This window comes from Sceloporus occidentalis, unplaced genomic scaffold (genome assembly GCF_023333645.1).
Source record: "Sceloporus occidentalis isolate IW3139 unplaced genomic scaffold, rSceOcc1.0.p SCAF_37, whole genome shotgun sequence".
In the NCBI taxonomy this organism is placed as follows: Eukaryota; Metazoa; Chordata; class Lepidosauria; order Squamata; family Phrynosomatidae; genus Sceloporus; species Sceloporus occidentalis.
In genome coordinates, this window is record NW_028317017.1 from 6201893 (window position 1) to 6314363 (window position 112471).

Below are 112471 nucleotides of genomic sequence, written 5' to 3' on the forward strand. Positions count from 1 at the left end.
AAATAAACAGGTTCTGGTATATGTCACTATCAAAAAACACCCCAATATGTGTTTAGCAACATCTCCTGAGTACAGCGATACCTCACATGAATGATTTTGCCTGGCTGTTTGGGGGCAAAAGGGCCACATTTGGGGCATGCACATTTTTCAATGTTGAACTTTGGCATTTGGGGATCCACTGCCCATGCCCTGTTTGGTACATCTTTGAGCCGGGCCATTTCAGTGTGCCCAACAAAACCATATATTTTTGAAAACTAGACACCCCAGGGTATTTTAAATGCTGGTATTTTAACTCTTTGCATGCACACATTTTACCACCAGCATTTTTTCAAAGTTTGCAGTAGTATTTTTGTGTGTGTATTTTTCCCACACACACCTACTTTATGTATGAATTTACAGCTCCTGGTATATGCCGCTGTCACACGACACCCCAATATGTGTTCAGCAACATCTCCTGAGTACAGTGATACCCCACATGCATGGGTTTGTCATTTTTGGGGGGAACTAAAAGGCCACATTTGGTACGTGTGCATTTTTCTAATTGGAAATTAGATGTGTGGCCATCCTTCCCCCCGTGTTAATTGGGACCTTGTTTAACCCGGCCAATTCAATTTACCCCATCAAATCATACATTTTTTTAAAGTAGACACCCCATGGGCATTTAATATGCCAGTATTTTAACTCTTTCCATGCGAGAATTGTTTTAAGCTAATATGCTAATTTTAGGACTTGCTCACAAAAATATATTTTTTATATATATATATTTTTTTTTTGCCTTTTTTTTTTAAAAAATTTCAACTTGAAGGTTCCCCTGATTATTATTTTGACATTTTACTGGGTTTTTACTATTTTTTTTCTAATTATTATTAATTTTATTTTATTTTAAATTTATTTTTTCTAATCACACTGTGATTAGAAAGCTGAGCTCCATTGACTTGCATGGTTGAATGCAGTACCTATATTCAACCTGCAAGTGGAGCCAGAGTTCTCTAGAGGGTCTGGAGACCGTCTAGCGAACTTTTTAGACTTTATTGTTTTTCTTTATTGAATTTTCCCGGACCGCCGCCATCTTGCTGATGGCGAAGATCACCGGCAGCTGCGGCTGTGACCGCTCTCCGGAGCGGTCACAGTCCATCCCCAGGTAAGTGTTTGGTGTCGCTGGATGCCTCCTGATCGATGCATTCCAGCGACACCATTTAAGTTTAGGAGGCGATCGTTTTAAAACGGGCGTCCGCCGCCATAAAAAGTATGGCGGATGTTGACGCCCCGGGGAGGGGCCAGAGATGGCCCCTTTGTGCCGATAATGGCGTTGCTGAATGCCTCGAGGTCGAGGCATTACAGCAACGCCGTTTCGGTGCAGAAAGCGAAAATAGATCGCTTTCTGCACCCGTTTAATGACGTGCCGGTCCTGGCACGTCATTTGTCGTTATCGACTTGAATTTCCGTGACGTGCCCGGACCGGCAATTGTCATCAAGGGGTTAAGGAACTCAGCAGGTAGGTTGTTCCAAACATCTTGGAGAACTATCCACAGTTTTGTGGATTTAGGCAGTCTCAGTTACTGCTCTCTCTTCATATAATCCCAGAAGGACTCGGTGAGGTTGAGATCAGGGTTCTGTAGAGGCCATACATTCACTTACAGGACTCTTTGCTCTTCTTTACGCTGAAGATAAATTGCAATAATTTATTTGGGGTCGTTGTCATGCTGCAGAATACATTTGGGGCCAATCAGATGTATCCCTAATAGTATTGCATGATGGATAAATATCTGTCTGTACTTCTCAGCATTGAGGAGATCCTTAATTCTGACCAAATTGCCAACTTTATTTGCAGAAATGCAGCCCCAAACTTGCAAGGATCCTCCACCATACATGTGTGTATGTGTTACTGTAAGTTACATTACATTTATGTATAAAGCACCGGCAGATTCCGCAGCGCTGTTACAGTCAGTAGAACAATTTATAAACACATACAAGAACACATACAATAACAAACTGGTGCAAAGGAAAAGAGGGCCCAGCTCTTGCGAGCTTCCAACCTAGTAGGTGGTTGAGGGGAGTGAGACAATAGGAGAGGACTGCTTGGATGGGGATGAGTTGATCTGGTTCCGATGATGTGTTGAGGCTGTTGATTGTTCAGATGGCTTGATTATGATGGTTGGGAGTAATGGGAAGAAATGTTGTACGCTTCCCTGAACAGGTGGGTTTTCAGAGCGTTTTTGAAAGTTGCATATGAAGCAGAAAGTCTGATGGAATGGGAAAGTTGTTCATTTTTGTGAGCCTATGATATGAGCATGTGTGTGTGTGTCTGTTACGGTATAATGTCAGTGTGTAAGTGTATGTGTATGGTGTTAGCATGAGTGTATGTGTGTTAGTATTTGTGTGTCTGTTGAAGAGACAGGGGTGAGCATAGGGTTAGTGGCAAGGAGGAGGTAAGACAAAGCAAGAGAACGAATACCTGTGTACATGGAAATCAATGTTAGTGCTTTCTGTATACTAGAGCTCTTGCTAAGTCACCGTTCAGGACTAGCGGTGAGTATAGCAGGTGGACGCAGGCATGAGGCAGCAGTAAGCTTATGCTTTAAAGTCCATTTGATGAGTGGTGTGTGTCCCTTTAAGACGATTCACTCGTGCTGTGCAGATTTGAAAACGATCTAATTTATTAAATAAAACAGGCACTTCTCACAGGTGAATATGCGATATTGTACAGAGGAACCATATAGCTTTAAACAACAAGCCCAAGGAGCAACATGACATCCATAGGAGTAGGACACGCCAACTGTCTTTTTACCCGAATGGGCGGGGCTGTGTGATCTCCGCCCCCTGGTTCTGGGCGCGTTCATCGTACGTAACAGGAAGCGTAGGTTGTGGGCCTGTTCGTTGTTTCCGGACGCTGAGGCGTGAGTTTAGTACGTTGTTGTACGGGGCCTGGGACTGTTTCGGGCATAGCGAACCTCCTAACATGGCTTCTTCAGCCGGTAGCCAGACGGAGAAAAAGAAGCTGAGCGAGCTGCGCGTCATAGACCTGAAATCCGAGCTGAAGCGGAGAAACCTCGATGTAACCGGCGTGAAAAATATCCTAATGCAAAGACTTAAGCAGGTAGGCCTTGGTGGTTTCCCATTGGAGGAGATAACGAGAATGGCTCGGTATGCTTATGAAGCGTGCGTGTAACTACGATGCCGCCGTCTGTGTGCTGCCGGGATTTGGTCCCTTAATTAAAGCCAATGTTTCGTTTCCCGTTGCATGCGGTTCTGATGGTTGAATGCACGGTTTATTTGTTACTCTACGTTTTTCCCTTCTTGGGGGTTTGTATCATATCCGCAAATGTTGAAGGTTTCTATGTATCGTGTATTGGATGCAGGAATTACCCTTTTAAATGCAATTCTATAATGTTAGAGGGTTATCGTGTGTATAATCAGCTAGCCGAGTAAAGCGGCTGCGGTTCGGAAATATGTCGTTTTAGAGCACTATTCACTGAAGGGGCGGCTTAACGGGTGAGTTTGTATGCTGTGTTCGACTTCTGCTTGAATTACAAAGGAGCAACCGCAGTGGGTGTCTTGATGAGATGGGCTTGATTGGCTCTGGCTAATGCATAGTTAAATCAGTGTGGTTTAAGTCATCCCACCTGTTAAACTGTACATCATGCAGGGCTGGCCCTCCAAAATATGTAGTACTTGGTGTGTTAAGGCTTCCATGTAGTATGTTTTGTAATCGGGCCCCTGCACAGCATATTGGAGTGTTCCCTGTAAATTATCCCAAAATGTATCCTAAGTATTTAAGGCAATTGTTGCTTGAAGCAAGTCCTTGAGTTTCACATCTGCAGAGTATTCTATGAGAACATATAGTTCATGCAATGTACAGGAGATATAAACATTCCTTGTACAGATATACCAGCAGTACAGACAAGGTTGTGCGGGGTTCATTGTCAAATGTTACTACTATTATGCAGAATTTTGATATCCAAAAAGATAGAGAAACCTAGTGGGATGCAATGAGGAGAGAGGTAGGGATGCTTAAGTGACTTAATGGAGATAGCCACAAGCAAGGTTTGTGAAGTGCTAATGTGTAATGAAGCGGGCTCCTTTTCTCCAAACAAAACAAACATCAAGCTTGTGGCTTGGTGTGTAGCGAATGGTTGTGAGCAACAATATTAAATGGACCTTCCAACCATCATGGTCATCATAACAAGTGGTCCCTTTATATTTTTATGATCTTGTAAATTGGGAATTTCTGCTGAGAGTAAATCCCTAGGACATTACTGTCCCTTTAGATGGTAGAATCATCTGCCAGGAGCAAGAACACTTTTGGGAACCTAGTTTCTTCTGTGTGCTGTCTTGGTTCTCTGGAATGGTAACCCCAGTTGAGAAAAAACATTTGGATATCGTTAGTGTTTTTATTTTGAATTTACAGGTCTGCTAATCTGGTATTTCTGAGTAGGCCACATTCTAATGCTATACCCTGATAGGGGTTCTTGGATTTATTATCTGCCATGTAATTTATAATGTAAATTTATAATATGTAAATGGCTGGGGGTTTTCCCCTCGCTCCTTTCTTCTGATCATCCACTTTTTTTGCTGGAACTTAGTTACAGGCTGTATCATACAGCATTACATGACTTGGGAGGTTTAAGGTGCCAAAGCAGAGACCATAGTGCAAAATCAGTGCTTGCGCCATATCTGGAAGCTGGAATTGTTTACATCAATGCAAGCAGACTGTCCATGCGGTTTGTCACTACTTAACCGGCAGGTTGTCAGGCGCAAGATCACTGGACACACTCTTCCTATTTTAATTTACTGTAACGATGTTGCATTAACGGTACATTGTGGCCAACTGTGTGTCTATTTGGCTATTCTCAATAGCTCTGAATAGTGCTTTAGAGACACTCTGGGGTTAAGAGCTTCCATTGACTTTCTAATACAGACTGGACTTGCCATTGGTTGCGAATAGGTTCTTTTTAATCTTGCCATATAATACACACTCGCGTCCATTTTTGATTGGTGTCTGAATTGACAACTGATTGGTGGATGGGCGGTTGCATTACCACAGGAGTTATACTCTGCGATATATGCCCCTTATGTCTACCAGGAGAGCAGACTTTTACTGGGAACCCTTTCCCGGTGCTGCCCCTGGCATACTCCAGGTGCACACGGTGGGTTTACACCAACGGGAAGCCGCTGGGGAGTTTCTTTAAATGGACATGGACCACCAGTGTCCCCCTGTACCCTTCAAAGCCTCGCAGTAATAGATTGAGCATTAAATACAGGACAGCATGAGAAGGAATGACACGGCTAGTAAAGTTGTTAGTGCCTGTTTTGTGTTTGGAACGCATTGCATCTCCCAGCGGAGATTACCCCTCAGAAGCTGAGTATTCCTGATGCGGACAAACCCACCCTGTTTTAGCTCTCATACGCTGTCGGTTCTTGCCCGCGAATTTCGAGTAGACGTGATACTACGCAATCCCATATAGCGTATACGGCATGGGTTGTTTACGTTCTAGTAAAGCAGTGGTTTGGGAGTCGTAACGCTAGCTCCGCCTAGCTTAGGCCTCACGTGCTGTTATCCAGGTCCCGCGATGGTAGCGCCCAGTGTCACGTGACGCGACGGCATCTCAGTGTCCTCAGCGAGCCTTCTAACATGGCTTCTTCAGCCGGCAGCCAGACGGAGAGAAAGAAGCTGAGCGAGCTGCGCGTCATAGACCTGAAATCCGAACTGAAGCGGCGAAACCTCGACGTAACCGGCGTGAAAAATATCCTCACGCAAAGACTCAAGCAGGTAGGGGGTCTGCACCCCGTCATTGCGAAGCCGCGTAGACCCTCACAAGGCCGCCGCATACATTGGGATAGGTGTGTGCGTAGGGGCGGGGCTTGCGCCGTGAAACGAGCGTAATCCCTGCCTAGACCGTGTATACGGTGATTCACATACAATCGCGGCTGCTTTTCTCCGAGAAGGGGACGATGCATTCGTGTGTTCTATGTGTAATGACCGTTATTGTGCTTTAACCACTCGATCACCGCCTGCATCCCCAGCTTTGTGTTTCTGTGGGGTTCTGGAACCATGCAGCAGTGGCCTGATTTTGAATGATGTATATAAGCTGCAGCTTGTGCACTCCATCGGTTTTCCTGCTTCACTATAATCCCAGAAATCACTTGTAATGTGCATTTTTTTTTACACAGTGCCGTAATACACACTTTATGGGGCAATAAAACACGAGGATGGGAACTGTAATATTTTGGTTGTATTGTTTCTCTTTGGGTTGAATAACAATAACGTCTTGCATTGTATTTCCAATGTGTTTTCAATCAATGTATAAACATGTATGTATGAAGCACATGGTGTGCTTGTGAAATGCTTCAGTGCAGACCATAAATTCAGTTTCTGCTTTGCTAGCGTGTTAGATTACCCTTGTAGTTCTTTGCATGTACAGCAACACTTGGAGCCATGTATGTCTGCAGTGTCTCCCTCGCAGGGGGTGCTTACGTGTTTCGTTTAACTTCTTCTATAGGCTATCGAAGATGAAGGTGGTGATCCAGAAAATATTGAAATTCCAGTCAATGCAGATACTCCTTCCAAGAAACCGCTGAAAAATAAAGGTTTGCATATTCCATTAAAACATTTGTGTAATCCCATCGTTTCTGTTCTCTTAATACAGAAAGAGATCTAAAACACACTTCTAGTTTTGTATTTAAAGGCTAGGGTACCCTGCTTTAGTAGGCTTTCTGTACATGTGGCAAAATAACTCTCCCTTTTAGGGGAAGCTGCAGCCCCTCTCCACATTCCCATTTTGCGCACCCCTTGTGCTTGCTTAACACCAACAGACAGTGCCAAGAAAGTCTTCCTATTGAAATCAACGAGTGTTCTCCATACATGCACACAAGGGGTCTCCTTAGTTCCCCTGGATTGTCACACAAGCCAGTATATGTTAAGTATTGCCTGGCTATGAGTTTGCCAAGCAGTCAGTTTTTGGGTGGACTTATCTCCTGCAAACTGGAGATCTGGGTGCCAGGGAAAGAGGTAAAATGGTAATTGCAGGGGACATCCAGCTATATGATTCATATAATAATAGGACTCTTTAAAGTCTGAAAAAATCCAAACATCCTAAAAAAAAAAAAAAAAGGATCCATCCATTCTCACTACCAAAGGTAGTTCTCACTGAGAATCATATATTGTCGTACAACATCTAGACAGCTTATTGGCTTCCGTGACATTTACTTGAAAGATCAGGTTGATATGTGGGTGTTGTGTAGATCTGAGCTGCTGATGTGGGTTATTTGTGAGTATATCTTTGGGAAGAACTGGGCTTGGCCGGGCTTTTACCAAGAATAGTTTTCCCAAAGTGTTTTGACCTTGATGCTATTTTATAACATATACATTTTGTGATTAGAAGCAAGCTTTCATGACCTTGTCCCTGGTGCCAAAGATCTTTTTATAAAACGAGGATCATGAGAACATTTGTGGGGTTTTTTCCAGGAAAAAAACAAGATACAGACGAGTCTGGATGTGAAGCTTCAGTGGAGGAAGATTTCGTAAAGGTAAAGCCAAGTTCGTTTTCTTAGTAAATCTATCTCTGAATCTTTCCCTGTTTTGGCTTTGTATTAAATATTGTCAACAGCGTTGTATACACTAGGGCTGAAACAACTAATCGATAATAATCGATAATGAAAATCGAATCGATTTTTATCGATTATAAAAATTATAATCCGACCTCAAACAGAGATCGGATTATAACACTAGAATCCTGATCCCCCGCAACGCTGCAGGGGACCTGGATTCCCCTCACTGTCGGCTGGTCTCTCACTTCCGTCTCTCTCCCCCTCCCATACACCCCTCTGACTCCTCCCCCCTCCCATACATCACTCTACCCGGCTCCGTTACTGACAGGAACTTTCACTGCAGCCTCAGCGTAAGTGAAGGGCAGTAACGGAGGCTGGCTGTGCGCATCGTGCAGACCCCCACCGGCTGACTAGAGAATCATCCTCTCTGTCAGCCGGTGGGGGTCTGCATCGCACAGACAGCCTCCGTTACTCACCTTCACTTATGCTGAGGCTTCTATGAAGCTGCAGTGAAAGTGCCTGTCAGTAACGGAGCCGGGTAGAGAGGCAGAGCGGTGTATGGGAGGGGGGAGGAGTCAGAGGGGTGTATGGGAGCCACCCTCCCATACACCACTCTGGCTCCTCCCCCTCCCATACGGCACTCTGCCTCTCTACCCGGCTCCCTGGTGTCTTGTGAACCTCCGTTGCTGACAGGAGGCAGAGTGGAGTATGGGAGGGGGGAGGAGGCAGAGTGGAGTATGGGAGGGGGGAGGAGGCAGAGTGGAGTATGGGAAGGGGGGAGGGGGCAGAGTGGAGTATGGGAAGGGGGGAGGGGGCAGAGTGGAGTATGGGAAGGGGGGAGGGGGCAGAGTGGAGTATGGGAAGGGGGGAGGGGGCAGAGTGGCGTATGGGAAGGGGGGAGGGGGCAGAGTGGCGTATGGGAAGGGGGGAGGGGGCAGAGTGGAGTATGGGAAGGGGGGAGGGGGCAGAGTGGAGTATGGGAAGGGGGGAGGGGGCAGAGTGGAGTATGGGAAGGGGGCAGAGTGGAGTATGGGAGGGGGAGGAGCCAGAGTGGAGTATGGGAGGGGGAGGAGGCAAAGTGGTGTATGGGAGGGGGAGGAGCCAGAGTGGTGTATGGGTGAGTTATAGTGGTGTATGGGGGGTATTATGAATTTCAGGGCATATAGGGGGTATAAGGCATATTGATATTAGGCATATCAGGGGGGCATAAAACATATCTGGGGGCTCAGTTGCATATCACTGGCATAACAAAATAATGGACCCTAAAGCCGGGAATGAAACCAGGACGCCACCTTTATTGCAATCTAAATAAAAAGATGTGTTGGTTGTGTTTTGTCCTAAAGTAAAACCCTTCCTAGGGCTGCTACATTTAAATAACTTCCAACAATATAGATCCCATGTCATGTATGCAATCAAAAGCTCACCCTAAACAGTGTACCTGTTTCGCATCCGATGTTGCTCCTGTGACACGTGGGACCAGGATTTTAAAGACTTCGAAAGATTTAATATATTTGTCAAATAGATGACCGTACGGCTAGGAGACATGTAGCATCAAACCATTTTCTATCTTAATGTTTTCCTTTTGTAAGTGACAATAAATTACACTTCCAGGACTGTGAGACATTAACAAAGAACTTTTAAAGCTCCAGCTCTAATCTGTGAAGGAGTCTGCACAGCAATGTAAACAGAAATGTATATTCAATTTTGTCTGACTTAGTATGCGTGTCCGGCAGGATTTACTTACGGAAAAGATTGTGCCCCCCCTGGTGACTAAGTATTTTACTATAGTAAAGCTATATATGTGACTGTTTTAAGAGATTTCTAGTCATGTCTTTTTAAAGATTATGGAACACTTTAAAAAATAATATATAAGGTATGATAATTAAAACATAGATGTTTATAGGGGGGGGATATTTCACTTGGGCAGAAGTTCTGGAACAATGTTTGTGAACCGACATGTCCTCATCTGATCAAACTGAGTGGTTGATAACCGTATCAACTCTGCTAGAAGGTTTGAGATCATTAAGCAGTAGGAAAATGGGAAGAGTAGATGAATGAAAGATGGCTGGTCTTTAAAATATTAGATCGTTCCATTAAAATTAAACTATGGTTATGGCATTTTAAGGTCATCTGAAGGTTTAATCACAAACGCATGTCTGCTTTTGTGTTTGACAGTTAAGCATGTCCTAATTCATAGGAAGAGTTTACCATCCAACCATTTATAGAATCTCTCTAGAGCTGTTTCATTAAAGTTAAATGCCACAGAGTAGGTGGAGTCCCCAGCGCTCTGATTAATGTCCTGGAGTGTTCTTTAGACTGGGCACATCATCTCATGTGTTACTTAAAAAAGCCACCTACAACCAATTCCTTGGGTCCCTTTGAATTATTCCTGCTTTCTTGAACTAGTGGATTACTTTGAATTAGGCCTGCCAGAGGTGAGATCAATTTTCACTGCACGAGTCATTCGATTCTCTTTACATAAGGAAGCAAATCACTGAAAGGGCAATCATCCGAATCAATCTGGCCAATGTGTTTCTATGCTGGCATGGCCAAAGCACCTCAATGTACAGGGCTAGCACAATGCACTCACCCGGAGGTAAATTCTAAAGCTTTCAGCTTACTGAAGTTCACCCAAAGAACTATAAAGACTCTAAATGATTGCATTTTTTTTTTTTAAAGGATAATGAGCTGGAGTCTCAAGATGTCAGTGATCAGGATGGTAATGATGAAGTGAAGGACTCAGAGGAAAATGATGAGGAAAAGTCTAAGTCTGTGAAAGTATTGCCCACAGAAGCAGAAGAGAGCAGTGCATCACAGCAAACATCTACAGCCAATGACCCTGAAAAAGAAACTGAAAACCAGGTATAATTTATATTTCCATAACCTTTATATAGTACATCTGTGGTAGCTAGTTGGTTGTTGAAGTATATCGGCATTTCAGTTCTGATTATAAAAGCCGTAGCAGATTGTAGGGTTTATAGGATTCTCAACAAACACCGCTTTCTTTAGCAAAAAACGTACTAGATCAGCCATGCATCTGATTTCCAAGAATTTCTGTCTTTTGGTGTCTTCCCCCTAGGTTACATGCCCTAGTAGCTTGCAAAGTATTTGTTCAGTTCCCATTCCCTTTATATTTTGTCCACTTGCATGGTGGATATGTTAATTTATCTGAAACCACAATGCATAGTTATGTTTGCTTCACCTTAGATATTTAAAGTGACATACACGTTAGGTTTGGGACCACAGCTTGGTAAATTTTCAGGAACTTAGATATTTGAAACATGAAATTGGCCGACATTAAGCATTAACATTCAATTGTGTTATGGATTCGTAGAGAAGTCTGTGATTCTCTCTGGTCAGAGTAATGGTTAAGACTAAAAGGGAACCTTGGAAGCTGGTAAAATGATTTTCTCAGGTATTCAGTTTCCAGAGGCAGTAATTTTTCTTGCTAAACATACCAGAGCCAAACATGACAAAAACTTGAAGGCCAGTAAGAATATATTGCAGTGTTAGTAGACTCCTAGAACATAACTATAAGGCAAAAAGTGTGTGAAAACCTGACCATCACTCTTGTGAGCTTGTTGGACATCCCATTCCAAAGCCATGCCCCCCCATCCCTGAAGCTAGACCAACCTCCATTCTTCTGGGAAGGCTCTCCACAAGACTTTGGAATGCCTCAAACTGTCAAGTGATCTTGCTTTATGCACAGGGATGAAATGGGAAAGTTTTGTCTCAAGTCTTTTCATCTGAGCAAAGATGTAGTTATCTAATCAGTGTCCAAAGCTCCAGTGTCTTCTAGAGTGCACAGTTTACTGATGGGGAAAAAAGCAGGCTCTGTTTAGGAACCCCTGTTTGGTTTTTTTTGCATTTTTTTAATGGGCAGAAGTTTAAAAAAAGGAGCGCTCTTTTATAAAATGTTTTATATAATGTACTTCTACAGGTCCCTGAATTGGAGGTGGGCTATGGCTGGCCCGCTGAGACGTAACAAACAAGCTGTGATTGCTCACCCAGATATTTAACACACGGATTCTTTTGATTTTTTCCTTCGTTGGTGGCTGCACATACATACATACATACATACATACATACATACATACATACATACATACCAATTTAAGGCTCGCTGGTGTCCATGGCAGATGGCTGCACTTAACTTATGTGCGTGCCCTTACTTCAGGAGTCTCTGGTCTAAAGGATGTGCTCTTATTTATTCTATTAAGAAGGAAAGCTAGTTTTTTACAGGAGTACATTTTTCATTAGCCCTTTGAGATTATCAAGATGCCACTTGGTTAAATGGGTCTAAATTAAGACACTAAAACTTTTTGTGAGCAGTTTCAGTATGTAGTATTATATCTTTTAAATACATTTCATATAAGCAAACCTTATATTTGGGGAAAAATATTGGCAAACCTTATTAAAAACACATTTAAGTCTGTGCGCTAATTTAGTACATATTTTCCTTTCTAAATGGCTTTGGTTATCTAGAGCAAAAACCTAAAACTGGAGGAAGGCGGCTTCTCAAAGTTACTTTCTGAAATCTGATGCTCTGGTTGGCTTTAGTTTCTGATAACTAAAGAGAGCATGTACTTATTTACAATAAGGAAAATGTACCAAAGGCCATGCAAACAAGATTCCGAACACTCACATAAAAATATAAATACAGCTGTGCAGACTAGACTTGTTTAAGAAATGGGAAAGGCGTGGTGTATAATTCATGCGTTTTCCCCAAGTTTGAGGGCAGTAAGCCGTTTCACTGGTATACCCAAACTGTTAATGCATAGATGTGCCCAGCCTTTATCGTATGATGGCTGTCTCTCTACATGTTGGTGGCAGCTCTTCATTGCATGAAACATGATTGCCAACAGGTATCGGCTAGGAAAGTAATAAGTGCTTTTTATAAATACAGCAACAAACTACACTACTACTTTAAAGGATGCCATAAAAACTGCTCCAACTTTTTAAAATTGACTTTCTGGGACCTGGATACTTCTGGAATGTACAGAGGCTGTTTATGGGACACATAGCTGTTAACGTATGTATATTTCCTAGGCAATATATGCGAAAACAATGAGTTATAATGAATTTAGTGTTATTGTGTTAACCTGCTTTGTATGACATGTAACATTTTGTTTAGGAAAATGACGTTCAAGAAGCACACACAGTTGAGACTTCTGAAAATGTTGCAACGCCAGAGGTAAATTATTTTTGTTTACAATTTCAACTTTAATGAATATGTGAGAATTCTGATAAATACCGTCCCACTGCTATTTAATAATTTAAATGTGTTTTTGGATGATGCTTACAAACCAAGCAGACACATACAAGTAACCATATAGATACTGCTGTAAGGACACTACCTTCCTTGTCTGTTTCAATAATATTAAATCACTTGGATATTCATATCCTGTGCCCCACTTAACAACAAAGTCAAAGTACTGATCTTTTAAGCCCACCTACATGTTTTTCTGCGTGTCGGCACAGGTACGAGATGCTCTGCGTGTGTTCCTTATGAACATTTGAATTGGGAAAAACCTGTAGGGGGCTGCTGCTTTTATTTTAAATTTTAAATTTTTAATTTTATTTAATGTCCTAATTAAATAAATGGTCTTAATCCTATTTCTTCATTTTTGTTAATTTTTTAGGAAACGGAAGAAGACGAAATAAACGGTTAGTTGCAATTTATGATTGGGGCTATTTAAAAACCTTGCATTTTCTTTCAATAGTTACAGCACTTGAAACTGAGTGAACTCTATTTTAGCATACCTTGCGGCATAAATGTATGCCAGAAACTCTAAAATTACAAATGCAATTCTAGTGGGCGCATGAAGAAATATTGTGTATATGCATCAAAATGGTTAATGTATTGATGCATTTTGTTTTAATGTGTAAAAGGTAAGTTTGGCTTTTTTCTTTGGTTTTTTCCCCAAATGGGAAAAAAAAACCTTAAAACTAGTAAACATTATTTTTGGATGCTGCCAACTGTCAATCAGTGAAGGACTGTTTCTGCATTGTACTTGCCCACGGCTTGTAAAGAACACAGTTGGATTCTTGAATGGATATTCTGAAAAGGATCATGGGCCACATGAGTGGCATGCTGAACATACACATAGTAAAGAACTTGGATTCTTGAACAGATATGTTTTGAGGAGGAGCATTTGAACGTGGACATAAGCGACATGCTAGATATGCACAGATGTGTTGCGGTTGAAGCATTCATGAAGTGACAAACCATGGATATTCAAAGAATTGTAATAATCCCGGAGCACTAGGCTGTATCCGTACAGGACAATGTGGAAATATTGATGGAGATTGGAAACATTTCTTCATGGACGACATAAAGTGATCATTCTTCTTTCTTCTACTGTGTGGAGCCATCTTAAAATGAGAGCCTTTTGAGACTTGTCGGCAGTTTGTGATCCTGCTGAGTGGATGAATTGGCAGCAACCTATTCTAGTGTCTTCACTTTATCAAGCTTCCTACATCTGCACATGGTACAGGGACAATCTGCTGAAGTGTACCCCTGTCTGTCGATTGTGCTAGAAGAGTACCAGAGGGAAAAAGACAGCACCTTTTGATGCCGTGCAATGAAGAAAGGCCCTGCTCTCAAAGGCAGTGTGCCAACTTTTATTGGTTTGGCTGTCCGAAGATTTCCTACGTATTGGGACCATATAAATTATTCCTGAGAGATGGAAAATGTGGAAGCACGGAGCATGACTTGTCTTGCTGTTTTGCAGTGAAGAATGTCACCCTGTAGTTTTTGTTTATACATTTAAGCATTGTGTTTTCCTAATCATCAATACTATTAACCAGATGTGTTTTTCCTAGGTCCTCTAGAATATGAATTTGTTTAAACATCTTATTTTTGCCATGTTTATTCCTGTTAAATCCTCTTAGATGTAACAGGTTCTGGTGATGGTACACAAGAAGTATGTAAACCTCTTCATTCAGAAGAGGATGAATCAGAACTGGCAGTCAAAGAAGAAATGGAAACTAACACATCCCTGAAAGAAGCTGACGATGATAACGTATCTGTCACAATCCAGGCTGAAGATGCCATCACTATCGATTGTGATGGGGATGACCTTCTGGAAACAGGTAAAAATGTGAAACTTGCAGATTCTGAGGCAAGCAAACCCAAAGATGAGCAGGATTCGAGAGATGCAAAGGGTGGCCTGGAAGAACAAAAAGATGAGATGTCGGAGAACCAAAATGACAAGAAGGATGAGGGTGAGAAGGCTGATGGAGTTAAGAAAGAAGGTAGAGAAGGTTCAAAGAAAGCTGAATCTGGAGATAAAGACAAGGATTCTCAGAAGAAAGGGCCCTCCTCTACAGGGGCCTCTGGTCAAGCAAAGAGGTTTGTCTTTCTATGTCAGTTCTTTACGATACTGATTACCAGCGTTCACTAAGATCACTCTGCATTAAGGGGTAGCATCAAGGATGTGATTAGTAACTTACGTTATATTTGTATACATTTTTGACATAAGTCACTTTTTTTTTTTTTTTTTTTAATATATATATGTCTAATTTTTTATGCAAGATCTTCCCAGTATGTTCTACTGATTCCATTATCGAATGTCCGGCACATTTTATTTTTACTTTTCCAAATTGACAAGTTTTTAAAAGTCCTTGTGGTGATGGTAAGGAACAGCTGTCCTATCTAAGAACACAAAATGAAGTCAAGTCCTATTCTTGTGATCGGGAGAAGATTGCCATATGTCCACACTGAATAAAATTGTCAGAAAATATAGATCTACAGGCGTCCTGGGGAAAATCAAAACAAGAAACTTTAAGGGAATCAATTTGCTCCTCCGAGAACCAATTCAGCCATTTCAATGTGTTTTTTTTTTTTATTTTTTTTTATTTTTTATTGTTCATGCAGGCAGTATGATTCTTATTCACTTTCTTTTATTCAAATCGCTTCCCTCTTAGTTCTTCAAAGGATACCAAAGAGAACAAGACAACAGTGAAAGAGGATAAAGGTAAGCTGTACAATTTTGTACTGTGTGTGGGAAAAAAAAGTTTGTCTGGAATACTTTTAGAACCTATATTTATGGGCCTTATTTAAGTCAAGATTGTAAAATAAACGTTAACTCCCTCTGCTGCTTGCCATGGTGTTGGGCTTAATCTGAGAATCACAGCAGTTCTGACCTTAAAGCTGTATTTATCATACAGAAAAACATTCAGCAAGATGTTACATGGTGAAGGTTTTAAATATTCCTGAAATCTTTACATAAGATACAATGGTTTCCATTACTTCGTACCTGAGTTGTTTCAGTTAAAAGTTGTGGTGAGATGAACACGTTTTTACTGTGAATTTTGAGAAACCAACTTTACCTTTTATTCTGGAATTTACCTCTTTTCCCCCCTTAACAACTCCAGGATTTAATCTTCTTGTCCCACTTTGCTTAGTGGAGTAGTGTATTTACTACAATTGGGTAAAATGCGTACCATTTATTAGTAGTCACACCATAGCTAGCGTGGAGCCAAAGCAAATCTGAGGAAAAAAACCCAAAAGAAATGGTGATGCAAAAAACAAATTGGATTTCTTGTCCGTCTGTGCCTGACTGGATGAATGGTCAAAAATTCTCACAGAAACTCTCCAAAATGTGGAAAGCTTTCCCAGAACAGTGGACGCTGTTAAAGCTGCAAAGGGGAGACAACTACATATTGTCTGTGTATCTAGAACGCACTCTCATAAGTCTCTGATGTCATGTCCATATGGTGTGACTTTAAAAGTACCTTGTATACCTCAGAAAGATAAATAGGTTGGATGCGTATGGCCTGCAGCTACTTTAATGTGTGGCTTCTAGAGTCTGCTGAGCAGTGAACAGAAAAGTGGCAAGTGACAATGTGATGACACCCCCTCCTCTGATCTTCTGTTTAGTGAGATCATTGGTCTTCCTGTTTCTTTCCAGAATCCCTGTTACTACTTTTTATCCTAATGCCCCTATTAAAGATCATGGTTGCCAGTTTCTAAACATATAATGTGATCTTAAAAGGTGTTTAAAGCATAAAAAAACACTAACTTGTTCTCTAGGTAGCTGAGACTGAGACAGCTCAGGATCAGGTGGAATTGCCATGTTATGTATTGGGAGCAATCACTGTCCCTAAGTATTCCAAAATGGCAACACATGGTATATACAGCAAGTTAAATACTTAAGCAAATGGACTGGACACATAATTGAAAATTGATGCCTGATTAAATGCACTGCACCTTTTAAGACTGACTTCTGATCCGAGTTATTTATTTTAAAGGAAGCACTAGTAGTACCAGTAGCAGTTCAACAAGAAATCTTTGGGTCAGTGGACTCTCTGCTAACACGAAAGCAGCTGACCTGAAAAACCTGTTTGGAAAGTATGGAAAGGTATGCAGTAGAATTATAAAAATTAAAAGCAATCGCTTTCTGTAGCCACTGACTGATGGTCAGGAATTAAGAATTTCAATCAATTTTCTCTTGTTTCTGCCTTTCTCCTTTTTAGTCCTGAAATACTCTTGCAGCATGTGTTCTTAATTCAGTTGTGGAGTTAAAGGAAAACTTAAGTGGGTTGTTATTACTTTTACAGGTTCATAGTGCAAAAGTAGTTACCAATGCTCGAAGCCCAGGAGCAAAATGCTATGGCATTGTTATAATGTCATCTAGTGCGGATGTAGCCAGATGCATCTCTCACCTCCATCGCACAGAATTACATGGTCAACAGATTTCTGTGGAAAAGGTAAGTTGTATGACTTTTGGCTTTCTTTCTGATTGGTCTTGAGCCATTTGAAACACACACCTATGTAATCCCCTACAGGTTAAAAGTGATCCTTCCAAAAGGGATGTAAAGAAAGAAGGAGATGAGAAAACCAGTTCAGGCCGACCATCTGGGGAGCGAAAATCATCCGGAGGGGACAAAAATAAGTAAGCCCTCTGTGTACAAGCAATAATTATTAGAATGGGAATTCAATTTTCACTACTAATGGTGCATTTTGTTTCCAAGGACTCCAAGTTCAGCTAAGAAAGAGGATAAGAAATCCGAAAAAACAGAAAAAGATGGGAAAGACCCAAAAAAAGATGTGAAAGAAAAAAGTGAGGCTGGTTCCTCTCGTGAGTCTCCGAAAAAGAGTGAAGAAAGGAGACGGACAGGTGAGAATGCGGTCCTGAAACTTAGCTCTTAGACTGTTTGGACAGAGAGGACAGTTAATGGCTAGGTCTGGGCAATTTGTGGTCAACACAAATGCACCATTAGTTACAGTGCTTAAGTCTAGTATTGTTTGCCATGAAAGCATAATAATGGTACCAGTTAGAATCCAACTTTGATAATGCGTGGTAGTTATGCTTCAGTTAGGAGATCAATATCGCATTTTCCCAGCTGAGTATTGTGGGGTCTTGGTGATTGAATGTTGAGAGAATTATTTTCATTGCTAATGATTTGATGTGAGGACATCCATTGCTGCGAATTGGTAGACTTCTGAGCCAGAATGTTTGATATATTCAGACTATTTTGTGTGTGTGTGTGTGTTGGCATGTCGTAATGATGAGCATATATGCTAGCGTAAAATGTAAACCACTTACACTGTGTTCTTATTGTGATTCTGTACTTTCTTTGATCCTCAAAGGTGGTAAAAGTCCTGGACAAATGGTAGTTTTAGACCAAACAAAAGGTGACCAGGTCTATACAAGACCACCAATGCGAAGAGGTAGATTTGATAATAAGGTAAGTTGCCACTTTGTCTCCTGCATTCCCACCCTACATCTATATTTGCATTCCCAGTTGTTTTTTTCTTCTCAATAGCTTTTTCTATCTAGATGAGAGAAATTATCATTGTCTCTCTGTAGTGGCCTTTTGTAATCTTAATATATCGTAGAGACAAGTTACCAAGCTTTGAAATCGTAAAAAAAATAGCAACCTTTTTTGTTAAGTCCTAAAACTGAAGCTGTATGTTCCTCAAAATCCTGGCATAGAAAGTTAAAAAAAAAAAAAAAAAAAAACCCACTTGAAATACCCTGGGGTGTCTAGAATTAAAAAAATATGATTTCATTGGATAAATTGAATTCAAAGATGTCCCGAATAGGACGTGGATACAGCATGACATAATGTCAATATTCAACATGTGAAAAATGCACACTTTCCAAATGTGACCTTTTTTAGCCCCCAAACAAAAACCTATGCATGGGTGGTATCACTGTACTCGGATGTTGCTGAACACATATTTAGGTGTTTGGCTGCAAGCCGGAGCTGTATGTACACACCTAAAGTAGAGTGTGGGGGGAAAATGCACACAAATACTACTGCAAAGTTTGACAAAGTCTGGTGGCAAGGTGTATTTGATTTTTAGATGTAAAGACTCGTTCTTGCTGTTGGTTATAGCAAAAAGATTTAATATTTAGAATAACCTGTCAGACTATTACAATAGCTGTAGCAGAACTGATTTTAGTTTAATAGAATAATCACTGATATTTGGAGAACCTAACTTGTTCAACTAAAACATTAACATTATATAGCATACATTCTTGTATTTGCTGAAACGTCAATGTTTTATTAACTGAAGGGGTTAAAGAGAAAACTACATAACTAAGCAAAATGTCATGCTTAAATGACCTTTGAACTGTAATGTACCTTAACTAGAAAACTATCTTTAGATAAAATGCTTTTGGAGGAAAAATATACAAATATTTTTATAGAAATAACAAAAACAGATTAAAATTAAAAATCTGATCTTTTAATCCACCCTGGCTGGTGGTAAAATGTTTGCATGGAAAAAGTTAAAATACCAGTATTTGAAATACCCGGGGGTGTCTATTTAAAAAACCAAAACAAAAGATGTGTGTATATATATGTATTCCTAAACAAATATTAGAATCTATTTAGCAGGTTTTTTTAAGTTAACTTTTGTAGATGAAAAAAATATTCTTAAAAAAAAGTCTGAAACAAGATATGTAATTTGTGTGGGTACAGTGAATGATAGAGAAGAAAATTATAGCCAAACATGAGCACCACAGAAATGTTCAAACGGCTATTGTCATGAGCGGTAGAAACATGTCATGTCAAGAAGTGGTTGTAACAGCTCATTGGATATTTAAGATGGTCAACACTGCTTAACTTATACCCAGAAAAAACAGCAACAAACTATTAACTCTTAAAAAGCTGTTATTTTTACACATGGTGCAGATCCGTTCTATTCCTGAATAAAAACTGAGCAGCAGAAAACCAAAAGTGCAAAATAATTTTTTATAAGCTGTTCATCAGGAAATTAGATTACATATTCATTCACACATCATCTGACCCCAAATAAGGTTTTATGCTAATGAAACATTCATGCCGATAACTATGCTGTAGAAATATTGACGCTTAAATGTTTACCATCGTTCTCATTAGGTATATTATAGGGTGTGCATTTTTTTTCTTTTTTTAACAGCAATTAAACACTTTGCAGATGACTAATAGAGAGAGGTTTCTTCAGAACAAGATGAAATTCCGAGAATTCAGGGGAAAGAAGGACATCTTGACGTTTGAAAAAATGAAAGCGCAGAGACTTAGGGAGAATGTGGAACGTCTGGAACGTTTACAGCGCTATCACAGAGCTGTGGAACTTAGACGGTAAGCACTTACAATTGCAACTAGATAAGCCATTTGTGAACAGAAAGCCCCGGCTGTTCCACGTTTGCATTGGCTGGTAGCTGTTTATATGATTTGTCATTTCTTATTTGCTATTGGTCTTTACAGACGCAGGGAGCTGGCTGAAAGAGAACGTCGCGAGAGGGAGCGTGTACGGATGATGCGTGAGCGGGAGGAACTTGACCGCTTGCAGCGAGAGCGAGAACGCCTAGAGATAGAAAGACAAAAGCTGGAAAGAGAGAGAATGGAGCGTGAACGCCTTGAACGTGAAAGGATTCGTATCGAACAGGTGAGTTTTATTTTTAAAAAAACAAACAAATTTTATGCATGGTAACCATTCGCTGTGCTGCCATACTCTAATTACTTGTTAAACAGTTAGATTGCGTCAAGAAATATCACATAAATTGGCTATGAACCTATTTTGTAAATTAAAAATGTAATACATTTCAAAGGAACGCCGCAAAGAAGCAGAACGCATTGCTAGAGAAAGAGAAGAATTGCGTCGGCAACAAGAACAGCTTCGTTTTGAACAAGAGAAAAGGAATGCTCTGAAGCGACCGCGTGACGTTGATCATAGGTAACTGTTCTGGTTTGGATAAGTGTCTATTCTCTCGATCAAGAAAATCCACTGGGATAATGAGTGCTTTATTTTTTTCATTTGCTGTGCAACATCACAACTTGCATTGTGCAGCACTGCTTTTAGGGGCCTTTCTTTAAATATTACATTTTCTTAGGAGAGATGATCCATTCTGGAATGAAAACAAGAAAATGGCGATGGATACAGACACCCGCTTCAGCCATAGTTCAGATTATACCCGCCAGCAGAACAGATTCAGTGACTTTGATCATAGGGACAGGAATCGGTATCCTGAGGGTTCATCTGTATCCTCCTTTGAAAGGTAAATATTTTAACAATGCTTCCCTTCTCCATGCATCACTTTTAAAATATAATTTTCCTTCTGTTAGCGTAATCCCATTTACCCTGAAACTGAGCTGCCACAGTATTCAGTGTGTTAAACTAATCCAAACAGAAATTATATCCCTCTAAAATATACTGATGAAACGAGAGAAAAAATGTCCATTACCCTTGTAACCTAGTAGTCGCTCAACTATAGGGAGTAGTGATCACAGGGGTCTCCAAACACCTAACCATAACCTCAACGGCATGGCTAATAACTGCTTGAAAAACTGCTTTTGAGAACCTAACCATAGGTAGAGGAGAGACCAACCAACAAAGCCTTATCTACCTGATATACTGATGCTAAAAAGCTAAATAATTTACCCAACGTATGTTTCTATCAGCTCATTCTGCTGTCAGGGGATTTTAAAGCAGACACAGCAGGCCGAAACGAACCCTAAAATACCTGCGATACGTCCTGATACGATAGACACCCCTGGGCATCAATAGATCTGTGCGGGCTGCATTATATTAATCACGCCCAGACCAGTGTGCAAGGGAGACAACTGTGGGACGTACGTTATTTTGTTACCATCGCCCCTTAATGGGAGACAAAACAGCCTGTCAAAGCCGACGGTGCGACAGAATGTGACATGGTTAGGTCCTCAAAGGCAATTGTTCAACCGGTTTTTAGCAGGGACTTTATGGAGGTTGGCGTTAAAGTTTTATTATAAGACCTTTGTTTAGGTTGTTTTCTGTGTAGGGTTTGATTACGCCTGTGAATACCTACTATATTTAGTTATGCTTTGGTGAGCCTACACTTTAACTATGTTTCATTTACACCGCTTGTGTTCAGAGTGTTAACATTTCTTCTGTTGACCTGCTCAAAACACTTTACTGAGCTCACTGGCATTGCTAAAGAGGCCCTACAATGTAAAAACTAGCCTTTATAAAAAAGTAAATCATTTTTAATGTGATAAAAAATTGTTCTTTTAAAAGCTTCCTGGGTATATAAGCAAACTTAAAATTGTGCACAATAATTCATTTTCTTTTTTGTAGTATTTTAATTTCTTAGTGTAATCAGCATTTTCATTACATATATTATCTCTATTACTATATGTATATGTGTGTATGTATGTATATATATATATATATATATATATTCCTTTTATTTTTGGCAATTCTGGCTTAATACATAAGATTCGAAGTCTACAACAAAATGATATGCTATTATAGTTGGCCGTCTGAGCTGACTAAACATTTTGATGTTCTGCCTTTTTATCATTGTAGACGAGACCGCTTTGTCAACCCAGCAGATGCAAAAAAAGGCAGAACTGCCAGTATGGATAGCTTTAACAAAAACTTTAGTGACACTAGAAGAAATGAAACTGCCCAACCAAGAAATGAACCACGTGACACAGACAGAAGGGATCGGGATGAAAGAAGGGCTGTAGGGCTGGAAAGGGCAGGCACCAATAGAAGTGAAGGCCAAGGCCATGATAGGGGAAGAATAGTTAGTCCAGATATTCAGCATGGTCGCAATCCGAGAGACTCTGGGTCCAACCAAGCCCGGTCTGCTAATTGGAAAGCTGAAGGACCAATAACAGCTGAGAAACGGGAGGCAAGGTAACCTTTAGCAGTGAACATGTGAGCTTAATTATACTTGTGGGATTTCACAAAGCTATACATTGCAACAGGCAAATTAGAGATGTTGTGTTTTTACACAGAGGTGAAAGGACTGACAGGCCTGGAAGAGAAGGACCTGGCCCCTCAACGAGAGGTGGCCGCGGGGGGAAACCTGGCTACGCAGGCAGAGATGATCGGGCCGTTATTGTTGGTGACAGGGGAAACAGTGGGCAGGTAAGCTTACGCACAAGTTTCATTGAGTGATTGATGGGAACCTCATGTTTGAAACTAGTATGTATAGCAAAAAAAATCTGAAGAGGGGAGTGCACAGCCTAAAAAGCATAACACATTCAGGTTATTAATGGCCTCATTAATAGAGGAGGCTTTAAGTTGCTTGAGGGTATAATTTGGGTTAAAATGCAAAGCAGTCCCACTTGCTTAACTTGTTTGGTAAGCAATTTGCCATGTAATATTAGAAAGGACTCGCCAAACTTGGAGTATGTTGACATTGTGCAGGACTAAGCAATATATGGTCGTATAGTATAATGAAATCCCCAATATTTATGCCTTAGTGTTTTTTGAATGGTATTCGCTGAATTATTGTACACATCTGTATAATCCGTTAAGTATAATAAGTTTTATAGTCTCTGACCTGGTAATCTTGGTTTAGAATGTGTCCTGATATTTTAATTACACTCATTATCCATATTGGGACCACGCCATGGCCAGTTTTTCTGTTAGTCCTTTCGGGGTTTTTTTGTGTGTGGTATTGCCGTACGGTCATCACCTTATGTCTGTTCAGTTTGATATAGGATCAGTAGTGCATTATGAAGCACTGTTGCAAGATTGTACTTTTGCAAGCGGTTTTATTTTGTTCTTTAATGCCTGGGCGCTCATAACTTTTGTCTTCTAGCATTTTAATGATCCAAGACATGTTGTTGTGGATCGCCAAGGACGAGACACTGGCGTGCCAAGGAAAGATTGGCACGGTCCTAGCACACGAGGCAGTGGATATGATGCACGGCGGCTGCCTGAAGGCCGCAGTGGAGCCATGATGTCTTCACATTCCAGGTATTGTATGAGTTATGTTTGACATGTCACCTGGCTCTGTATAGTTTAAACCAATAGTGTGCAGTGTGTAGTAATTACAGATTTAATTATGCAATTATGCATTATGCTGCGCTTTTGTTGCAGTAACATGCTGGTGGTGGCCCTTTGTAATAATTTATGTGGGGACTTGAAAACCTTCCTGACAATTCTTCTTTAGTGAAAGTGGATATACTTCGATCAGGTCTACATCTGTGGGGCTTCAGTGAACTGTGGCAAAAGCTGCTCAATAATTTGCTGTCATTCAGCTGGCTTCCACCAAAGTGTAGCATTACCTGATACACAAACTAATATAATGCAGATCATCAGAATGAGAACTGAACACGATTGCTCCAGTGGTAGATGTGTAAAGTGGGCGTCCAATATGTATGTATTGGTTACTGCAATATTTAATTACAGTATATCACGTTTATTACACTAAATTCTAGATATAGGGTTTTTGGATAGTGACAGATTATCTTTATCTTTAATGCTTCTACCTGGAACCTGTAGAAAAGTCAAGAAGCAAACTGTATCCCAGTGCACTGAAGGAAAAATAGTGGTTTTTCCTGTTAATGTTAATCCTAATTCATATGTTTTGCAAAAATGTTAACTTTTCGGGGTCTGTGCACTAAAGGGAGAGTTGTGGTGCTAATCTGTTGTGTGTATATATATATATATATTCAACAATATGAAGACCCAACACCAGTGAGCCTCTGCTGCAGAAAGTACTCGACTGGCCCTGGCTGCAAAACTGTCTCCTTGATGTGACGTTTCTTGCCACTGATTGGTTTCTTGAATCTATCAATCAGCGGTAAGAAAGTATTCCCTTTTAAATCAATTGGGGTACTTTAAACATGCGCCCTGGGATCTGTACAGACCCCCTGCACGCAGTGTTCATCAAAGCCAGTACTGTAGATGGCTGCAAGCGAGTACAACATGGGCAGATGTGAACCCCACGTTCACATGTGCCCATACGATAATCAAGGAGCAGCTGCACTCTGCACCAGTGTCCTATATAAAATATACTCCAGTTTTTTAGCTTCTGCATGTTCCAAGGCTTGCCAGGTTAATAGTAAATCTGTTTATTTTCTATCTTCACAGTAATTCAGCAATTAACAGAGTTGTGCAGATGCCAGGTGGGCACATGCAGAGGGGCAGTGGCTCAGGATTTAAGCCCTTTAAGGGAGCACCTCCAAGAAGATACTGAGTCAGCTATTACCTGGTTTTCAGATAACTTATTTCCTGTAAACATTACTAAATCTGTCAGTACTGGTTTAATCCTATGGTTAGTTGCTTATATAATATATATTTTTTTTTTAACCATTTTAATTATTTGGTCAACAGTAGAAGAATTTTAATGACTTGAATTGGCTTATCCCGAGTCCATGAAGTAAGCCTATGACACCTACTTCGTAAAATGTTTTGGTACCAAATGCCTTGGATATTAGCACTAAAATAACATGGACTGTGTCGCAGTGCTTTTTTGGCCCTTTTTATAAGAACAGAAAATTTCTGCCAGTGCTGTGTAAATTAGTACATGGGTTAGACATTATTTTTTAGATGCCAAGGCTTGTTTTTGGGGGGTTTATTCCCAGTTTGTAGGAAAGTATTTTTTGTCAACTTTTTTTGCAGTGTAAAACCAGTAATGTTAAATGTCACCTACAGAAGTGTAGAATATTTTTTGTGTTCTTATTCAGAACCCATTTCTTCAGCAAGATGAAATGTACTCCTGTGTTTTTGTGAATTTTGCCCAATGTTTCCCAGCTTTTTCATGACTTGTAAACTTTTTAGGTGGTATAACAAAAAATAAAACACTTGTTCAAATTTTTGGCCCTAGATTTGTCGTTTGCTTTATTTCCAGTCTGAAACTGAGCAGCTTTCTCCAAATTTTCTGCAGATCATATAGTAAACAATAGTTTGAGATCATGTGTGAAAAGGTATCTAATTTTTCTGCATTGTTGTATATTTGTATTGTGCATTGAAGAAATAGTTTGGTGTTTTTCATTAAATAAAAAAAAAAATAAAAATACTGGCGTCAAATGTTCACAGAACCTATTTGCACCAGCACTTAAATCTCATTTAACTTGCCCTTTTGTCTTTGGACTCGTACCAACTTTTATGTTTTTGATTTGTCTTCCATAACCACTTCACTATCTCAACCCAAAGTATCTGTCCGGCCCGCGCCCCGTCTGTCCGGCCCGCGCCCCGTCTGTCCGGCCCGCGCCCCGTCTGTCCGGCCCGCGCCCCGTCTGTCCGGCCCGCGCCCCGTCTGTCCGGCCCGCGCCCCGTCTGTCCGGCCCGCGCCCCGTCTGTCCGGCCCGCGCCCCGTCTGTCCGGCCCGCGCCCCGTCTGTCCGGCCCGCGCCCCGTCTGTCCGGCCCGCGCCCCGTCTGTCCGGCCCGCGCCCCGTCTGTCCGGCCCGCGCCCCGTCTGTCCGGCCCGCGCCCCGTCTGTCCGGCCCGCGCCCCGTCTGTCCGGCCCGCGCCCCGTCTGTCCGGCCCGCGCCCCGTCTGTCCGGCCCGCGCCCCGTCTGTCCGGCCCGCGCCCCGTCTGTCCGGCCCGCGCCCCGTCTGTCCGGCCCGCGCCCCGTCTGTCCGGCCCGCGCCCCGTCTGTCCGGCCCGCGCCCCGTCTGTCCGGCCCGCGCCCCGTCTGTCCGGCCCGCGCCCCGTCTGTCCGGCCCGCGCCCCGTCTGTCCGGCCCGCGCCCCGTCTGTCCGGCCCGCGCCCCGTCTGTCCGGCCCGCGCCCCGTCTGTCCGGCCCGCGCCCCGCACGCACAATTTTGAAAAAGTACAGAAATAGAACCACTTCACACAAAGTAAACTGTATGATGCATGTATTGGAAGTGCCATTGATGCAATAAAATGACAAGGAATGTAACTTTTTCATTATATCAATAAAATGAACAAAAAACCATGAATAAATAATGTAAGGGTAGTGGGTATTTCTTTGAAGTAAGCATGTGAGGCAAAAGAGTTTGAGGTGTATCCTGTCTATTAGGATTTGACAGCTGTGATACATAGAAATATATGTACAAGGAAAAAAAATGAATGAAACCTCTGATTTGTGCCACCCCCCCCATGACAAGGAAATACCCCCTTTTATATGCTTTTTAACCCCACAATAGAAGATGTCACAACTAAGATGCTAAAACACATTACAGGGACTCTGTCACTTAGTTTTACAATAATGGTTAATAACTGCCTGCGTGTTTCTGTGCCGTGAAGCAATTATGCATATTAGGTGAATGCTGAATGTAACATGAAAGGGTAAGTAGCTAACAAAAAAATTTTTTGGTGGCAAATGAGATGCTATACTTAGACAATTTACACAGATTAACCATAGTTTAAGGTGACAGAGTACCATTAGTCGGACTAAAATAAGTGGGGAAGGAGACACCGTAACTCTAAAGAGACTAGCGGGTCTGTCTGTGCCAAACATCCAGTTAGCTATTGTGTGTAAGATATGTTTAATATGCACACGTATGTAACTTGGGGTTCATGGATGTGTCCCTAACTAGCATGTCTAGCGAGAGCTGTGGGTACACAGTATCTGGTTAAATATTCTATTCAAACATCATGGAAAGGGATGCTTGAAGTTTCTAAACAAAACCACATGCAGATGTTAGTTTTTTTTGTTTTTGTAGAAGTACAATAAGTTTAAAAGGAACAGACAAATTTCTTTTGTAAATATGAGAAGTCAAATTTACCTAGAAAATGTAAATGCCCACTTGCCAATAATATTCAATGTTGGAGTAGAACTCAACTACTCCACATTTGTTTTATACCTCCCCCAACACAAAAAAAAATAAATCAGAAGCAGTGGTGGAAGAATTGGCACTGTAAATTGTCCTAGTAAAAGTTGTAAATCTGTAAATAACAGTATAGTGGTAGTTAGACACAGAACATTTAACACCAGAGGGGCCATGTAACAAACTCAATGATTAATTTATTTAGGTACATAACTATGTTCCCCAATATAACTCTCCAAAATATTTAATCTTATTCTGTTGCAGGGCATGTTTCTGAGTGAGATGCTGAGGCTTGTTGAACTTGCAGCAGCTTCTGATAAGCTTTCATGTGGCTCGTTGATTCTGCTGTGGGCAGTGACCAGTCCATACTTCCTAAAAACAATGTTCTTTCCTGCAGTACATATTCTGCTGGTTGCAGAGATCATTAAATACCCACCCCACCCAGTGATTGAGTAAACTCAGTGGTGTAGTCATTGAAACCAATGGAACGCTCCTCCAGATTACTTCACAATAAATATGATATTCATACATGAACCCGATAGTGGTTTAGAGCACTAGCCCACCTCTAGCTTTCCTATATTTATTTTAGACACACCACCACCGCGATCCACTCCTTCTGTGGTTTCTCTTCTAGGGATCACATGATATAGGGCACTGGTAGCCAGTAATGCAGAATCCACCAGGATTGCTGCCCCTTTATAACAGGCCTTTAGAGAGGTTACGCTAAAACATCTCATGAGTATCAACAGTTGGCAGTAATCAAACGAGGCAGAAAAGTTTATATTTGACCACCAGCCATTGCGGACCAGATAGCAGGGCAAAATCCAACAGCCTAATAAATATTGCCTTCTGAGCTTTAAAAAACAAAACCCAACAAACCCCTTTAACATTTCCACGTGTACAAATTATATACAAATTAAGGAGGTCAAAGTAGTATTGTCACAAAACCTTCAACCTGATATTTTGGGTATTTCACCCATATTCTGACACAGTGAATGTTTTGGAGTAGATATTCCCTTAATGAGCTGCATTCATACCAAACAGCTAATTATTTCAATGGGAAAGAACAAAAAGGAGCATTTGGCTGAACAGATATCTCAATGCTATACAGCACATGTTTTGCAGACATGGTTAAAAGAGTTAGAGGCTACCCTTCCAGGTTGCTCAAGATCCAGAATTGCTTGTACCTTCCACTCAGTCTGCCTGAAATTCATTTTACCTGTGCTGTACCAAAAGCTTCTGGCCAGGACATACATTTGCATTATTTTACTTGTGTTCAGACATGGATATGAAGTTATTTACCAATGTTAAACATCAAAAACCGCGCTATGGCTGATGACTGGCATTTGTTCACCGTTTTCTCATTAGTGCTTGACACTAACACATGTTGAATGTGACAAAGTTACACAAAGTTAACTGGTGTAGTGGGTAAAACTGCACATGGTCTGTAGTAAATTCCCCTTTTCAAACTGAAAGAACGGGTTTCTTCAGGCACAGATGGCATATTAACAGGTGTCTCCTTCCCTTTCTCTGTACAATACCATGCCTTCTTAGTGTTTCCTCTGAATATGGTCTTATTGGCCATGAAAGGTCATCTTTCCTTACAAAAGGACACAGGTATTCTTCTCTTTCTCCCGTGGCTCTTTTCTCTTCCGCTCACTGGCTCCTGGTGGACGGCCACCTGAAGGACTCGCGGCTGCCTGAGGCTCCTGCCCTGGCTTGAATAAAATGGCAAAGATGGTTAGAAAGCAAAACGAACCCCCCAAATATTTTATATTTTTCAAATGTCAACCAGTAACAATTCTTGTTACCGGATTATATGAGAAGCTTTGTAAGTTTATACACATACACATATGAGGGGAAAATAATTGAGATTTCAATAGCACACTCTGCACTGCAAAAACTCCTTGGCTTTGCCGACTACACCCTAGTTTCTTGATCAAGCTTCTGTGCCAATGAAAGAGGCACCTATATGGACATCCGTTGTGGTTTTGTATAAACTTGTGGTGCCACTCAGTGACTGAAAGGGTTCATGCACTGAACAAGTGAGATTTAGAGGATGCAATGATAAATAAGTAATCAACCAACAGTTTGCCATCCACTCCTGATGAATTCACACTGGGAGGAAATATGTTTTAGCTCCTCATTCGCACAAAGGAGCCACACATAGAACCTTGCAAAAGAGAGCTGCCCACCCAAAAGGATGTCAGAGATTTTTTTTTACCACACATGGGTGCAAAGCAATCCAGAAACATTGTTACAAATGTCTATTGGAAAATGTGCATTTATTCTACAGTGGAAATAATAAATAATGATGCTATACCTGGGCTGGTGCAGCAGCTGCTGCCTGCTCCTGCTCCTGATAATACTGAGAGGCTCTTTTGTCTTCCTCCTCCTGGAGTTTTTTGGCTAGTTCTAAGTCACTGATACCTTCTGGAATCTGCTCCCAGTCAATGTCTTGATTCTGCTGTTCTTGTTGAAGAGACAGAGCTATGAGATAATCCTGGAAAAGAGACAAGCTGTCACACAAATGGCAAACAAAGCCCTACCTGCAAAGTCCCACCATCTGTTCATGTGTGTCATGTCCAAATCATTTGCTGCAGAGATCCATAGACCTCCCCTCTTGTAGTGTATGATAGAAACTGAATGTTAAAATCAGGAGTGAAAAAAATACTTTCAAATTCAGCAAGCTGGCGTGAAGTATTTGGGATCCAAAGACTGTCCGGTATGTTTTTCTTGCAAACGTTATTCAATAAATGTATTTTCCTTCTATGCTAGCAGTTACAAACAGAAATGGATATTGTACAACATCCAGCAGGAGAAGAATGTTTCACACCGAGACCTAGATTACATATACATTTACCTTCCAATATACATTATGATATTGTTACTGCTGCCTTATTGGCTTTTCTAATCTCTTCCATTGTAAAAGATGGGAAAAAAACCTAGACAAACATTCACTTGTGTTGAAACCGTAATATGCCTACACTGTTGGATACCAGTTGGAGAAGACAACAAGAGCATATTTCCTCAGCCCTCTTTTCATCTAGAGATGCACCTTTATCATCAACAGCTCGAAGCACATTAAACATATACATGAAAGATTAAATAACTACTTATTACTGCATTCCAAAATTCCAATGCTACTGATCCTTGGATGTACCTATTCAGCTCTCCACCACACACGATGCTACCGCCAGTCTTATTTAATACATCGATTATTTGCAGGACAAGGCACTCCCTCGCAGCTGCACTGTTATGCACGACAGCAAATGTATCTCGGAAAGGCTTGCTGCTCAATGACAGTGCATTCGTTTTTTTGATATGGGTCTGAGAACAACACTTTATTAATGAAATGTCACTCATGCGTCTTATGATTTCACCAAGGCACACAGGTTCTAAAACCACAGGAATTATAGAGATACATTTTGTAGGTACCATAAACAATTTTAGAGATTCTATTTTTCAACTAAATATTCCATCTGAGCAAAGGCGTAATGCATTGTTGCGGTGTGAGGGATTTGCCAACACTGTGTGCTGCATGGACGTGATGTACAGAATTGAGAACTAAACCGTAATTTCATAGAAGCTGGAAGTTCAATGCATACTTCTAAACCTTAAAATAGGAAATTATAGGGAGCTGTCAGCATTTGTCGTAGGACTGATAAATAATGTATTAAGGTTTCATAAGCTTTGCCGTAAGACATGGCGGTAATATGACAAAAGTATTCAATCACCAAACACATCAGTGGGATCTCACGCTGAAGGCAAAAATCAAATGGAATGTTCTACTTGAGTGTTGGAGTAAAAAAACATAATAACGAGCCCTGTTGTGATTCTGCTAAACACTATTTGATTAAATAAAAAGCCCTATCTGCAGATAAAACTCCTGCTGAGGGCCTCATATGAGTGCTTTTTCCCCCCATTCAGTGCTGTTTTAACTCTCTCGCTATCCAAGAGGCTCATTATTTTACTGAGCCATGTATTTGCTGGAAGAGTCAGCCCAAGGGATACATAATATTCAATTATAAATGTTGGTTTTAACAACAATGGTCAATCAAACCGTTAACTATTTAAACTAATTCACAATATTTTCATCCTGTGTTTTGGTTTTGTACCAAGCAGATTGTAGTGTCATTAAGTAGACTAAACATAACATTTTGGAAGATTGGAAGATGTGTTCATGTAAGCATAACGCTATGAGCACATAAACAAAATATTCATGTTAAATAAAGGATACCTGTGGGGTGCCTGGAAAAAACAGGACACTAGAATCTTCCAATTTTTGTAAAAAATAAATAAATATGCCATCTACGTCAGGGAGACAATTAGTCCAATAATGACACCACCAATGATTAATACATACCTACAAGGTTATGTTTTTTTAACATTGATTGCTTTTGCCCAGAGCACTGAATTGTGAGACAGCAACCCAAGAAAATCATTTTCATCCACACACACACACACAGCTTAATAGTGCCATTTTGTAGGCAGCCACATAGTTTCCATTCACAGGGTTCGTGTACGCCAGTGAGGACTAGAGTAATTACCCCAGTGACTATAGTCAAGAAGTAACGTTTGTTTAACGCGTTTAAACGATGCTCAATTGGTACTTTGGTACACACTCCTGGTTGCCCTAAGTATTTCACAATTCTCGTGCGAGCCAGGACTAGAGCTTATGATTACTGAAGGAATTTTAAGTAAAGTACCCTATTCTACTCGTAAATGCTTTTTCATTTAAAGGGACACTCAGCTATCACATGAATACAGAATAGGCAGCTATTGAATATGTGTCCCCATTATACTGTACATACAGTTATCACATCTCACCGATATTTGACTGACATTTAATCCCGATTAAGAAACTGTCCCGCAGCAGATCTTTGATGTTATATTGAATGTCACCTTTGCTCCAAAAACTTCATGAACCTTCGCTTGAACATTAAAGCATTAAATATCGCTACCATGCATAGAAACTTCAATTTGTGTTATTTCTTCCTTGAATTGTCTCTGAATTTCCAAAAACATAAAAAAAAACTGCTGCTGCAACAACTAATGTTCTAAGCATTATTTATTTTAACACATAACTTTTTGGTTTTGTATTAACCAACATATTTGACGGAGATATTAGTTACTTTGCAATGATTCTTCCTACCCATTCTCTGGTAAACATGTTCGCTCCCAGATATTATGGTACATTATGATTATGCTAGAGAACCGGGTGCTCCCAACCTCTTTACAGGGGAAGTAAGGGGGGGGGGGGGTTGTTAAATACTTTGCAAAACTAGCTGTATCACCGAGTAGATGCCTGGTGGTGAGCTACAACCAGGTGTACAATGTTCCTTTCTGGCTCCATGAGACACACCAGGCTTTGTTTTGGCTCCCGCTTATCTATGGTTCGCCCACCTCTGCTCATTTCAATGGAGACTGATGCAGTTGATAGTAGTACACGTACATGCTTTACCTGGTCAATTTGGTCTTGCTGTCCCTGGTACACAGTTTCTGGATCAGATGGCGGTCTCAGATGGAATTCAGAATCACAGAAGTTTCCATCTCCGTCCACATTATGTAAGCTTTCCCAGACAATATTTTCCTCCGTGAGAAATCCCTGGTCTGTCACCAGCAAGTACAGCAGACCCTGTGCAAGAAATTGCATCGTTACATGGAAGAACAACTAAACGCTTCGGTTACAAACTTGCATTTTAACAAGTAATGCAACTAAACAAGTTAAACCAGAATATATATATATATATATATATATATATATATATATATATATATATATATATATATATTTTAAATTATCCCCATCGCACAGTGTAACTCAGTAACATTATTTTCACGCAAAACTTCCAGATCAGAAAATGGTTTGAAAACGTATGACAACATCTCAGACCACTAGACAGGCCTCTACAAAACATGAGTTTCATGGAAGGGATACGTTAACATATTGATACACAGGGCCGGCCCAAGACATAGTGCCGCCTGGGGCGAAGTTTGAAATGCCTCCCCCGCCCCCCGCTCATTATGTACCCTATCCCACCCTTTGTACTTCACTTACCTTCCAGCAGTCCTGTGGCGAGTCTCCCTGCTCTGCCGCAGTGCGCGCTGCTTCACTGCTGAGCGCCGGAAATGACGTCATATTCCGGCGCTCAGCATTACAAGCCGGCACCGAGACCGAGCTAGAGAGAGTGGGGCGCCGAGTGGGTACTGACAACTTGATAAGCGAAAACCACTGGGCGCCCCACTCTCTCCTCCACTTAAAAAAATATAAATAAAAAAAGAAGGTGCTTCGGGCGGCAAAGTGCCGCCTCTTCAAAATTGCCCCTCTCTTTTCCATGGCTGGGCCGGCCCTGTTGATACACCTGTAATCAACGGCAGAGTAATTGTAGTAATGGATCAAAAGGTGAAAGAAAAAATAAAGCTGCACAGTTTGAAACGTGGTCTTGTCGTTATAGCAACCAATGGAGTGTTTCTGGTGATTAAAATATTCCTTTGCTCTGGTATTAAGAACTATTTACTATAAGAATTATTGTTAATGAACATCTCCCCTTTTAACTCTACCAATAACGCCTCAAACCTCCACACTCAAAGTCTTTCATCTTAAGTGTTATGACATCAGCAATCTGTGCTTACGGGTAATCCTATAACAAAAATAATAACGCATCGGCGCTCAAAACGCTGCCTGACGCTATACTATGAAATGCAGGACTTTGCAATGTCACCTTTTTATTCACAACGGTTATTGGATCCATGACGTAGAATACCAAAAAATCCTGAATGTAAAAAATAAAAACAATCTTTTCTGGATGCAAGTAATACAATAAAATGTAAAATTGTCAGTAAACAAAACACTTAAAAATCAAATTTGTATGTTTTCCTTTTTGTTCATTTTTTTTCTGCATTTACATTTGAAGCAGAACATTTTGTTGTTTATGGGATAATTTGATGAAAATGCCCTGGGGGGTGTTTTGGCATTTGACGATGAAGCGATAATTCAGGCCCATGCAATTATAGCTTAGAAAAATAGCACATAATTCACATTTTTTGGTCTATTCGGCAGAAACCTGTTTGATTATGCTGGATGTTTTCAGCATTATTTTATGCTATTTTAAAACAAAAACAAGAGAAGTCAAGTAGCAACTAAAAGCCACTATTTTTATAAATGGTGACAGCGTAAACAATAAAAAAACATGATCATACCGCACAATGACACGCAACTCGCCACAAACAAACAATTTTCCCTTATATATAGCACTTGATACGACCGTCTAAGCATGCGGTCAGTGTAACAAAACATGGTATAACGAGATAAAAATAAGGAAATGCTTTACTGCGTGTGGTTCAGATAGACCTCTTTCTCTATTATACAGAGCTTGATTAGCCTCTATATTTTGTTACTGGCAGCTAACATTGTGTGTGTGTATATATACATATATATATATATATATATATATATACACACATACATATATATATATATATATACACATATACACACACATACACCGTATTTGCTCGATTATAAGACGACCCCCCAAAATCTGAATGTTAATTTATGGGGGGAAAAAAAAGCCTGAATAAAAGTCGACCCTATAGGAAAAAAGTTTTACCAGTAAATGTTAATTCATGTAAACTATGTGAACAATTTTTTTAAATAAAAGCTATGATTGAGAAAAATATTTTGTTTTTATTTCCTTTTTTTTTTTTCAACCTGCCCCCCCCCCGTTATACACATCTGCCCCCTGGCTTGCCACTCTGCCCCAGAAATGCCCTATACCCTATATGCCCCATGATATGCCTTTTAACCCTCTATATGCCACTGTGCCCCATGATATGCCTTTTGACCCCCTATCTTTCACTCTGCCTCCAGAATTGCCTTATACCCCTATATGCCACTCTGGCATTTAGGAGATTAAAAGGCATATTATGGGGCAGAGTGGAATATAGGGAGGCATAAGGCATTTCAGGAGGCAGAGTGGCATATAGAGGGTTAAAAGGCATTTCTGGAGGCAGAGTGGCATTAAGGGGGAGCACTCTGCCTCCAGAAATGTCTTATGCACCCCATTTAACACTTCGCCCCCCGCCCTCCAAACTTACCGTCCATCGCGCATACCTTCCCCGGCTGTCAGAGATCACGGGGAACTCTGACAGCCCGGGAAGGTCTGCGCGATGGAAGCAGACAACCCTCGCTGCTAGCCGCACCTCCTCCCGGCTGCAGCGGAAGTTGTGTACGCGGATCGCGTAGAGCTCTACATGCTGCCCGGACTACGCACCGGGGACTCGGAAGTACCGGTAAATTGGAGGGGGGGGGGACAGGAGGATCCAGGTCCCCTGCATCGCTGCGGGGGATCTGGATCTTAGTCTCATAGTCAGACTTGTTGAGGTCTGATTATAAGACGACCCCGAGCAAATACGGTATATAGTGTGTGAGTGTGTGTGTGTGAGAATTATTTACACAGCGAGTGGATTCTTTGCAATGTTTAGCAGTACTGGAAATACGGTACATTTCCTAAAATATCATGCTAACTCTCAATTGCAGGACACTTGGGATCATTGAGAAAGCAAAAGTTTTATGTATTTATACAATGTATGCTTTTTAACCCTGTACTCTAGAGCCATAACATACCGTTATTACTCGAATACAAGGCAAGGTTTTTTCAGAGCAAATGCTCTGAAAAATACCCCTTGTTTTATAATCCAACCTCAAATAGAGGATTGACCAAGCTCCAGATCGCCCCCAGAGCTGCAGGGACCCGATCCTCCTCTCCAGCAGCCGGTGAATGTCTGTGTGATTCACGGAGACAGCCTCCGCTTCTGCCCGGCACTTCTACTAGGCCTTTCCCCCTACTAAATTAATATTGGGGGGGGGGGGGGTCATTTTATAATCAAGAAAATACGGTAATCTAGAACCACCACTTTCGCACAGCTTATTCCTACAGAGCTGAAAGGATTAAAATCCTGGTGATACAGCCCTAAGGATTTGGGCTGTGAGCCTGAAAACAAAGTCATAGTTTTCAACTAACTGACAACAAGCATGGATGAGCAGCGGCTTCTCAGAAGTCAGAAAACATCAATGGCAGTTACTATTATTAGATGCTCTTTCTAGAGATCATTTCGTTTTTTCTTTGCATGTCTACAGTAGTGGGAATCCCGAAGTAGCATATGACTTATTTTAACCAGAAATGATTACATGTTTACAACTGTGCGTGAGCTATCACAGTATTTCTATTTTTCTGACATCCCACAGGGATTGCTGTGACTGTAAATACCGCACACTGTGATAACTCATATCAGATGCTGTATGGCAAAAATAACTCAAGTCAATACCTTGGAGTAAAGATACTGGAGGTCTACATTGGCTCCAGACTCAAGATGTTCATTTTCCAATATACAAAATACATTTTCCAATTGCATCCAACAATGTAATTAGCTAACATTGGCATAAGGAATGAGATACCACTTCACTTACAGTGTATTAGGTACCTGGAATAGCCTTATTACAAGCAGTACATCTAGGGGAGGGATTCATGCAAACCTGGGAATGCCAGCAAAAATGTCCCAGTCCAATGATATATCATACCTTATATTTGGTCATGGTGCTAAAATGATTGTTCCTGAAGAACACACATAGCTCTCCTTCTTGCAGGCTGGTGGTCAGCTCGCTCAAGCCATGGTAAGTCAGCTGCGTAGCTGTGCCACTTAGAAACTGTTCAGCTACAAAACCTGAAAGAGAATGCAGAGTTCAGAAGTTGGCTCAAAACATGTCCGTATTTGTATTTATATAGTGCTAACAGATGTACTTTTCACAGTGTAATAAAGGAGAGGTACAATAAGTGTAGACCTTATGTTCCGGGTATATTAGGGAAGGAGATTCTACCCCAGGGAGGTCATAATATAAGTGGCAAGAGACCTACTAATAATTATTTGGCTCTAGAATATCATTTAAATGCCAAATCGGAATGTTCAGATGTTTTTCTTTCATATACAGATGAATTGTACTATCATGAAGCTCAGTGTGCCAGAAAAACCAATTAGCCTCTTTACTATTTTTAAATACCTCCTTGATGTGATGACCCTGGATCTATAGACTGTTTTTGAATCAACCCCCTACCTTTCATGCAAGCAGAACATGTAGATTCTACCTGGTGACAATTCCTGAATCATTTTATGACATGAAAAGATCTAAACACAGAGGTGTCCTGGACTCTTTTACAGACAGGACCTGACCATCCACCACATGGAAGAAATATGTTCTGGTTTAACAAACACTGCCCTGCTCTAAAGGAAAATACATTTACAATGTTAGCAGAGATATTACAATGTCACAACAAAGCAAGTCACACTTTCTCTCCTTCTGTATTAATTCCAAGACTCCAAAGAAAACAAAAAACATTCTGTACAATATTGTGCAGCAAGTGAAGAAACAGAGAAGAGAGAGCGCTAGCGCCTGCTGTGTGTTGTTGACAAACATGTCCTGACCGGGCTCCGCTCCGATCGCACACATTGCGTGTTTTATTGGACTGGTGCTAGCAGAGCTGGGATTAAATTACTTGGCAGAATTGGCGATTCCTGTTTCGTGTTAAATGCCTACGCTTAAGGGTTAACAAGGCATCTTGCATTAAGGAGAAAATGTAACTTTCTTGGGCTACAGTCTGCCATTAGTGTTATCTGGAAACCTGGCAAGACCCCATAATAAAATCAGTGGGGCAGGAAGAGCACCCAAGCAGGGCATTTTCAAAGGATGCCAAATATCCTGTCCTGGGTGCCATAAAATCCTACAGGGGACCTGGCACTGGGGTCACACATGGGGCGCAGCACTGAGCATCTTCGGCGTTACGATTCGAGAAATATGGTTATGTTTCCATGGTAGAAACAGAACATGAAGATGTTCTGTGTGTTGGCAGAGTCACCTCCAGAATGATAGGAAACATGGTAGGAGGGGGTTAAACAGGGCCTGAGAAGTAAGAATAGGTCAACTACCCATCAGGTAGGTAGGGGATGTTCGGTACCTGTACGCTTTTAGTAACACAGGGGGAGGGGGGTTATTAACAAACAAGGTACTTGATCGAATATGACATTATAATTTGCGGTCACGCCAGTTTGTGTAGTGCATACATTTGCTACCTGGTAGAGATGGTACAGTCAATTTCAGCATGAGATCCGTTTATTTGACTGCATAGGACTGTTTTTACAACATGAATTCCTTTTTTGAAGCATTGTCCAAAATGTCTTAGTACACTGAAGGGGACATACCAAGACATTTTAGCCAATTGTATGCACCCAACTTTGTAGGAATATAGTTTGGGGAAGGCTCTTTACTATTCCAGCATGACTGTCCCCCAGTGCACAAATGATGAGGGGGGGCTACATATAAACGTCTATTTATTTGGAATGGGATGTTGGTGTAACGGTCAAGTGTCCCAATACTTTTGTTAATATAGTGTATGTATGTGTGTATATATACATATGATGTCACTTGCACTCTTACTGTTACAGATATCCATTGTTCTGTGACTCTGTACCAAGGCTATATCTCTATTACCAAAAATGAAAAATAAAAGCACTGCCTCAAAGCAGTTTTGAGAGACATTTAATGATTCCAAAAGCTGTGCTAGATAACAAAACACATCAAAAAGCTTTAGAGTGGAACCCAAAAAAGTAAGAAGCTACCAAGCATTTAACACGAAATGCTTTCTCTGAGCTCATTAGACCCACTGTACACTGCAGCGTCCACACAGGCAGCCGAAACCCCACATCACAGCTAATGGGGGGATTTACAAGGATGTGGGAATGCAGGGCAGAGATAGGTAGAAAAAAACGGCTGGTTATACCTCTTAACTGCTGTATTTCCCTACTAGGCTCAGGTGCATGAACCCTCAGTGCATTAATTTTTATTGTTTTATATAGCGCCATCATACTCGGCAGGGCTGTACAATGGGTAAACATAACATAACAATTTAACTTACAGAAACAAGATGAGGAGAGCCCTGCTCAAACGAGCTTAAAATCTAGAGGGAGTTAGGGTGTATTTCACAACAGGTAGAAGTGCCGTTGGGATGGACCAGCCACACTAGTGTAAGTATTGCAGGAGAGGGACCAGGTAAGGTGAGCTAAAGGAATAACGGTGAGGAAGGATGTTAACAAAGAAGATTGCAGGTGCCCTCAATGAAGTAGGTCTTTAAAGAAAATAAAAAATAAAATCTTTCAAGGACCGAAGGCAGGAGAAACGTCAGATAGGCCGGGAAAGAGCATTCCAGAGGATAGGGGCAGCCCTTGAAAAACCTTGCAAGCGAGCATGAGAGCTAAAAATCAGAGGAGGGGAGAGGCGGAGACAGGGCCGGCCCGACAATGCAGCCAAGTGGGGCAACTGCTCCAGGTGGCACGCCGAGTGGTTTTCGCTTACCAAGCTGTCAGTACCCGCTCGGCGCCCCTCTCTCTCTCCTCTGCGGCGAGTCTCCCTGTTCGGTCTTGGTGCCGGCTTGTAATGCTGAGTGCCGGAACATTTCCTCATAGCCGGCACCGAGACCGAACAGGGAGACTCGCCGCAGGACTGCTGAAAGGTAAGTACAAGGGAGGGGGGGACGGAGGGAGAGGAAGGGTAGATAAGGGGGGGGGGGGCATTTTAAAATTCGCCCCAGGCGGCATTTTGCCTTGGACCAGCCCTGGGTGGAGACCATGAGATAAGCAGAGAGACCGGGTAGGAGTGTATTAAGAGATTCACAGACCGACATGTAGACAAAGTGAAGGCCTATCCATCACACACACACCATTTATAATGTTTGTAAGGTATCTGCATATTGTATATTGATCTTTGCACATCTTGGGGGTACTAGACAAAGCTTGTCCCGGTTTATAAGCTTCAAACTACATGTAGTTATTTAAACATATAGTTTGCTAAACACACATTTTTAGTTTTTGTACACATTCCATTGAACGACTTTGGATGCAGTTGGCTGGCGGGGGTAGGGCAGATACACCCCATTTTGAAAATCCTGCCACCCATGAAAGTTATCTGCACTTCCCAACATGGGTTTGGTCAATAACCGCAGTTGTGCTTTTGCTATGGATTTTAAGGCAGGCCGCTTGACTCTCAAAGAGACATCTAGTATTAGAATTTTGGACAGAAGCAATTATGCACAAAAAACACATTTTAAAGTAAAACAATGCTGGATTTGGAAATATGCAAAATGCTATCTATTTAGAACAAAAGCCACGAGCAGTAAAAGTGCCTATCATTTTTAATTATTCATGTCTAAAACCGTTTAACAACTATTCTTTATATGCTTTTAAAAGCAGTAAGTGCACTATAAAATTGGTCTATTAAATATAAGATAGTAAACTAAAAGTTTTATGGTTAGCTTTCTACAGGCTTTTCTCCTCTCATTCCCTACAAGCAGAAGGCTGGCTGCAGACGGGTTCTTGTTAGTCCATGGCTCCTAAGAATACCACTCAGGCAATCTTAGGGTAGGCTTACAAATATCAGCGTTGGTTCCAGGATAGAACTGTTAATAATATGGGTACCGAGAATATTAACAGAAGCGACGCCAATAGAGAAGGTGCACACTCTTCAATAAAAGGCTCTGCATCTGCCACGTTAAATACCTTTGTATGCATTTTCTTAGCACGCTTCTAAACATAAGTATATTATAGAGAAAATTTCTACGTAAATTCAATGTTATAATGTATGGCACCTATAGTAAATTCAGACAATTTTATTAGTTTAGGCTGTGCTTAACCTTAAATAGAATATCATCTCACAATGGATTACAGGCCAACTCTTTTCTTCAATATTTAGGCAAGACAAAACTTCTATTATCAGAATTTTTAATCAGTTTTGTTTGTATATGTATAGAGTTTGTTACTCTAATAAGTGACTGACGATACTATTTATTTGTTTTAACCCCTTAAGGACCGGGCTCATTTTTCGTTTTGTACCCTGTGGGACCGAGGCTGTTTTAATACTTTTGTGGTGCTTGTGTTCAGCTGTAATTTTCTCCTCACCCATTTAGTGTACCCACATAAGTTATATATTGTTTTTTTCAGGACAAGATGGGCTTTCTTCAGATACCATTATTTTGATCGTATCATCTTATTTACTATAAAAAAAAATAAAAAAAACATGGTGAAAAGTGAAAAACAAAAACCACATTTTATGACTTATTTGAAAAATCTTTTACTCACCTAAAAAAGTAAAAAAACTAGCTAAATAGATTCTACTACTTGTCCTGAGTTTAGAAATACCCAATGTTTTTATGTTTTTTTGCTGTTTTTTGTAAGTTATAGGGCAATAAGTACAAGCAGCGTTTTATGATTTCCAAATCTTTTTTAACAAATCTGGTCAGTCTGCCTCCATCTCCTCTTTGGAACATCTTTGAAGCCGGTTAACTCAATTTAACCCATTCAAACCATATATTTTTGAAAACTAGACACCCCAGGGTATTCCAAATGCTGTTATTTTAACCCTTTCCATGCACCAATTATACAACTACACTTTGTCAAACTTTGTAATAGTAATTTTTTTTCACACAAATTGTACTTTAGTTATAGATATACAGGTTCTGGTATATGTCACTGTCAAACAACACCCCAATGTGTGTTCAGAAACATCTCCTGAGTACAGTGATACCCCACATGCACGGATTTGTGTTGTTTGAGATTTAAAATGCCACATTTGGGAAGTGCGCTTTTTTTGTCCATTTTGGAAAGTCTGTACCTATGCCCTATCTGAGCTCAGCCACTCCAATTTACCCCATCAGCCATTTTTTTTTATATTAGACACCCCTTGGGTATTTGAAGTGCTTTTATTTTAACTCTTTGTTGAGATTTTTGAGAAATTTTAGCACTTGCTCAAAATACCGTATTTGCTCGATTATAAGACGAGGTTTTCTAATCGGGGTCGTCTTCTAATCAGACCTCAAATAGAGTCTGATTAGGAGACTAAGATCCAGATCCCCCGCACCGCTGCAGGGGACCTGGATCCTCCTGTCTCACCCCCCCCCCCATCATACACACTTACCGGTGCTTCCTGCTGTATTGCCGGGGCAGCGGGTTGACGTCTACGCGATCCGCGTAGACAACGTCCGCTGCAGCCGGAAGGAGGTGTGGCTAGCAGCGGGGGTTGTCTGCGTCCGTCGCGCAAACCTTCCCCGACTGTCAGAGATCAGAGTTCCCCGCACCGGTGCGGGGAACTCTGATCTCTGACAGCCGGGGAAAGTATACGCGACGGACGCATACAAACCCCCGCTGCCAACTCCACCTCCTTCCGGCTGCAGCAGAAGGCGACGTCAACCCGCTGCCCCGGCTGGAAGCACCGGTAAGAGAGGGCTGAGAGGGGAGGGGAGAGTGTGTGTGTGTGTGTGTGTTAGTTAAATGGGGGTATAGGGTGTGTGTGTGTGTGTGTGTGTGTGTGTGTTAAATGGGGGCATAGGGCATTTCTGGAGTGGCGTTAAGGGGGCATTTAATAGAGCACTCTGCCTCCTGAAATGCCTTATACACCTATATGCCACTCTGCCCCATAATATGCATTTTAACCCCCTAAATGCCAGAGTGGCATATAGGGGTATAAGGCATTTCTGGAGGCAGAGTGCTCTATACAATGCCTTTTAACTCCCTTAATGCCACTCTGCCTCCTGAAATGCCTTATACCTCCCTATATGCCACTCTGCCCCATAATATGCATTTTAACCCCCTAAATGCCAGAATGGGATATAGGGGTATAAGGCATTTCTGGAGGCAGAGTGGCATATAGGGGTATAAGGCATTTCTGGAGGCAGAGTGGCACATAGGGGGTCAAAAGGCATACCATGGGGCACAGTGGCATATAGAGGGTTAAAAGGCATATCATGGGCCACAGTGCCATATTGGAGTGGCAAGCCTGGGGGCAGATGTGCGTAACTGGGGGACAGGTTGGAAAATACAAGAAATAAAAACAAAAAAAATATTTTTCTCAATCATAGCTTTTATTAAAAAAAATAGTTTACATGAATTAACATTTACTGGTAAAACTTTTTTCCTTTAGGGTCGTCTTATATTCAGGCTTTTTCTTTTTTTCCTAAGTTAATATTCAGATTTTGGGGGGTCGTCTTATAATCAGGGTCGTCTTATAATCGAGCAAATACGGTAATAAACTTTATTTTATTTTATTTTTTCAATACTTTTTTTTTTTTTTATATTTTTTTTTTTTTACACATTTTGCTGGTACTGGATGGTTCATCTAGTGACATCACTGCATAATTATTTTTAAATGTTAGCACTTTTAATTTTTTCCATATTTTTTTTTTTTTTTATATTTTACTAATCACATTGTGATTAGAAAGCTGGGCTCCATTGACTTGCATGGTTGAATGCAGTACCTGTATTCAACCTGCAAGTGGAGCCAGAGTTCTCTAGACCATCTAGCGAACTTTAAAAACTTGTTTGTTTCTTTTACAGGGCGGCCGCCATCTTGCTGATGGCGAAGAACACCGGCAGCTGCGGCTGTGACCGCTCTCCGGAGCGGTCACAGCCCACCCAGAGGTAAGTGTTTGTGTCGCTGGATGCCTCCTGATCGTTGATCGCCTCCTAAACGCTTTTAAAACGGGCGTCCGCCGCCATACAATGTATGGCAGCTGTTGACGCCTCGGGGAGGGGCCAGACCCGATGCCGATCTCGGCCTTGCTGAATGCCTCGACATCGAGGCATTACAGTAACGCCGTTTAAGCGAAGAAAGTGATCGTTGATCACTTTCTAAGCTTATTTTACTTTTTGACGGTTCAGGACCGTCAAAGGTCATTTAGTGACCTTCATGTCATGACGGTCCTGAACCGGCAAAGGTCGCGAAGGGGTTAATTCCCACGAGTGGCTTGGTGTGTGTGTATGTTTATATAACACCAGAAGACTTTAGCATCCCTTACTTCTGTGTATTTAGTCACTAGTAAGATTGCATTTGAATGGATGACTCATATGCTTGTTAAGTGTGCTTATTGGCAATAACCGTTTTATATAGCGCCGTCATATTCAGCAGCGCTGTACAATGGATAAACAGGATGTAACAGGCAGTAAATAACATAACAATTGACCTTACAGAAACAGTGTGGAGGGGCCTGCAGCCTGCTCAAACCATCTCACAATATAGAGAGGATAACCTAGAGATTATCGTTTGTTTAAGCAAGCGCTGGTTATTCGTGTATGATATTTAAGCGCTCGTGTCTTTCCAGCGGAGATACTGTCACACGAACAACAGAAGCATCCTTCTCCCCTCAGAGGCCATGTTTAAATACCACATCTGTTTAAGCATGTACAATTCTATTAATATCAAAGACTGATGGATAAACCAAATGTGAAAGAAGAGTTATATGCAGTAAATTGGAGGGAAACCATCTGCCTTTCGATTTGGGAAGGGTTATATTGAAGGAACTGCCATTTTTTTTGGGGGGGGGGGCAGGACAGTCAATAATGGATATCTACTAAGTGGCAGCCTGTCTGAAAACAGAAGTTCTTTACAGAGGTGGCCAACTCTGCCTATTAGGACAATATTTTATTATTATTAATAATAATAATGGCACTTTGGCGTGTTCAACAAGCTCTGCATCCTGATCACTGTGTGAACCTCAGGGAGGGCGATCAAAGGGAGCAGAGGGGGAAAAAAAAACCAAAAAAAAAAACATTACAAATGTTTAATAAATGAGTGTGCTTGTCTATCAATTATCCCTCCCCCTCGTATTTTATAGTGGGATCAGTTGAAGGGTTAAGTATATTTATAGGCATATTTCATAGGTGAGAGGGTGCATGAAACACAGCATTATTTATACCCCATTAGATATCTGCTGTGGATTTACGCATTTTACTTCATCTACAATAAAAGGATTTTTTTTTTTTATACCACATCATTTCGGTGAGCTGGCATTTGTTATATCTTTTGGGACATTTCTGTGAATCACCACAGATATTTTCAATGTAGAACCTCCATAATACGCGACACAAACGCAGTTATTGATATATTGTTGCCATAGATACTGAAAACGCATCTTAAAAGTGTGTTATTTGAATGCGATTCATACTTCAGAGTGCAATTAATAATTTGTCTAAGTGGACCAGCTCTTTTAATCAGTCTAATTTTGTGACTGCAATGTCAAGCAAGATATAAATTGCAGGCACAATTGTAAATAATGATATGGCTTAATGCTTTACTTTGTTGGAAGTTGAACGAGATGCATGGGCTTCTATGGTTAACATTATATGGCTACAGGGAGTTTTAGATCACGACAAAATTAAAAAAAGCCTCAATGTTCTCAGAGTTAACCATTTTTAAGTTCAACATTAAAGGGATCTGGCCCATAACTATGCCAAATGTGATATGTCTTTCAAAAAACCCCCCACAGGTTTAAGTATGTTTAAAAAAAATAAATAAAAAACCGCCTCAACCCACTCCAAAAAGGCAAAGTAATCAAAGTCACTCACCCACCTTCACTAACAAGCTCACTGCTGTCTGACTGCTTGCACGAGATGATCTTCTCTACCAGTTGGTTATAGCTACAGTTACCAACGGCTTTCACCACCTCAGTAATCTAAAAGAGAGAAAGCAAAACAAGCCCCCAATAGGCAATGGGAAAAACGCTAAGTACGCACAAAGAGTCTGCATCAGATTTACAAATATAAACATTGAGTTGAAATGAAATGAAAGACCACATAACATCACACAGCGGGGTCATCGAGTGCTGAGGCACAGGGTGCGTAAAAGTCACAAATACTCTGCTGATTCCATAGCGGAAGAGTTTGAAACTTCCAATGGCATTAATATCCATACAAAAACTGTGCGGTGGGAGCTTCATAGAATCAGCTTCCATGGCCAAGCAGCTGAATGCAAGTCTAACATCAACAAATACAATATCAGGTGTCGGATCGGGTGGTGTAAAGCACGCCACCACCGGGACAGTGGAAATGTGTTCTGTGTAATGACAAAATCTGCTTCCCTGGCAATCTGATGGGTGACTCTGGGTTTGGTGGATGCCAGAGGAACATTACCTGCCTGACTGCATTGCGCCAGCTGTAAAGTTTGGTGGAGGAGAGATAATGGAATGGGGCTTTTTTTCAGGGGTTGGGGCCCTTACTTCCGGTGAAGGGAAAACATAATGCTCCAGTATACCAAGACATTTTGGACAATGATATGTTTCCAACTTTGTGGGAACAGTTTGGGGAAGACCCTTTTTTATTACAGCATGATTATGCCCCAGTGCACAAAGCAAGGTCAATAAAGACATGGTTGGATGAGTGTGGAAGAACTTGACTGGCCTGAACAGAGCCCTGATCCACCCCATCGAACACCTTTGGGATGAACTGGAAAGGAGATTGCGAGCCAGGCCTTCTCGTCCAACATTAGTGCCTGACCTCAAAAATGCTCTACTGGATGAACGGGCAAAAATCCCCACAGAAACACTGTGACCTAGATGTGGCCTAGAAATAAACTACATGAGTAGATGTACAGCACTTTGATATGATTTAAAATAGAATATTTCTTCAAATACAGCTTGTGCGTTAAAAAGGCAAGCAAAGGAAATGCCATGTGTACCACAATAACACACTGCGACTCAATTGTAAACCTGCTTGTTCAACGTACTTAGGTAATGGGGGGGGGGGGTTGCTGAAGGGACTTGTTGCATACCACTATTTCAGATGCTTGGATCTTTTATGTGGCCCCTTCATAGGATTCCTAAAGATGTATTATACGTTAGTGTGTGCAGCTGGGGTGAAGTGTGCGCTAGCAGGTACTAGATAAGCCTGGATAGCAACCATAAATATTTTTGATCTTTGTGTGTTAAATATGTGTCTGGAGCAAGAATATTACTAGACCCTGACACTTTCCTGGCTCCCTGAAGATTTTGGAGGCTACAGAAATCATTATAATTTATTGCATTCATTCATTACCGTTTTGTTGCAACCCAAATAAAATTACATTCTGTGCCTTCTACAGCTTTCTGGTGCATTTTTTTTTTTATACTCAATGAAAGGCTCACATCTTAGAATCGTGATGCCACTGCAAGGATTAGTAATAATAGGTGATTAATCAAACTTTACTCTCTTATTTTAAAACGTACTTGTCAACTATACTCACTGAAATTGCCCTACAATTAGGCATTACTGATTAAAAGGCTTAAAAGGCACAATAAATGTAAAGGCCGAATTAAATCTAATGGGAGTTAGTCCCTACTTGCGTTAATAAAGGTATTTTTAAACATTATATATATATATATATATATATATTATATATATATATATATGTCTTAAACCTTCCATTAGGACAACAGATATTAGAGTCGACGGTAATAAGACCAATACTTAAATACAGAAGAGTCAGTGATGGATAACATGAACAGTAAAGGGTGCAAAGCGTAGGTTACAAATCAAATGCACAGAATTATGTCTTTAATTTGGCATTTAGAAATAGAAACACAGAATTGGATGACAAATAAAAAAAAAAACCAAAAAAAAAAAACCATCGGTCCATTTTGTATGCCCATTTTAAGCATTGTCATTTTGAAATCTACCTGAGGATCCACCAACCAGCCGTGATATAATGGTATGTCGAGAAGGTCAAAGACAATGCATTCTGGAGTGTACTCGAAGACACTCACTCCGGTGAACTTCACATTAACGTCAAGCCCTGTCTGCAGCTTGTGCAAGATAGCCATGGCATCACTCATATTCTGTAATAAATGGAAAAAGCAACATTACCTTCCATCTACATATGACCTACATAACAATCATTACCGAGCAAACCAGCAAAGAATAAGTGAAAAGAAATATTGAATTATTGTTCTTTTTTTTTTATATAGCTCCAACAGTTTACGCAGCACTTAAAACAATACATAAATTCAAGGGATATGACAAGACAAGAATTGACAGACTAAGACAAACCGATACATTTGGTGGAGAGAGCCCTGCTCGCAAGCTTATAATCTAGAGGGAAATGGGGTGACAAACATAAGGCACAGAGAAAGGGTGAGAGGTAGTGTGGTGGTTGTTATCAGTGACAATGAAGTTCTAGCAGCTAAGATGGTATGCGTCTCTGAAGAAGTGGGTTTTTAGATGTTTCTTGAATGTTGGGAGGGAGGGTGAAAGCTGAAGGTTCTTTGGGAGTAGATTCCAGAGATATGGGAAAGCTGAAGGTTCTTTGGGAGTAGATTCCAGAGATATGGGGCAGCTCGAGTGAAATCTTGTAGACGGGAAAAGGAAAAGGTGATGAGTGAGGAGAGCCTTAGCCCATGGGAAGAACGTAGGGATCGAGTAGGAGAGTATTTGCTTATGAGGGCAGAAATGTACGGAGGAGCAGTATTATGGATGGCCTTATATGTCAGTACCAGGATTTTAAATTTAATTCTAAAGGTAATTGGGAGCCAGTGGAGGGTTTCACAGAGGGGGGACACAGAAGAGGAGCGACGTGCAAGGAAGATAAGCCTAGCAGCAGCATTTAGGATAGACTGTAGAGGAGAGAGTTGAGACAGTGGAGTGCCAACCAGAAGAGTGTTGCAGTAGTCAAGACGGAAAATGATAATTTTTTTAAGAGTTTTTGTGGATTCTTGAGTGAGGAATGGGCAGATACGAGGGACTGAATGTGAGGGATGAAGGAAAGGTTAGAGTCAAGGTTGACCCCAAGGCATGGGGCCTGGTTAGTAGGAGAGATAGTCGTGTTGTTAATGGTGATAGATAATTCAGGTAGTGGAGTGGAGATGGAGGGAGGGAAGATAATGAGTTCAGTTTTAGAAAGATTAAGTGTCAGGTAGCATTATGACATCCATGAAGAAATAGCAGACAAGCAATTGGTAATATGGGACATGAGAGATGGAGAGAGATCAGGAGAAGACAGGTAGATTTGGGTATCATCTGCATATAGATGATACTGGAGGCCAAATGAGTTGATGAAGTATAAAGAGAACAGCAGAGGGCCAAGGACTGAACCTTGGGGGACACCAAACGAACGTGGAAGGGGCGATGATGTCTTGCCAGAGAAGTTGACAGAGAAGGAACGGTTAGACAGATATGGGGAGATCCAGGAGACAGCTGTATCTCAAATGCCTATAGAAGCAAGTGAGTCTAGAAGAAGGTGGTGATCAACAGTCTCAAAAGCAGCAGAGAGATCCAGTAGTATTAGAACAGAGAAGTGACATTTTGCTTTGGCAGAGAGCAAGTCATTTGGAGACTTTTGTTAGAGCTGTTTCAGTAGAGTGAAGGGGTTTGAAACCAGACTGTAGAGGGTCAAGGAGGGAATTAGAGGAGAGGAAGTTGAAATGAAAGGGAAAAAACCCCAGTCTTCAGCCATTTATTAAAACATCACAAAAAATCCTCTACAGAAATTCTCTTTATAACAACCCACGTCCACAGAGGTCCATCCTTACTAACTGGCAGCACATGAGGATGCAAAGCAAATTGTAGACAAATGAAAGCAGCAGGAACGTGATCTTACTATACTACAGATTTGCTATATTGAATTGTAATGATTACGTTTATGAATTCTCCAAGATATGCAATTAGAAACATGATTTAATAATGTCTTTAAACTGTGTTTGTAGCCAATTTTACAGTAATCTAAGTTATAAATCAAATTAAGTAGCAAGACTATATAAACACGGTTGAAAGAAACTGCCTTATAGACACAGATGCTTGTTTAGCAGGGATGTTAGCGCAAGTTAGGACACAGTCTCCTGAGCAAATGCCGACATAACACATCACCCAAAATTTCAAACATATCATATGTGGAAATCCCCCCAAAATAGGTTTTTCTTTTGTCCTGTAATATGTCACGGCTTTCAAAGGGCAGTGTATCTATAACTGGATAATGTTCCCACCAGGGAATTTCACTCTGTCCAAACTCTCTCACTTTAGTTCGCAGTGTTCTAAGATTATTATGGTTAAACATGGGATTGGGTTTCTATGAAAATGAATGGAGGCACATTTACCAAGTTAGTGATATTCATTTTTTGGAGAGGAAAGGACATTTGCCTGTGTTATATAGAAAGGAAGTGTATTTCACCATCATGTATATTAACAAAAGATTGCTACTAGCCAGTTAATAAGAGTTGAGTAAAACTCCTGAAATGAATACTGTGGGCTATAATTAAGATTAACCCAAGTTAGAATAGCTCATGAGCTATTCCAAATGTCAGTTGCCCTCCCCTCATTAAATATGCAATATCTCAGTATTTAGACTAGATCTAACAAAAATTTTGTCTGATCAAACTTGATCTAACGCCGAGCTATCATACTCAATAACAGTTTGTTGAATTTTTTGTTCAGGGGGGCTGGCTACGGGTTAGCCCCCCCCTGAAAAAGATTGTTAATATTGCATATTTTAGAGTAGATCTAACGAAAAAAAACAGTTGATCTAACAAATATCTAACAAATTGAATGATCTTTTGTTAAAATTCATAATAAGGGGGGGCTAACCCGGGGGAGGTCAGGAGACCACCTATTCTACAATGTGCACAACAAATATCATACTCTGGTATGATTGTGTAAATAAGAATATATTAGTGATATTAATACGAACCAATTAGTATCAGAGCTACTATATTAAGTCTTAATCTACTATATTAAGTTCATATCTGTGATATAAAATAATGCAATCCTGGCCAGGATGCTCGGTATCATTAACAGGACTAGTACTTCTCTCTGGCTTTGAACCAGTCATGTGATATTTGGGTGTAATTAATTACCTATATAAGCAACACTGAGCTGGTTTATGACAATGTCAATGAACTCAGCTCTTTGGCTTATATTTAGATCAAATGATCTTGCTGGATGATTTGGAAAGAGACATTATATAGTTTACCACAAGACACAATAAGTAGAACACATATGCATACTAAATATACAGTTATCTTTTATCATAGCTGGGAAGTGAGAAGGGTCATTTAGCTTTTACCTGCTCATAGTTCAGGCGCTGAACTTCAGAAATCTCTTTTGGTTTTGCCTCAAGAATGTAGTCTCCTGTGAAAGAATGGACAATGCTTACAATCACTCATATTATTGGTTATCATCAGGTTATTGATGAGATATCTCAAATATACGCTAGGTATACAAAGTACAAACATTATCAAGGGTATCCCAAACTTAGGAGACTTTTTTGAATGTAAGCCATCAAAATGTATTTACATTACACTTATACATAAATTCATATTTTATATTAATATACATACACGACAGACAATCTCTAAGTCCAATCTTAACTGCAGTATGACCTCAACATGACATCTCTTTCAAAGCAGACTGTGCTTGTTATGAGGAGAATATTTGCCCTTTATGGCAAATTTCTCTGCAAAAATCTGGCCCTGAGTGATGCATAGTTCAAACAGTGAAATGGCTTTTCCATCTAATTGATGTAAACGCTCCTGTGATTTTGGTCTTTACTCAATAAAACCAAGTAAGAAGCAGAATGTATTAGAATTACCATAGTTTATATATAGAGCACTGTGTTATACCACTTAGAAGCCACTTTCATTTCTATTGAAGGGCTGAAACAGGACTTAAATTTAAGAAACAGAAGAGATGTATATATACACAATAGACATAACAGGGAGAATAAACATCTATACAAGATATTTTTGAAATGTTTGAACGGAATAAGTTCCGTGTTATTCAATGTATTCCTCAATTCAGATGTTTTTCGATGCTAACAATAATAGCTGTGGCTATAGAGCACTCACAGATTATCACAATGCTTTATGGTCATAAAAGCACAAGCTATTCATTTTCTTTGGAACAAAGCCGCACTTTTCAAAAAGGTACAAACTGTGCTCAGGTAGGAAGAAGGTGATCTGACAATGTGTGTATATGTTGCTCTTTGATCCTCCAACGGGAAATAAACAAAATGGAAAATTTGAAAAAAAAAAAATGTTGTGGGAACGCTAACGGTGTTGCTCCATTTCCAAAAATATTAACTGCATAAATAAAGAATAAAATATCAGATATGTTAATGTTTAACAGTTTAATCCCACACAAGCACAAACATCTTAAACTTTCTACAGCTCCAAAAAGTTTCTGTAGGAAAATGTATAATGTAGAGTTGAATCAGTGCAAATTCTCAAAAGGCCAGAACTAAAACAACTACTTTCCTGCAAACTATCCCTCTAGTGAGTAAGCCCCATCGTTTTACATAATTAAAGAATTATTAAGACACCGTGAATAAACCTAAAATCACGTGTGTTACAGGGTCACCGTACCCAAGGCTGGGTACCCCTGTTTGAGGGCTGAGGAATCACCAGTCAGTCCCTCATACGGATAGCACTCAACTATCCCTGGATCATCCAGACCACCATTCGTAGTAAACCAAGAAGAACTCTGTTTATTACAAACACACAGAATTTATATACAATCTCAATGCAATGTGTACCGAACCCAATCCCCAATCCCATCAGCCACATCCCATCACAAATCCCATCAGTATACAGGGGATGTATCAGGTGAGGGGATTACAGAATACAATGGGTTCCCCCACCTGTGTTATCCCCCCTGTAGTGCGGGTGCCATCTGGGCAGACAGGGCTGTGTTGGCTGATTAAGAGCCCCAGCCAGATTATAGGATTGTCTCTTTGAAGGCTGGAGCTGCAGCCACATCAGTCTCTGGGCTGGTTACACAATAATACACAATATAATATATTACCGGGTCACGGTATACGGAACCGGACACAAAAGTGCTCCGTGACCCGGCTAAACTTCATATGACACATGAGCAAGTTAGCCTGGCCCTGTCACAACGTGTTGCTGTGATAAAGTGAAATGAATAAATATACAATAAATAATACCGTATTTGCTCGATTATAAGACGACCCTGATTATAAGACGACCCCCCAAAATCTGAATATTAACTTAGGAAAAAAAGAAAAAGCCTGAATATAAGACGACCCTAAAGGAAAAAAAGTTTTACCAGTAAATGTTAATTCATGTAAACTATTTTTTTTTAAATAAAAGCTATGATTGAGAAAAATATTTTTTTTGTTTTTATTTCCTTGTATTTTCCAACCTGTCCTCCAGTTATGCACATCTGCCCCCAGGCTTGCCACACCAATATGGCACTGTGGCCCATGATATGCCTTTTAACCCTCTATATGCCACTGTGCCCCATGGTATGCCTTTTGACGCCCTATGTGCCACTCTGCCTCCAGAAATGCCTTATACCCCTATATCCCATTCTGGCATTTAGGGGGTTAAAAGGCATATTATGGGGCAGAGTGGCATATAGGGAGGTATAAGGCATTTCAAGAGGCAGAGTGCTCTATTAAATGCCCCTTTAACGCCACTCTGCCTCTTGAAATGCCTTATACCTCCCTATATGCCACTCTGCCCCATAATATGCCTTTTAACCCACTAAGTGCCAGAGTGGCATATAGGGGTATAAGGCATTCCAGAAATGCCCTATGCCCCCATTTAACACACACACACACGCACACACTTACCGGTGCTTCCAATGTCCTGCTGTATTGCCAGAGCATTTGCTCTGAAAAAAAACCTCGTCTTATAATCGAGCAAATACGGTACTTCCCAAAAAAGACCGCAGCTGCCCAAACAACACTCTTCCTCAGGGTGTAGAAATATAGACAAACCAAAAATGTATGGGGTGCAGGTACATATGAAAAGAAAAAAAACAATACAAGTGTAGAGTGTTTGATCATACAAAGAATTTATCATACTCCATTCTGATGGGTCTGAATCATCCTTTTCACTTGTGAGTGCAATACACCACTTTCAATGAATATTGATCAAACACTCTACACTATATTATATTGTTTTTTTTCTTTTCACATGTACCTGCTCCCCATACGTTTTTTTGGTTTGTCTAAAGAATTAAGGAAAGACTGGGCTTTCAACAGCTTAAGCCCTTCCTTACCAAGTGCCATAATTACAGTATGTTTTTTGCCATATGTGGGTTTAATCAAGATTCTCATTTTCCTTGTTTGATGTACCCACACAAAATTACACATCCTTTGCATCCCTGTAAAAACATCTATACTAAAATAAAAAAAAGGAATTTTTTTTGCAATTTCCTTAGAATCTCTTCTACACAGTAGCTGCCACTGATGAACAATACCTCAGTTTATGCTTGGCAACATCCCCCGATTACAGACATACAGCCTACATGCATATTTTTGTAATGTTCTAGAGTGCCACATCTACCCCTTATATAGTACCCTATAGGCTAGTATTTTTAATACTTAATAGTTTTAGAGGTGAACAGGCGCAAGGGTTTATGTTTACATGTAGTGCTAGGGCAAGTAAGGGCTTTTATGTATTATTTTGCATTTTTAGTGCAATATGGTCGTACATTTTTTGTATGCCAGTGATGTCACAATGTTAAATTCAGCTGCATACTTGAACAGTGTCTTCAAAGCGCTGTGTAATTTAAAAGGCATAATCCAGCCATTATATGTCCTTTAATGTTTAGTCCCTTTAATTTTCTTGTGGTTTGGTTTACAAATGCAGGGGAGATTCTCCAGAAAACCCCCAAAATGCATTTGCCCCTCTCCTCCCTGCACCGGATACACTCACATCTATCACTGGCTCAGAGCTTAGAACGCCGTTCAGACGCCGGTTCAATAGGCACATTTTCCCCATCACTGATTGATCATTGTATGTGCTGTTCGGCAACAACACACAAAATCTCTATAAATTAAAAAACGTATGTCACCTTGGGAATTGTCACGTTCGGCAGGGCTTAAGTTGAACGGCCAGTCATAGCGCAGTTGCTGGACTATGAATGGACTGTTGTTTTAAGTACTGTACAGAAAGAACTGCAGCATGTCCTGCTCAGCCATACTTGGGAACTTCCCATGGTAGATTTCCTTAGCGCTCTCCCTGTTTAGCGGGTAGGGTAAAGCAGGGAGTATGTGGGGTTAGATGCCACTGCCAGAAGATCCAGGCTTCATCTGGCAACTCTGGTTTAAAACCGGAGCGTTCCCAGGTATGTGCTCAGTACTGGTGGTTTCACAGTGGGATATAGCTCAATGTGGGAAAACGTGGTGATAAAGTTCCCGGTAACAAATTTGTCAGGATATACCGTATTTGCTCGATTATAAGACGACCCTGATTATAAGACGACCCCCCAAAATCTGAATATTAACTTAGGAAAAAAAAAAAAGCCTGAATATAAGACGACCCTAAAGGAAAAAAGTTTTACCAGTAAATGTTAATTCATGTAAACTATTTTTTTTAATAAAAGCTATGATTGAGAAAAATATTTTTTTTGTTTTTATTTCTTGTATTTTCCAACCTGTCCCCCAGTTACGCACATCTGCCCCCAGGCTTGCCACTCCAATATGGCACTGTGGCCCATGATATGCCTTTTAACCCTCTATATGCCACTGTGCCCCATGGTATGCCTTTTGACCCCCTATGTGCCACTCTGCCTCCAGAAATGCCTTATACCCCTATATGCCACTCTGCCTCCAGAAATGCCTTATACCCCTATATCCCATTCTGGCATTTAGGGGGTTAAAATGCATATTATGGGGCAGAGTGGCATATAGGGAGGTATAAGGCATTTCAGGAGGCAGAGTGGCATTAAGGGAGTTAAGGGACATTTACGACTGCGAACATTGTTAGATGAAAGAGTTCCATTTTATTTAGTGGAACAAAACACTGATCACATTATTCTTCACGATATTCTGGTAAGAAACTTTTATTTCTTTATTAATTCATGTAGACTATTTTTTTCCATATTTAATAAAAGCTATGATTGAGACATATTTGGTTTTTATTTCCTTTCATTTGACAACCTACCCCCGAGTTATGCACCTCTGACCCCAGGCTTGCCACTCTGCCCCCCTGATATGCCTTCTAACCCCCTATATGCCACTCTGCCTCCAGAAAAGCCTTATGCCCCACGATATGCCACTCTGCCTCCCTGATATGCTTTATACCCTCTCTTTATACCCTCACTCTGCATCCAGAAATGCCTTATACCCCTATATGCCACTCTGTCCCATGATATGCCTTCTAACCCCCTATATGCCACTCTGCCATATAGGGGGTTAAAAGGCATATCATGGGACAGAGTGGCATATAGGGGGGTATAAGGCATTTCTGGAGGCAGAGTGGCATAAAGGGGGTTAAAAGGCATATCATGGGGCACTCTGCCTACAGAAAAGCCTTATGCCCCCTATATGCCACTCTGCCTCCCCAATATGCTTTATACCCTCCTATATGCCCCTCTGCCCCATGACATCCCTTTTAACTTCCTTTATGCCACTCTGCCTCCAGATATGCCGTTGACCCCCTATATGTCACTCTGCATCCAAAAATGCCTTATACCCCTATATGCCACTCTGGCATATAGGGGGTTAAAAGGCATATCATGGGACAGAGTGGCATATAGGGGGGTATAAGGCATTTCTGGAGGCAGAGTTGCATAAAGGGGGTTAAAAGGCATATCATGGGGCACTCTGCCTCCAGAAAAGCCTTATACCCCCCTATATGCCACTCTGCCTCCCTGATATGCCTCAACCCTCCTATATGCCACTCTGTCCCATGACATGCCTTCTAACCCCCTATATGCCACTCTGCCATATAGGAGGTTAAAAGGCATATCATGGGACATTTTTGTTTACTTTATATGGCAAGCCGATCCAGCTTGCCATATTAAATAAAAAATAATATATGCCACTCTGTCCCATGATATGCCTTCTAACCCCCTATATGCCACTCTGCCATATAGGGGGTTAAAAGGCATATCATGGGACAGAGTGGCATATAGGGGGTATAAGGCTTTTCTGGAGGCAGAGTGGCATGAAGGGGGTTAAAAGGCATATCATGGGGCACTCTGCCTCCAGAAAAGCCTTATGCCCCCTATATGCCACTCTGCCTCCCCGATATGCTTTATACCCTCCTATATGCTCCTCTGCCCCATGATATACCTTTTAACCCCCTTTATCCCACTCTGCCTCCAGATATGCCTTTTGACCCCCTATATGTCACTCTGCATCCAGAAATGCCTTATACCCCTATATGCAACTCTGGCATATAGGGGGTTAAAAGGCATATCATGGGACAGAGTGGCATATAGGGGGGTATAAGGCATTTCTGGAGGCAGAGTGGCATATAGGGGGACACACTTACATACACACACATGCCGATTTTTTTTGTTTTTAACAAATACAAAAAACATTATACAGTACAAAAAATACATTATTTTACTCACCTTCTACTTCTCTTGACTTCCTGGTAGCTGCACACTGTTCTCCTCTATGCTGACAGGATGCCACTGACCTGACATCCGGTGCTGCAGCAGTCTGAGTGCGAGGGGGCGGAGCTTCCACCTCACGCTGCTCCCATCACTATGCAGCCATCAGACTGCTGGGAATGTAATCTAAACGGCCGGTGCGTGCTGATGCCGCCGGCCGGAGCTACTTTAACACTTTTTTTTTAATTTATATGGTAAGCTGGATCGGCTTGCCATATAAAGTAAAAAAAAAGTATTAAAGCAGAGCCGGCCGGCGGCATCAGCACGCATCGGCCGTTCAGATTACATTCCCAGCAATCTGATGGCCGCATAGTGATGGGAGCAGCGTGAGGGGTGAAAGGTCAGTGCGAGGGGGCGGAGCTTTCACCCCTCACACTGCTCCCATCACTAGACGGCCATCGCACACGGCTGCTGGGTGCTGATGCCGGCCGGCCGCATCAGCACCCAGCGGCCGCTTTGATTAGATTTCGGGAAGCCTGGGGGGCAATTGCCCCCCTGCCCAGCCCACCCCTGGCACCGAGGGAGGCGTTCATTGCCATTTGCAGCCGCTCAGCGGCTGTCTTCATGGTAAGTCTGCCGGCCGCCCAGCCCACGGACCTTCCGGCCCACCGGGAAATTTCCCGGTATCCCGGTGGGCCAGTCCGGCCCTGCATAGAAATGCGTCAGGAAAGGTTGGTATAGAGCAGGAATAAGTCATAATCATTAAGGTAACATTTAGATTCTGCCCTAAAAGGAATATTAGCGCAACCAAAAAAAAGTTGTAGTAATAACTTACAAAAAGTCATTGCTTGCACGCGTGATACATACTTCACGTGGATGACTTAGCAAACTTAGCATTAGTTTGTTTCTGCTCTAACGGCAGAAGGTTGCCAGCTATCTTTGTAGAGTTCAAAAACCAGCCACGCCAGAGAAATAGCAAAATGCCACAAAAAGCAAATGAGAGGTTTCTCTTCATGGTAGTAATCAGTATGCTATAAATAGAATATAAATTGCTGCTCTCTGCAAGCTACAATTCAACAACGTCTGTACCACTGAGCAAAGCAAAGATGCACCTCGGTATATTTGTTGAGATCTATTGTTACAGTTCATTAAAGCTAACAGCAGCCTCGAGTCCTAGGACCTATCCAATGAAACAGTTGCCAAAAGAAACAATATGCTGCAGACTGACCCGAGTTATATAGTTATATTTAGACTAGACACTCCGAGCCCACCCCCGAGCCTGAGATCACTCCCACGGAGTGATCCTGTAGGCTGAAAACGCGGTTGCTGATAAACCAGCAATCGTGTTTTCAGCTGCCACAGGCAGCTTCAGGGAAGGGGGTTGTGTGTGTGGACAAGTGTGGGGACCTGACCCAACACCCCCCAGCTGCCTGATCGCTCCATGAGAGCGACAGTGCAGCGTTAACCCCTTCAATGCCGCGGCATTTTAGGGGTTAATTCCCGTTTTGTACGGGGCTCTGCTGCTGGTGGTCTGCCTGGAAGCCCAGACAGACCAGCAACAGCAAAAACGAGCCCCCACAAGCCCTTTGATGATTCCTGTAGGCATGGAAGCCTATAGCAGTCATCAGAGACTCCCCCTGCAATGGCTCATCTATAGACCAGCAATTGTGTCCCAGCTGCCAGAAGCAGCTTCAGGGACAGGGGAGAGGGTTCTTTGGTCTCCCCATGAGTGTGGAGACCAGCCCCAACACCCAGGGCCGGACTGGCCCACCGGGATACCGGGAAATTTCCCGGTGGGCCGGAAGGTCAGTGGGCTGGGCGGCCGGCAGACTTACCATGAAGACAGCCGCTGAGCGGCTGCAAATGGCAATGAACGCCTCCCTCGGTGCCAGGGGCGGGCTGGGCAGGGGGGCAATTGCCCCCCAGGCTTCCCGAAATCTAATCAAAGCGGCCGCTGGGTGCTGATGCGGCCGGCCGGCATCAGCACCCAGCAGCCGTGTGCGATGGCCGTCTAGTGATGGGAGCAGTGTGAGGGGTGAAAGCTCCGCCCCCTCGCACTGACCTTTCACCCCTCACGCTGCTCCCATCACTATTCGGCCATCAGATTGCTGGGAATGTAATCTGAACGGCCGATGCGTGCTGATGCCGCCGGCCGGCTCTGCTTTAATACTTTTTTTTTACTTTATATGGCAAGCCGATCCAGCTTACCATATAAATTAAAAAAAAAGTGTTAAAATAGCTCCGGCCGGCGGCATCAGCACGCACCGGCCGTTTAGATTACATTCCCAGCAGTCTGATGGCTGCATAGTGATGGGAGCAGCGTGAGGTGGAAGCTCCGCCCCCTCGCACTCAGACTGCTGCAGCACCGGATGTCAGGTCAGTGGCATCCTGTCAGCATAGAGGAGAACAGTGTGCAGCTACCAGGAAGTCAAGAGAAGTAGAAGGTGAGTAAAATAATGTATTTTTTGTACTGTATAATGTTTTTTGTATTTGTTAAAAACAAAAAAAAAAATCGGCATGTGTGTGTATGTAAGTGTGTCCCCCTATATGCCACTCTGCCTCCAGAAATGCCTTATACCCCCCTATATGCCACTCTGTCCCATGATATGCCTTTTAACCCCCTATATGCCAGAGTTGCATATAGGGGTATAAGGCATTTCTGGATGCAGAGTGACATATAGGGGGTCAAAAGGCATATCTGGAGGCAGAGTGGGATAAAGGGGGTTAAAAGGTATATCATGGGGCAGAGGAGCATATAGGAGGGTATAAAGCATATCGGGGAGGCAGAGTGGCATATAGGGGGCATAAGGCTTTTCTGGAGGCAGAGTGCCCCATGATATGCCTTTTAACCCCCTTCATGCCACTCTGCCTCCAGAAAAGCCTTATACCCCCTATATGCCACTCTGTCCCATGATATGCCTTTTAACCCCCTATATGGCAGAGTGGCATATAGGGGGTTAGAAGGCATATCATGGGACAGAGTGGCATATATTATTTTTTATTTAATATGGCAAGCTGGATCGGCTTGCCATATAAAGTAAACAAAAATGTCCCATGATATGCCTTTTAACCTCCTATATGGCAGAGTGGCATATAGGGGGTTAGAAGGCATATCATGGGACAGAGTGGCATATAGGGGTATAAGGCATTTCTGGATGCAGAGTGAGGGTATAAAGAGAGGGTATAAAGCCTATCAGGGAGGCAGAGTGGCATATAGTGGGGCATAAGGCTTTTCTGGAGGCAGAGTGCCCCATGATATGCCTTTTAACCCCCTATATGGCAGAGTGGCATATAGGGGGTTAGAAGGCATATCATGGGACAGAGTGGCATATAGGGGGTATAAGGCATTTCTGGAGGCAGAGTGGCATATAGGGGGTTAGAAGGCATATCAGGGGGGCAGAGTGGCAAGCCTGGGGGCAGAGGTGCATAACTCGGGGGTAGGTTGTCAAATGAAAGGAAATAAAAACCAAATATGTCTCAATCATAGCTTTTATTAAATATGGAAAAAATAGTCTACATGAATTAATAAAGAAATAAAAGTTTCTTACCAGAATATCGTGAAGAATAATGTGATCAGTGTTTTGTTCCACTAAATAAAATGGAACTCTTTCATCTAACAATGTTCGCAGTCGTAAATGTTTTGATCCTATTATGTGTAATGTATTTAATTTATTAGGGCCTTTTAACACTTTTGCTTTCTGGCATTTTAATACAAATAATGAGATAAAAAGAATTGCACATAGTGTGACTCGGGTGTGTATAAGGGGTGCGTGTGGGTATAAGAGCTTCACCGTGAGATAAACTATATGGGGCTGGTCTCCAAATTTTTCCAGGGCTGCTTTTCAGTCCCAGTCCGGCCCTGCCAACACCCCCCTGCTGCCTGATCGCTCCATGAGAGCGACAGTGCAGCGTTAACCCCTTCAGTGCCACAATTGTATATGACACATTCGTGGCATTGCAGGGGTTAACATTTGGGGACTAAATATCAGTCAATGCTGTGCTCCAATGGAACATCAGCATCGAAAGAGTTAAAAAAAACAACAACAAAACAGCACTGACCTGAAAGTGCAGGGTGCTTCCAGGTCAAATGCTGTGAGTTTAGTAAGTGGGCTGATGATGATCAGATCACTCCTGACCAACTGTTAGTTTAAAAAAATCCTGGCTCGTAACTTTTTTACCTGGCGCCTAGATTCACAACAAATTTGTCAAGCCCTGACGTAACATATAGACCGCAAAATGCTGTTAAAACAATAAACGCTTACTATGCATTAAGTTTCCCGAATAAAACAGACGCGGCTAATGCAGCCCTCAGAAAGGCATGAGCTGAGCAAGGGTCAGCCCAACCCAACAAGGGAGGCATAAGTGGAGCTAGTCCACTAGCCCACCTTCAAAGATGCAGGTACCGGCAATCATCTTTCCAGGTGCAGGTAAAGAACCCAAGCAAGAAAAGAGAGAAAGTGGTTTATCGTGTCAAGTCTCAGCTCCTAACTCTTGCGATTAATAGTTTTTATAGCTTCCTTAACAACAGAGGGCTAATTATGTTATACATACTTATTGAAACACACTGAGCTCTTTAACAAGAAAAGGTATTTACAGCTTGAAAATGTAGCTGTAATGGCCTCATCACAAGTGGAATCCTTATAAGTAGATGGATAACAGTGACACTGGACTACCCAGACACCATTCTCTGGTCTTCATGCTTTCATCCAACTACTCACCTGCAATCATCTCCCTCTCTATCAGATATCATTACCTCATTGCATCTGATGCACCCCTGAACCCCTCATCTCCTGCTGTAACCTCTTGTTTTCACCTGCTGATACCCTGCTGATTTCAAAGGGTTAACTTTGGTACCCTCTTATCTAGCTTAATTGCAATTGATAAGGCGATTTATGAAACATCTGTATTGTATATGCAATCACCGTATCCGGCCACTTGTGAGGTAGCCCCGTTAATTCCAAGGCCTCACCTGGAAACATAGCTGCAGTTGCATCTTTATAAATGGACAGATAAGAGTTACACTGGAGGGAAACCGCAGAGAATTGCAACACCATCTCAATATGCAATTAACATGTAACCCACCAAATCTCATCCCAATCACCCTACTCCTTACATGTTTTACTCTTCTTTTCTTTCCTCTACTCCTTAAATAGATCTTATCTCGCTTTCCACTTGACAACCCACCCACAGTCCACATCTCTCCCATTACCCTACCTTAGCTCACATGCCATTCTCTTCTTTCCTCATACCCTCCCCATCACTAACTACTCAGGTGAAGGCATCCTACCCCCACAAATGACAATCCCATTTCTTATCTTCTCTGTCTTCTCTCTAAAAACCCATCTTTTCCGAGTGTACAACCTTTCCACCTTACATTCTCAGCCATCATCCTAATCAAGGAATATGAAGATCAACAGCCTCTACTGATCCAGACCCCATCACCTCCTCACATCCAAGAAGTCCTCTGCTACTGTTTCACTACCCCATGAACCACCAACTAGATTTTAAGCTCGCAAGAGCAGAGCCCTCTTCTCCTTATTACACTTAATCTCCTGGTGCTGTATAAATACATGTAATGTAAAAGCTGCTATGGAAGACAGTGCCAACAATTCCCAGACAGCTAAGAGGATGGTTGAGCTTCGTAGGAATCAACAAGAGCTGTGATACAAAGTCACCTATTAAAGTGGCACGCCAGTCATCATATGCACTTTAATGTATACGACTGCACCTTTTTAATTATTTTTTGCCTTACAAATGCACGAGGGATTACTCAGAATTGAACACATTTCTTGCTTACCAGTGCATATGGGTAGTATACTCCATGCAAGCCAGTGTGAGATTTCAAGAGGGTCTAAGAAGCCCCCAATGCATGCAATCAAGGGCTCCTTTTGACTTCAAACCAGTGATTGGCTGCTTTAAGTCGTCTAAACCATTGCCAAACTCAGCATTTTAACAACATAACTGTGTGCGTAATTATAATTTCTTACAGGTACTGAATCATATTAAAGTGCATATGATGCCAAAACACTAATATGCATTTTTCATTGGTGGAGCTGTTTTGGGCATTGGAGTGAAGATAATTCTTTTTTTTTTATACACACACAAGTTAAAGTTATAAAAAGCTATTCCCTTTTTTTTTTTTTTTTTTTTGCTTACCTAGATATTCCATGAGCTGCTCCACCGTAATTATTTCCATCATGGGGGGTAATTTCACCTGAAAAACAGAATTTGCATGTGAAATTGGCACATTTATTTGTATAAATGCTAATCGGGAGTCCATTTTGCAGATACAAGCGGATTTTATGGGACACACATTTCCCAGCTGCATTTTCTTAAGCAGGCACCATACTTGAAGAGTGGCTGCTTTGCATGGGCAGTAGCAAACCAGCTCATGTAACCACTTGCTTAAAGAAGGCAGGTTTTAGGGGAGGGGGGGGGAGTCGCTCTCACTATATATATAATTTTTAGGCTTTAAAATAAACTAGAACACGTGTAACATGGACTCCAATGCACATTTCACGAGACGGGGAGGTACTAAAGCCTAACAGATTGTTTTCTTCACTAAAGCGATAGTTGGCAGGAGAGTTTGCAGGAGGGCTGTGGTTTCAGCTCCCTTACATCAGTATTTATGGCAGGTTTCTTGGCAGGGGAGGGCTGGCAGCCTAAGGCCTGGGGGGCAAGTCTAGTCAACTGGCCCATTGCACCATCAAAGCGGCTGCGAGCGACATTGAAAGGGGCTGACGTGCGGCAGTCACTCCACCAGCGCCTAATGAAATTAAAGTGGCCGGTGTGCACGCACCGCATGCCTCAGCTCTTCATCACACCCCTTTTAAGACGTGGGAAGAGGAGCTGAGGCATGGCCGTTGGGTCTGACTGCCGCATGATGCAGGGGCGTACCTAGAGTATTTGGCACCTGTGGCAGACCCTGTATGTGGCACCCCCCCACACACACACTTTAAAACTGCATAGTTTCTATGGTTAGGCAAACATTGACAGGGGTACAGCATATTTGTTATCATTATATGCTTAGGGATTACGCGGTACCACCGTCAATGTGTGCCTATACATTGAGCCAGACACTGACAACCCCTATCACTATATACTAAGCCAAACATTGATATGGTGTAGGCTTACCACTTTAGTGACTGGCATAGTATATAGTAGGGATGCACCGAAATGAAAATTCTGGACTGAAACTAAAAATTCAGCATTCACTTGGCCAAAACTGAAAAAAAAACAACTTTAAAATACTTTATTAAAAGTAACACCAAAATTAGACAAAAAAATCAACAACAATATTAACATATATATATATATACACACATATATAACAATCACAATCCTATCATGCCCAGGTTCTAGCATGTGCTGGCTGACTTAGCATGATAGGAGTGTGATTGTTGTTTGCAATTAATATATATATATATATTAATACTGTCATTGAATTATTCTGTCCAATAAAAGTGTTAACACACCGAAGTTGGACCAAAAAATAATTTATAACAGCAATCACACTCCTATCATGCCTAGGCAGCCACTACATGCTGGAATCTGGGCATGAAAGGAATGTGATTACGGACTCCCTATGCCAAGCTATCCCCCAACACGTACACATCCATGCTATCTGGAACCCTCATTCACAAACATTCAGCATAACACCCATCACTCTCACACACTTACATTCAGCATAACACCCATCACTCTCACACACTTACATTCAGCATAACACCCAACACTCTCACACACTTACTAATCCACTCTCTCCTACCTTTTCTTCTTTCACTCTCACTTTTCCTCCTCCTCCTCCTCCTCCTCCTCCTCCTTCTTCTTCCTGTCCTTCCGGTGTACTGAGCGCGGAAGACGGTGGGCGTGGCTTCAGTGTTGTGCGCCGGGATTTCACATCAAGTCCCGGCGCACAGCCACAGTTGCCGCGCGCATCGTTTCTGGAGGCGTGCCGGCATGGTGGCACCCCTCAGATGAGCGGCAGCCGGGGCGGACCGCCCCCCTCCTCCGCCCGCCAGGTACGCATGACGGCCGCATTCAATCCTGCTCGCGGCCGCTTAGTTTTTAACTTTGCGGCCGCAGCCGCATTGAATGCTCGTCTGCCGGTCGTCGGTCCGGCCCACCGGCCCAGATTTAGGGCGGCCTGGGGGGCAATTGCCCCCCTGCCCCCCGGCCCAGCCCGCCCCTGTTTCTTGGTATATACATCCCATTAAAGAATGCGGAATACTGAAACAGTAATTATAGATCGCCTAAAAAGAGGAATTCACATCGCATATACAATCGTGTAATAATTAAGCACCTTTAATATGCCGTGTATTCACCTTGATATCAAAGTGCATTTGTGATAACGGGTCCCTTGGGACGTGTGAAACAACCCTTTGATACAAGGCGTTTCCTCCACTATGTAGCCTGGGGCAAAAAGATTACATTTCCATACATATTTTTTCTTGGCCTTTCAAGCATTAGCTGGTTTTGCTGTAATTTAAAATATCTAATACTCCACTCACCAAAAAATAAACTATATTAAGATATCGGCTCTCTTACAAATGACATTGTTTTAATGCCAAAATGTATCTAGTAGCGACATGCTAATATCCTAATATCCACAATATACTGGGTATCAGTTGAGACGTTGAGACTAGCACAATGAACAATTCCAATGTGAATATGCTTTGTTAGAATATTTATATAATATATATTGATGGCAGCATTGCAGGGTGTTTTCTTGTTATACATTATTAAATTATTGGGTAAATCCTTTCCTTTTAAACAAAAAGTCTTCGCAACGAAGTTGTGACCGTTCCATTAACTGGTCCCACCTCTTATACATCTTTGGTGTAAGTAATTTTAAACGGTCCTGAGAATTATTCTAAAACGATCCATACATTCCAAGCAGGTCTCATTGCTGCTTCTAAGCCGATTAGCTAGATACGGCGTTTACGATATTCTACAGCGGGTCTACCGCTGCAAACATCTGAGATCATTGTGTTTTCACAAAAAGGGTCTGCCGCAAATAATGGTTTTATTAAACTAAGTGAATATTTTTCCAATTTTCTGACATTAGCACCCATTTTGGCATTTCACGTACATGTCCACTTAATGAAAGCCTGTTGTCAGTTAGTAATTAATATTAGGCAGCCATTCCATGCACTAGTATGCATTGGCACGCAATTCCTTATAATTGGCAGCTTGCTTGTATTTAGTAACTTTGAAAGTTTTGTTTGATGGTTGGAGTAAGACGGATCCTGGAGCTATTTGTATCAATTTACAGAGATATTTGTATCAATTTACAGAGATACTTAAAACTATGCTATAATACAAATAGACTAATGATGCTAAATTACAGTTTTATGAAATGTGTACTGTCTCTTGCTAACAACATTATGATGTTTATAAGGTCTGGACAGGTTCCAAGAGCCACGGCAACTAAAGTTTACTGCTAGCACCTACTTTAATGAATGTATTAACGTCCCTAGACACACTGCGTTCCCAGCAGGATGGTATCAATATCTGCCCGGCTCCAAACAGCTACACAAAACGTCATCGACATCAGAAAAAGAGCGGACATTTCTATAGAGACCGAACAAAAGCTCACTAAATAGAAGTTACCTTTTATCACTAATCTCTACTCGGATACAATGTCTCACAACTTGGATTATTTGCTAAACCTGACTTCTGAAACAAGGAAATTAGAGCCTTATTCTGAGTACGTTTGCAACAAAAATGTAAAAAAGAAACGCATCAGAAATAGTTTTGCAGATAATTAAGTCGCAGTTATTTGTTATCTTTTTTAAACAGGAATATTTGCGTTTGTCATTGTAAAATAATCCAAACCTTTTATTATTATTATATTCTTTTATCTTTAAATATATATATATAGTTAAATGGGTATCACTAGTGAATAAAACACATACTGCTGGTGTATGCCAACTAGATTGTTGATTTGGTTTAAAAGTTCGACTCAATGAAGTAACATCTGCGGATGAATTTAGGGGTTAACCGATATTTACCATGAAAAAATCTTTGTACAGATTGTAACTGAAACACAATGACCGTTATTAACGTGAAATAGAAATTGTTTGGCAGGTCAGGTGCATTTGCCAGCCAAGTTCAGCAGCTTTGGAGTAAACAACAGTTGTGTGAGGAATGTTTTACTTCATTTAGAAGTATGGCCGCCATCAGAAAGCACCCCTTAGGAGAACAGGGGCAAGCTTAGTGTTAGCATGCATGCGTGTTAGTATAGGGGGCCTTGAACTTGCTTTAACACCCATTCACACGACCACCGTACATATTCTTTCTGCTGCTCCTTCTCCTCTTCCCATCCCAGGCATCACTAACCTTATGCTCACCTGTGACACTCCATACACTGACAACCGGACTGGCTTGTGTGTCATACATACATGTACACATGTAACACCACACCTTAACATACAGACACTATCATATACTCACAAACACTACCACCCTACAACACACACACAGGCATGCTAACTCCATACACCAATACATACACACATGTTAATGCCATACAATAAATAAATGTAATAAAGAATATTCAATTATTAAAATATCTGAAAAGCATACAACTATTGAACAATCACAGAGCTGGATGGCAATGGTAAGTGAAAATTTTTGCTGTTTATAATAAATACACTGCTTTCCTGGTGCCAAAGAAAATGACTTTGGCCGCTAAACACACCGACATCATTTAAAACGAAGTATATCATCACTGGTGTAAAGTACACAACACCCACCATTAAGGTTTCTTCCAGTAACTTTATGCCAGACACCCGCCAGTTTACAGATCACCAACCAGGTCTTATTTCACTGTTTTTTTAAACATATTTTCACATTCAAGTAACGAGAAGGAGCTACACAATCACTAGGTACCCAGGTTTACTGGTCTGACCGTCTCTACCATGTGAAGGACCATGACTGTGATCTCGGAGGATTAATGACATCATCACTTCCTGTAGTGATCTGTTATGTCCACAGGTGATGTTATTCAGTCAATTACAGTTCAACACATCACACAGACACATTCACAATGATCCTGAAGCTCACAGTGTTCCCCGAAACCCATACTTATGGCAGACTTAGGGCACACAACTTCAGTTGCTATTATAACACTATTTGTAAATGCTGGCTAAACAACTTGTGGGGCAATCACCATGGAAACCAATGGAATGTTTCACGATTACCACTTCGTAGACCAGTTACCCTACTGAAGATGTTTCTCCTGAAACTGACATCATCAATTTGGAAACAGCTAATGTGGTGGTTTTAACCCTTACTTGCAAATGATGTCCTAGTGATGGAAATCGGCCAGTAATATTGTGAATAACAGAACGTTATGCATGTACAGGCAAACACCTGCTGCATCAGGGCTGCTGATCAACACCTATCACACGCAGCCAGGATAAGTGCCAGACTGACTGTGTACGTACTAGACTGAGACTGCTGAATGCTGAGGTTTAAATACCTTCCATGATAACAGCAGGACATTCATGATGGCCAGCAAAGGGCACGGTCCGTTCTCATTCTGAGTGACTATGGGGGTGCTCTGCTCCTTCCAGCGGATCCATTTTATGTGATAGACGGACTGGCCGGGGTACCTTTCCCTGGCGGCTTGATTGTCTTTACCCTCTTCATCATCATCATCATCGACTGCCCCGGGTACCTTCTCATCCGCCCCTTCGCTATTTAAGTCCGAGCTGGGGCAGGAGGGGAGGTTGGAGAAAGACTCCAGTGAGTCCAGGCTCTGGGACCCTCCAGGCAGGCTTTGGCCATTGCTGCTCTGTTCCTCGGGGGTGACTGAGCACGGGACCGGTAAGGCCTCGCCACCTATCTTCTCCAGCCCAGGCTCGGTGTCTGTGTTCGCATTCAGAGGGCTCTCGCTGCTCGGAGGTCTCGCGGCCGCCTCGGTTTGCACGTCCCCCATGGACTGTTCAGCTTTCCTGGCCTCCTGCATCTCTCTGGAACGTCCAGCTGGAAGCTCTGCATCCGCTGTCACCGGTAACCGGGGTTGGGCGCTGTCTTCCTCAGAGTTTACAGGGTGCTTCTCCGCATTTTTACCGGGATCAGATCTCACAGAGCTGTCAGTCACATCGGCACCGCCCCCAGCAGCTTCGGTCACCTGGCTGGGACTCTCCATGACCGGGAGTCACGTTGTGTTTACCGGGACCGCACTAGCTCCTCAGCTGTTACTCCAGTCGCCATGCCAGCCCCGCCCCTCTTGGCGTCATGCGCCAGCTGTGCGTAGATCCGGGTGTAAGCAGAGCAAGGCGTAACCATGATAGTTGGACGGCTTCTGCTGTATTTCTGAACTATTGTCAATAAAGTTACCAAAAAAAACCCCCAATTGTTTATTGGAGCAGCATAAGTTATTTATTAACACTTTGCTTTGCATAATGAGACAGGAAACGTTTTCGTCAGTGTGTCGGCCGGTTGCTCAATTTTCTTGCATGTGGTGTCTTTAGCTAAAAACTAACTGCTTTCACATAGTGTTACCAAAACCTACCCAAATGTATAGGGGAATGTTGGCATTGGTTATTTTGTCATTTTACAATGTATAATTTTTATTTGGTTTATATGGCACCATTGTATTCTGCAGCACTGTACAAAAGGGCTTTTGGCTAAGATCCGGTGAGTTCCTGTGAGGGAGGAAAAGCCTCAAATAGAGGTCTGACTATAAGACTAAGATCCAGATCCCCTGCAATGCTGCCGGGGACCTTTATCCTCCTCTGTGGTGTCCCCTGCTGCTGCCGGCACTTTGGGGCTTCTATGACTGAGCTCCGGCATGGCATGGCATGACCTTCCGGTGCTCCATCATAGAAGCCCCAGCAAAAGTGCCTGGCAGAAGCTGAGGTTGTGTGCACGCAAACGTTCACTGACTGCCAAAGAGAATTCCCCACAGAGCTGCAGGGGACCTGGATCCTTCTCGCTATGCGCGCAGACAACCTCCGCTTCTGCCTGGCACTTCCACTAGGGCTTCTATGATGGAGCACATAACCTTACAGTGCTCAGTCATAGAAGCTCTACGTGCATCGCACAGATGTCCACCGGCTGCCCCCACTAGACACCAGGGAGTCTGAAGCTTGGGGGACAAGTCTCGGGATTCACTGGTAAGTCTGTGGGGGCAGTGGCATATAGGGGGGGTCTAAGGCATTTCTGGGGGGGCAGAGTGGCATATAGGGGGGTATAAGACATATCAGGGGGCAGAGTGACATATACAGGGTATAAGGCATATCTGGGAAGCAAAGTGGCATATAGGGGTATAATGCATATCAGAGAGGCAAAATGGCATATAGGGGGATATAAGGCATATCCGGGAGGCAGTGGCATATAGGGGGTATAAGGCATTTCTGGGGATAGAGTGGCATATAAGGGGGTATTGTGCATATCTGGGGGGGCAGAGTGGCAAGCCTGGGGGCAGATGTGCATAACTGGGGAGCTGGTTGGCAAATAAAATGAAATAAAAACAAGAAATGCATTTTACTCAATCATAAATATGAAACAATAGTTTACATGTGAATTCATGTTTACTATTAAAACATTTTTCCTATAGGGTAGTCTTATATTCAGGTTTTTTCTTTTTTTCTAAATTAATATAAAAAATTTGGGGAGTCGTCTTATAATTACAGTAAATACGGTAGTTTCCCCCCCCCCACATACTTGCACTGATTTTTGCACAGAGCAAGTGTGGTTCTTTTTGTATTTTGAATAGTTATTTTCAATAAACAACGGTATTCGTACACAGAATTTTGGAAGAGTATTCAGACACAGAATTTTGACACTGAAAAGCTAAGGTGGAGCAGAGTCCCCTAAAAAGGTCAGTTTTTTCTGGTGAGGAGGGGATACAGGTAGCTCCTCTGAGCGGCCTCCCCTCCTCTAGCGACTGTTCCAATGGTCCCAACCCTTGCGGGAAGGGACCAAGAAGATCCAGGACTCCTGCAGGCCTTATGGTGGTGGAGAGAAAAAACATCCCTTGTGGAGCGCGCCCTAAGAAGAAAACGAAGAAGGGGACCTGGCGTCCACCGAGGCCTTATGGCAGGCTTGGCACTAGTCACTAGTTTTTTCTTCTTGGCTCCAGGCTAGATATTCTGAGTTCCCTAAGGCTTCCTTGATAAATGACACATATGTATGCCTAAATGCTTGTAAACGAGCTCCAAGCTACCCAGTATCTGTATTGGGTAGCCTAAAGCTCAATGCTGCAGAGTGTGTTTCCCCGCCCCCTTTCATCCCGGCTTCAGGAAGGAAATGTTGGTGAGTATGCCTTTATTACCTGTGAGCAATCTACCCCGCCTTCTTCCGTTCCTGTGAAGCTGGAATTATGGGTGTATATTACACACATGTATAACGGGTAAGTTTGTACCTGTGTATTATACACCGGTGCGTATTGTATACAAAATTGTACAGTACTTGTCGCGTGGTATATTGAATAAATAAAATATTAAACTAAAGGGACACTTTAATGCACATGAAAGCTGTGTGGTTCCTTTGAATGTTTGTGCTGTTCCTCTCCACTGCAAATCCCCCTAAATGCATTTTCCCCTTTCGCTTCTTGGTCTATGCAGATGACCAACGTTTCATGTGATTTCAATAGGAGGGGTTTCCTACCACTGATTGGCTGCTTCAAGCAACCAGTAAGTGGCAAGAATTGTCAGACCATGGAGGATGAGGAGGGCAGCTGTAGCTCTGTAGCTGCAGCTTTTTATGTAAGTACCTCTTTTTTTTAATAATGCATATTCAAATTCTCACAGAATACTTTTTGATGCATTCTTTAGTGGGGCTGTCAGGGACAGCAAACTGCATTCAAAGAGTTTAACTTTGATACAACAGTAAGGAAAACAATCGCTATCCTGCAGAGATCTGAGCAAAATAGTAGCCTGATATAACATAATTATTTAAAATCTCTGGAAGGTAAATCGTGGGGACGGCGGCACAATGCCAGAACAACAGGACACTTGGGAGTAATATAGATGCAACACAAAACGCAGGGCCTCGTTTTGTGTCACATGGCTCTTGTTTCATATGATATTTTCCTACAGAAAGGATGAGCCAGACAATGCTTCCACACGATTGAAGAAGTATTTAAAAGGTTTAGGCATTCAGCTGTACCAGTAATTATATTTCTAATTCTGAATTAAGTTACAAAAGTGCTTAAACACAATTTCTAATGTTTATGAAAATGTATTCTAATACAATATGATAGGTTTTTTAGCGATAGGCATACCTGGGAACTCTCCGGGTTTGACCTGAGATTGCCGGGTGAAGCACCGCTTCTTGGGTTCCAGAACCGAATCCTCCGGGTTGCGGGGGCTTGACACGCTCCGCTCGCCGCCCATTTCTCTTTAAATGAGGGTGGTGCCTGCTGCCGTCAGCGGGACCCCCCGATGTCAGCGGGACCGCCTGTTGACGTCAGTGTGTGGTCCTGGCCGCGTCCCTCAAGGGAAGGCTCCGGGTAGCCGGAGCCCAGAAGTTCCCAGGTATGGTGATAGGTCAATATAGCAGATGCTGTGGAGTGCCCCCGTTTGCATTGGGGCAACTGAACTCAAGTGTCATATGTTATGAAAGTACATATGACGGCTGGAGTGTCCCATAAAGCCCCTTTTTATAAGTACACTACTTTAATATGCATTATATAGATCCAGCTTTCAGGAGAGGGTTGGAAAGGGGGAAACCGGTTGCTCTGGTTTGAACATCTTTATCCCCTTAAGGACCGGGCTCATTTTTCGGTTTGTACCCTGTGGGACCGAGGCTGTTTTAATACTTTTGTGGTGCTTGTGTTCAGCTGTAATTTTCTCCTCACCCATTTAGTGTACCCACATAAGTTATATATTGTTTTTTTTCAGGACAAGATGGGCTTTCTTCAGATACCATTATTTTGATCGTATCATCTTATTTACTATAAAAAAAATAAAAAAAACATGGTGAAAAATTGAAAAAAACCACATTTTATGACTTTTATTTGAAAAATCTTTTACTCACCTAAAAAAGCAAGTAAAAAAACTAGCTAAATAGATTCTACTACTTGTCCTGAGTTTAGAAATACCCAATGTTTTTATGTTTTTTTGCTGTTTTTTGTAAGTTATAGGGCAATAAGTACAAGCAGCGTTTTATGATTTCCAAATCTTTTTTAACAAATCTGGTCATTCTGCCTCCATCTCCTCTTTGGAACATCTTTGAAGCCGGTTAACTCAATTTAACCCATTCAAACCATATATTTTTGAAAACTAGACACCCCAGGGTATTCCAAATGCTGTTATTTTAACCCTTTCCATGCACCAATTATACAACTACACTTTGTCAAAATTGTACTTTAGTTATAGATATACAGGTTCTGGTATATGTCAGTGTCAAACAACACCCCAATGTGTGTTCAGGGACATCTCCTGAGTGCAGTGATACCCGACATGCATGGATTTGTCGTGTTGTTTGAGATTTAAAATGCCACATTTGGGAAGTGCGCTTTTTTTGTCCATTTTGGAAAGTCTGTACCTATGCCCTATCTTTGAGCTCAGCCACTCCAATTTACCCCATCAGCCATTTTTTTTTATATTAGACACCCCTTGGGTATTTGAAGTGCTTTTATTTTAACTCTTTGTTGAGATTTTTGAGAAATTTTAGCACTTGCTCAAAATAATAAACTTTATTTTTTTATTTTATTTTTTTAATACTTTTTTTTTTTTTTTTCTATTTTTTTTTACACATTTTGCTGGATGGTTCATCTAGTGACATCACTGCATAATTATTTTTAAATGTTAGCACTTTTAATTTTTTCCATATTTTTTTTTTCCATATATTTTTTTTTTTTTTTTTTTTTATATTTTACTAATCACATTGTGATTAGAAAGCTGGGCTCCATTGACTTTCATGGTTGAATGCAGTACCTGTATTCAACCTGCAAGTGGAGCCAGAGTTCTCTAGACCATCTAGCAAACTTTAAAAACTTGTTTGTTTCTTTTACAGGGCGTCCGCCATCTTGTTGATGGCGAAGAACACTGGCAGCTGCGGCTGTGACCGCTCTCCGGAGCGGTCACAGCCCACCCAGAGGTAAGTGTTTGGTGTCGCTGGATGCCTCCTGATCGAGGCATTCCAGCGACACCATTTAAGTTTTTAAACGCTTTTAAAACGGGCGTCCGCCGCCATACAATGTATGGCGGCTGTTGACGCCTCGGGGAGGGGCCAGACATGGCCCCCGATGCCGATCTCGGCGTTACTGAATGCCTCGACATCGAGGCATTACAGTAACGCCGTTTAAGCGAAGAAAGTGATCGTTGATCACTTTCTAAGCTTATTTTACTTTTTGACGGTTCAGGACCGTCAAAGGTCATTTAGTGACCTTCATGTCATGACGGTCCTGAACCGGCAAAGGTCGCGAAGGGGTTAATTAATGAATGACTCTGTTTCAGTAAGTGTGTATTGGGTCAGTTCTCCACCTAATGTATCGGTTTGTCTTAGTCTGTCGCTTCTCGTCTTGTCATACACCTTGAATATATGTATTGTACGAAGGAGCGCTGCATAAATTGTTGGCGCTATATAAATAAAATATATTATTAATAATTAGGCCACTGGTATGAGCTTGCCCTGGTACCTTCCTAAAATGGTGCAGCTGCAGAGTTGCAGTACACCACCCCTTACCTAGTCTTAGTTTCATGCCAGTTTGGGCTCCTTGAAGCCAATCACTGCTAGGAAAGTGATCTCATTTAAATCTCATTAGACCTCTTGAAACTCTTGCGCAAGCCAGCATATATAAAACACTAAGATGAATGCATACAACATTATGATGCCACGGAAAGGGACACTGCACATACACAGAAGAGGATTCAACATCTTTAACTTAAAGCTGACACTCAATCGTCCTTTGATGGAATCTAAGTGGGTCAGTCTTAAAAAGTAAAATATTAAAGCTCTCCTTCTTGCAAGTCACTGTAAATGAATTTGTACCAATGATGTTGCAGGGAAAAATATATTAGCAACTTCCATGGCCTCAGGGACTGTGAATTCTTTCAGTGTTTTCTTACTTTCTGCACATAAAACATGTGATGAAGTATATAGTCAGCTGTGTTTTATATATATATATATATATATATATATATATATATATATATATATATATATATATATATATATATACACACACATACCGAATATAGGCCGCACCCTAAGTTTGGTGCTATTTTAAAGAAAAAATACAGATTAGTGGAATAGTAAAACAGTATTTAACCTAATACACAGGAATACGTGTATTTTCAAATTTTTGGTATCTATTATGCAGTTAGTCAACATATGTTATATACTAGGGGTGTCCAAGTTTTTTCTGCAGTGGGCCACTTCATCAGTATTGTATACGTGCGAGGGCCGCACTCATTTTTCACCGTGAGAAAATACGGCCTTTAATAAAATATGCAGATTAAAATAAAGTAAATGACACAAAACCTTTACTTTTCCTCTCACTGATTTCTGGGCCTAGAAAGTGTTGTGACTACAAATTCAGGATAATTAAAAATGAAATAGTTCTATTTATTCTAGGGATGCACCAAAATGAAACTTCTGGACCAAAATATTCACTTAGCCAAACCCGAAAATGACCCCCCACCTTTAAAAATAATAATAAAAACTCACATTTTTAATAAAAGTAGGTAACACACCACAATTGGACAAAAAAAATAGCAATATGACTTGGCATGATAGGAGTGTGATTGCTAACAGCAATCACACTCCTATCATACCCAGGCAACCAGTAAATGCTGGTACCTAGGCATGATGGGACTGTGCTTGCTGTGAGCAATCATACTCCTATCATGCCAAGTCAGCCAGTACATGCTGGTACAGGGTGGCTGTAAGTGATGTACAGACCCCATATTGCTGGCAGCATCAATACACAAGGGGGGCAGCTAGCTAGGTTTCAGTATGTACTGGCTGATTTGGCATGATAGGAGTGTGATTGCTAACAGCAATATGTGATTTCTGTTAGCAATCACACTCCTATCATGCCAAGTCAGCCAGTACATGCTGAAACCTGGCTGGCTGCCCCCTTGTGTATTGATGCTGCCAGCAGTATGGGGTCTGCACATCACTTACAGCCACCCTGTTCCAGCATGTACTGGCTGACTTGGCATGATAGGAGTGTGATTGCTAACAGCAATTACAGTCCCGTCATGCCTAGGTTCCAGCACTTACACATCCAACCAGTAAATGCTGGAACATAGACATGATGGGACTGTGATTGCTGTTAGCAATCACACTCCTATCATGCCAAGTCAGCCAGTACATGCTGGAACAGGGTGGCTGTAAGTGATGTGCAGACCCCATACTGCTGGCAGCATCAATACACAAGGGGGCAGCCAGCCAGGTTTCAGCATGTACTGGCTGACTTGGCATGATAGGAGTGTGATTGCTAACAGAAATCACAGTCCCATCATGCCTAGGTTCCAGCACTTACACATCCATGCTATCACACACACACTCATTCATTCATATACTCATTCATTCACAGATTCATTCCCTCAATCACGCATACTCATTAAAACACCCTCCCCACCCCCTTACCTGCACTGCAGCTCCTCGATGCCGCTCACAGACTTCAGCGGGGGCGCGGCCACCCTCTGCGTTCTCTGGTACTGCACAGAGGAAGCAGGACTGGAGCAGAGTCATGTGATGTCACGTGAACTCTGCTGGGTTCCGCTTCCTCTTTGCAGTACAAAAGACCCTCCCACTGGTAAGTAGCAGGGCTATCTTGGCTGTCGATCTTACGTGGGCCGCACCTCGAGGTCTCACGGGCCGCATTTGGCCCACGGGCCGCATGTTGGACGCCCCTGTTATATCCAAACAGAAAGCCAATAACCATTTTAAGGCCCCCCTTATTTCATAATGCACCTTATAGATATGCCCCTCGATATGCCACTCTGCTCCCCTGATATGCTTTACGCCCCCCCTGATATGCCACTCTGCTCCTAGATATGCCACCCCCCCAGACTTACCAATGCACCCCCAGACTCCCTGGTGTCTAGTGAGGCAGCGGAAGTTGTCTACGCGCATCGCCGCAGACGTCCACTGGCTGCCAGAGAGAAGGATCCAGGTCCCCTGCAGCGCTGCGGGGGATCCGGATCCTAACCCTGCTGCGCTAAATTAAAAAGAAAACCACCCGCCCGGTGCCAGGAACTGCATGTCCCGGGCGTCAGGTGATACGAATTGCGCATCCCTGTGCTAAACCAACAATAAAGCCTTAAAGTGGGGGACAAAAGTGTGGCCTATATTCGGGCAAATACGGTATATATATATATATATATATATATATATATATATATATATACTGTCCAACACCAGTATTGGACAGTATATATATATATACTGTCCAATACTGGTGTTCCAGAGGGACTAAAATTCAGCGGCCCAGCTGCAAAGTAAATAAACATGAATGTATTGAAATAGTAATAATATAATGATAAATACTAAATTTATTGGTATAACAGTTGATATACCAGTATACATGTGAAATATAAAAATGCTGTTAGATAACTGGTAGATATAAAGTGAATGCAAATGTAACAGTACAAAGATGTATTAAATACATAGGAGTGACTATAGCTGCATGTTGGATAGTTGGGCTTCTTTTTTTCCTGATATAATGAGATTATTTTTCTTCTCCTTGGGTAATATGATTCATTAGTTTTGTGTTCTTATTACATCAGTAACACGAAACGCTGCATGATTTCGTTAGACATGTTACAGACGTGCACATAACATTCAGCTGGTTACACGCCGGGTGTGCAGGCTGAGGACACACTAGTCATACATATGCGCAAGCAGAGAATGAATAATAATGCACGGCACACACTCGGTTACTTCACTGGGCCATTAACCTCCGGAACGGAAAGGGTTAGTCAGCACAGGAGGCCGACGCCCGTGACGTCATCGAGAAAACAAGCCTACGCCCACTTCAAACCTGCCCTACCCATTGATCGCACTATTTGGCAGGAAGTTGAGGTATGGTAGTACGCATGCGCAGACGGGAAGGGAGCGGCTCGTTTTAAAACTGCAGTCGCTGGTTTTCGTGTATCGGAATGTGGGATTGTCATGACGCTCCCGGTACATGTTTAGAAGCCTTTAGTGCAGTTTTTAATGTTATTTCATGTAACATGCGTTTATGCGATAGATAAATAACGCGCCCGATCATGCTGATTGTGTTAGTAAAAAATTCACTAACCTTTTAGGTAATCATGTACTGTGGCAATTGGTTTGTGGGAATTGTTATTTTATGGATTAATATCTTTTCCATTGATTCTCTGTATTAAATATAACAGGGAAAAAGTATGATAATATTTAGACCCAATGTCCTCTTCCCCCGCAGTATTCAAATTGCCGTAAAGGACACCCGTACTAAATGCCCCCCGGTGCAGTGTTAGTGATCGTCAGCCTTTAAGTACCCTAACAGTGTTATAGTCACATAAGTACAGGGGGCTGTTTAATTGGAATAGTGTACATACAAACTGTCTGATGTCATAAGGGACAGTCCCAGCTTTGAACGGGTTCTCATATCCATGGCTCATTTCTATTTGCAAAGAATGCCAGCCTTTTTTGTGGACTTGTATAGTAAGCTGGTGTCAGTGGATCTGTGGATTTAGAGCTGCTTCACTCACTCCTTAGTAACTCTTGTCAGAAAAGTTTATTATTCCTGGATTGACCCATTATTTTCTTACAGATCAGGGAAATTGGCTAGCAAGCCTTGTTCCTCTGTCAGTACCATGGACAGTGACTATATGACACTACAGCTAGCCATAATCACATGCACATATATGTAAATAACAGTGTCTGCCACCTCACACATGCACTCTGTAAGCTAAACCATTAGCAAATGTATAGGTTAGATTATATCGTTGCCCGAGAGTTTCTCTTCTCCTCATGCGTTGCGTCCTGGAAACTGCATTGGTGATGTATGCAGAAGCAAATCTATGGTGACGTGCGTGAAATAAATCAAAATAGAAATGAATTGATACATAGTTTGATATGTACAACTAAGGATCCATTTACTAACTAGTCTACCATCTAGTGAACAAAAACAAACAGGTGTATCACTCTTAAATAAATACAATCAAATAGAAAATAATACCCACACGTACAAATGCAGCCTTCCCTGGCACTCCTCAGGTTCTTATGAAACAATGGAAATATATAGATTTTGGAGGGTGTAGGATGCGATATATGGGAAAAGAAAAACAACATATACAAATGATAGCGTAGTATTTTGTAAAAACAATAAGTGGTAATCAATTAAATGCACTCACAAACACAAAGTGAAAAAATGCCTCGATAACAAATGATGAATCATACAGACCAATCTTCTGAAATATTCCAATTTTGTTCAGGAAAGGCAGTCCACAGGAAAAGTCTCACAAGTCAAAACAGGTCCAGGAATGCTGCTTCACGGTGCCTCTAGACTCTCTACGCGTTTCACTGGGTGGAATCCTAGTCATAGCTTCTTCAGGAGGTTCATAGGGCGATATGAACTGCCTGAAGAATCTGGGACGCCGTGGCATCATATACAAAAACCTTGTCTTATAATAAGGCAGTGTAAGTAATTTCACATACTGTATTTGCATGTTTATAAGATGACCCCCCCAAATTTTGGATTTTATTGGAAGAAAAAAATAAAGGCCTGAATATAATATATGTACGATATAAGACCCTTTTGGGTCATTATTTAATCATTACAACAGTACTAAAGAGCTGTAAGCCTCGCCCCTATAATAGGGGGTTGGGACTCAATCCACCAACAAATAACAATATGCATAAAACTTAACATTTAATTCATACATTAAAACTAAAGTAGGAAATGGCCAGCCCAAAGAAGGAAGGCTATAGTCAGAGACACTTTTATCTGACTATACTGGCCTCGTTAGGGAGCCGATGCCTCACTATTTCTTGCGATATGAGTATGTTTAATTAGTGGTACAGCCCATACAACTTTTCTTTTTTAGGCAAACTAGGTAGGGCTGCAGTTGTACGCAACCCGCGCAGAGGTTACTAACTAGCCCCTCCAATCCTAAATTATACCGTTCTTTTTGCTCACAGTGCCTTCATTTTTCTAGTAGTGATTGGTGATAAAGAGACATTGCCATTTCCTACTTTTAATTCATTGCCTGCCCCATATCTCTGGAATCTACTTCCACCGAATCTTCAGCATTCACCCTCCGGCCCAACATTCAAGAAACATCTCAAAACTCACTTCTTCAGAGAAGCTGCACCATCTTAGCTGCTAGAACTTCCTTGTCACAACCACCACACTACCTCACACCCTTTCCCTGTGCCTTATGTCTCTCCTCACCCATTAACTTTGCGAGCAGAACCCTCTCTTCCCAATGTATTGGTTTGTCTTAGTCTGTCAATTCTCGTCTTGTTATACCCCTTGAATATATTAAGCATTGTGTTAATAAAAGATAATTATAATATTGTTATTGAATCATCACAACGCCTAACAAACAGATTATCTCTGAAGCTAACTCAAATGCATACTTACACTCATGCATACACACATTAATGTACAGTAGTGTGTGGGTAGGACTGGGTGTAATGCGTAGTAAGTTAATTCATATTTCACGTGCAGCATATACTTTGTGAAGATCTTTCCCTAGCGGTTGGGTGACCAGCGCCTACGTGTGTGCTTATTGGCTTGCAGTTTAGAGTCTGGCAGGTGTTTGAATACACACAAGCGCACATATAATGTGTCCAGGGGGTTATAGTAGGCGGGTGGAAGTGCTGATTCGGCAGATCAGCGGAAGTGCTATGTGAAAGCATCACAGTGCAGGTCTTTAGTCTGAATAAGAGACAACCTTGATTGTAAGACGAGATCGCTTTTCTGATTTTTTTTTTTTTTTTAAAAACAACTATTTTGTTAATTGAGCAAATATATGATATTTTATTCCCAATGCATTTACTCATGAATTGCAGCATATTATACAGTCTTAATATAGTTAAAGGTATTTTTCGACAACTAATTATATAGCAAGTGCTTGACATAATGAGACGATTAAGACATCTGCTCAAGGTCAATGATGTAAATTACGCGCTTCTCACTATTGCTATCAATAAAATGGATTTTCCTTTTTGTTAAGGATATGAATATTTTTGTTACACAAATCATGAAATCATTTCTGGAAATTTATGGTACATAAACCATTAACGCATAAAAGCGTTTTAATGAAACCAGATAATTAATATGTAACCAAAGGAGACCTGGCAACATTCAGCACCTGAGACAAGGCTATCGAAATGGGAAAAAATATACATGTGGACATTCTATGTGCATTATTCCATTCGTTAAAACACATTTACTGAAAGGGAACAAAAAAGAAAAAAAACAATCATAAAAAAGAAAACCTCATGTATTTATGTGGGATTGCAAGTAAAACGCAAAACAATAAGCTTGAGGCAGTAATATATAATGTTATGTACAAACTCCTAGCAACAATGAATATATAGCTGTTTACCAATCATGTAAAAATAAAATAAACAAATGAAGCTCCTAGCGACAATAACTATGAGGGAGGAGCGAGCTATAAATCAGTGACCTTTGTCACCCCACACTCTCCCCTCTCCACTAAACACAGACCTTCTCTCTAGTCCAACTGAAATAGCTGTTAATCTTTCAGCAGGTGGCAGTGCCCGATTTCTCCTTTCTTCAGAGCTGCTTCTCTGTCCTGCGTGGAGCCTTCCCCTGCTCCTTACACTCACTCAAGAGTGATGCTCTATAAAAGCCCTGCAATGATTGGCTGACACATCACTCTGCTACCAATCAGTGTAGGGCTTTTCAGACACACTGTGTGCTGCATGAGGGCAAAGTGGCGCAGGGAGCGGAGCTGCCGATACAGGCACTCAGAGCTTTTCCTCTTTTAGCCCCCCTTACTTTACATTTATTTATAAAGCACCGGCCCTTAGTGATGCTCCTGCTGAAGCAGTTGCCGTGGTGGTATTGAAAAATGGAAAAGTGGGAGAAAATATGCCCCTTCAATATGTCCATTGCCTAATATTATGTAGGTCCCCCTTTTGTCGCCAAAACAGCCCTGCCCCGTCGAGGCATGGCCTGCACTAGACCACTGAAGGTGTGATGTGGTATCTGGCACCAAGATGTTAGTAGCAGATCTTTTAACTCCTGTAAGTTGTGAGGTGCCCATTGTAGGTGCTTTCGGCAGTGGACAGGGGTCAGTATGGGCACTTTGACTGGTATGCTGCTATACAGCCCCATATACAACAAACTGGGATGCACTGTGTGGTCTGACACCTTTCTATCAGAACCAGCATTACCATTTTCCGCAATTTGAGCTCCAGTAGCTCATCTGTTGCATCTAATCACACAGCCCAGCCTTCGCCCCCCATGTTCATCAGTGAGCCTTGGCTGCCCATGAGCCTGTCGCCGGTTCACAGTGTTTCCTTCTTTGGACCACTTTTGATAGATACTAGCCACTGCAGACAGGGAACACCCCGCGAGAGCTGCAGTTTTGATGCCCTGACCCGGTCGTGTACCCATCGCAATTTGGCCCTTGTTAGAGTCACTCAGATCCTTAAGCTTGCATGTTTTTCCTGCTTCAATTTTGAGGATGAAATGTTCACTTGCTGCCTAATATATCCCACCCACTGACTGGTGCCATGATTTCAAGATTATCAGTGTTATTCACTTCACCTGTCAGTGGTCGTAATGTTATGGCTGATCACTGTATGCTGATAACTATACCACTTATAACTTTGGTTAGGGGCCTGTGGTTGCAGGTTAGGGAAGGCAGCATTTCATCCTTGAATCCAGACAGCACAATATCTTGGGCCAGCCCAGATTATATCCCTACATATTCCAACACTACATAATATTATGGATCATGGTTTGTATGAATTATGATATATATAACTTTGTAGGTGTACGCAAAATGTGGATGCAATAAATGCAAACATTTTTGAAAATCCCCTCATGGGCCCTGACTGACATCCCATTTTTGGCCACAGACCCTTTGTCCCAGGTAGCTGGCCCACTGTCATGCTTGTGTTTAGAAGTGGTAGAGACTAATACAGTAAGCAGCTTTAACTGCCCCCTTGCCCCCCAGGCTGTTCCAAAATTGTTCACAAATATCAACTAGGCCAGTCCAGATTGAAGCAGCCCTTTGTAAACAATTTTGGACTGGCCAATGGAGGCAAGGGACACAGCGGGGTTACATAACTCAAGGTTATGTGACTCCGTAGTAAAAGCAAGGCTTGTTGCATGGTTTACGAGCGCCAGAAAGAAAACTTCAAGTGAAGTAAGGGGATAATGGAAAGTATGTATGTATGAAGCATATATGAGTATAAGTGCATATGTGTAAGCATTTGGGCATGAATGCATATACGTGTGTATTGGGAGTGTGCATTGAGCAAGTGTATGTGTGTTAGTATGAGGATGTAAGTTTGTGTGTGTTGCGTAGGTGGTGTGGGGGGCAAGGTTCCAATAGGCTTTATTTGTCCCCCGGGCAAGAAAGTGCCAGTGTTCTCCTTGCCAGTAAAGAAAATGTAAACATGCATGGTATAGCCATAGAGCTACCGAGACTAAGACAAGACCAAGTACTTATTATCATACCTGGGAACTTCTGGGCTCTGACTACCTGGAGACTTCCCTTGTGGGACGCCGCCAGGACTGCCCACTGATGTCAGCGGGCGGTCCTGTGATGTCGGTGGGAGGTCCCGCTAACGCTAGTGGGAGTTCCCCTGACGTCAGTGGGCAGTCCTGGCCGAGTCCCGCAGGTAGTCCAGTTAGCCGGAGACCAGAAGTTCCCAGGTATACTTATTATGGTCTGATTCTCTACACCAAAAGAAGGGCGGAATAGTTTTTATGTTTAATAGCGATAACAATCCCCATAAACATTAATGGTGCTTTAGCAACACTGGAAGCATCATTCATAATACTGGTGAATATGTGCCTTATATGTGTATATAATTCTTTCATCAGGTGAAACTTGCTTCCTTTCTGCTAGGAACCCAACCGTCATGTGACACAGAAGCAGGCAGCCATAGGTTGTTTCCACAGAAACTGGAAAAGTCCTTTAAAAAAAACAAAACTTTACGTGTTTTTATAATGACATATATGAGGATGAAAGGGTAATGTGGACCAACATTTCATTTCCTTAATGGGCGACCTAAGTTTTTTCACATTATGTTGTAACTTTAGTTGCTTTATTTTAATACATAACAAGTAATAGAGAGATGGGTAGGTAGATACAGAAAACGAATTTATATATTTATATATACTGTAAGTGTTACGTGTACATACGTTTATAGAAATAACAGTACACGTGACCAGCGCACGGCTGCCCCGGCACACACAGCGTTAAGCAAGTAGGAACACTATTTGTCAAGAGCTAGTTGGGAAAGCGGTGAGCGGGCGGGGTTTGCGCCGGTGACGTCACGCGGAAGGCGGTCCCGACTGGTACCCTCCCCTGTCGGATAGATCTGGTTGGGACACCGGGTGCTTCCGCTTTCCCCTGAAGCCCGAGGGGGAAGATATCGCTCGTAAGTCGCTTTTACCCGCCCGCTGGGTCAATGTGTTTTTGCTGACCCTCCCCAGCCATGGGAATCCTGCGGTTCGTTTTCCTGCTTTCTTGGGCGACCAGTTCAGGAGGTAAGACGCCGGGACCAGTTCATAACAAGCCTGGGCAGCAGTGATATAAGGGGCGGAAGGGGGGTGCAGCTGACAATACACCAATCCATGTGCCTCCGCGCCTATGGCTTTGCCTCCCAGTACCGTACGCTTCACCGTGGGCATTACATGCCTTTTCGCCATATATTACTTTACTAAGTGCCGCTTGGGCACATGGCCAGCTCCAGCCCACCGTGTTTTCAGTGCTGTGCCACTGGCAGTGCTTTGTTTACATGGATTGCCTGTACTGGCATTGTGTATGAGACCTCCGGAGCCGCGGATCCTGGATTGCTTGGTCTGGATGAAGCGTCTTTTTTTTTTTTTGTGCCGTTCTTGCTTCTTTGTGAGTTCTAAGACTCATTCATTCTACATCTGGGGCATAATTCTCAAAGCACCTCCATGGGGTAGTTCCGCCCGGTTATATGGAGCCATATTTCCTGTACATTGAAATGTATATGAGCTGCAGGGCATGATATATGATGCAGGGTTGGCCCTGCTATTCCCTTATTGTCAGATTTATTTCTATACAATAAATAAGATGCTTAATAGTGTGTATATAATGTCGGTTGCCAAAGGGTTAAGCGATCACAAACACACACACCACTGTTTGGATGTTCCTGCTCTGATAAGCATCCTATGTGTCATGAGAGGACAACCTGCCACAGTGTAGGAGAGAATTTGCTGCAGACTTCCCAGCACCCTCCTGTGTAGGCGTTTGTAGGGGGAGAATAAAGGAAGATGGAGGGTATAGGCGTTCCAAGCCCTGGAGCCAGTGGATCTCATAGATCTGTTATGTTTTGGTTGCTTTATTTCCCCCCCTCCCCCATCTCTTGGTCACACACTGGCTGAAATCAAGCTTTTAACCCTTTGGCCTCTCGTCTTTGCGTCTAGTAGCCACTTCTCACATTGGTTTAAATTGTGGATTTATTAGGTTATACCCCGTGAAGGATGTCCTGTAGCATGCCATATTAAATAAACACTCAGATTGCGCGGGGGAAATGGACCAAGTGCCCATTGTGTCTGATTGAGGTGTATTTACAATGGGTGGCTGGGTTTGCTGGCTCCTTGGTTCAGGAGGTGAATGAAGAGATCCCGGTATGTTTTGGCTTTTAACAGCAAAGCATTGCTGACGTATACGACTGGCTGGTTCCTCTCCAATGCTTGATAAGTCCATCATTTTCCGAACCCAGTTGCGCTGCAGTCTGCACGTATCTAGCCCGTGTAATGATGTCATTATCTTTCTATTATTTACATATGGAAAACACTATTTCTGCTGCTTCTTTTTAACGGAAGTATAGGGAAGCAGTCAGAATAGAGCTCAGTCTGTTGAGTGCCGTCAATAATAATGACAATCCCTTTGGTAAAATGTTGGAAATGCAACATTAATACAGGAATAGGTTTTGATGGCGGATGTCTTACTAAACTATGGATTTGTTTCCTATAAACCGGGAGCATGGTTAAAAAGCATGCCCTCGTTATTCTGTCTTGCATATGATAACACCATTATTTCCTGTGTCTGAAATGCACTTTGACCTGTTTCTTCCATTATTTGTGTAGGAGGTAGGAGTGAGCCAGACAAATTAGGAAGCCAGCTTGCTATATTTTTTAGGAGCCCGGAAAAGGTATATCCGTACCGATCATAAGCATTTAGGACCCACGTCTGAAAACATAAGAGCCATGGTTACCTTGATTTGATAAGCCCTGTATTAAATATAATTTAAATTGTGTTCTAATGTTTAGTGTATTGCCAAAGGACTACATGTTTCTGGCCTTTTTACCCTAGTCTGAAATCCTTTATTTGACATTACGTGGATATATATATATATATATATATATATATATATATATATATATATATATATATACTAGATAATCTATGTACTCAGTTCAGAGTGCTATGAGAACACTATAATTGTGCTAAATACCCTCTGACATAGGAAGAGCTAAATTGTTTGTAGGCATGTTGGGTCACTTTAATCCCTGTAAATTCTAATCTCCTATTTTGTTAGCTTAATTATTTGTTTGTGTGTCAGCTTGTGACATTTAAGGGTGTATCGTGGCTTCTCCAGGACTGTTAAATCACACTCGACACATTTCCATACTAGTGCTTGTTCGTTATACTATTTCCGTATAGAGAAAAAAAACATATTTTTTATACACCCCCCCCCCCAGAAGCTTCTTGATGTGGCTGTATTTTGTGCAAACTTTCTTAGAATATCCTTCGTTGTGAACTTGAAAGGAACATGGCAACAGTAGGCTTCAAAGATAGTGATGCTTCAATGCCGGGGTAAAGTGTGAAGAGGCTGCGTGAACCAGAGGTGTAGCGTAAAAGCCGGTGAATGAAAGTATCCTGTACCGCAGGTTATGTAGCAGCATGGAAGCAAGCATAAGGTTGGCATAACTTGAGAGGAAGAATGTCCATAGAATGGGCCATGGTGGAGAATTTTTTTTTTTAACTGTGTGTACAATACATAAAATCAAATCTCTCAGGACAAATGTGTTCCAAGGAGACAATCTTTCTATTTACTTTCCAAGACTTATTCTTTTGTTTTTCATAATTTTTATGCAAGTGATATGTTTGTGTGACTTATAGTACTGGCATAGTCTGTGATGATGATTTTTCATCCCCACCCAAATGCCGAGACCAGAAATGGTGCAACTGTTTGAGATCAGGCTCCCCAGGGATGATGAAGATGATGAGGACTTTGCATGTGGTTACTCATTAAAAATGCAGTCTGGAAAATAAAATGAGAATTTCTCATTTTGAAATGTAGAGCAGAGGGTGTAGAAAAAAAGACAAAAAATCCCTTTTTCATTAAATATTACAACATTTTACCAGGATTAACATAATTAACCACTAGTAGGATTTTTGTCAGTTTAAAGTTTTCACTTTTTGTCTCATTCCATAGGAGATAGTGAAGGGTTATGCAAATCTTCTTTTTTTTTTTTTTTTTTTTTATATATAGAATTTGTAAATGTACACAAAACCTTCCTTTTTACAGTGTGTAAGTGCTTCTATTTAGTACATGTTATAAATCTGAAGAAACCCCATTTCTTTTGTTCCTCCCTTCCTGTCGTATCAACAGTCTCATGCTCTGCATGTGTTCAGGAAGTGCTCTCAAGAATAAGTGCAGTAGATTGAAAAATGATTCCCACAATTTGCAGATGGGCATCTATTCACTAACTGATATCTGTCCCCATCAGCATCTATGCTCGATACCGTCGTTATCAAAGGCACACCAATGATCTAAGGCTGGAGCAAATAGTCTTTCCTAAGCGCACCATGCAAGGTAGTAGGCATTCTAGTGTGGTACAGTGATTGGTCATTACCTTGACGGACCCGTGATGTCTACTGGCAATGTAGCTGCTGAACTTTGAATGGTCCCTCAAAAAAACAAACAAAAAACCCCCCCTGACTTCATCTTTTGAGTGTTAGAGTAGTAGAAGTATTATTAAACACTTATCTACAGACACCAGACAAGCCAGAAGGCTTGTTTTTCCCTCAGAAATCTGATGGTGCTGCCACAACCACAAGGGATTCTGGGTAGGCGCATGCAAATAAGGTTTGCAATTATCACATTTTGCCTCTATATCCACTTTATACATGGATCCCTTGAAAGTAATTGCCTGCTGCACAAGACAGCCTTTAGACAAAACTCTGGTAAGATAGCCAGATCACCACTCACAGACAGCTGTTTCTTCCTTAATGGGACTCGTCGGCATGAGGTTGTGATACTGGCTTAATAGCTGAGGCTTGGGGTAGCCAAGAATTACCATTACATAAGTTATGGTGGGTAAAGGTGATGGAAGGGTTTTCCATCACCTTTACCCACCATTACTTATGTAAGAGTGTTAGAGTGAAATAATGAGGTAACAAAAAAACCCAAAACAAAACCTAGACAATATGTATAGAATGAACATTCTAAACAGTGATTCTAATGATGGTAAAAATAGACTTTTTTTCCTTTTCTTTTATAGCTATTATATAGATTTATCCTTGAGATCTTTCCCCAAACGCGGTTTTGGTTGGCAGGTGCCTTTGTGCTTTAATGTGAATTCTGGAAACCTTGTAGGTGACTTTAAAATGAAGGCCTGTGGATCTGCAGCAATTAATTATTAATTTTTTTTCTTGTATGATGGTCCCTCCTGCAGCCTCGATGTCCAGGGCAAAGTTGTCCCTTTTGGAAGTGAAGTCGGGCAACCTTGGTTGAAGAGCTTCGCGAACAATCGTCAAAGCCCAATACTATAACCATGTTTTAAACAAATGCACCTTATCTTTTATATATATATATATATATAAAAAAAAAAATTGTCCAAAGTTTTGGTTAAAATTGGTTGTATTTGTATCGGCCGTTGGTAGGTACGCGCTATACGTCTCATTGAAAGAGTTATGATATAGTGGGAGTTGGTGTGCATGTTGTATAACAAAGTAGCAAAGAGGAGTAAATAGAGATTAATGATGCAGTGTTGTCTGCACAGTGTGTGGTTGGGTTCAGCTACATGTCTAAAACTGTATGGCTTATTAAATCATCTGATTTGTAATGTGTTTCAGCCTTTCCTAACAGTAAGTGTGTGATGCATCCATTTAAAATACCCACACGCTCTGGGTAAGGTATCTATATTTACAGTAACATGGCTTTTAAAGTTGTTTTACACAGTTTGTTTTTTTTTTTATCATTTCCAATTAAGTTATAGATGTCATTTTGTAGTATTTATTTTGTTTCCCCCAAAAGGTGGACTTTAACCAAAGGGTAACCCAAATGGGGAAGAATAATCATGAATATCTTGACAGAAAGTTGTGTTGTGTGTGTATTAATATATATAAACTGATGTTGGCTTCATCAAGTGCGATCTCTTTATGCAGGTTCATGGCGCCAAGTATATACCTTTGACGGCTTTTCAGGCACACAGTGTATTTGTCACTTTAAATTTACCGGCGTTACGTCTTCTCTGCTTTGCTGTACAAGCGCACATTCTCTTTAGAATGCAAACATTCCTTTTGTTCGGTTTCACAAGTGCAATCATTGTCTTATTTAATGTTGTAAATGAGGTAACCAAATTGCAAATTAGACGGCACACCTTTTTTTAAAAAATTTTTTTTTATTTATTTCTTTTTTTATCGTAAACAAGTAATGTCGGCCCTACATGCATTGTGCCCCCAAATGTGAAAATTATTAGACTGATTCAAGAAGTTATGTGCCCTATTTCTGTTGGCCACTGCCAGTGATTGGGAAAGCCTCCCATTGACATACTAACGAGGAAGTAAGGGATATATATATATATATATATATATATATTATAAATTGATTCACACACACACTCTCACTCTGCCATCTGTTTAGCTTGATATCCTGTTATCTTTTCTGGTATTTCTTGTTATTCTTTTCTTGATTTGACTTCAAAATATTCTTTCAGTAGTTAATTGGAATTGTTTATTATTACTGTTTACTCCCAGTGTGCATGGAGTCAAATGAGAATGTTTCGCTTGGTATAGAGGAGCTCCACCAGAAATGACGGGCTGTAGAAGGTGTGTGTATTTGGAGGTCTCTGTTGTGCTTGTATTTATTGTGTCTTCATACACCAAAGACAAACTGTTAATCACGATGCCACACCTAGTTAATGTGCGCGAAAGCTGACGTTCCTGGAGGGATAGAAGTCCTTCCTGATTCTATTATATGTCCGTTCTCTTTCTTCTGGCTGTCCACACTTGAGGATTTGTATGTGTGACAAAGTCTATTCTTCCCGAGCTTGACTGATGGTTGGTGCTGTCACCAAGCAGTGCCCCTGACACAAAGCATTGCTGTGAAAACAGACAGAACTTCACTGGCTGCCTTGTTCTCCCAGAAGGAATCTATGTGTAGGAGGTGCTGGAACCTCATCATGAGATGCTTTTCTTCCTCAGGACATGGCTAACTATTTGTCCTTCTCATGTTTCTTTAGGATCTTATTAGAAATGTGTGTTTAAATTTGGTTGAGGTGATAGCCCTTTTACTTCTTAATAATTCCATATCCATAGAATATACTTCATCTTCCCTGAAGTTCCAGGCTGCCATTTCTTGAAATCCGCAGCTTTTATGTGCCACTAAGGAATAATGCATAGCCCAGTACTTTATGTTAAAAGAACCATATAATTGGGACCAGCCCTGTAACTTTGCGGTAGTATGCCTCTTTATTCACATTTCTGCGTTTGAGTTGCTTTGCTGCTGTTTTGGTTTCCCTGGATTGCACATCCATTACTCTTCCTGAAATTAGAAGCCATGAAGTATCATAGTTCAAGTTTCTAATTAGGTGTCTTGAATGCAGTCAAGCTGTTAAAAGGTTAACTTGTCGGAATAAAAGGCACTTTTGCTGAGATTCTACTTTGTTTTGTCAATTAGCTGATAAGCAAAAGAGGGAAAACTGAGGAGCTGAAGTGTATGAGAAGGAAGTAAAAAAAAAATTTGGGATAAAAACCACAATTTATATGTGATGACATGGTAATTACTTAATTTTTATGAGTGTGGGGAATTACCGCAAGCAGAAGAAAGGGTAAAGTGGTGTTTTGTTTTTTTTTTGGAACCCCTAAACACTGTTACTTTTTGTTATTTTTGGCTATTGTCGGCCTTGCGATTCCTTCCTTTTTCCTGTTTTCCAGATACATCACAAAGCCTGCAATCCCAGAATTCTCTGCAATGTTCCCCATGAATTCCACCTATTTAATTATTGAAGCCTGCAGTTTTCTGCTATTTCAAAATTTCAAAATTGTAAAGCTGGTTTTTTTTTTCCTGCTGTCTTTTTGAGAAGTTAGCTTTGTGCTTTTTTGTAATATATATAAATAAATATAACACACACACACACACACACACACACACACACACACACTTGGGCTAGAATAAAGTATAATTGGGAAAGTAATTTTTTTTTCTTTACCTAACAATTAGGTATGCTCTAAATTTTTATTGTATGTATAGTACACTTTGAAGAGTTGGTTTAGCACAAGTATAAAATCTTTTTTCACCTAATGCGAGAGTGATGTGGGTCAACATACAACATGAAACACTGTAGGCGTTTTCTAGAATCCACTGATTTGTGAGAATTAAATGTTAACTACAGCTGTCCTAGTACTAGATGTGTCTTGAACATTTATCACTATATTCAAGTCAGATTACTTGCAAATGCTACTAGTTCCTTTGCGTCTGTTTGTTGTTAGCATTGGAACTTCTCTGCTGTTTGCTGTTCTTTTTGTGATACTGTTTTTACAGCATGTTTGCATGGTAAAGCTTAGTGGAATAAGCTGTGCTTAACATTTTATCCAAGGTTGCATAGTAGTTTTTATTCAATGCCTTCACTTTTTTATGAAATTTGTTTAGAATAGTGCATGTTTTGGCTCGTTAATCCCACCTGAACAGCAGGTGGAGGAGATCACCCATTAAGCACTAAAATGGTTAAAGTTGGGAGTATTTGTGTGTGCACGGGTACCTATTTTATGTGGTGTATGAGAGGACACTGGGCAGGAAGAATGAGTAGGCTAGGTTAATGTGAGTATGTGGATGTGCAGCCCATTTGGAAGAGTTGTATAGATTAAGTGTTGGAGGAACGCTTACTTGGGTGCTGCTGCCTAATTAGTGAAATTATTATTCATTTACACTAGTGGTGTGTGTTTTTCTTTTCTTGTGTTTTAGGTTAATGTGAGCAAATTTAAATTTATTGTAGTGAAATCTGTGACATGGATGGGCTTGCAGAATGTCTGGGTTTAAATATACACACGCTGACCAAAGGCCAGTCCTGTGATTAATGCAGTCTTCATCTCTAGAGCGCAGGGGGAAGCCTCACATGGAACACATGTCTTTACATGTTCCCCTTTATTGAATGAAAAATGATCACGTGGGTTTTCAGAGCTCATCGACCCTGACATCTCTGAGCCTGGTTAAATTGTGCTTATTATGTAGAGCAGGGAGACCTTCTGAGAGGTAGGCTTGGTGACATCTGGTCATCTGCATGCCCTGCCACCATGTCTAGTATAAGTGCTTCAGATTGCTTCCTTCAAATTCTTTCTGTTCTTGAAGTCGTATGGAACACATGTTATTTTTGTAAATACTCAATGTTTAATATAGTATCTGTATAACTTAACCATTTACCGGCTGCAAGGGTTCCTCGGTTTTGATTATGTGCAAGAAGGGGCTCCTCACTGAATGATTTGACCTGATAAGCGTTAGGTTAAACTTAATAGCTTGGCGGAGGGGATAAAGGAAGCTAATTGACCTTCTCACTGCTGATGCCTGCTTTACTTTGAAGTAAATGTTTAATACTCTTAAGCCTACATATATAGCTCTCTAAATCAGTAATAATTTCCTCCATGGTTTCCAGTCATTGTGGACCAAACATGTGCACTGCTTTTGATGACACCTTGGCTGAAATTTAGAAAATATCACATGTGTATCAAAATTAAAATAACAATCTGTTTACGTCATTGATCTTAATGGTTGTTTGGGGGTCCTGTGCTATGCAAAACAAAGATTGGGCTAAGGGTGGAGTTACTGTTGACATTCAGGACATGACTGCCAGACATCGTTGGAAGAACCCAGCCAGTTCAGAACATTTTTGTTGACCTGAAGTTCATTGCCCTTCATTGTAGGGGGGCATTTAATGAGATGTGTTTTAATACTTTGACTAGGCATGGAGATGTTCAATGAACCAAAGCAGTTTTTTTTTAGCCTTGGTGTAAATTGTGTTAATGATAGGAACACGACAACCGCCTAACTGGGTATCATTAAAGTATACAAAAAGATAGGGATACTGATGTCATGAGCTTCTGAGTGATATTGGACATGCAGAATAAAGAGGAAGTCCCATGGACCTGGAGGCCGCCATTGTTGTCAGTTATGTGATATGTTGGGTGACTTTCCCTGCTCAAACACCACGCTGAGCTGAGTCTTTATGCTAATGGTAACAAAATCTTTCTCTTTAGATTTTCATTGGTTTGTGTGTGGCTGGATGGTTAAGACCGATCAATTCTATTTGCCACTGAAGGTGTGATGAAGAGTCAGGGTGTTTGTGTAGTCCCTTGGCTACAACACATACATGTAGCTAATATGCAGCTGTCTAAAACTGTTTTAATTGGCACAATATGTCTGTAAACAGATGTTTAATCTGATACTAATCATGAAAACATGGGTTTTCTCCTTTCAGTAGACTGGATGTAGACAACACTCAAAACTCAAGGGTAATTTCATTATTGGAAATGTCTATAGTTGATTAAGACAATTATTTGTAACACGTTAATTTCCCTCTTGTCATTTAGTGTACCCACACACTTTTCATTCCTATATAATGCATAATTTAGTATAAACAAAATATTAAAATGTAAAAGATTTCCTCCTCTTAGAGATTGGGTTTATTTCTCATTTGCGTACGAAGTATGCCTGTCCTGGGTTTGCATACACCTTGTATGCCTAAGATTTTAATTTATTTTTATTATAGGACAAATATTATTCGAATTTGGCATTCTCTAATTTTAGTAGTGCTTATAGCTATCAAGACTACTACATGAAATGTTTCTCAAAAGTAGACAAACCAGGATATCGGTCGTTTTGACGCATTGACATTAGAGGCAAAAACACTTTACAATGCAGCAATATAAACCAATTTGCGTTCAGCAACGTTCCCAAAGTACGGTGATGATGTCACCGGAAAGCGAACAAAAAAAAAAGTGCTCATTTGTATCTCTCTTAATGTTAAAGCGCTCACTTGAAGCTCTGCTGCTTTTGGGGTCATATATTTTGGCCCAAGCTAGCTGGCATGGAGGTGGCAGAGAAGACCAGGCTTAAAGTGACAAGGCATTATAGTGAGCCAGATGTTCTAAGTACAGCAGTACAAGGATACATTCCCATGATGCAGAATAAATCTGACCTATTGGGATCTAGCACTCTACTGAAAAGATGCATTCTAGATGCAATATCCTGGCATGAGAATCGATGCACACACAGTATGTATTCACATTGCCCATGGAGTAATACAGCAAACAAATCTTAAGCGAAAAGGAGGTGAAGGTCATATAAGGTTTTCAGCTTAACACTGAATTTGAACCTGTACTTTATGAATAGTTTATTTTCTTGAATAAGAAATGTTTTCTAGGACCTGACTCATTGGGAATAAGATAGCGGGAAATATATATGTATATAATTCTGGAACAGTGTGCCACTCGCTGCATTATGTTTCCGTGGAAACCTCAAGGTATTTTACAATGCGCACAGTCTTTTAGCTTCTTCAAGGGACAGTCTGGTGTCCCATACAGCCCCACTCATGAAGAATGCACATTATAGTCCTTTGGGTACTTTAATATATGTTCTTTAAAGTGTAATATAAACAACGAGTACTTTAAGAGATACTGCTTCAGAGCTGTAGCATACCATCCTCTCCAGGGTCCTGTTGTTGTGCTCCTTTTTCCTGCTGTTTGAAGCAGATCAGTGTTGGGGAAGCTGTCTCATTGACATCAATAGTGCATTCTGCGCATGCACTCAGTAGGTCTCATTGGATCCCCTTGTACTCCTGGGTGAGCTGGTGCTTGCTGGTGGTGACTATAGCTCATGTGGCTTCTATGACTGAGCGCCTGCATCACATGACCTTCTGGTGCTCCACAATAGAAACCCCGGCGGAAGTGCCGGCAGCAGCGTTCACCAGCTGCGGGATACGCACAGATATCCTCCGCTGCCACCTCTGCCCGGGCTTCTACGGTGGAGCACCGTAAGGTCATGTGATGCCGGCGCTCCGTCATAAAAGCCCGGCAGAAGTGCAGACCGCAGTGGAGGATCCGGGTCCCCTGCAGCGATCCGGGGGATCTGGATCTTTGTCTTGTAGTCAGACCTTTGCGTAAGGTCTGATAAGAAGATGAGCTAGAATATAAGACGAGGGATATTTTTATTTGCTCTGGGGAAAAAACCCTTGTCTAATCAAGGAAATACGGTATATGTAATACCGTGTTTCCCCGATAGTAAGACACCCCCGATAGTAAGACGTATCGGGAGTTTCAGAGGGGTCAGCTAATATAAGCCGTACCCCGAAAGTAAGACATATGTCTTACTTTCGGGGAAACACGGGGGATTTGCCTACGGCCTACGGCCGCATTAACGCAGGGCATAAGGGGCGCCTGCCCCTTAGGCCCGCCGCACCTGCGACCGGGTCCGCCACTCTAAGGGGCCGGGAAGTCCCCACCAAGGCCGGCCTTACGTGTCTGCGGCCGCACAGGATTTAAATTAAAACATCGGGGGTTTTTTTTTAACTTTATTTAACATCCTCCATGTTAAATAAAGTTAAAAAAAACTTTATTTAACATGGAGGATGTTAAATAAAGTTTTTTTAACTTTATTTAACATGGAGGATGTTAAATAAAGTTGAAAAAAAACCCCGATGTTTTTATTTAAACCCTGTGCGGCCGCAGACCCCTAAGGCCGGCCCCTTAGAGCAGGGCCGACCTTTGGGGTGTGCGACCGCACAGGGCGCCACACTCCAGGGGGTGCCAACCTGCGGCACCCGGCACCCCTCCAGAGACGGACAGTAATGTCCGCCGCTGGAGGAGCAGGCTCGCAAGGGAGCGGTATCGGAGGTCTTTAACAGACCTCCGGCTCCCTTGAGTGATTTTAAGCCGGGTTCAACCCGGCTTAAAATCACTCAAGGGAGCCGGAGGTCTGTTAATGACCTCCGATACCGCTCCCTTGTGATCTGCGCGGCAACAGCTGTTGTGCGCCGGGGTTTCTTGTCAGATCCCGGCGCACAACACTGAAGCCGCGCCCACCGCTGTCCGTGCCCTCTGACCCGGAAGGAGACAAGAACTGGCGAAGAGGAGGAAAAGAAGCTGAAAGAAGAAAGGAAAGGTAGGAAAGCATTAAATTCGAAAATTTTTTCCCAATATAAGACATACCCCGAAAGTAAGACATAGTGGGGCTTTTAGGGATAAAAAGAAAGTAAGACGCTGTCTTACTTTCGGGGAAACACGGTAATAGACTTACGGGGAACTGTATGATTGTAAACCTGCTACGCTAAAACAATGAAACAATTACAAATGTAGAGTTTAGTTGTATCAGAAATGTGACTTCTTCATTAAAATTCTATGCAGTGTTCGTTTTCACTTGTAACTCAGTTTCAGGAAACTGTTTTATTTATTTTGCTAAAATATGGAAAACGTATCTGTTTAACCCCTTCAGTACCGTGACGTACCTGGTACTTCCTGGTTAACAGTCACCGGTAGACCGGGACGTACCAGGTACGTCTCCTCCAAAAAACGCCCCCACATCACCACAATCGCGGTGATCGTGGGGGCGCTGCTGCTGCTGTCTGCCCAGGAGTCCTGGGCAGACAGCACAGCCTGACTAAGCCCGCCCCCAAGCCCACGATCACTCCCACGGAGTGATTCTCTAGGCAGAAACTGCGATTGCAGAAAAATCTGCAATCGCGGTTTCAGCTGCCACAGGCAGCTTCAGGGAAGGGTTGGGGGGGTATTGAATGGGTCACCACACAAGTGTGGGGACCTGATCCAACACCCCCCTGCTGCCTGATCGCTCCATGAGAGCGTCAGTGCAGCGTCAATTGAAGGGGTTAATTCCCGTTTTTTAGGGGGTTCTGCTGCTGGTGGTCTGCCTGAAAGCCCAGGCAGACCAGCAACAGCAAAAACGAGCCCCCAGAAGTCCTCTGATCAGTCCTACAGGACTGATCAGAGAGACTCCTCCCCTACAATCTCCAGTCTATTGGAGATTGTGTCCCAGCTGCCAGAGGCAGCTTCAGGGACAGGGAGACAGGGTTCTTTGGTCTCCACATGAGTGTGGAGACCAGACCTACCCCTACCCCCCCTCTTCCTCAATTAACCCCTTCAATGCTGCGATTGTGTATGACCCCCATCGCAGCATTGCAGGGGTTAATATTAGTCCCCACAAGCTTGTGGGGACTAAATATCAATCAATGCTGTGCTTCAATGGAGCATCAGCATTGAAAGAGTTAAAAAAAAATAATGTAAAAAATAATAATAATAATTAAAAATTTTTTTTTACAAATAAATAAATTTTAAAAAAATAATAAAATAATAATAAGAATTAAAAAAAAATAACAGCACTGACCTGAAAGTCCAGGGTGCTTCCAGGTCAAATGCTGGGCTGATCAGATCACTCCTGGCCAATAGGAGTGATCGGATCATTATGGCAGCCCACGGATGACCCTGCTCTACAAAGAGAGAGGGGTCATCTAGGGTAATTATGAAAAAACACAAATTATTAATAAATGAAAAAATCATAATTATTACCTGATCACTTGTCGGTGACATTTTAAGTCGCTGATTATTGATCGGTCTCCCTGATTGATGTCAGCGGCCTAAACCTGTCACTTACAAGTAATCTGATGAAAAAAAATATTTAAAAAAATGTAAATGCACATGTTCCAGTTTTGCCCTCATAGCTTCCTCAAAAAATACATGAACCATGCAAGTGAGGCCTTGTTGGAACCGGGGGGTGTTGGTGAACAAAATGTGGTGTTTTTTTTCCAGTGTTACACATATGCTGTGCAAGAAATAAATTGCAACATTGAAATGTATTTGTTAAAAACGCAATAAAATAAATTTTCCGTGAACTTTGGCAGACATCAGTGAAGAAAAGGCTAGCTGAAAACTGTCAAAACTACCCTAGTTGAACACCTTGACTTGTCTACTGTTCATAAATATATACTTTTATGGGGTAATTTACAGCAGGGGGCTTCCAAAATGTCCCAAATGGGATATGGGCCCAGGAAACCAATTTCTGAAAATTCCAAATGTGAAAACGAAAATGCGCATGTTCCAGTTTTGCCCTCATAGCTTCCTCAAAAAATGCATGAACCATGCATGTGAGGCCTTGTTGGAACTGGGGGATGTTGGTGAACACAATTTGGTGTTTTGTTCTGCAGTTTCACATATTCTATACAAAATATAATATAAAATCTAAAGCAACATTGCAACATATGCAAAAAAACCCCCAAAAATATAAAAATACCTCAAAATTTGGCAGCAATTGGCGATAAAATCCCTGTTTGAAAAGTGTCAAAATGACCCTAGTTGTACACCTTGACTTATCTACTTTTCATAAACATATAATTTTGGGGGGATAATCAGTATTTGTGACAACTATTGCAGTTATTAGATTACCATGCCAAATTTGAAAAAAATTACATTTCAAAAACGTGATGCATGCCTTGCAATATTTGCCCTATACTGGTCAAAATAGATAAAAATCCTGGCCATGTTGGGTGGTTTCCAAATCAGGACAAGTTAATGAATATATTTGGGATAATTTTTTCCCATTGGTTTAATGTGTGTACAATTTGTATGTATACAAAAGTGTAAAAAAATGCGTTTTTTTTTCATTTTCCCCCCACTTTTTCCAGTTTTTTTCAAACAAAACAATGTACTACCCAGCTTACTATGGTTTCAAATGAAAGCCCTACTTGTGGTGAAAAAAACAATATATGATTTGTGTGGGTGCACCAATTGATAAGAGAGAAATTACAGTTGAAGAAAGACATGGCAAAAACACAAAAATGGCTCCGGTCCTTTAGCGACACCCTAGCTTAAAAATCCCGGTCCTGAAGGGGTTAAACTGTTTAGAAGAAAACAAACCGGACTGAATGTCAATATTTATTTATTCACACATCTGAGTTTATTTAATGTAGGATCTATGCTATATTTTTTTCCCTAAAGTTTATTATGACACTTTGCATACTATACAATAGAGGATGCAGGGCCCTCCTGTGAATTTAAAGTGACATAGTTGGACAAGTTACATGTATAGTTATGGTCAACATTATTGGCACACTTTAATATTTTTTGTACGTCATGAACAATATTTCCTTAAAAACTTCTTTGTCTATATACACTCATATGTTTGTCGGCATCTTTTTGAAGAATTCAAATCTGTTTGAAAAGAAGAATTTGAATCTAATTGCTGTGAAATTAGACTCACCAGTGATACATTGTCAGTGCTTACATGGTTTGAATTAACCAATCAACGATGGCTTCAATGCTCAGGCCACTTTTATTCCCTCTTCCTTATTCGCAACAGCAAAGACTGTCCAAGATCATCAGAAACACTATTATCACCAAACATAACAGTTTGTAATGCTTTAATGTGTGATGTTTGCTGCTCATGAACTTCCCAGGACATGGTGACGGGTCTTTTGAGGTCAGAACAAACACCCTTACTGCTGTTAAATATAGTGGAGAAACCATAATGATGATGGGCTGCTTTTCTGTTTCTGGTATTAAGAGAATAATGAAATCAGAGGATTACCAAGGCATTGGAAGGTGAAATGTGCTACCCAGTGTCACAAAACTAGATGTTGGTTGAAGTTAATGGGCCCTCCAGCAGGACAATAATCACATCTGAAAACACAAAGGAATGTCTGATCTCATTCCGATTGAAAACCTTTGCAAGGGGCTTAAATCGCTCATTTGTTGGCAGTGGCGAAAAATAATTTTGGACATCGCAGATAATACAAAGCTGATACTTTTGCAGTTATCTCTGAAGTTATTGTACACGTTGTGGAAAATATTCAAGAGGGCCGATAATGTGCACCATAACTGTACGTGTTAGTGTGACTCACGCCCAGGTAAATTGCAAACAGTTTAATGCAATACCACAATGGAAAGGACTTTTTAATATACTCGGTAATATTATTTAAATGCTACATGTTACTGCATTCAAGACATTAATACAGTGAGTCATTTGATAAAAAAAAAAAAAAGAAACGCCTGATAACACCCACGCGTGGTAAATGAAACCATTCAAAAGTGCTAAATCATGCTTTGTTCCAGAAGGACACAGGCATTTGAATATATGTTCTAGCAGTGGTTGGTGTTCCCTAGGCAATTACGCATCCTGGGCTAGTTGCCTTAAAGTAACAGTGGGCTTTGGGTCCAAGAAGCTTACGTTGTCTGAGTACACAATTTTTGTACGTGTGCCCCGTCTGATGATAAAGAGGCAGCGTGTCAGCAGTGTGTCTCCTATAAACACGAATCTGTTTATAGTACAAGCAGTTACTGTTTACCAAGCGGCCGGCAGCATTGGGTGGCGTGTGTTTTAATAAAAGTTCTGTACTGAAAAGCTACAACACACTTTGTGTGTATCTCAGCTCTGTATCTTTTTATTGATCAACAGGAAAAGGAGTGTTATATACACACACCTTAGTCATGTTATCTGTTTTAAATTATTTAACCCTCTGTGTTCTAATGTGTTGTCCTCCAGGGAGTAAGCGGTTGAAAAAAAAAAAACAAACTGTATTGGTTACACTTTATTGTCGGATACTGTATTGCCACAGAAGCTGTCTGTTCTGGGAACATCATTTCTGTGATAAAGAAAAAGCTGTTGCCTTTAAAACTTATAGCACAGCTATATATATATATATATATATATATATATATATGTATATTATGTATAATTGTATTATTCAGAATAACTTCTTTACATGTAACAGAAGAAACCGGCCTCAGACCAATGTATAGGTATTCTACGCAATGAAATTAGGCAATTGTTGTGAGATATTTAACAGTGTTTCTTAGTGGTTGCTGTTGCTATAGCAACTGCATCCCAGACTGAAGTAACGATAAAAAAACCAGATGTGTGTATATATACAGTGGATATAAAAAGTCTACGCACCCCTGTTAAAATGCCAGATTTTTGTGATGTTAAAGAATGAGACAAAGATAAATCATGTCAGAACTTTTCTGACATGTAAATGGGCAGGTCGGACATTGTAACCACCCAATGGAGCCCTACTGGGGAGCAATCTGCCCTTTTATGTTCTGTACACATCAATTTGTGTTATACTCAAATTGCCCCGCCCCCCCCCCACCCCCACCTGGGCTTCCCCTTTAAAGAGGACATATCATTAGTATACCTTAAATCATTTATCAAAGCTAGGTATGTCCTTTTGTTATTGCATCTGTGGCAGAATTAGCATTATGTAATCAATCTCCTGTCCTTGAGTTATCTCCGCGTGTGTGAGAGAAGAGGCTTTGTAATACAGAGATTTACTTATTTTCATCTGAAAACTTTTACATAGGTTTATGTAATTTAATGTCACAAAAAAACACAAAGTAACTGTTCCTGCGCTCTCCCTTTTATACCAGCAGCACCTTAATTATGTGGTTTCCCATCCACATATAAATGTGAAAATTACACACAACCAGAAGATTACAATAGATATTAAGTGCGCTCAGTATATATCTATTGACAAAAAAAATAAAATTGATATATATACACAACCTGTATGTGATTCTGAATGGTATCTTAAAATGAGACAAAAAGCAGAGAGCACATAATAGTGTAATATGTCCGAGAACGATATATTAATCGGACAACTATTGCACTCGCATGCTTAATAGTAAAAGTAGGCTCCTCAAAAAGGTCTTATCCGGGGATTTGGTCTCCAATGGATCATAGAGGATCTTCAAACTCCGTCTCAACGAGCAGGTTCCCGCATCTCCAGACCTTCGTGATAGAAATGAAGAAAAAAGACCGTACTTGGAAATAAAAAGTAAATAGATATTTATTCCGATAGTTAAAAAGTTTTAAAATCCGTCCGCTACACGTTTCGCTGCCTTGAGCTTCTACCAGGAGCTATCTGGTGGGCTGAACTGAAAAATATAAGATTTGAGGAATCTTAAAAAAAAAAATCTAGATTTTGCTGCTAAAGATGCTTACATTCACACCATGCTCATGTCGATATAATGTATATATTTAAACGTCCACTATATGACTGGTGGAGTGATTGAAGCAGTTAGTGGTTTATTTGGTCTTTATTATTTATTTTTTCTAGCTATACAGTGATTGACTCCAACTCCAAGCCGCTCATCAGAATGGAGCTTTGATTTCAAACATGTCTGTGCTTTTGTTCTGTTTGTTTTTTCCATTCTTCTTCTCCTTTATTTTGTTAACGTGATACTTCTAAAGCAGCAAGGTATGATCTTTATGTGAACCTCTTTAATACATATTCTGTTTCTAGGCTCTCCCATTAGCAAGAATGAGTTGTTTTTTCTTGCAGTGTTTGCATATTGATCTTCTAATATACAGAATCAGAGGTATGCTAATTTTAGACGTTTTATATTCCGAGAGAAACATCTTTCATACTGAAGCTTCCTATTCCAGTTTGTACCCGTTAGTCTGGCATAGTCTTAGATTTCTCTGCTTATACGAAAGCGCTTAACAAAATGTAGACAGGTTCCAGCCGTTGGGTAACCTAAATGCAGCATTAGAAAAATCATTCATAACACTATTAAATGTCTTAAACTGTCCTGGAAATAAAGGACTATTTTGCCCTAGTCATAATTTTTGATGGGATCATGTAATTGTCATTTGACGCAAAAGCAGGCACTGGTAGGTTGTTGCCATAGATGATTGGAGGAGCAGACTACTTAAATATTAAAATACTCTAGGCTCTTCACTTGTAAGGGAACAAAAACTAAAGCAACATCCCTCTGTGCTCTGGTGTTGAGTTTATTTTACCTGCTTAACATGGCCAGTCACTGGTAAGAACTCCTGTTAAAATTGATGAAATTGCTCTGTGAGCATGTGCACAGGTGTCTTGTTAGATGCCCTGGAGCTGTTATGCGAGTCACAGTGTGCACACTGGTAGGTATTAGGCCTGAATGCATCTCCTCCAAGCCAAGTAGCTGGGGGACAGGGATCAGTGCAGATGCATAGAGGGGATTTATCACAATTCCTCTATTTACACCAGTTGGGAAATACACAATATGGACAAAAGCATTGGGACGCCAGGCCATCACACCAGCAGGGACTTTTATGACATTGCATTCCCCTTCAGCATACCAAGACATTTTGGACAATGCAGTGCTTCCAACTTCCCGGTTTGGGAAGGCCCTTTTCTATTCCATAATAGCCATTGTTGGGTGCTGAAGTACTTGACTGGCCTTCACAGAGCCCTGACATCAATCCATTCGTTCACCTTTGGGGTGAACTGGAATGTAGATTGTGACCCAAGCCTTCTTGTCCAACATCAGCGCCTGACCTCACAAATGCTCCACTGGGTGAATGTGCAAAAGAGTGGAAGTTGTTACAGCTTCAAAGGGGGGGGGGGGGAGACCAACTACATACTAATGTCTGTATTTAGAATGTGATGTCATAACAGTCCCGGTTGGTGTAATGGTCAGGTGTCCCAATTCTTTTGACCATATAGTGTATCTTGGTTTAAAGGTGACGTTGCACTATAGTATGTGTGAAAGTCTAAATGGTGATTGGAGTGCCTTTTTAAAGCACCCATGTTGATGTGATTAAACGTTTTACAGCGCTGTGAAATATGATGTTGCTAGATTAAAGAATACAGAATAAAAATGAGGGAAAAGCATAACGTAAGAGCTACATTTTCTTAACATGCTTATAACTACAGTTAATGTTTTACTTTTAATTAAGTGAAATGACACTTTTTTTAAGTTTGCATGCTTCATGAAATAACCACAATTTCAGTGGTTTCTTTTTATATAAGTGAAACAGTGTGCTAGCCTGGGCCTCCCTGATGCAGTATAACGTACTTCTTCCAACATATTACCAATCATCCTGCATTTATCAAGTTAAGCTCCTGGAAATATAGTTCTGTTTGTTTTTCCTAAACATGCATTCCAGGCAGATTTCCCTTTTGCACATTATTTGGCACATCACACACACTGCTCCAATAAATCCTTTCTTAATTAAAGTTCAGCCGAACTTTCCATCTCCTCCCCGTTCTCATCGGGCAGATATTTAATCAGCGACTCTCTTTCCAATCTGCCTGTGGCTGATGTGAAAGTTTTTGTTAAATGTTGAGAGGTGGAGTAGAATACGGTACAATTAGTGGAACAGGTTGCTTGACATCGCCGCACGTTACCTTTTCTTGTGTGGGTGTAGCAATTTCTACGCGTCTATGTAAGATTTATCGAAGCACAATGAAATCCACTATATTCTGCAACAAAGACTTAAATATTTCTGTGGGAGTCGCTTGGTCAAATGACCTATTTCTTGACTTTGCAGCACCGAAAATCCTTATTAAAATTGTGGAACAAATTGATCTGAAAGCTTTTGCGCAGATCTAAAATTCTTTTTATTTTTAAGATGGAAGCTGGGCTGACACTGAGTCTACTGTGCATAAGGGGATTGCGGTAAATCGAAGATTTGAAGCCGTCTTCATCTGTCTGATTTGATCTATACATGGTGTCTCTGTCAGCATACATGGCCACTGTTGATAGAAAATCAATGAGAAATGTCATATCGCCCTTGTTCTGAGCCCCTACATTCTGTTTGAACTTCCTAGCTTTCCATGGCTCGTGCAGACAGACTTGTATATAGCTTATTCCTAACTTTGCGTATATAAAGAGATCTGTGCTGTGGAAATCATGCCGTAGAGCTCGTGGCTTGATTTTGCCCAACAGTTGCCCAATTGTATGTTATTGTTGAGACTCACCGCGAATTGTGACAAATTATAAATTGCTTTTCGACAGGTTTGTTTCCTTTTGAGGCTTGTGAATAAAAAGTGTGTGTGTGTATATGTGTATATGTATATATAGATATAGATATGTATGTATATAGATATATGAGCATGGCTTGAGCTTATATAGTAAGTCTCCAGTATGTGGTTTATTGTGATGCTTTATGCATAGGTGTGTGTGTGGCTATGTTCCGGTCTACATCCTGGCATACAACCAATCTGCCGTGCGATTTATAAATTAATTCGCCAATGAAATTGCCTACACTGACATTGCACTACATACTGAGCTTTGTATTACATACTTGGGACCATACGGTTCGCACTTGAATTAAAGCTTTTCTTATTAATTGTTCTAGCAAATCCGAACTACTTTTCTTCAAAATGAAATAATAAATCAAATAATAAAAACAACACATCACATGTATATGTATAATGCATGTTTTAATCGGTTATTTAATTAGAGAAATCTCACTGGGGTTGGAATTTAGTAATGTATAGTGGAGTTGAAAGCTCTCCTGTCAACCCACTGAAGCGATTAAATCAATATTGGTCTCATCTTCCATGCACTTAATCATTGAGTTGCAGCTAACTGCTTTAAACTAATATAGGAACTCAGACGGCCCTTGTGATAGCTACATATGGTTATAGATACAAATGCTCATAAATGAATAACCAATAGCTAGCTACACTGTTTGGTTACACAGCAACGCACAATATTTGGTTTGTTTATCTACACATAAACATACAGTGACACACCTGTGTCAAGACAGGCAAATATGAAATTGTCTCATTCTTCAGAAGGGCAGCTTAAGTTATTGTTCTGTGTGACGATTATAGCATCGGTATCTATATTAGTCATATGGCTTGATCACGTGATAGAAGTGAAGATATGGTTTGTTTAGTGACTTTGCTCCGCATTCATATGTCGATTAGAAAAAGGTAATCAAGTTATGAACAGATTATCTGCTGAGGACATATTTAGTTCTGCAACAAAGGAGATTAGCGCGTGATGGAACAGTGTTTAGGATTTGCAGATTGCATGTTCACCTTGATCCGTTGTTCTGTATGGCCAGATCAATGGCTTGCTTTTCTCCCCTTTTCAGCACCATAAGGGTTAGTAATATTTAGATCCTGTTTTGCTGTGTTTCCGTTTAACAAACATCAATAGCTTAGTCTTCCCCATTAATTCTGTGTGTGTGTCTATATCTATATGAATATATACACACACACACGTGTATTTTCCTTTTGGTTTTCTAATCGTTCTAATAAGCACTTATTGTATGATGTTGTAAATAACCATTTGGGGCACATACTGTAAACGCTAGCTATTTTTCACATTTTCAGAATAAAATGTAAATGCTCAGTGACACATGGTTTGGATTATAAGAACTCAATTTAGAGGACTTTAATAGTTGCCTGGACTTAAGCCCTCGAGGAGGCAGGGTGTGAACCACTGATAAGTATTTTTGGTGTTTGTAAGGTTTATAATGGGCTCATGCTTTATTGCCTATGTTTTCAAAGGGCTCCTTGTTTGTTATTTAGGAAGCATGTCTCTTCACCTACCATAATTCTAATTTACACTTTATGGTCCGGTCATTTATATTTAGTTGCTTTCTCACTTTGAAATGCATGATGAGACTTGTATTTGTCCTAGAAAGTGCATTGTTGAGAAAGTGGGGGAAAAAAGCCATCAATCAGGCTTTGGCATGTACATTAAAAACAACCAATTTCTCCACAAGGGTAGCCTCATTCTTCTTGGCATATGTTATGACTAACTTGGACTGGGTTGTCGCCTTTTCTGGAAAATAGGCATTTTGTTTCTTTCATGGGTTATCAGTGAGCTAAAGCTTATTTTCCACTGGTTGGGTGCTTCCTCGTTAATGTTTTTATGCTTATGTGGATTCTTGGAATGAAATATTGCAGTTTTCCTGTTTAGCCAATTCCATCCAAGCGTCAAAGTGCAAATTTTATGTCAAGGGGTTTGTTTCCAACTAGACGTTTACACGAATTTGCTGCTTTCAGCGGGTAACACTTTTTGTGGCCTCCTTTGAACTTTTGATACTGTAAAAGGGAAGCAAATGTAAATGACAACAGGCTGATTTTACAGGTTGTCATAAATCAGTTAAATATGGGATTTCCTCCATGTAAACAGATTACTAAACTGCCAATTAGCCCCAAGGCCTTTCTATGCTCTTCATGCTTGTACATCGAGGGCATGTGTCTGCCCACCTTTCTGTATATAATCTAACAAAATGTTCAGCACAGCGGAAACATGTCTTCATCCTGACAAGAGGTTACTATACGAATTACTGGAAGCCAAGAGATCACATAAAATATTTAATTTCAAACCTGCTTTCGCTATAAGATAGTTTAAAGGCTTACTCATAAACCAGCTGTCACAAGCGAGAGCTATGGCTGACATAGTGGGCAGAGGGTGGGGGTGAAAGGGTTAAATACACGGAATTCGAGGGTACCTGATGCTATTGCCAGCAACCACCAAGTTAACCCCTGAAATCACTCCAGTACTACAATTTGCTGTTGCCACCAAAACTTCATATTTGGATGTCTTGCGTTACCTCAAGAAAACAGAATTGGTGGTGATCACCTTAATAATAAAATGTATATGATTAACCCTCTGCCTGAGCTTTCTTCAGAGTTTATATTTGAGAACAAAGACCAGAGCTGATTAATTGAACACTTAATCTGAAACAAAAGGTTTCACAGTGCTATGTACAAAAATATAGAAATAAAAATTACAAATTTGCAAAACTGAATTGTGCATGTCCCAAGCATGGCCTTTTAGCCCTCAAACAACCCAGCAAAACATGGGTGGTATCACTGCCCTCAGGGGATGTTGCTCAACATATATTGGGTTGTTTGGCTGTGACTATACAATTTGTGTGTGTGTGTAGAGGGGGAACAACAATATATGACTTCCACAAACTGATAAAGACTGATGGTAGAGTTATTGTAGATGTGTATGAAAAGAAGGTACCAGCACTTGAAATATCCTGGGGTGTTTTTAAAAATGTATGGTTTGATGGAGATAATAGAATTGGCTGGGTTCAAAGATGTCCCAAATAGGTCATTGGCGCAGGATTACTAGTTCTGGAAAACATGGTTTTGAAATGGCAATACGCTACCTATTGCTTGCATAAAAATCATAAAAAACTTTGGGTATTTCTAAATTTAGGACAGATGTTCTTTTTAGCAGGTTTTAGAAAAAAACATAATTTATGTGGGTACACTAAATGAAATTATAGCTAAGCACATATACTACTTTAAAACAGTCTTGGTCACGAATAACCAAGCGGCTTGGTTCTTAAGGCTTTTTCCTACTCAAACATCAGCTCTGCTATGTGGCTGCTAGTCCAAGAAAGTCCAAGTGTGTGTATATATAGATATATATCTATATATAGATATATTGTCTTTTTTTTTTTTTTTTTTAACAAATTTATATAGTCAGGAATTTGTAAAAAGTATAAGTCGGTTGTGATCATTTAGTGGCTTACGGCTTCATTCGGTAATTGCGTGTGTTAGTGGAAATGCTAAAATAATTCTGTGTGCTCGCTCATGTGCACGTCTGTAATTATCTTCTCATACCTTGATTACATACTTACGCTGAAGTTATTCTTTCTTATGGCCGCTGTTATGCAGCGTGTGAACTAGCAGCTGTGTAACCTGTAATTCATTTCGGGATGAGTCATGTGTGGAGGTGTGCTTGGAGAACTCAATCATTTAGGGAAACTAAAATGCTTTCTGTGACCGATGATGTGAATCCTGCTCTGTAGGAGCTGAAATCGGGCACTAACAGAAATCAAATTCTTCTCTGTGAGCTCTTTTGAGATCTTTCTTAAAACACGCTCAGCGTCTATTTTAAACATATCGCTTATTTGGGTAAACGCAGTAAACTAATTACAGGTACTGCGTTAGAATGCGTGTCCTGTTTGGAGTGGTTGTGATGAGCTGCTCCAATGTGCATAATTAGCAGTTTTGGTAAGTAAGTGTTTCATCAGAATTCAATTTTAAATCTAATTTTGCTGATGAAGTACTGCTGGGGATAGCAGAAGTATACTGACATTACAAACATGTCTTATTTATAGTCCGTGTCTCTCTGCACTCATTAGTTTATAATTGGACCCGAAACTCGCTTTCATTTGTGAAGGAATTTTACTTTCTAGGTATGCGTTTTTTATTTTTAAGGTAGGCTGCGTATGTCTGAGTAATTCTTCAGTCCCTGAGCCCTCATTCGTCTAAGCCCACAAAGAAAAGCCTGCTTATGGGCAACCTGGTGGTTTCTTCTATGGGAGATCTATAATTCATCTAGACTACAGAAGCGGCAATGTGTTATTCTGCTTCTTGTTAATTTACAAAAGATGCCACCTTCCTGCCAATCGTTTGTCCTGTATCCTGTGCCATGTTGTGTTTACTATCGGTTATAATGCGTTTACAAAGAAACTAAATTCTATGTGTATATACATATATTTGGCTTTAAGTAAAAACCTACATTTTGTGTAATTTGGAAATAGCTTGCCAGTGATTTAAATGGTAATGATATTTGCGGTAAGCTGATTGAATCTCTCTTCTGGAAGACTCCCATTGGCAGCAGTTTTGGAGCACATGCATGTTGATTCATGCTATTTTACATTAAATAATGTAATACTTGGCGTAAACACACAACCGCCTCCCCCCCCCCACGTTGCTTATCGACCGTATGTACTTAGAATTTATGTGACCTGGAGTTTTTGCTTTATAATTTTTTTTTTTTTTATATAATATTTTTCATCTGCTTCCTGAATTCCACAGAAATGTGCAACCAGGTTCATAATTTGTATCGGAATTCGGTGACACTGTTTTAAGGGCGAGAAGAATTTAAAAACAATTGACCTGTTTTCTAACAAAAAAGTTAACTATTGGCATCAGTATACAGAAATCTTTGTCTCACAAAGTATCTGAAAAACATTTGTGTGTTAAACAAGAGTGCAATAATTCTCCAGCCTGTCCTCTAAGGATATTCGAACATAGAGAGAGTTCACAAGCCTTCTGCCGACACTATAATGTTGTGCTTGTTAACTTTGCTAAAAGACAATCGTACAAGCGTCAGCTCCTGTGTAGAATACAGTTAGCGCGGATCTGTAACTCTTCCCAAAAACCTATGTAATTGTATACTAAACCCACTGTGTATTATGTATGCAAGCACTGAAATATACACAGATATTACATCATGCAATAATATGCATATATTTAATCTGCACACTAGTTCATTAGCCGGACATGAAGCAGTGTTTTTACAGCTGAGATTGTGTGTGATACAGCAATAACTTTACTATACCGCCTTAAAGCTATAAGGGAAGAAGGGTATGACATCCTCAGCCAGGCTAACGTGTCATAGCTTTAGATCACACGCAGGTATTTAATGTAAGGTCGCCATTTGGGGTAGAGGAAATGCCATATACTGCTTCCATCCTCCCAACACAATCTTTGTTCAGAGGATTTTTGCAGAGCTGGTGATTCTTTCTTTTCCTTTCTTCCTATATATCAAGCGGGTTTAACTGCCTGTGTATGGGGGAGGGAATCTCCTTACTGGCAGCTTTTAAAAATGCCAGCGAAACAATAGTATGTGCGTGAATGATGGGCTAGAACTTTCTCCCCAAGAAACGCTTGGTTTGCTTTCACCATAACTTTCATATCCAGGCAGCACTTTGAGTTAGAGTGATAATTTAAAATGCAGGGTTTCTTTAACTGTCCTTCAGTTCCACTTATTCACAAAAGGTGTATGTTATGTCAATAAGCATAATATTGGAAACGTTGATTTTAATGAGTGTGTAATTGTGTGCATTGAAACCTACTGGATCAGAATCAACAGACGTAGCCTCCGGGTGACTAAGCCCAATAGTGTTCCTTAGTGATTTAGTGCTTAGTTTATATAGAAATTGGTCAGTGACCCAAAAATGGCCTGCTTTACTAATACTGTATAAGATGGGCAGGACTACCTTTAAATACCATGTAGGTATTGAACCGTTTCATGGTTCTAAAACACAATTCAGTATTATCTTAAAATTCATATTGAGTATAATGTGGTTTACCGTCTCTCTGCTCCTTGCTCTGCTAATACCGACGCGCATCTCTATGTACACTGGGTACATAACACCAAGTACAGCTCTGATCAAGGCGTAAATGTCTTTTTATCTGGAGAATGGGTTACAGTTGCCTTTATAAAAAGAAACCACTTGTTTGATGCCACGTTTGTGCCGGTTTATTCTCACCGGGGCTGGAGGAACCCTTGTTTTCGGCAATGCCCTTTGTCTGGAAGTGTTTACGGAGGAGGAAAAAGGAATGCGTTTGAATCTAAAAAGGTGCACGAAGTTCTTAAGTTTGAGCTATAAACATCCTAGTTAGATAATTCATCATCTATTTTTTTTTTAAAATAGCAATGCCGTAAAATGTTAAATTCTTTGTGAATTTGTAATGCTAAAAAGGCCTCTCGGCGGCATCGGAAAGGAGATGTCTATACAGGGCTTCTTGGGGCTGTTTTTGCCGGCTGTACACACGTATTCTTCGTATTTCCAGAGACCAAGTGGGCTGGTGGCCTCAGACAAGTTGACTTGCGGCTGCACTTAAGAATCACCGGCTACTACATGTCTCGGTTAAATTGCTGCTTTGATTTATAACACAGTTGTACGTAATGACAAAT

General features: G+C 41.1%; 2 protein-coding genes across 2 annotated transcripts; one reads left to right on the forward strand and one right to left on the reverse strand.

Annotated features, from left to right (window-relative positions):
* Positions 1-2959: 2959 nt before the first annotated feature.
* On the forward strand, positions 2960-24965 carry LOC149297774 (SAFB-like transcription modulator). Its single transcript, XM_089488310.1, has 20 exons — positions 2960-3097; positions 6501-6588; positions 7466-7527; positions 10228-10410; positions 13191-13215; positions 14443-14902; positions 15478-15527; positions 16804-16913; positions 17113-17262; positions 17341-17447; positions 17527-17672; positions 18146-18243; positions 19964-20127; positions 20254-20434; positions 20598-20722; positions 20880-21044; positions 22334-22669; positions 22771-22903; positions 23583-23740; positions 24860-24965. The coding sequence occupies exons 1-20, from the start codon at positions 2960-2962 to the stop codon at positions 24963-24965; spliced, it is 2985 nt and encodes a 994-aa protein (XP_089344436.1).
* Positions 24966-29107: 4142 nt separating this feature from the next.
* Positions 29108-69165, reverse strand: LOC149297775 (ubiquitin carboxyl-terminal hydrolase MINDY-2-like). The gene is made up of 9 exons (XM_089488272.1): positions 69139-69165; positions 63810-63867; positions 51406-51470; positions 48032-48190; positions 45952-46054; positions 37090-37232; positions 32971-33144; positions 29830-30009; positions 29108-29215 (listed from the first exon to the last, which is right to left on the reverse strand). The coding sequence occupies exons 1-9, from the start codon at positions 69163-69165 to the stop codon at positions 29108-29110; spliced, it is 1017 nt and encodes a 338-aa protein (XP_089344398.1).
* Between the last annotated feature and the right edge of the window lie 43306 nt (positions 69166-112471).

Bases quoted from the DNA above. Each gene is read 5' to 3' on its own strand.
- LOC149297775 (XM_089488272.1), bottom strand. From the start codon at position 69,165: ATGAATGTCCTGCTGTTATCATGGAAG. The intron at 48,191-51,405 runs GTAAAAGCTAAA...CATTTATTACAG, and splicing joins AGCGCCTGAACTATGAGCAG to AATATGAGTGATGCCATGGC. The intron at 30,010-32,970 runs GTAAAGCATGTA...TCTCTTTTCCAG, and splicing joins AGCAAGACCAAATTGACCAG to GATTATCTCATAGCTCTGTC.
- LOC149297774 (XM_089488310.1), top strand. From the start codon at position 2,960: ATGGCTTCTTCAGCCGGTAGCCAGACGGAGAAAAAGAAGCTGAGCGAG. The intron at 6,589-7,465 runs GTTTGCATATTC...GGTTTTTTCCAG, and splicing joins GAAACCGCTGAAAAATAAAG to GAAAAAAACAAGATACAGAC. The intron at 20,723-20,879 runs GTAACTGTTCTG...ACATTTTCTTAG, and splicing joins CCGCGTGACGTTGATCATAG to GAGAGATGATCCATTCTGGA.